The sequence below is a fragment of the Megalops cyprinoides genome, chromosome 16 (assembly GCF_013368585.1).
Source record: "Megalops cyprinoides isolate fMegCyp1 chromosome 16, fMegCyp1.pri, whole genome shotgun sequence".
Lineage (NCBI taxonomy): Eukaryota > Metazoa > Chordata > Actinopteri > Elopiformes > Megalopidae > Megalops > Megalops cyprinoides.
In genome coordinates, this window is record NC_050598.1 from 27,464,979 (window position 1) to 27,609,157 (window position 144,179).

Consider the following 144,179-nt stretch of genomic DNA (forward strand, 5'->3'; position numbering starts at 1 on the left):
TTCGATGTTTATATATGCAAAATAAAAAGTGTGTAACTCTGTTGGCACAGGTACTGTTGACTGTGACTCTGTCTCCAATCTCAAAAAAATAGCTGGAAAATAAAGTCTTGCAGTATAGGAAAAGACGTATGAAAAAGAAGTTAGTGATAAGGGTCCATCTTTTATCAGTTTTATTTTTAATCTATTCTTTTCAAACATTCTCACATTATCGAATTTCATAAATGCTGGTTTCTACAGATTGTTAAACAGCATGCCATCTTGAAAGTCATTTATGTGAAGAACATAAATATGAATATATTGTATACTGGGCCTTGTTTCAGATCTGGTGGAGCAAAGCCAGTTCATCAGTCCCACTTTGTTCCCTGGCCCCATTCCATGTTGAGGGAGGGGTGCATTGTTTATCATATAATGCAATGAAGGAGCCAGCCCCATGTCGAACGACACACCCCACACTCTGAATGTGCATAACCACACCTGCAATAAAATGTGTGCGCTAAGTGCTATACCTATACTATACCAATAAAAGGGGAACAAAGTACTGCCTCACTTTTACTTCTTCATAAATTTCAAGACCAGATTTCAGTTTAAAGACACTTAAACTGACAGAAAAAAACATTCCAAGAATAAGTGAAAGCATTTTTTTAAAATGTTTCATGGTTCATCCCAATGCTGCCCCAGACAGCCTCTTCACGCCAACAGAGTGGCTGGGATTCACTCCACTGGAAGTGGGGGTAAACACTGAAGGTGGTCTACATGCTTGTAAATAAACTCAGATAATTGATTTGTTTTTAATCGTACAGCTGGGACTTCATGGATCTGCTCTGGCTGGATACGCAGGCCAACAGCAGTGATTTCGGAACCTGAATTTGAACCCACAGGCCACTGGACATACATTCCATTGTCCTTGCAATTGGACTACACACAGGAACATAGGTACATACGTATTGCTCACGCACAGTTACTTTTGATACCCTGCACTTTTGTTTTGACAGATACTTTAACTTCATCTCTTCACTTCCCTCTCTTGCATGTGCTGAGACACAGCCAGAATAGGCCACACAAACTCTAGTAACATGCTTAACATCCCTGGTAGTCGACTGCGAACCAGTTCGCAGAACAAATTCACTCTTTGACGTGACCTTTTTGTCCCCAGCAGATGGTTTTCCATCCGTCTAGTTGTGCAAACCTTAACAGGAAAGCATTCATGGAGCTAACTGCTTACTAAAAATACAATAATTACTGTGATGCGGGGCTGGGGCAGATGACTTTGCTCAGCACATCCACCCCCTGATCAAATAAAATGCAGGCAGTTACTGTGCTGTATTACCAGCCAAAACCAGAAACCCCTAAGACTGGGCCCTGCAGATGCCAGTTTAAGATCGGACACATTCGAGTGCTCAAGAGTCTGGGAAACAGCAAAACAAAAAGAGGCAGCTCAGCCCCCCCCCCAAAAAAACAGCAGTCTCACAGCCCCTTGGAGCTACTTTTCAGGGTAATGTCAGCTTTAGGGGTCTCAGCATCAGAGCAGACACCATGCGGTTTGATTTTGCAGGGAGGGGAGGCCACATTCATACATACAAAAGCAAACAAAAAAAAAAAAAAAAAAAAAAGCCCCACCAGCAAACAGTGGAGGCGGCATGCTGTTTCACTGGTAGAGCACAGTTCAAACACTTCTGTCCGAGGAACAGGGTGCATTTCGTCTGTAAGGCAGTTTGCCGCTCCTCTCCAAAGAAAGGAAAAGTACCAGAAAACAAACAGTACTGAACAGCAGAAACCGAGGCCCCAGAAACTTTAAATCTCAGGCAGTGGCTTTTGATTTCGTGCCTCACAAAGCCAGCTTAATGCTTCATTGTCACAAAACCGCTGCTCAGGCCAGTATGTAACTAATATGTCCTTTACTAAAAAGGTTTGATTTATTGAAATGTGGCAGGAGAATCAATCTGTTACACAGATATGGGCCCAACATAAGCCCTCCCAAAAAAGAGCAAATGGGTCATTTGGCCAGTGGGGGGGGGGGGGAGAAAAAAAAAAACCCCACACACCTCTTACAGGCTTCCCTGAGCTGAAGGGCCAAGACATGAGAGCTAAACTAGGCTGGTCTAAATATCTAAATGTGAATCCTTGCCTCTCTCCCGTTCACAAAACCGTGTCTTCCGGACCGCTGCCTAGCCTACACTTTCTATCTAGTCTATGCTAAACAGATGGATCTCTCACATCTTGCAGGGAAGCCCAAAACATAAAAAATAAAGACAATACATTAGGAAGGGAAAAACCAAAAAAGCAACCACTTGCTGGGGAGCAACCATCCCTGTTTGTTTCTCCTAGGTGTCTTTCCTCTGCAAGCAAAAGTTGCTCTTTTTTAACCAGGATGGCACAGGTGCGACCAATTGGCTCATTAGCACTGATCAGCAGCACAGCTCGTTAGCGCTGATCAGCAGCACCTTGACTCCACCTGCACTCAGGCAACCTCAAAAGAAAAACAGAAAGGGGTGGGGCATGTACCATCTGCTTGAAAGACCAAATGCATGTAGGCAATCACTCCAAAAGCTCAACACATTTAGGGTAATGTTCATATTAAGGTCAGGGTTCGAATTAGGGGTGGAATTGGGGGGGGGGTCTGACCCCCCCAATTGAGACTTGGACCCCCCCCAACAGAAGTGGCGGCGGGTGAGCTGGAAACAAGGGAATGCCGACTAAATCTATCATTACTTCCATCCTGTTCCCCTTTATCCTCCTTGATTAACAATAAAACAAATAATTCACAGAATAATCGACACCAATGGCATAATTAGAATAAATAATTATGCTCACGAAACACCGCAGATTGTCTGCTGTTTGTGTGCTTGCGAAAGCTACAGTGTGAGATTAATTAACAAGGATGGCGTTTATCGATTTAAATTACGTTAAATGCTCATGACACATCACAGCTTTTGTGAGGTCTGTGTTCTAAACGTTATTGTTCATTGCACTCAGCCTAACCTAAAAGTTTATTCTCAGTAATTTAAATCGATTTCACTACATTTAGCTCCGTTGACTAATTTGAATTTTGTAACACAAGAAAGCTATAATGTGAAACATTTAAGAGAAAGCTTTGGCATTACTTGCCACTAATTGCCATCCTTGTTAATTAAACAACCTCACGCTATAGCTTTCGCAATAGCACACAAATTTCAGACAATCTGCGGTGTTTCGTGAGCATAATAATTTACTCTATTTACGCGATTGGTGTCAATTATTCTGTGAATTATTTGTTTTATTGTTAATCAAGGAGGATAAAGGGGAACAGGTTGAAAGTAATGATAGATTTAAAGGTAATGTTTCCGCTTTCCCTGTTTCCAGCTCACCAGCCGCCACTGCTGTTGGGGGGGTCCAAGTCTTAATTAGGGGGGTGAGACCCCCCCCCCCCCAATTCAACCCGTAATTCGAACCCTGATTAAGGCGATTGCCATAGTAGCATTGATATGGGTATTACTACAGCAGTAACACATGGGTATTATCACTACAGTAACATTGACCCCTGATGGAGCCATTAGGTCCCTATGATGCTCAGACACATCTATCCTTGTACCTGTTATGCCCTTTTAACAGAGGGGTAAAAGTCCTACCATGTATTTGTTGTAGCCATTCACTAAACAAGGTGATTTCACTAATTAGCTCCTCTACCTGGCTGAAGAGTTGTGCTAATTAAATTCAGCTGGTGTAGTGCATGGGTGGAACAAAAACTTGGCAGGACTTTTACTTTCAGAGGTGTTCACCTCTGCCTTTTAACCGTGGGCATAACATTTAACTGTTACAAATGATTTCAGTTTTTTTTCCAATGATCCTCATTTAGGCCCTTCAATCACCCTGACCTATGCTATTTATGTTCCCTGTCTTTTCATGTGGGCATGACATGTGATGTGATGTAATGTGTACGTGATTTGTGATGTAATGTGATTTGATTGGGGTCACCTGCATTGCACTGTATCTTCGCCATATTGCTATTGTCAGTATAGGCTCAACACTGCTGAGACGGCCAAAATGTCATGTTTCCAGCCCAGCAGCTCTCTAATTTCCTCTGATAAAGCGTGTGTTGCACCTATTCTGCGGTCTCCCAACCTCACCCCCACAGGGACCTTAAATTGAACCGGTCCTGTGATATTCGAGTGTCAACTGCCGCGTAGCAGGGGTCCATACCGGTTCAATTTCCTCCTCTCTCAGCTTGCTGTTCGAACTCACTGCCCTTCACTGAGGATAACGCAATAATGGCAAACACAGCGTTACTTCATCTTCAGTTACATTCCGGGTTAAGACCTCATTTTTAGCAATCACTTCAAAAAAATTATCCGGTTATTAATTTCAGTAATTCCAGTATCATTAATGTATCTGCCAGATGGATGATTATAGGGTAAAAAAAAAAAAAAAACATTAATTTTTTGTTCAAATTAGATAATTGCTAGAGGGTGTTACTCAAAAACCAAACTGAAAATACACAAAGGATAGACTTCTGTGAGAGAGAACTCCAGGGAAGCATTGGACTGTGTCAGCTGGCCTGTCCTAAATGGTGCTTATGGTGAGGCCATGCAGATTAGGAGATCAAGACAGGGTAAGCTTTCGTGGGATGGTTAACACATTGATGGCAGCAACAAAGAGGATTAATTCATCACATTTTCATAAGATTTTGTTCATCATCACAAGTAATTGCTGAAAAATGGAGCATATTCCATAATATAATACACTGTATTTAGATCATATCTAGTCCTACTCTACAATACTCTTTAGAAATATTTAGCTTAATTTATCCCAATGGAAGGACCACAATATAGCCATACATTTTTATTTTGATGTTTGGGTAGTACCTCCCCCAATCCCTAATGGTTCACATTTGTGACAAAGGCTATTAAACAAAGTCCCTACTGCTGAATCACTATATCTAGTCCATTCAAGCTCAAGGCCTGTACCTGTTCTCTGATACAGTGCTGCCAGTTGACACTCTTTGCCAGTCTAGGTTAGGCACCCCCCCCACACCCACACCCACCCACACACACTGCCCCCCCCCCCAGTTTTCTATATGCTTGTTTTTCTTTTCCTATAACACCACCTTCCACATCCTGTCAAGGTGAAAAAACACGTTCCTCTCAGAGTGGCAGCTTTGCCTTTGTATTCAGACGTGAGCTCCTTTTCTCCCCGGGGGAGTGAAAACAACACTAGAACCGAAAGCTCTCCCCATTACCGCTGAGTCAGAGTGGCGCTGACACTTTCGGCCAAAAGGCGGCCGAATAGAACACCAGGAGCCACTTGTGCGTCAAACCTGAAGTCACCGAGGGATGCGTGAGAGAGCGGGGGCCCAGGCCTCAAGCCGGACTGGCAAACTCGCTCACAGAGAGGCGGGTATTGATGTTAGGATGCTGCTGTCACTACTGCCAGTCATTCACTGTGGCTCACTCCATCAGTGCTCTGAATGAGCCGCCCTGGAGTGATACTGCCATACCACTAGAGGGCGCAATGTAGTTGCAGTCATCACAACTTCGGTAACTTCGGTCGTTGTTATTAGCAGGGCCATGCACCTTCGGCCACTTCATTTTGCAGAGTGTAACTCATTTGAAATTCACTTCTTGTCACTATAACCACTCTAAGTGACAGCATAACAAGGTAAATGACTGTGACTACACTGTGATTAATGAGGAGAGAACAATAATAATGAGACCGGTGCAATCCAACAAATACTGAATATATCAGACTACAGAATCCTAACAATGGAAACAGTAATGAGCTTTTGGTGATCAAACTCATGCAGCACTCGGGGCCTTGTAATCAGACGGACATAGGTAGCATTCTTTGCAAAAACCGTAATTAATCATTGACGCCAGGACAGAAAATCGAGAAGGGACGCAATGCTGGAAGTTTGGAAAACGCAACAGAGTGAGCTCGAGTTTTAGATGCAGCGCAGTGACTCAGACACAGTAAAAGGAAGATTACGAATGATTGCTCAGCGGGTGGCTTCATGAATCGGCTGCATCCACATGTTGCCACTGAAGGACTGAATGACAGGCTCAGAGGCCTGGTTGCTGAAAGTCGAGGGGTCTCTTTATTAGGCATAGCACGCATAGCTGTCGTTTCCTGCAGGTATTTCTAATCTGCTGTAACTATCACACTGTCAATCCTTTAAAACTAAAAAAAAATCAACAATTATTGTCGATATCCACAAAGGACGTGATGAAATTTACAAAACAGAAATGTTTTCTCCGCTCAGATAGTTTCTGAACTCTGAGCTCATTAGTTAATGCTCCCAAATGGCTTTCTGATTGCCTCTTATACTCACTTTGAGCTATGAAAACTATCACATTTTACAGTCCATTTCAGAGTAAAAAAATTACTAATGAAGTATATCTTTGTTTGAAAAGTGCAATGCAAGTGGTCCTCATTATTCCCAGACCTACTTTTCCATGTTCCGCATGTCCCTCCTCTGTTACAGAACAGTCTTCAGTTTGATTATCAGTTTCACACCCACCGCGTTTGTGTGTGAAAGCTGCAGGACGGGATCGATGGAGCCTGTGTGTGTCCCTGTGTCGTGCTGTCTGAGTGCTACCAGCACTGCTCACACTGGTTATTTCTTTCTTGGTTTGTATAACGTTGTGTGTGTGTAGGTCCATGCATGGGTGTGTGTGTGTGTGTGTAGATGATCGTATGTGTGTAGGTGTGTGTATGTGTGTGTGTGCACATGTGGATGTAGGTGCACGTGTGTGTGTGTGTGTTTGTGTAGGTCCATGCATGTGTGTGTGCGTGTGTGTGTGTTTGTATAGGTCCATGCATGTGTGCGTGCGTGTGTGTGTGTGTGTGTGTGTGTGTGTGTGTGTGTGTGTGTGTGTGTGTGTGCACGCACATGCAAATGCATTGAAGGATTGCATTTGTGTCGCTTCAACAATCAAGAGGTTGTTGTGGTGAGAAGAGTCTAATGAGTAATGGGCCATTCCAAAAAGGGGAAACTTGCATTAAAATGCTGAAGTGTGTTTTTTGTGTGTTTCTGCACATAAAAATATTTTGGTTGCTAAGCATGTTAATTGATAGTGTACATGTATAATGGCAGTGTAGAATCTATCATTATTCTGTTTATTATGGCATAAAAATCTCCAGTAGTTCTCACAAAGCTGAGTTAAAGAACTTGTTGGAATGTATTCCCTCTTAATTACATTACCTCTTATGGGAAACAAATCCCTGTTATATGAATTTTTGCTGGAATTCGTTTATGACAAATACCACCCCCTGTAATGCCATTTTTTCCAATGATATGAGCCTTTATTACAGTGGCAAAGGGGTACCTAGGATGTTGAAATGCTTTGTAACAATACCATGACTTTGAAAGGTCTGAAACTGGGTGACCATAGACCTCCAGTCAATGACAGTAGCAGTGATTTTTATTGAGCTGCTGAATGACTTCTTATTTTCACCCAAAGAGGAAAGCTCTAACTCCATTGAAACCATCCTATCCTATGAACCTTAAGTTAAGCTGGTCATCTGAAACAAAAACCCTCAGGAGTTACAACATGGACTACGCAGAGGCACACGGTTAAGCCAGTTCGTTTTGACGCGCTGATCTACAAAGAGGTTTTCTGCTCTCTTTGCAGCGGCTTCCCGCTGCGATGTTGTCCTTCGTTGTCTTGCCCGACGGGCGCGTGTTGGCACGGGCTCCGCTGCGAGGGGGCGGGCACCGCCGTGTTCCGTGCCCGGGCAGAGCAAGCGGCAGCTCGAGGGAAGAGAGAGGCCGGGACACGACTGAGCTCAGCTCCGCTGCTCTACCGGAGCCACAGACACCCCTCATCTCCTCACTCCAAGCTTATGTAATCTGTTTTTCTCCTGCCTTCATTTTCTTTCTGATGGCTTAATGCTGAATTATCCCACTCCTTTGATGAGCCTGCTTCCTGTGAGCTATACCTGATGAAAAAAAAAAAAAACCCAGAAAAGAGATCTGGATGGGAGTAGGGGCTGTCAGAGCCAGGGGGAGGGTGAGTAGGGTTCTGTACACAACCTGGAATAACACTGCATGCTGGTTTTCACAGCTCAGTATTTCAAATTGCTGGTATTTTAGAACAAATGCAAATATTTTAAAAGACATTCCACTCCTTCATAAAGTCACACCGTTTCGCTTTTTTTTTCCAACTAGGAAAATAAACCTTTCAGCTTAACAGCAGGGCTCTAAGTACTAAATTAATGGTCTTGTTATGTCTTGGTTGTCTTGGCACCCACTTTGCCGGACAAAATTAGGAGTCAAGAGCGGTGTCATGCCGAGAGCTGAAATCCCTGCCTCTCGACTGTAACGACTTTACTCACAGAGTTTGCCTCAAAAGGCTCATGATCCTCAGCCTGTCTTAATTGAGTTCCCCGACTTTGCGCCGTGGCATTATCCTCTGAGTAAATGTGCTCACACGGCAAGTCCCAGTGCGAGAACCATTGGCCTTCCCAGAATGCCTCATGGGCGCGTCCCTTGGAGGTTGGAGGGCCCTCAGCTCCCTCGCCATGCTGTTGTCCGATGCCCGTCAGTGCGGATTTTTTTTTTTAAAAAAAGCACGATGATGCGCTTAACGTTGGAGTGACTCCCACTCATTCACAAGCACGTCTAATCGCAGCTTATGCGCAGCACGGTTCCTATGGTCACTCGGGGATGAGTGTTTGGGAAAACATTTTCCGTGATGTGTCCTCAAAAAACATTTCCTCCGCACTGTGTTTATTTATTTTTTCTTTTAACATCACATAGTGAAAGGCATTTATCAGGCTATGTGACTATATATTCTAATAATCACCTCCCAATGAGAGCTGAAGGTTAATTCAAGGTTAAAAATTAAGAGCTGCTCTTCCCCCAGAATGCTTTGTGGGGGTACTTGACATTGGTTTTTCTATGCAGACAGCTTGTCAGTGTAGTGACTGCATCTTTACTGTCAGACTAGCGTGAAAGCTTTGTGATACAAAATAACATGGTTTTAAAAGGGTATAATTTCTTATTAAATCTGTATTTCAGTAATTTGCATTTCATTTCAAAGGGAGTACACTGCATACAAAAGTATGTCCTAAGCACCAAGACCATTACTAAAATGAAACATAATTTTATCTGTTATTAAGAATTGATTATAATAGTAGATTTAGACAGTACTCAACACTAACAATTTGTAGTTATACAGTACAGAACAGTTCTGTGTGTGTGTGTGTGTGTGTGTTTTTGTGTTTGTGAAAGCTTGACTTTCACAACATTCACACTATTACAGTGTGAATGTTCTGACATGGTGTATGTGAAAGAAAATGACATGTCTTAGAATATTCAAGGCCTTTTAGAAAACTTCCCACATTCAAAATTGTGGTTCATGAGCAAAAGGCCTGCTGGCTCACAAATCCAAAACGCTAGGATTGTGTGACCAAAGTACTCAAAGGACAAGTCTACTGTATCAATCGAACTAAAAGTGTCAAGAGGATTGTACAGTATGTATGCCAGGTTATTCAACTTGGATTTGGGCTTAGCTAGTGGAAAGTGTAACACCCACATCTGTACCCGATTCACCTTTTGAAATTGATAAAATGAACAAAAAGACTGACATACCCACAACGCTCCTTGTGTCACCTGCGATGCAGGCAGAACTGGGATGAAAGAACAAGACCTCATACGGCAGCAGAGAGGCGGACATATCAGTGCCAGGTGTCATTGTGTTTCTCAGCACGGGATAGAAAGGGGGATGCATTTATGTGTCAACCTCGCCAACATCTTTAGCAGGAGCCCATTGCCACGTGAGCGATCAGAGCAGCTGGGGGTGCTGGAGCAGCAGCAGCTCTGGGGCTGTAGATTCCTCCTTTTTTTAACGTTTTTACAGAGTAATCTAATCAGCTCCAGGGAAGAGCAAGTGCAGGAAAGACACGGGGATGCTCAGGGAACAAATGAACACCGTTTTTCAGGGGCTTCCATTTCCTCCCTGGCAAAGTGGTGTTAGTTAGGCTCATTACAGCAGAAGCTACTTCACAGGCCTTTTACTGCCGCTTACCACAGCGGCATTTTTAAAAAAAAAAATTTTCTCCAGCAACATCACAGGTTCTGAGCGTACCGTGTGTGTGTGTATTTGGGGGGGGGGGCGTGATGTTGTGCTGACGCAGAGATGGATGCAAAGCCTCTCACACGCGCGCGGAGAGTGTCAGGGTGTGTGGGCAGGCGGCTCCTAAGCAGCTCTGTGATCGTTCTGGGGAGCAGGGACTCTCTGATAAGCCCTTAATACAGAACGAATGGTAATTGCACAGGCCACTCACCGAAAGCACAGAAAATAGGATTTTGATTAAAAATAGTAAAATTGACATTACCCATTAGTATCACTCGGTTTGCATCAGATCCAGTTACTCATATTTATCTGCATATTCTGTCATCTAGGGTCACTCACAGAGTTTATTATTTAGTACATTATATATTATCTCAATCCCTGGACAATTTTAGCCCAATTACACCCCTAGATTTTTACTGACGTGACTGAGGTGACATACCTTGCTCAAGGGTACAACAGCAGGGTCTCATTCAGACCCTTGAGTTTGGTGTCCAGTTCACTACACCACATGGTGTTCTGACAGCATACTCCTTCATTCTGCTGCACTGATTACATAGATAATGTGTCCATTTTACTGCTGTCTCGGTTGAATGGCTATCGGTACCCGTGTAGTCTTCCTGCAGTCTCTGCTAAGGGGATCACAGCAAATAAGGGTTGAAGGATTGAAGGGTTTTACTGATAGACCATGGCAGTGAGATGCTTTGACACAGGCTCTGAATGTAAAAAAAAAGCTCAAATGCAGAGCATCTCTGTGTATAATGCATTATAGACCATTACATTGCTTCCGCCCCCTGGAAGCCCACAGGTGATGTGGCCCACGTCTTTTGGCACAGTGGTGTTGTCTTTTGGCAGATGCACTGTTAAGAAGCAAGCATTTCCCATTTTCCACCTGCTGAGAGCACCTGTATCCTGGCGTGGGTGTGAGCGTCATACCTATGTAACACTTTTGACAGTTCAGGTGGGCTATTGTTTGTGGATGTCACTTTCATTGAGCGATACTACTCAAGTAATCGACCAAAAAAGTCTTTGTGGATGCGCATCTGCAGTCTGGACAGTTGGACAACAATGTTTCCATTACATTTATTCATTTGGCAGATGCTTTTATCCAAGGCAACTTACAAGTGAGGCAGAGTACAACACAAGCAGAAGCCATATAAGGAGTCACAATAATAGAAGTGCTGAATGACCAAGTTTCAATAGTTGGCCCTTTCTCCCAACTAATCAATAAAATCTTCCGTTTCCATCCTACTCATAAGACACACTGGTCTTACCATTGATCTTACATACCTGTTGATGGGCACATCCATCCTTAAGTCACTCAGGTGTATGTATACATAACAACAGATCAACCTATTATCCTCTGCTTACTTTAGGGACTTCTGTCCAGTGAAGCCAGGTTGGACGTGGCCCTGTGCCTTGTTCATGTCAGACAAGCGTAAAGACATCACACTCTATCGATTTCCTGTGTCTCTTAAGTCTAGTCGATTCATTACAGCTAAAGCAGCATTAATTAGGTCCTGCGCGACCTGGCATGAGCTCAAGGCTTCTCTCAGCATCCAGAGCCATGATGGATCAAATGGGCAACTTCTGTGTCACCTCCACAACCCAGGGGTGAAAAATCCATGAGACACTTCTTGGAACACAACTTTGTTTTCCTCTTCGGCTGTGAGTCAGTGCGGCTCCACTTCAGGATGTGAGGCACAAGCACTTCAAACCAGCATCGCTTATGGAGTAAAATACTGAGATGAATCATGCGCATAGTCAAACATATTCTCGCTCTAGCAGGAAGCTGTCTGAGGAGGAAGGTGTTAGAAGAGTGTTCAACTTGAGTCTTGCGTTTTGTTTATGACATGACTGAAAAATGAATCTAATTTAATTCTAGGGCAAAACATGAGAGGAAGGTGCATTAACCAGAGGAATTTTGAACAGTTTTTAAAAATCTGGAACCAGAAGCTAAACTGCCAAGTGCAAGTGCTTAGAGGCTCTGTGCGTACCCTCGTGGCCATGCAGCGTGTTGATCTGAGGCAATGACAGCAGGTACCCTGGGCTGCAGGTGAATGAGTAAGCTGCAGTATAATGCTGAGAGGGGAAATCGCCCATGGGGGTGTAGGGAAAAATGACCACAGGGAGAAATTCAGCTATTCATAACCCTAACTGGCACACGGCAAGATTGCTCACACCTTCCACCAACACTATGCTACAGTATAGCCCCGCACAGCATGATATTATTTTTATCCTCCTATGATTTGTCTATTTAGACACCCTTGTCCAGAGTGACTTACATGGCTTCCATCCACATACACTATTCACTTATATAGTCACACATTTACTGATCCAATTCAGAGTGCCTTTTTCAAAGCGTGTCACCTTAGGAATGACCCTGTGTAAATGCTTAATAGATATTTAACAATCAGTTCTGGTTCATTACCTTGTTCAAAGGGTGCGACCTCGTTGCCCCACCTTGGATTTGATTTGAATATGCAACTGTCAGATCACAAGCCCAGTTCTTTATCCACTATGTCACACAATACTGCTGAACTTGCCTGTCCCCTTTGGAACCGGTGCTAAAGATTGGTCTAGGTTCAAGTAAGGTGAGGGAGATATTTTACCAGTAACACTCAGGCGTTGGTCGGGTTGGGGAAATAAAAACTCCTCTCAGGACAGATAATTGTGGTACCGAGCCAGACTGGTAAATGGTCAGTTTTGAAGTTTGTTCCAGTTGATATTGTCGGCTGACTTAGCCAGCCCAATGATTAACGTTAATGGAAGAGACAGATTGTACCTCTATTCACTGGTAAGACGTGGTCTACTGTCTCTGAAGCTGCTGAGTGGTTTGCTTTCACGTTAGAAAATAATTTTACTGTGGACATTGTGTTTGCATTCTGGAGTGGATGTCCACTTTTATCTCTCAGCTTTGTGTGTTGTGTAGTTTTGACCACTTACCTAGCGAGTGAGCTAGCTGGTAAACTAATTTCAGATGTAAAAGGATTTGTTTATTGTGATTACCTAGGAACCGTGTTCACGCTGGGCTTGGTGTTTCCAGAGTCTCACAACAGTGCATTTTCACAGGTTATAAGGCAGCCAGCAGACATTTTCCCTCCACCACTCTACGCCTTTCTCACTCCCCCATATATATAAATATGTAATATCTGCCAGTGATAATCAGACAAAACAGTACACACCGTAAATGATTTTGGATTTAGGTTGGGTAGAGCAAAAAAATAAAGAGCATTTGTCAGACTCTGACTGTGAGTTCAGGCCAGGCTTTACATTCATACCAGAACCCTGCTCTGATGACACAACTATTCAAGCAAGCAACAAAATACCCCACCCCCCCAATACACACACATACACACGCACACGCACACGCACGCACACGCACACGCACACACCAATATGAGTCAATAATGCTATTGTATGTAATTATTGAAACTGAAACGATGATGGCGTTGCCTGCTAGAGTTCACCTCTGTTAAATGCAAGCCAAGCCTGAAGCATTGTAATTATGAGAGAGAAGCATTCCTATTAGTTCAATCAGTAACATAATTACGATATGTACTAGAGCGGGCAGGTTAAAGCAAAGGCAACAGCATGGCTCTTTCTTGCTTTATCGCAGGGTAATGATGACTGTATGAGTTGGCAGTGAACTGGTATGTTTCGGCAGTCTTTTTGAAAAGGCCAGAGAAAAGAAAGGATTATCAAAAATGAATTCTGTACAACTTCAGAACACATACTCATGGTTTATGTTGAGTTTACCTAGCGAGTGAACTAGCTGGTAAACTAATTTTAGATGTAAAAGGATTTGTTTACTGTGTCAGTCTCACAACAGTGCATTTTGACTAAATGACTAAAGTCATCTTCTCAAATCCAACACCGAGACTGTGTTCTAATGCACACATCAAGGGTATCCTTTATACAGCCAAGCATAGCATATCCTTTATTTAAGCTTATGACCTTAAGTCATGCATGAGGGAGTTTGTTCTCTGTTGTAATGCATATAAAAACAGTTTTACATAAAAAGGGCAAAAAGAGTTGGAAATGAAGATTCAACGATCAAGAGGCCTTCAGGATGGTCTCTGGCAGATTGTTGAAATAAATCGCTTGTGCTGAGTGTTAGTCACATATCAGTTGTGACCAAGCAGAGGGCTGATGTTGCCTTTGTAAATCTCTACTGTTGCTATTATATTATTGGAGTTATAGTGATACTTCCAAATAATCCCTCCTGGGCATTAGTTAAATATGTAGCCCTTTGGGGTGCTTTGAAGTTAAGGATGATAGAGAGGGGGGAGAAGGTTCGTTTTAATCATTGGCTACAGACAAGCTGGTCTGAATCCAAATGCTAATGACCCAATTGCTTCATCTTGGCCCATTTCCCTGGGAGAGCGCTCACTTTCAAACAAGATGTGACTGGCTTGAAGCTTAACCTTGGCCCCCAGGGGGCTAATATTTCATTAGCTAGGTCAATCAGCAAGCCTTCAAAAACCAGGCATGCTTCAGTGGAACGTACAGAACATTACATTATGTAACCATGGTTAACTTCTTTTTTTTTTTTTTTTTTTTGTATTATCATCTTATCCAGCTGTACGGCTATTGAAGCAATTGCCATGCCCCTGGGGAAGAAAATAAGAGCCCCACCCGTGATTCAAACTGGCAGCCTTTTGATCAGAGCTTGAGAGGTCTAAGGCTCTGGAGGCATGGATCAATCAGATTGTATGAAACTTCATGGAAACCATTTCTGGCCTGGATATTGCATCTCTTGTATTTGCAGAGTGTATGCTGCTGTTATGATAAACTTGTCAGTGGACTGGATGTTATGCCATTGTCTCTGCTTGTTTGTCTTTGTCCTTCTACATGTCAGCAGAATAACTGGTTTCTCTTTTTGGATTATGCAATAAGTTTACCAAGAAAGGTATTGTTGGATTCATCAGTATATTTTTACATGAATATAACCGTGTCTGTTTTGGATGTACACTGCCGATGAATAGTGAAATACCATGATGTGGTTTTCGCATGGAGTTTGGACCCGTCAGCACTGATTCTGTTCGGTATGTTTCTGAGTAGTGAATTTTACACAGGGTTGGAGCTGAACATGTGATTAAAGCAAACCCACAGTACAGGTAATGCATGACGTAGCCAAGAACCATGTTTCACAATGCTGTCTGTTAATCACTGTGCTGCTGTCAGCCAATTACTTAACCAATCACTGCAAATAGGAATTGATTTCTGTAGTTTAAGAGCCCCCTATGAAAATGGAAAATACAGTTCTTTCTTTATAATTGTGTGTTCTAGAGAGCCCAGTGTATTAACCTCAGCACAAAGGCACATGATAGTGTTTTGTTTTTTTTTGTTTTTTTGCAGGTGTGCTCTGCTATGAATTTAAATGTATGTGTCACCTAGAGTCACTGACATTGTCTGATAAAAAAAAAGCTTTAACAAGACAATCTGGTGACAGTACTTGAAAAAATGACAACCTGAGCACTTTTGAATAAAAAAAAATCATGTCCTGAAAGATTCACTCAATATCTGATTATGTCTGCTTAATGTACACAGCTTACAGCTTTTATCATCTTGATGCAGGAATGGAAAGTCTGCAGGGATTTTTTTTTCATACGTTTTTATCTCTCCTGCTGCAGGACATAATTGGCTCCATTGACTCCATCTTTGACTACCTTTGACCAGGTCATTAGGCTTTCTCAGAACAGTAAGAGCCATCCATTCCTGATGCCTTTTGCAAAGGTTTACGAGTATTTTATAGTCCATACACAGCAGGTTCAATACTAACCCTTGGGCCAATATCCTCCCACTGAGATGAGTAATACCATTCTCCAGGAATTACTTTATAAAACAGTAAACCTATTCCTCTCTATCTAATTGCAGTAAATCACCAGTGTATTGATGTGTACACTGGATAAGCACCATAACAGCATGCACACAGAGTGCTATGAAAAAAAATCACTCACACAAAAAACCTCCTCCTGGCTGCTGCAGTGTCCCAGAACCTCCCCACTCCCCCACCCCCCACCCCGAGCTAAAGGGGGGTGCTGTGGCATCTTTCTAGCCCTCGCAGTTTGAAGACGGGGGTGCGAGAGGGGGTCTCGTCCATGTAGGAGAGGGCGGGGTTGTCATGTGCAAGCTGCGCCTTCCTCTGGGCAGCGGCGGAGTCGGGGGCGAAGGGCAGCGGGGGGCTGGGGGGCGTGGCAGGCTCGTCGCCGTGGGCGGGACTGCAGCACAGTGTTGCCTTGGCGATGAGCCGGTCCACGGGCTTGAGGGAGTGCATCCAGGCGGGCAGGAAGTCCCAGGTCTGCAGCGGCCGGGGCAGGAGGCGGGGGCTCCGCACCTGAAGCAGGTTGACGAAGACGATGAAGAGCATGACGCCGGCGAAGGGCGCGCCCACGCCTACCATCACCTGCCAACCCGCCATGGAGAGGCCGAACACCAGCGAGGGCAGAAGCAGGAAGCACACGATCAGGTAGAGCACGGCGAACCAGCGGTACTTGGCCGTGCGCTCACCCAGCGTCTTCGCCATGCGGACGGGCAGCCGCGTCACAGGCAGCGGGTACCAGAGGAGGATCCCGAAGATGTTGAAGAAGAAGTGACACAGGGCGATCTGGGGACCAGACAGGTGAAAACACTACACTGAAAAAAAAAAAAATCACTCCCACCCTCAAAATGCACCTTTAGGGAACCCGTGCAATCAGTTTGATCAACACAAAGGAGGCAGGGACTATGTTCACAAAAAAAGAGCCGGAACTCTGTTGAGAAATACCAATGAGGGAAGTCTTCCAATCATTAACCAGGAAGAGGGGCAGAACCATTATTACAGCAACTTGGTCACAGTGAGTGTTATCTGCTCTGAACAGACACTGGCTGAACCAATCAGAGCAGTCCTCTGTGACGTGCGTGTGTTGATGTCAGGCTGCTTCCGAACACAATTATCATTTAGTCTGCTACTTTTTTCCAATGTTACAATTATATCTGCATATGTCTCCCAGCATGTCACCATAGGAAGCAGCAGAGGTATGTATGCACCCAATTAGTAGCTCATGACTAATGCAGCACCTCAGTACTTACACAGAAGTGTGAGTGAAACCACCATGGGGTTGATTTTCTGCCCCGTCTTTCTTAAGGGGGTTGTCAGCTCAGATTTCCGAGTGTGTTTCAGCCTCCAGCTGATTAATATTTATGGTCTTTCCATATGAAATATAGATATGAAATATGCCGACCCACAAAGAAGTACTGTGAGCCTGAGGCGCAATCAGGCAGGGTATCGATGGGCAGGGACGGCAAAGCTGCCAGGGTGGGCCTTCTATGACATCATCAGATGTGAGTGGAGACAATTGGGCAAAAACACAATGGCCCACGAAAGGGGGCGGTCTCCCTGTGTGTTGACAGTGGCTGTTGTGGATTTACCTGGAAGGCTGCTGCCAGCTTGTCCCCTGGGCTGGCCAGGGCAGCGAGGATGGCGGTGGTGGTGGTGCCGATGTTGGACCCCAGGGTCAATGGGTAGGCACGCTCAACACTGATCATGCCCAAACCTGAGAACAGAGGGGAAAATCGGACACGACAGGCTTGGTCAGGTGCGCATAGGCCTGCCATTGGGTCCACCAATACTATCATTCCCAACAACAGCACTATGGGGAAGGGCAACTAGCCTGAAAGCATTCAGCTGAATAAATTCAACAAAATTAAATATTTTATGAACCATTAGCTATGCTGCTGCCCAGAGATGGTGAGATTCATCAAGAAAAAAATGCAAATAAATTGAAACAGGCCTAATAACTAAGACTCAGCAACTATGGAATGAGTTCCTTAACCACTGCCCTGGTTTGCTTTTGTGCAAACAATACAGGCCAGAGTCCCATAACTGAAATTTTTTTCTCCCAAGCTTGTTAACGAGGCTTTCTGCTGCCTCACCATTAATTGCCGGTCATCTGGAATGGCCATGCCTTCTCTGATTTGGACACTTCAGGGAGGACAGAGGGCGGTAAAAATGCCAATGACAGATTGCTTATTTCTCAGGTCCACCTGTCTCCCTGGGTTGAATTTTCCATCCACCATTTACTGCCTTCATTAACTTGCACCAAGAACAACCCCTTGCCTTTACATGGCACAACTTCAAGTGAAAGCTGGAGAACTCATTAAAAAAAACCAAGTGAACCAAAAAAGACCCAAGTGAACTCTGCCTTTTCCTGGATTAACTCATTAATTCTGTAAAATTGTAAACTGCAGGAAAAAGATGAAAATTGCTGCAACCACTAGTTCCATCAGTTAAAAAATGCATAAATGATTGGAGGGAAAAAAAGTTTGACCATATGACAATTGAGAAAAATGCAACTTTCAAACTTGTTCAAACTTTTCAACTGTCCTTACTTTTCTCAAATAAAGGATACATCCTCTTCCACAGCAGTTTTTGATGTTAATAACTTGCCTGGGAGAGAATGTAAAAAAATGTTTTTCTAAGTGCAGAATTGTGCACACATCACGTTGAAGCTTTGTGTGACTCACCTATCAGAGGGGTGATGGCAGAGGTGAAGACAGAGCTACTCTGGACCACAAATGTCATTGCTGCCCCCAGCAGCATGGCCAGGTAGCCAGTCAGCCAGCCGAATGGGTAGGGGAAGTCTGAGGAAAAGAGAAATGGGACAGTCTAGGACTGCGTATAAAACACTGTTTGATCAGTGCTGGAACAGGAAAGGCAGAAATCAAGAACCAAGACTCAGCATACTGGGGAAATAACAAAAATTGTCCGTGATTCACTCATATAACCTTTAATGTTTTTGTCATTTCCAAAATAAAGACCACAAAAAAAAGCTATTGTCTAAACACCATTCCACCAATGACATTGGCTGGGGCACCAGTGTAGCACAGTGATAAGGAGCAGGGCTCATGACTGAAAGGTTGCCGATTTGATTTCCCTGCTCGATAACTACTCTTAGCATAGTGATGCACTTATTTGGAAGTCAATCTGGGTAAGAGCGTCTACTAAATGATGTAATGTAATGTAATGTAATGCAGAGGCACTGCTGTTGTACCCTGGTGTACACTTGGGCAAGGTACTTAACCCAGAATTGCATCAGTAAATATCCAGGTGTATAAATGTAAAAAAACTGTAACCTATGTAAGTCACTTCGGATAAAAGTGTCCGCTAAATGACAATAATGCAATGAAATTGATCACTAATTGAAATCTAAGTTATTGCACCTCTCACCTGTATTTATGATCTTCTGGATGGCCTTGGCCACCTGGCCCTTGAGGAGGGAGTTGAGCAGCTTGACTATCAGCACCAGACAGGAGCACAAGACAACCAGAGAGGCTGCAAGCAGAATGAGCCCCACAGCCAGGTCCGACATGGACGTGTCCACAAACAGGTGCCTGCCTGGGGAGCCAAGGGACAGCTAGGGTCAGACCCAGTCACCCTCCCTGGCTACTTTCTCTGTTAGTGTGGGCCTTATGTCCTCTTAAAAAACAGCCTTTGCATGGCCATATTGGATAAAAAACATATAAAACTATTTTTGGTTGTGTCTACTTTTGAGCAGGCAAGAACTTAGCCTACATTTTTGTAAGCTGTCCTGTGATGTTACATTCTGTGAGGTCCAGGTTGTCCCATTTTCCCCAGAAGCATTGTCGGACAGGTTCACAACAGACTGGAGAGGCAGAGAGCACTACATGTTATTATATATAATCATTTTGTATAATTATGTATAATTATATACAATATGTATATATGGATATTTACATATGTGCAGATTTAGAAGTAATTATGTACATATGTATGCACATGCATGGCAATCATCTCATAAACAATGGAGTTTGCAGATAAAATATGTGCTGTAATGTAAGGCATGATCAGAGAGAGGAGAGATCAGCTGCTAGCTCTCCATCAGTGGAATATACACTGCCACAGTCTGAACCTGCCTTACCATACGCACACCGATCCTGCACCACACTTTCACCAGACTTCTGTTTCGCAGACTCTCATCTCCCATGGCGATCCCTGTAATCACTGACTTGTCCAGCTGGGATAGGGAGAAAGAAAAATCAAAGGAGGACACAGCGGTTATCTAGTAGTCACATGCTGCTTAGAAATCAGCAATAAAGGACCTGAGGAACTCGGCAATAAAGGACCACCAACCAATGAACTAATGCATTGCTTAATGGGTTTAACGTAGGGCTCAGTGTTATTACAATATTAGTACAATGGTAATACAGTAGTAATAAAGGAACTAGGTGATGAAATAGATTAGGTGCTTATTTATAATTCATTTGTAACACAACACTAACACAGTACCTGAACAATGAGCTTGGTGAAGTGTCCAATGCTAATAAAGTGATAATATAATGATAATAATATACATTATATATATATATATATATATATATATATATATATATATATATATATATATATATATATATATAATATATACAATATAATATAATAAATACAGTGTGATGGAATACAGCGGTGAAGACTGTGTGGACAGCAGTGTGAAATAGTGGTACGCAACCATTACCTAAGGCAAGGTGCTCAACCTGCATTTGCCTGAGCTAACATCCAGCTGTACAAACGAGTAACACATACGAACTCTAAGCTTTGTAAGTTGCTCTGGGTAACAGCATATGGTGGCCAACCGTAAAGTAGTCTGAGCAGCTGCAATATAAGAACTGGGTATTGAATTAGACTAAAGGGCCCGCTGCTTGTAATACAGTACCTGGATGATGAGTTTGGTGAAGGGCTCTGTGATGATCTTCAGCAGCTCAGGAGCGTCCTCTCCACTCTGGATTTGGAAGCTCCTCACCACAGTCGCGGCCAGGTGGCTCAGCAGTCCGGTGGCCACCTCCAGAGGCAGCAGGACCAGCACTGACAGCCAGTTGAAGCAGTCATGAATGGTGGCTCCGGCAAAGGCTCTGCAGGAAGTGATGCGTTCACCACAGGAAGTTGTGTCATAGAGCATCTAGCTCATTGCACTTCTGGTTTGTGCCACAGGTGAATCAGCTTTCATAGCAATGATATGGATAAAAGTGACCGCCTACATTTTTTTTTTTTTCCAATTTTGCACTTTTCTATTCCATCCAGCTAAAGATTCTGAAGCATAAAAAATGAATAAATGTGACTCCCAAAGGCAATTCTTATCAAAAGAAACGTCTGCTGCAGATCCAGTTCCTTGAATATAAGAATTTATTTATTTGAAGTTGGAAGGAATTGAACCAAATCAAACTCCTCTTGGCAAAAAATGGGGATCAGCTGATAAACCCTTTGGCCTAATGTGAAAGCACCACATAAAAAAAAAAAAGAAAAAAAATTAGAAAGCACAGCATACATTTTTTAATGTGTTAAACCTCATCCCCCTTACCGTTTGAATTCACTCCTCTCTCCGGCTTGCATTAGGGCCACAATGGTGTTGGTGACAGATGTCCCAATATTGGAGCCCATGATGATAGGAACAGCAGAGCCCACTTCTAGAACTGCAGATCAACAACAGAACCACACATTCATATTCATATCACTCTGTCTGTACGATCCTTTGAGCTGACTGCCACGCTCTATCCGCTTGACTCTGAGAGCACATAACACACAGTGCACTCCATATTTATCCCTGCCCCTGACTGAGCAGGATAAAAACGTGTTCTACATTTTTTTTTCTGCGTAAAACTTTTTAAACGATGCACTTTAATCTTAACAGCTTTGTGCAGAGAAAATTCAGAGGAGGCCACAGTGTCGAAGCTAGGGTTTTAGAGTGTAAAATGTTGTAGCTGTGCATTTCAGTATAAAATGAACCAGAAAAAAATTATTTACGAAATATATCATTTTAATTTCACACATACGTAACTTCATTGAGTATGCCATCCACATGAAAATGTTTTGCTTTCTATCCAATTATTATTATTAGTAAAATAAATCTGTCCCAGCTGGCAGTCTCCTGGAAGAGCTCTGTGGATCACTTTTATTTGAGAACCACATTAAAAGCATACAATTCTAAGGTTTTTTTTTTTTAATTTGAGGCATAAATGTCCCTCTGAAACTTTGTCCATTTTGACACCGACAAGGGAGAAATTTTTCACCTTGAATTTTTTTTACCTTATAAATAAGTAAGGAAATAAATAAGAATTTATTATTTGTTTATAAATTAATCATTTGAAGGCTGTTTGCGGGGTGTCAATGAACTCAGACACAGTTCTATGTCTGCAGATTTGCATGTTATGCAGCATTATATAAACCTCCATTTGCTGCAGTTTTGCTTTCTTCGAGGAGTGGGACAAAGCTGAGACTTTCTATTTTAGTACTGCCCTGCAGGAACTTTCGATGCGAACATATAGAGTCTGTAGAAGTCTGGTCAAACTTTGTCAGAGCTAATTGCTTCTAATTGTATCTTTGTCTTGCTGTAATTAGATGCTGAGAGAGTGACACCAGCACGCTTAGATGAGGAGAAGCGCAGACACGCAGATAATGAGAGTCCGACGCATGCAGGAAATTAACCACAGCTTGTGTCATTATGAGAGCGTGCTTCAACAGACAGCAGGCAAGCGGGAGGTGAACACAGGGGGCAACATGTACGCTGCTTCATCTCCTGAGACAGTGTGAACCCCACAGACTCCTCTTTACTACTTACTGTATGAGTTCCTCAAATGGAGCTGAGGAATGTTCTGGTAAACGTTTATATTGTAGACTCCCTCTAATCCGTCTATGTAGAAATCATCTTGAACATTGGTAGCCACTTGCACTGTGGTGGTTCTAAGTCCTTTTAACACTTTATTGGTGTCTTTCAAGCAGTAGAAAAAACGGGTGACTCAAGCACTCAACCAATCAGCCGCTGTAATTAAGATCAGAGCTGAAATGAGCAGAATTCCAAAGTTCTAAAATAACCACCACTGATCTAGAAAAGTGTCCCTGAAAGGATATTTGTGTATTTCTGTACAAACCATGCACTGTGCTAGGGTTATTTCACGACCTTTTTTGTGTGCGGCCTTCTACAAGCTCTCCCCCCAGTGGCACAGAGAGGGACTTACGCCCTGAGGACACCAGGCTGACAATAATGGAGGTGGACGTGCTGGAGCTCTGTACCAGCACAGTCACCAGGATTCCCACCACCAGGCCCGCCACCGGATTGGACAGGATGGCATTGTCCTTAAAGATGTCCCCAGCCACCTTTCCTGCTCACAATGGAAAAGATGAAATACATACATTACAGAGCCTCAACATAATCGACAGAATATCAGCACAATATCCATGTAACGTCACAAAGAAAAAGGCAAACAGAAAAAATAAAATAAGCTCAGGACAGATTTCCTGTTTTTCCAAACAAGTTATAGCCAGGGATTTACATTGTGGGCTTTTTCTTTGTGAAGTTAATCTTAAATAACAAAAGAAGATTACAGTGGTGGAGAAGACACTGCAGTGAAGTTTAAAGAAAAGAGTTACAATATTTACTCCTGGGTAGACCTGTTTGAGTCAGTGATAAAACTGAATACAGCAGAAGGAAAGTTACAGAAAGTAACAGAAGAGTTACTCCACCGTGCCATAGACAGGGGCAGAAGTTAATGATTTACACCATGGAGTGGCATCAGAGATGCTAGTTACCCCCAGCCAGCTGGAAGGCAGAGCTCAGCACATCCAGGGAACAGATGAACATGAAGAGGAGGAGGAAGAGCAAGGGGATCTTGGAGACGTTGAAGAGGAGTGATTTTATCCTGTCCATCTTCTCTCCCCTGGGCTCTGGAGGGACTACACAGCACAGCCAGACAATAGTGTGTGAAAGCAACACAGTATCACACAGTGCATTCCTGAGGGTTGACCGGAGGTGAAAAACACTTTGCCAGAAGTATCACTTTGAGCGGACACCAACCAATGTCACCGCAGAGTCACATCGTAACAACATACATTTTCAGAAGCTAAACAAAATCGATTCAAACGGGTAAAGCGGAGTGATTCACACTTCTGAAATCAACAGGGCTCAAACTGATGATAAAGTTAAAGCCTGGTGTCCGCAGTGTCCTCTGCAAATAACTGGTACTGCTGATCCCATGCTCTCAGCGGCAGCTTGTTTAATCTTAAAGGCTCTTTCCAAAACGTTCCAAACTTTTAAAAATGCCCTCCACAGCTCATCTCGTTAACGCTGGTTGTACAAATAAATGCCGAATAAATCTTAACTTAGACTATATGGGCAAGTCCGATCCTCGCCAAGGTTTTGCCTCTTACCATTAACCTTGGGCAGCCTCTGTTCCTCCCAGGGTTTTGGGGAGCGGCCCTCCACATCGTATCTCTCACAGTCACTGATAAGATCGAGGGTGGACCCGGTACCCATGTCCCCCTGATCCATCAGCTCAGGTCCAGAGAACGGATAGGGCGTGGCACCACAGAGCCCAACCCCTAGGAACACAAGTGATACTCATTTGCATGCACATGAAGTACTTCCCCTTTGGTTGTAAAACACACCATGTTGGTAACAAGACTAGAGCTCTCTTTTCACCTCTGCGCTGCTGCACTACAACATCTTCAGCCCCAAAAGCTGTGTCAATGGCTGTTTGAACCAGTTTTACAGGTTATGAGCCTGTTGCTGATGAAATGAAATTGGATTAAAGACGTCTTGGTGCAGGAAAAACCCATCCCTAACTCGCTATTGACCCAACATGGACGGGGTTTGGTCACCTTGACAGTTGAACTTTGGGCCCCCCATGGTTGTGGTTATTCTGATTGGACGTGAGGACATGACTGCTTCTGAATGACACGCTGCAAAGAGATGCAGGGATTTTAAAACATGGCACTATTTATGGCAAGATGTCGTTCTCATTACAGCCCCTCTGACAGTGAAGAGACAATAAGGTTTCATCGGCTCCACAATGGGTGGGATTACCAATTACAGACACATATGAATCAATCAAAATACTGCAATTTCTACAAATCAAGCAGCCCATGATAGGTTCATGAAGCCTGAACCTTGTACCCACATTGTACAATTTTTAAGTTTTCTCTCTAATGCTATCTGCCCGGTGCCGGCCCGAAGCAGATGGGCTCCCCCTCTGAGCTGGGTTCTGCTCAAGGTTTTTTCCTGTTAATTAGGGAATTTTTCCTTGCCACTGTTGCCTTAGGCTTGCTCTCAAGGGGTCTCAGGCCTGGGATCAATGTAAAGCTGCTTTGTGACAACTTGTGTTGTAAACAGCGCTATACAAATAAAATTGAACTGAATTGAATTGAATTGAATTGAATTGAATTGAATTGAACCTCTTGTCCCAATCTTCTGATACATTTAAATTTTTGGATACCACCAAATAACACCTTCATGTTACATGGATGCCCATGGGATTGGAATCATGTGATGTACTGGTTGGCACAGAGGGTAACCAACCAGTGCATATTCAGTTTGAATCCCAGAAGGCTGAATGTTGTTCTGTTCTTCGAACCATGGTCTTTACTTCATTTAAATCCTGACGCACATACGGTTAAATTGGGCTAAAATGTTCTAAGTCACCCTGCTAAGCAAACACATTGTGTAATTTATAAGAATGTTCGAGTCTTGACAAAAACATATGCTAATAAATTGTAATCCACATATGATGTTTTTTAAAAAGTTCTCAGACGACAAATTACCCATGCAAATGACAGCAACAATTTTCAGCTGACATGAAGTTCCACTTATGATCTTAACGAGCGGTTAATGCTTCTTGGTGTCAAGTTTGAAGTTTGCTCACTGTCAAATGTTTTAAAATGTCTACAGCAGAAAGCCTGCTAATTCGCTTCTAAAAGCTCGGGATGAGTTTGTAATTACAGCAAGTCGAAGAAGTCGGTCCCTTTTTTCCAAATCAACCCTCACGTTAAAACGCTAACGCCAGGAGTCCTCTTATCTTTGCGTGTGAATCATCGTCGCTTTTGGGGGCTGATATCGGAAGAAAGGAATCGTGCGCTACAGCATCTCTCAGCTGTAACGAAGCGCGCAGCGGCGATGGAGCAGCCAGGAAAATCAGCTTCATTAGCAAGCCTTTATACCGAGGAGAACTTTTTATACGGGTGGTCTAATTTCGTCTTGGAAAAATCAAACCGTTTTCCCTGCGTTCTTTTTTCGGCACAACACAGCTGTGGTTTAAACAACACATCGCGCACGCAAAGCGTACCGTACAAACATTCTCTCCGGTCCATTTACAAGGTAATGACTGCCAAGGAAGTTAATACATAGCGAACACGGGACGATTACCATTTATGTATGCAAGAAGCAGCTTCCCCAAGAAGTAAGAGTGTATTTTATTTTTTAAAAATAAGTTTTTAAATACGCAGGGAGGCTGAAACAGTCAGACAATATTTACTAAGGAAAGTCATTCACCCCTCACCGGAGGTTTGAAGTGGCAAAAAGTAAGCAGCTCTTATTAGCTAATATGCAAAATTTGCGCAGATCTTAATACACACCGAACAATTCAGTTAGCTGATGCGATGCATCTTAAAACATCCATCTTACCCTGTTTTACTGCGGTACCTTGTCCCCTCATTACCATCTTCCTTCGCCTAATTAATAATCGTTACAGGTGTGACTGGGGCCGTTTTATAACTGCTGACTGAGAGTCTAAAGTCTGGAAATGGGAGTCCCTCACTAATTAACTCACCCCTCTCATCAGATTCCAGCCAGTTAATGATAAATTAAGTTTGAAAGTCTGAAAAAAAAAGTATTGAGGAGATGCTAATTTTGAACAATCAGTACTGACTTGCCAATGGGGTACGCTGTCCATATCACCTCATTTTGGGTTATTATTGAAGTTATTTTTCCAATTCACGGCATGATTACGTGTTTGAATCGGTTAGCTAAGAACATGGGACATATGACACCTTGTGGTCAGATCGAGGTAATGTCACATCTATCTTGATCACTTTTAAAGTCCAGCGATTGCTCATAGTTGCAGCTCGAATTAATACGTTTGCAAGAGAGTCTCGGAGCTTTAGAGGCACAGTGTACTACAGGGCCACTTTGTCTCGAGTCCCGAGCACAGCGTGTGTTTAAAACTGTTGACATTTTCATTCAGTCTCTTAGATAAGTGTCAGCTGTTATCTTTAGGGGGCAGCGAAATTCCGGAAGCGCCAGAACTGCCAACGCAACATTCATTTGTCCGTCATATGAAAAAAAAAAACATCAGCGAGAAACATAAGCTCTGAGAAGAAGAGTTCTTATCGTTGCAGATTTGTTGTAAAAGCAGTTTCACGAACACAATAAAAGGGTGCCCAGAGGCCCTGCTTACAGCCACCTAGATACACCTATGTATCAGTTGATATGATATCGTAGAGCTGGAACGTAAAGTATGAATACAGACAGTACAGTCATTTTCCTTACTTGTTTTTGTTGTAAGTGGTACAATTTACATGTGGTGTTGGGTTTTCTCGGTTGAATGATCTCTCTGGTAATCTCAGCAGAATCTTTCTGTTATTTGGTGGTGTAACACGTCCTGATCTGACAGCATGGAACTGCAGGGGCAAGGGCCTGCAAGGGGTTTGCATTCTGCTGAGAGACCAGAAGTTATGGCGAGGCCGGACAGCATGCTATTTTCATGTGCACCACTGTGTCCTCTGTTGTATTAAACCCCACTCCCACGAGAGCAAAGAACCTGCCAAGAAGCCGGCCTCCCCGTGAGAACACGCACATAAAAGTAAACACATACAGTAAGAGCATATGAACACACATAACTGCATAAACAGAATAAGCCGAATAGAAAAAATAAGGGGTTTATTTACAGAAAGCAGAATATTTTGTTGTTGGTGGTCCTTGTGCGTGTGAGAAAGAGACACATAAAGAGTGTGTTTCTGGGCCATTAGGCAGCTTTTGATCCCTGAGACAAACTGACGACAAGGATGGACTATTTCATGGCAGCTTGCTGTCCAAGTTGTTAACTCGTACAGCAGCTTTAGAACTGCTAGACAATTTCACAGAAGTGCACAGGTTTGAGTGTGGCTCTCCAAAGATGCTGACATCTGCATACCTGAAGAATGTTCTGCTGGTGCTTGAGAGAAAGGATATAAAAATGAGTCTACTCATTCTGTTCTTCATCAGTTCAATTACATTCTTTGCAGTTCCATAGAGAAAATACTGGAGCATTCTACCCAGCTATAGACCAAAGTGTTCACCTGGTATACCTGAGACATTACAGTGCAGTGCATAATCCAATGATCCAATCCAATCTGAAAGCTGTTATAGCTGTGATATAGTATTTCATGACACCTGTATATGACAACCATTGTATGTGTTCACATCATATGTGTGTTAACAAGGAAACTCTTAAAGAATAATATTGTAAAATAATGAATCTCCACCTGGAGGTCAATCATTAAACAGAAACTTTTTTTTTTTCAGCAATGTCCTCAATAAACTCTGTACGCCTGCTGACCTTGAGTTTAATTTTTGCTGGGGATATTTAATAAAACAGCAAAACAATGACCTTTCCTTTCTCAAATTACTCTTGTATTGGCGCCGTGGACAGCTAGGAGCAAAAAACACCTACTCTAAACAGGGAGATGAAAAGCTAAAAACACCTGGCTCTGCATCAAACCTGCCCCAATGCTGACAAAAGTCATTTTTAAAACCTTAAATTCTTGCCAGCTGTGCTGCCACCAATTTAGGAGTTAAAAAATACAGAAACAACTCTCCAAGAGTGTATGCTGAACAACACAAAAACTTCAGCCACCCAAACTTTACTCACTGTAAGCAAAAAATATGACAAAGCATCAAACTTGTCGGTTTAACAAGAAGATCATAGCCAGTGACTCCCACAGCTTGTTGTGTACAAAAATAGTGTTTTGAAGCGAAACTGTCACTATCCCCATCCTTCACTGTCGAAACCCCCCACTAGTGGCGTTTTAGAACACAGGACCGATGGAGCAAAACGTTTTCTCTTCACAGCGTGGACCCCTGCCCAGAGTGATTCCCGTAGAGTGAATCAGGCTAATGGGTGAGGTAATGAACAGCCCGGGGGTTTACTCGCAAGCATGGATTCCACCGAGGTGATAACCTAGCTCACTTGCTTTGCGTCACACCCTGCCTTGAGACGACCGTGCGATTAACTGACATAAATATGCACATATAGGCCCTGACTCCATGAAGGAAAGAAGTTTGTTATCCATTTGTTACCTACTTTATTTAAACCTTGAATTTTAACACCCCATGGGCAGGGCAATTAGGGCAGTTTAGCATAGTGGTGAGGAGCAGGGCTTGTAGCTGAAAGGTTACTGGTTCAGCTTCCTGCTTGGGCACTGCTAGTGTACCCTTGGGCAAGGTACTTCACCCTGAATTGCCGCAGTAAATATCCAGCTGTATAAATGACTAACATGTAAAAATTGTAACCTATGTAAGCCCCTTTGCATATGAGCAGCTGCTAAAAGACAATAATATAATGTAACCTGATATTGATTGTTCAATTGTTGGGCATGTTTCATCTGTCGAGAGGATGGTTGTTTCCAGATGTGCTGTCAGGCTGGACACAAAGCCCATGAGTGACATTAGGTGACCAGCTGTAATACCTTACTATTAGGATAGCATCTTCTTTGTGTATGTTTAATTGGGCCAGGTCATTAGTATGTTCCCCTTTGTACCTGTCATTGTGAGTTTGATGTTCTCACAAGACATCATCGTGGACCTTCGTATGAACAGGTGGAACATTGCTGTGTGGATTCAAATGGCTAATGCATAATCCTGCACAGTCTGACATGCAGTCAGACATCCCTCTCTTTTAGCCTTTTCCTGGGAGTGACACAGAACGCGATTTTGTGGTTTTGAAGATTCTTTTTTGACCGAACACCAGAAAAGCAGACCCAAACCACCAAAATGTGGTCCCACAACCCCTACGGAGCTTTAGATCCAAACCCTTATCCGCTCATCTTCCCTATCCTTAAGACATGGATGTGTCCTGTGTCTCACAATTGGTTAATTGGCAGATGTATAGGCGGAGTTTGCACACAGACCTCCGACCCTTCTTCAGCAAGCACTGCATCAAACGTCAGTGCAGCAGGTCCTGGAACATGGCCAAAATCCCACTTAAACCTCGATTAAAGCTCCTAATTCCCCCCAGCTGCGTGCTGACAGCCCCTCCGCTGCTGTTTGCTGCGGTAATAAAGTACCCAGCATGCCAGATGAGCCATGAAATTTCTTTGTTTGAACAGCAAGACACACACAGCAGACAGGAGGCCCTGCGGAGAAAAGGATCATTATCTTTCCCCATTTAAGGGAAAATCTTCCTGGGCATGAGGGCACCTCTGCTGCCTCACCCCGTCTCGCCAAATCTGTCTTTCCGAAATCAAGCTCACAATACCGTGCCGTTCCGATCTGTGATTTTGCACATACAGAAGAATAACACAGTCAGCTGGTGTGCACCGTGTCCGCTGGGAGCAAAGTGTGGCGGAGATGACGGGACACGTGGGAAGCAGGGCAAGGCCGAAAGAACGCAGGGCCACCGCAGGGTTCAAGGAAGGGAGAGCAAAGGGTTAACGATCATGATAAAAATCCCAGGGGGCGAAACAGGGTTGTGACTTCTGGAAAACAAAATGACTCATGAATAATCCCCCCCCCCCGCCCTCACCGCTGTGTGTATTTGACCCGTGAATCATTTTGTTGACCCATCAGGTTTTCGCTTGTCTGGGCATTAAACATTTACAGAACATTGCGTGAGCAGAAATGGATGACATTTGCCTGTTTTGGTCTACAGGAATGTTTCATCATTGATAATGGTGGAATTTCACAATGGTTATAAACCTTACACAAAATACAGAATTCCCAGAACAATTTCCTTGCATAGAACCTTTGCAATTAACCCTTGCAGTTATCTTTTTCCCTGCTGGACCCAGATCCTAACCATTTCTTTGACCAATGAGAGAGGCTGTTGATGTGGATGGTTCTAGGTGCAATTACTACACATCCCAGAGTAAGCCTCAGGACACATTTGCCATTTTCCTTTATTGAACATCTTTCCATTAGCAAACCACAGTAGGTTTTTTTTTTTTTTTTTGAATGCAGGCAAAGTCCAAAAAAAAAAAAACAAACCACACATAACTGAATGTTTTATATTGCATTAAAAACAAAGGTGTTTTTCCACATTGCAATAATAGAGCAAAGTATCACACTCATGTCTTGTTAAAAATACAGAAGAAGCGCTGTCCAGCATACCATTATACAGTACACAAATGCAACAGATACACATTTGTACTCTGAGATGTGTGCTCAGATGTGTTGAGTTCAGGGACACCTTCCCATGTTAATGGAGGAAATAGATTTGACACAGAGGGTGCTCTGTGTCAAATCTCTGGCCAGTATGAAATAGAGTTAGACCCCTCAAGAAAAGATGGAAGATCTTTTATATGATTCTGGCTCAGAGCTGAGAACAGTGTTTCACAAACAACAAGAAAGGACAATTTGAATATTTATTTTGGCTCTGTTGACTTGTGTGAGTTCAATTCAAAAGGAATGTGACCCATGAGAGAAAAATTATTTCACAGGGCTGTATATTGTCCAGTGAAAATGATCAATCTTACACATTACATCATTATTACAGTGGACTGCAGTATTATTTTGACTGATGGTCATTTTCAGCCAGTTTAGAAAGTGCAAAAAAAGTTCAACACCATGTAGGAGATGGAGGTGGGTAGCAATCACTGAGTTCATTCAGGACTGAAATCATGAAATTAACTGATGGATGCAAATATCAATCCCATCTGACTCTGTGAAGGCCTTTTTCATTTGAACAATCTAGGATAGCGGCATGTGAACTCTAACGGAGAAATGCAATGCCAATGACTCATGGAAATCAGTGGTGTTCCTGTAAAAACAGAAAAACAGCCACTGTTTCCTGAACAGAACAGGGTACTGACAGAATAAAGTCCCCAAACTCTATTATTTTGTCTGGTTTAGCAGCTATATTTGACAGTGTTGCTAGCTTTGATTTGTTAATTTCCTGTGCCTCCTGTTGCCCTCTGATAGTGAATCAACATCCTCTGACTTCTCGATTCTGGACATAATCTGCAAATATCTCAAACCGTAATACAAAATTACGTCAGGAGCGCATCACATTTCTAACGATAAGATGCAACTGCACATGCCAGTGGAGCACTCAGTGGGAAAGAGTGTCAGTGTTAACATCGAAAAGCAAACTAATAAGCCCACAATCTCACTATCCACCTGCTGAAAAATACCACAGTGAAACAATGACTGTTTTTCTCTCTAAGGATTTCCATGTGTTGAAATGGAGGGTTAACAGAGTGTATTCTAAGGTAAATTAGTGATAGGAATGCATGTGAAAAAGTGACTTTGAGGTTCAGGGAAAACTGTGGTGACCTGCTTGTCACAGAAGGAGAGATACACATGTGTCCTTATGGGGGAGCAGGGAGACATACACTCTACATCATTGCTTTATTCCTAATGCACATTCAGTTGGCATGTACAGCAGATAGACATTGCAATGCTGTCCCTTGGAGTGGACTTGGCTTGAAAAAGTGAGACTGTTTATCTGTGTGTGTGTGTGTGCGTGTGTGTGTGTTTGTGAGAGAGATAGAGAGAGAGAAGGATGGAGAGGAGGGGTTAAGTCACCATATGTCTTCTATTGGTCCAAAATGCTGTTCATGTGACCTTGGGAGGAAAAAAAGTGTGTGCATATGCCTGTGTGTGTGCGTGTGCACGTGTGAGTGCGTGTGCACGTGTGAGTGTGCGCGCGCGCGTGTGTGTGTGTGTGTGTGTGTGTGTGTGTGTGTGTGTGTGTGCGCGTGTGTGCATGTGTGAGTGTGTGTTTATCTGTGTGTGCGTGTGTGTGTGTGTGTGCGTGTGCGTGTGTGTGTATTTGTGAGAGAGATAGAGAGAGAGAAGGATGGGGAGGAGGGGTTAAGTCACCATATGTCTTCTATTGGTCCAAAATGCTGTTCATGTGACCTTGGGAGGAAAAAGGTGTGTGCATATGCCTGTGTGTGTGCGTGTGCACGTGTGAGTGCGTGTGCACATGTGAGTGTGTGTGTGTGTGTGTGTATGTGTGCGTGTGTGAATGTCTGTGCATGTGTGTGTGCGCCTGTGTGAGTGTGCGTGCGCCTGTGTGTGTGCGTGCGCATATGCCCGTGTGTGTGTGTGTGTGTGCATGTGTGTCTACTCAGGAAACAGAGAAAGAACAGAGAGATATGCAGATGGTAGGGGGCAAAGTAGGCCTTCAGGCGTCTTCTATTGGTCCCAATAGCTGTCCATCTGAATGGACTCAGAGGAAAAAATGTGTGTGTGTGTGTGTGTGTGCGTGTGCATGTGTGAGTGTGTGTGCGTGTGTGAATGTCTGTGCATGTGTGTGTGCGCCTGTGTGAGTGTGCGTGCGCCTGTGTGTGTGCGTGCGCATATGCCCATGTGTGTGTGTGTGTGTGTGTGTGTGCATGTGTGAGTGCGTGCGCATGTGTGTCTACTCAGGAAACAGAGAAAGAACAGAGAGATACGCAGACGGTAGGGGGCAAAGTAGGCCTTCAGGCGTCTTCTATTGGTCCCAATAGTTGTCCATCTGAATGGACTCAGAGGAAAAAATGTGTGTGTGTATGTGTGTGTGTGTGTGTGTGTGTGTGTGTGTGTGTGTGTGTGTGTGTGTGTGTGTGTGAGTGTGTGTTTTCTTGCTACTCCGAAAGCTCGTGAACCTTGTTGACCTGGTGAACCCAGATGGCTGATCGGTTCCTTCCCTGTATCATTTCAGCTCCTCTGACGAAGACGAGGGTGTGTCCGATCCCTCTGGGGCTTCCTGGAAACATGCGAAATCACCAGGCAGCAGAGTTAGATGCAAACACGGAAACCACGGCAACAGCATTACAGCATCACTGTATCATTACTTAGCATCATTGCTACTACTGATTGTAATTTCATCTGCCTCTATTTTTTTAACCTGCTTTTTTTCATGCTGAAATCCTTCACGAAAATATGAAACAGTGATAAGAGTTTTGTATTGAGAAGAAATTGCAGACAGTAAGTGAGTGTGACACTCCCAGGTTATCTGTGAGTCATCTGCAAGTCTCTGTCTCCTGAGTCACAGATCCTGGGAGGCCACAGAAAGACCTGGAACCATTTGGCACAGTGCATTACAGTGCTCACCTTCAGCTTCTCCAGGTCCGACCTTCCCGGCAGAGACTTCTGGGGAGTGTGAAAGGCCTAGCAGAGAGACAAGGGTTAACTCGATAAAGCTGAGCGTGATTTCGGGTAACTCACACCCCAAATTACCTTTTTGAAAATGTGATATCAGTCCATTTACAGAAAAATATATAATTACAACAAACAGGTATGCCAAACTATAACGTGCACGTATTACCACTATAGCACATACCATGTACACGTACATAGTACTGTTTTGTTAGAGAGTGCCTTATATTCAAAACACTGAAAAAGAATAAGCAGTGGAAATTGACAGAAAACAACCTAGTCAGCAAGAGTGATAGGGTCCAAAAACAATGCTGACAACAAGAGGCTGAGCTGTTACCACCACAAACATGTAACAGTACTATTAGTTATGAACAGCTGACACTGAAACAAGCATCCACAGGTTCCATGAGGAAGAATTCTACAAAACAGAGAATATCCCACTTGAGAAGAAAACTACAGTATTTCTGCTATGCATTGTTTGAATGTCCTCCACACATATCAGCTGTTTGAGTAGTAAATGCACTTAAAAATACATAAATGAGTGTTATTCAATTATAGTCATATTTGAAATTCTGTCCATAAATTCTATTGGTTTTTACAATCCATGTTGTTTTACTATGTATTCTAAAATGTATGTTCATAAAATCACATATATGAAAGCAGCAAAATAATATACAAGATTTGCAGTTACAAATCAGTTATATTACAACTTTGCTTCCAGCAGATATCAACCAACTAAAAGAGAAGTGCAATATGGGGCATAATTAAAGATGGACCAAGAAAGACAGGGGTGATAAAAGAGGTCTCTGCCACAAGTGAGCACTTACCTTTTTGGCTTGCTGGATCTCCTCTGTGGACTTGGACCTGCTTTTCACGATATGTTTCTGTGGAGAGGTTGAGGGGCACTGGGGAGGAAGCAGGAAGTGGCAGGCTCAACACGAGAGACAGAGACGCCATGAAGCACTCTGATCCTGTCTGAGTTCGTAAGACACACTCGTCGTCACATATGTTTGGCAACTGCATCAACCTCCCAACAGGAATTTTGAATTTCAATCTTAAGTCATCCAAATAAGAGGGGACATTCCATGTTATCATTATCTTCTGTAAATTAGACTGTGGATTTAGTCTGCATTTCTGTGTCCAGAATATAGAATATAGATTCTGTGTTGTGAAGAAGGTTATTGCACCACCCAAATCTACCTGTTCATATGAGTAATTCTCCCTAGCTTCAACCATCTTTTAGCGCTCTAACTTCCAGTTGCCTAAATCTGTAAATAGTGTTTAACTACTGTGCGTGTGACATTTTAAATATGTGTAATATGTAATGAAGTGTACAGTGTATTGTCCACCTCTAACCACTATTGTGTAACATATTGTAATGTGTATCTTCCAAGTTTTTTGGAAACAAATTTCTGTGTAAACAGACAGTAAAGTATTGTCTAATCTGAGTCTGTCTGAAAACACTGCTTCTGTACTGATACTCACTTCATTTACCTTTGGGTCCATGGCAGTACTCTTTGATAAAGGTTTCCTCTAACACTGCGAGTTGGGACGTGTTGTCAGTTGCTATGGCACTTGAGTTGATTTTTGTTGTTCCCCTGTGGAGACAGATCATTTGTTTGTTATGACCCCCATAGCCGTCCACCTATAATGGATTTTGAAGGGTGACTGTTGTGCAGTTTCAATCAACTGACACTAGATGGTGCCCACCCCTTAGATGAGCCTGTCAGCAGCTTAACCCAGACTTATGTTCAGCCTGTAGTGTTTACTCTTTCTTTCTTTTCTTTCTTTTCTGCATTCCAAATCAGGTAATAACTGCTAAACTGGAACCATTGATTGTATGATTATGAAACAGTGGTTTCTCAGATGTCAGATTATGTTTTAGATACACATGGCACTGTGTTGAGTTGGAAGCCCAGAGATGTACTGGACAACTGGTGGGCGTGGATCATTTATTACTGAAATTTTTATTAATATTAATTCTTATACAGTGCTGGTAATGTTCCAGATTATTCTGGATAGGAAACAGTTGAATGGAAGGAAAGCTTGAGAAAATCCTCAAACACGGTGAGGATATATATAAATAAATATAATATAAAAATCTATTATATAATATTATTATATTTATATGGAAATGTATCTATTATAAAAATGGATAAACAGACTGTGGGGGGGCTGGTATTTCATCCTTTAAGGAAACATCCTTGCCTGAGCAAGTCTTACCCGTCAGCATGAAAAAGTGTCTCACCAGGGACACGTTATTCTCATGCCATCTCTTCTGGGAAAAACAGTCAGTCAATCAAAAGCATGAAATCAGTTCCAAGCACACAGGAGATATTATTGATGCGTTCAGTCCAACAGGAAAGGGTGTACTATGCTTGATTACAAAGTATTCTTATATGTATGAATGCTGACTATACTGTATGTAAGTGAATGATCTGGTATAATGTACAATGCAGTATTCAATATTTGTGATGACATTGCAAACATATATAAACACATATACACACATATACACTCTCTGTCTCTGTCTATATCAGCCGTTAGGCAGTGTTTCAGAAAGCAGGAAACGGGGGTCAGCAAGAGGCTGGGCTTGAGCCAGAAAGAGTTCAACTCGATCGGCCTCGCTCCTCTCTCGAATCGACCGCCTCCAATCAGCCGAATACAGATCGGAGGTCCCCTCCCTGCACTTTCCCCACATAGAGAGGGCACCCACAGGCAGCCCATTCACTCGCACTGTCACCTCAGAGACAATGCCACAGCTAACAGATGCTTTGTCTGTTTGTCAAGGACGGAGAGTCCCATTTGTGCTGATCCAGGGTCTGGCTCTGGCTGTCTGTGGGGCTATTACCCTATCAGCCCAACAGCTGCTTCACTGACAGGGTTAGAGCTGCTAGGTAGAGTAGGATGGCACCCCCTTCCATCTATTGGTTTCATCCGTCAGGATGCAATTGTCTGGAACGTCCCTGCTGTCAAGGTCTGTTGATTTGTCGCAGGTTTTGTGAAAAAAGATCAATCAATGGAATCAAATCAAAGTGTTAGACTCCTCTTTGTATACGTACATTCACACTATACACACACACACACACACACACACACAAAACACACGCTCAAAATGCGGACGCAAACAAGCTTGTTTGCTGAGGGAAAAAATTAATTGTCTGTCACCCAATAGGGTCATAGAACAGAGGAAGGAACCCAGATACTGTTTCCAAGAGGGAGGTCCAATGGAACAGCAGTGCACAAAAATAATTTTCTGCATAAAGGCAGACCCTGTGTAGCCAGGCCAAGCCAGACTTCCTTCTGCAGATACTAATATTTGACATCAGCGTCTCCAGGGGAGGACTGGAGGACTGCTTTTCTCCCCCTGCCTGCCCATCTATGATGCCCCAAGGTGTAGAAGAATGAGGTGGCTGAGGGAACGGAGGCAGCAAGGGGGAGGGGCTGTGGAAGGACCCGACAGGAGGGGGGCGATGGGCGCCTGGGGCCACAGTTTCCTGCGTGCTGTGAGACGCGGCATGATCCCGCGCTGGTGCCTCAGAAATAATGAATGAGAGGGCCGTGAAAGAGGCGTCGCCATTGGAGCTCGACAACCGGGAGCTCGAACATCCCACCCCCTGCAGAGACCAGAGGCAGTGGCAGGAAGCGGGGGGGGGGACCTGCTACTGTTGCTGCTGCAGGCTGCGTCTCCTCTAAAGTGCAGGTCAGAGTGGGTCACCCTGCTGTCACGCAAGCAGAAAGCCATGGGGAAAAGCACCCCGCCTTTTACAGACACAGCGCCCAAAACACAGGACATCTACTCAGTTACATAGGAAAAAAATGTAACGTCTATAAAATCCACTGGACAAAATTGTCTCAGTTCAATTATCAATATAATATTCACAATGCAGAGCAGAAATGAGAAATGGATTATGGGAGATAAATTACAGATTGAACCAGCAACATAAACAGAACCCCCCCAGTGTCATCAAATCAGTTATATTCTGAATCCATACACAGAAAATAATGCATTGGCACTTTCAGGAAAAGATATGCGAGTTTGTGTGTGGGTATGTGGGTATGAGACATGTACAAGGGTTTTGATTTAGGTGTCTCTCAGTTTGCCTGCACCCTGAATTAGACACTGTAGCAGTGATGCAGCCCCCTCTCCCAAGTAGTCACACAAAGTTTTCACCCTGACAACACAGTATTTGGGACACTGGGAACAAAACACTAACGTGGTACTCCAACAGAACCCAAACACTTGACCCAAAGTACAGCCCTCTCCAATTTCAACACTGAGATCAAAACACTGAACAAAGCGCTGAACTCAACGCTACATAAATACAGTACTCACTGAACAACACTGAACTAAATTAAGTGAAATAAACATTGAATTCAGTCTTCAGAAAGCAAGTAAAGTTGGTGTTAGACATATCTTTCACTTAAAGTAGACTCAGTTCTGAGGTAGAATTGCAGGAACCTTAAAAATTTGGACAAGGGCTTGGGGTAAAATAAAATCTTCAAAAAGGGAATTGCTGCCATGTAGTAATGAGTGTGTTTAACAATGATATTCATTACAGATGTGAGATTGTGTGCTTTCCCCCTACCCAGCACTCTCTCCAATGACTTTTCTTAACCTTAAGCCTGGTAACTTGATTAAAGCCCAGTGCTGTTGCATAATGGGCAAAGAAAGTCATATCTCATCACAGGCATTACTGTGAGAAGCAATCAGCCAGTAATTTCACCGCTAGTAACAGAGTGGGTGGATAAAAAGGTTAAAACTAAAACCAAAAGCATTTATAAGCTTTCTGTCCCTGTCCCTGTCCTTCTCCTTCTCCTTCTCCTTCCTTCTTACTGCTTTATCTCTTTATCTCTCTCTCTCTCTCTCTCTCTCTCTCTCTCTCTCTCTCTCTCTCTCTCTCTCTCTCTCTCTCTCTCTCTCTCTCTCTCTCTCTCTCTCTCTCTCTCTCTCTCTCTCTCTCTCTCTCTCTCTCTCTCTCTCTCTCTCTCTCTCTCTCTCTCTCTCTCTCTCTCTAAAGAGCATGGCCTCCCCACATTTGGATCATCTAGTCCCCCCAGTTGGGAGTTGTGGTCAATCAGTCAATTAACCAATTATCTACCAGGACATACATTCTCATGCACACAAAGCCTGACCAAGGTGAAACTGATTTTAAGAAGCTTACTGTGTGCAAGGTTTGGAAAATGGACAAAGCTGCAGGGCCCTTCAAACAATCACGCACGCATACATTCACTCTGAAAACAGAGAGGAATTCCTTTGTCCGTGTCTGTGAAGATCATCCTTTACAAAAAGATGAAAAGTTTTATTCTCAAATGCCTTAAGGCAGCGTTTCTTAAACCTCTCCTGGAGTACCACTTGTCCTGCATGTTTTAGATCTCTCCCTGCTCCAACACAGCTGATTCAAATGATCAACTCGTTACGAACTCCTGAAGCTGCCTAATAACAAACTGATCATTTGAATCAGCTGTGTTGGATGTCTTTTTGTAAAGGATGATCTTCATAGACATGGACAAAGGAATTCCTCTCTGTTTTCAGAGTGAATGTATGCATGCGTGATTGTTTGAAGGGCCCTGCAGCTTTGTCCGTTTTCCAAAGCGTTTGAGAAACGCTGCCTTAAGGTTTAGAGGAGTGTAGAAACTTGTGCATAGTGTGTCCAGAGAGGAGAGCCTTCACCAGACCTGATCAAACACAGAGAGACAAGCTGCGGGTGGATAAACCATCTATAATTTGCATCTAACAGACAGATCCATTTCCCTCAATCTAGACATAAAATATAGAGCCACATTCTCAATGGACACTTACAACTGCTCTTTCCTTCTTACTAGTCTGACTACACAGAGACATAGTTTTGCAGTCTCCTGCAAATGATGTGTCTGTTATTACAGTTGATAATTTCCTCAGGCTGTAGGGGCAGGCGGGCTATAGAGTCAGATCCAGTTCTTTGTGAAGGAATTTCACACTGTAAATGGTGAAGCCACTGATGACACAGACTAGCTGTGACTCATGCCTCCCCCTGTTCTGCCATCAGTCCAACCACTCCTGGTCCAGCTGAACTCTCATAGTTACACGCACACACACGCAAGGTTGTGCATGTTTGTGTGAGCATGCATGTGTGTGCGTGTGAGTGCACATGTGCAAATATACGCGTGAGGTTATGTTTGTGTGTGTGCGTGCATATGTGTGTGAATGCGTGTGTGTGTGTGTATAAGACACCCTGACAGGATGTCGTGCTTACCGTAGACCCAACCTTTCTAGCATTTATCTATTATTCATTCCCTCCACAGACACCCTGACTCACAGTACTCACAGCATTGTTTCATAACATAATCTGCAACCCCTGGACAGCTGTTTTTTTTTTTTTTTTACCAATGTAATTTTTTACCAATGTAAGTAGCATAAATGGTATCGTAGCAGTGTTCCCAGCTGGGATTCAAGCCTGTGACCCCTAGGTCCTGCATCCATCATTCAAAGCTACATCACGTTCTTCACCAATCACATTTATCTTGCGAAGCATTTTCAGTGGGAAGCAGTATGAATCAACTGATCAGAAGGATATACAGTGATTCAGTGGGGAATGATCTTCCCTGGGCAAAGCGACAGATAAATCACAGTGAAATGGAACCAAAGAGCCATGTGATCAGCTCTCTCTGTGATTCACACATTCCCTGGGCCGCATCCCTTTTCTGAAGTGAGTGGGTGGTGCCTCGTCTCGATGGGTCTTTTCCCTTCACCTCCCTGCTTCTCCCTTCCTGTGCACTAAGATCATGGCGGCAGTCTGCCCCGCCTGTGAGCGTGGAGCGTGGCGTCTGAGACAGAGCGGGGACATGTACCAGGAGCCAGCACAAGCAGATTGGTCAGTCGCCATGGCAACACGGATGCACCCAGGGGGTAGGGGAGGGTGGTAAAGTAGTCCCACCGAGTGGCTGCCCTCCCAATGCGACCTCTGGACTGAAATTAGGCCCCCCTCTGTAGCAGTGGCAAACCGAAACAAAAAGGGTATGGTGAGACACTTAACCACGCGCTGGAAATCCTGTCAGCATAAATCCAATGTAGCTTCTCCAGGTTCTCGCTTCACCGGGTCTGAGAGCACTGAGAGCTGGGAAACCCACTGGACTGGAGCCTGCCAGGGCCAGAGTATGCTCCCAAAGGAGTAGCCTAATCCCAAAGGAACAGCCTCGGCCCCTGGGCCTTCAACCATAACAGTCACGGAGGACATGTTCAACTTCAGTTCTGAAGGGACAGGTTTTTACTTTTTTTAAAATCTCAGTCATTCTGGAGTTTTGAAAACCCATCTTTTGTTTGAAAGACACACAGTGAACTGTGTTTAGGTGAGTGCCCCGGAGAGAGAACACGAATTCCCCCAGGGACTTCCCATCGATTCCTCCACATGACTGAGCCAACGGACAGCCAAGGTGACACTTTGGGGACTCGCTGCTGGGCCGTGCACCTCTGACAGAGAAAGGCGTCCTCACCAGGCTGGGACGTGCAGTGCGGGATCACTTCCGCCTGGCGAAACAAACACGGCCCCTCTGTAAGGGGCGAACTTGCCGCCCCACTCGTTCCCCTTGGCGTTAGACTGAGCGGAGGGAAAAGTAGCTTGTGAAAAGAAGGCTGATACTAGCTCTGCCGTGTGATAAAATCCTGGCTACGGCAACAGCTTCAGCTCCCGTTGTGTAATGCGTGGTTTCTCAAAGTGACACCAATGGATCAGTGTACCCAGAGTTGGCTTATCTGTGTATTTAACCTCATGGCTGAGAACAGAAGAGCAGATGTGTAATATAACTGATAATGACCCACAAATGCAAACTACAAGTGAAATTAGTTATATTGATTAATCAGCGTGTGCACACACACACACACACACTCACACACACACACACACACACACACACACACACACACACACACACACACACACAACCACTCATTTGAAAATACACTCAATATGGTTTTTCAAGACCCGAGACATGAGACTTCAGAAAAGAACAAATGGAAAAAAATTGTCTATTAAATATTAAATATTGCATGAAATGGGGAGGGGGGGGGGGGGGGGCTGTCGGACCCGGCCTCTCTTGCAGCTCATTTTAAACCTTCGTGATTTTGCCGCATGCTCGTGCGGCAGCATGCAGACCGTGCCACAACGTGGCAGGTGAGCTGGTTAGCAGAGACAGACGAGTCTCACTCCTCTCAGCGTGTGCCGTGTAGGAGCTATCAGGAGTCCATCACTCCCCATTTAAATGCTAATTCCCTCTCCTCTCAGCAGCAGTGATTTTCTTCTCTTTTCTTTTCTTTTCTTTTCTTGCACTTAGCGGCAGTGTTCATCCCCACACACATTACAAGGGCCCTTGCACAGCACCCCCCCCCAAACCACTACCACGCCCACCCCGCAATCATAGTCCATTAGGCGGTATTATCTGTGCCTCAGTAAATCTTACTCAAAAAAGTGCCTTCTTTATGAAGGGAATGCATGTGGAACAGAACTATGATTCGCTTGTCCACCCTGTCGCACACAACACGCAAAACCGATGAAAATGGCCCGAGGGTGGGGCCCCATGATGGGTTTAAAAGCAAACTATCATACCCCTCTCCCCAGCTCCTTGTGGGTGAACGGATGTCCAGTCACTGCCAAAAAGCTGGCAGCAGACCCCCGAAACACCTCCAGCCCATCTCTCTCTGTGGCCCACAGTGGCCTGTCTATGACCTGTCACACCTCGGTTATCAATTCAACACATTAGACCATTTTCAGGACTAAGTTGCTCCTAATTAATTAAGCTATCGATCTGATCCAAGGCAATTTATATGGTATGAGACCTGAAGTAATTATTCAGAATAGAAACAACAAATAAGAAAATAAATAACCACTTGGAGCATAAAACAGCCCACTAATTTAAAACCATTTAAACTATTTCCCAGAATGGAACTAGCAACATAAATCAAAATTATAGCAAGCTGTTGGCTATGAGTGTAACTAAAAACAGCAAAGAGCTGTTTTTCATGTCCCAGTTCAATAAGCAGGGTCAGATGTTGTTGTCAGATGTAAGTTGGATCTGCCCCAGCACAGTATAAAGAGGTGATTTATCGCACTACAGCGAAGTCATTAGGACATAATTAAAGAAAGCCTCACTCTTTAATTGAAAATAATTCCACAGCTAATCTGACCATGGCCCCAGCAAAATTGCTCCAATCATATTTACGCTGGCTCAGACAGTCAGACATTCTTATTTGGCAGTACCTGAAGGCAGCCACAAAGCTCTGAGGCATTTAATTTGTGTTCTTCATCAGTCTGTTTCAAAATTTCATTCTCCTCCTACATGACAGTTTACCTGACCCAAAAACACTGTGAATGCTGCAGGTGACCCTGTGTTACCTGTCTAGCGCCAACCTCTTTCCCACCACCCCTCCCTTCAAGATGGCGGTGATGTAGGGGTGTAGAAATCTGTCACCTCCATCAGAGGAAGATGTACTCTGTCCTCAGCAAGTCCTGCACACATCACACGTGATGCACATGTCATGTCCTGAAGAGGCAAATTTCTTCTTGTGGAAGAACCTCTGTCTGTAAGAGTCATGTGACTGAATATCTAACCTGTACAAATTAACAACGTTATTGCTTAGGATCAATAGGGTACTTGGGTGATCAGCAAGCTTTTATAACCTGTGGAATGCTATAATAATATCAATAGCAATTATACATTATAAATGCACCATAAAACAGTCAGCAATAAAAAAAAATCAGATTGGACTGAGGGTGTAGCTGGCAGCAATTGAGTATATATGTGTGAAAAAGAGAAAAAAAATGTGTGTACAGTTAGGGTTGGGGAGGTTTGCCGAATGTAACAATGGTGCATTCAAATTAGAAATGATTAACTCAGTAGCACTAATGTATTAAAAGCTCACATCAAATGCGCACACACACACACACACACACACACACAAAACATGCTTTTGGCCAAGGACATCTTTTACGCGATCACTTTTGTCAGCGTTACACCATGCAATCTTTTTGCCCTTCTCAGAAACAAGACACTATCCTTGCATGCATACCTCCTCACACACTCATTACACAAGTTTGTAATCACTGAATTACTACTCAGATGTGCTCTTCCATAGACCCCTCCCATGTCAGTCCAATGGAGAATATTTTTTGAAAACATATTTTCAGGTTGTGATTGACAAGACAAAAGTTTTTGAAAATTAGCACAGCAGTAGACTGCAGGTGACATCCTGACTTTATGAGAATCTAAGATAAGCAATACGAACAAATCCACATCACTATAACCTACCACCGTCATCACCATCACACCATTTTTTACACCAGTGCCTTACCTTGCCAATTTCTCGGAGCTCAGTACCGGAACACCTGACTGCTAAGCACCTGTGAGGTGATCGATGTCTGGGAAGGCTCTGTGTGTCAACCCCCTCTCACCGGAGCGTCGAATCCTGGCAGCTTCTCCCTGCTGTGTGACGCTGCAGTCGCGGAGACAAGTGGGCGACTCCCAGCAGAATGAATAAACAGCAGCGACCACCAGAGAGGAAGCGGCGTGCTCAACGCTGAGGAAATGAAGCCTTACCTTCCCCTCTCTCTCCCTCCCTCCCTCTCCCTCTCCTCGCTCCCTCCCTCTCCCTCCCTCTCCGCACTGGGGTAGTGCTCTGCATTCCACAGACACAGTACAGCCCTCCCGAGCTCCTCACTGCCCATTCATAATTCCACAGACATGCCAAACCGCGTCCCCTCCACCCCGCCCCAGCCCCAACCTGCACCCAGCCAGCCCGCCCAACGACATCAAATGCACACCACCTGACCAATCACAGCCCTCCCATTTTCTGATTTATAGATGAATGTGAATGCATCTGCCTGTGTCTTTGAGTCTGTGTGTGTGTGCCTTTGTCCAGGAGTGTGCGTGTACTATATGGGTGTGTTTGTTTGAATGAGAGAGACATATAGGTGTAGAAAGAAAGGATGACAGATAACAGCAGCCCTTAATCAAGCTAACCTCAATCCCTGCCCCCCACTATCCTGCCTCTCTGTGGGGCAGCTAATGGCGCTTGATGGCATTAAAATTTAACATGGTGTGTAATGTACCACAACGGTAACTACAGATGAGTGGGACCTCGAGTGACAGCTGCACTGGGTCAGCAACACAGCTCCAGCGCAGAACAGAGACCTGAAGCCCTGGCCATCCATGTTCAGCCCACCTGAAGAGAGGAGGAGCGGCAGGATGCAAACCAAATGCTCTCGCCGTGATTCACGGTGTGACTCAGAGGAAGCCCCCCCGACAGCACCCACCCCTGCTCCACACTCATGCTGTGAGGATATGGGGGTGCAAGTGCCAGACAGTGCCAACCAGTGCCAGCACCCAGGGACTGGTTTCATGCTGTACCTCAGCCCACTTCCTCGATCCTCGCTGATCCTGGATCAGCGGGTAACAAGTGACAATGAGTGGTGTGATGAGAGGTGAGCAGTGGGGGGGTGAGTGGGCCAGTGCGGGGTTCAGCCTTGGCACTCGTTGTTCTCCTAAAATGTGTTCTAAAAGACCACTGAAAGGTCAGCAGGAGCACCAGGGGATCCTGGACTGTAGGAGTAAAGATGTGCAGCTGTGTGACACTCATGGATCAGAACAAAGTGTGACATCATCAACAGGTCTCGCAGTAAGGAGCCCTGGGTGCATCGGGCGTGCAGAGATGGGGACAGGTCAGTCAGGCCTGAATTTGGGACGATGACTTTGTGTGACTTGCGTGAAATGGTTAAGGTTGGCAACTTGCAACCCTGCTGCAATCAGATGTGAGTGAGGTACAGCTTTCCCAGACAGAAAAAAAAAATCTAGGCCAAAAGCTTACTTGTGAAGTGCTGCTACTGCAGTATTAAATCAATCTATCAGGCATTATACAGAGTTCACACCACCACTTCCCCATTCCCCCCAGCCATTGGTCGGGTTTATCACCGTGCAGCTGTGGTGAGCTGAAAGACAGTGCAGGCGTTGTGGTGGTGACTTTGCATTCTGATGACATCACAAACCCCAAGCCAGCCCTCACCCCAGCTGAGAGGTTATCTGTGGTCTCGCTAAACTGCGCAGCCGGCAGAAGTGGTGGCAGCGATTGCCATCTCTCACAAGCCCCTTTTTGTCACCGGGGGGGGGGGGGGGGGGTACCAGGCGAGAGACAGAGCTGGAGAGTTTGCCGGGCTGCCTGCTGGTTTATTGGGTCCTGACAGACTGAAGGGACACAACAGCTTGAGACTTGAGACAGAACACTGAACAAGGGAAAGAATATCACACCCGTTCAGAGCAAGCAAATCGCAAATCGGAATTAAGAAACCAAGTGCTTGTGAAACGTAGCCTAAGACAGAAGTGTGAAGTGCTCCAGAATTCAGACAAACCGATATTGGCTTCAAATGGACGTTCAGAGTCTGTCTCTCCCGGTGAGCCTCAGTCCCAGCAAAAAGAACAGCCATTCTTTTTAACAAAGCGCTAACTTTGCACAGGGCTTTCATACACGAACCAACTTATCGGTCCTGTATCAGGACCACAAGAGACTTTGACTAGACACTTGAGACACATGATTAAAAATGCGCCAACAACAGGTAGTTTTACATGCAGTTTGAGAAGAGCTTTGTTTTCAATGGGAAATTTCTCTCGAAGGTTAAAGCTAACAGTTTCAACATTGTCTTGCAATGCAGAAGTGCAAAAAAGTGCATAAACAAACATTTCACAATGCCACACATTTCCAAAGGAAGAGGAGATTAAACACATGGGTGGAGCTACATAAATTAATCTAGTTTGTTCCAAATAAATACAATATGAAGGCAATCGTTCAGAACAACATATTTTCAACACCACACTGGTAAATACAAAATCCAAAAATAAATTATATAAAACTCACTTTTATGAAAGACCTCTCCCCCAAAACAGTCCCAGAACTTAGCATTTTTCACAAGGTAGCTTCCTTTTTCCCCCTGAAAGGGGCAAATTTAAAGATGTGAAAAGGTGTAATAGTATAAGTATAATCCATGATTGACTAGATCCATTCAGAACAGGCACGCCCCGGTCAGACACAACAGAGCCTGTCCCAGGCACAAATATGGGGGAAGGAGTTGAGGATGAAGTAAAATAGGGTAAAAAGGCTTTCAAGGTGATATGTGCTCACACCTTTGTGTCCTGTGCAGAGTCTGTGAGAACCAACGGGCTTTTGACCTGTGAAGCAGGTGGGCTGGTTAGCATGTCTGGACTCTGTGGCTTTGGATCTGAGTCTGGTTCTGCTTCACGGCATGTCGGGCCATCAGCTGGTTTCTTAGGCTCTGAATGGTGCCCAGAGAGTGCGGAGGTTGTGGTGGTGGTGGTGGTGATGGTGGTGGTGGTGATGGTGGCAGGGGTGGGATTAGTGCAGGTGGGAGGCGTCTCAGCAGACTGCGGAGGCGGGCTCTCCTGGCCGTCCCCCGGCCCCGCCTCCTCCCCCTCACACTCCTGCAGAGGCAATTGCAGGAACTGGGGGAGCACCAGGTCCTCCTTCCTCAGCAAGCCCCTCTGGTCATCCGCTCTGCAGCACTGAGCCTTGGACAGAAGGTCTATCAGCCCTTACAGAGGAGGAGAGAGAGACTTTATTACCCATACTCTGTCCTGGAGGCTGTTCTCCTGCTCCTGTCTCTCCTGACTTACCTCCTTTGCTGAGATCTCTTTTTAGAACATCCCTCTAAAAAAAAAAAAAAAAAAAACGTGGGCCAAAAAGGCCTTTTTGTAAAAAATAACAAGGGGAGTCAACACATTTCTTATGACATGAAATTGCCATAATTGCATCCATTCTTGCTTTGAGAACCTTTCAGAAGGAAAATATAAGATGATTATGTGTTACAGTACCATCTTGCAGCACCAATATGAGTAACAAGAACAACTGGATGAGAAAAAAAAATCCATGCATTTCTCTAAGAGAAACATCTCCATGATGCATGGTATTTTATTGAAACCCCTGGCTCTCTTCAGCTTTGGCTCACTGGCTCTCGAGTTTCCATCCTAGCACCTGATCCAGTGTGACAACCATCACTGTGGCGTTTTCACTCCCATAATGCACTGTTGCTCATTCAAGGTTCCCTGGGGCCATCAAATCACACTAAAGTGAGATGAAGTGCTGTAGCACCATTATACAGGACATTAAAAGCTAAATATATCATATTTAAAAGCAAAAAAATACTTTAAAAGTGTGAAATTGTTCAAATATAATTCATAAACACAAAATATGCAATGAGAATGCAATTGTGATGTACACGTCAGTGCTGCTGATGGGACAAAAATGCCGTCCATCTGATTTCACAAGATGCTGTAGTGCCCCTTGACCTACCATCCATGTCATATGTCTTGCGTAAAGCAGGGTTTTTGGGCTTGGTATTGGTTCTGGTTCTGTTCGCCGGGTGGGGGTGGGGCTTCTCTGTCTCAGCTGTGTCTGTTGGTCGCTCCTGGGTGGGGTTAAAAATACACCCTGTCACCATGGATACAGGAGAGCCCACAGTGTTTGAGGTCTGGCTGTGGTCTGCGCCAGACTCTGCAGTCTGAACACAGTCAGTATGAGACTCACCTGTGACACTGGGGTCTGGATAGTGACTTTGGGGGGACTGGCCTGCTCTTTATCTGGGAAAAAAGTTGGAACATCTTTAGTATGACATCAAACAGAAAGTGACTCACAGGCACAGTCTTAGTAAGACTTCCATTTCGGTTCATAAAGACGAGCTGTTACCTGCACTGGTATTTTCTGTATTTTCAGAATATCCTCCCTATAGGGCATTTTTGGAAAACTCCCCCAGCAACGAAAAAAGTACTGTCGTCATGGAGACTGTGTGCCCTGTTTGACACACGTAAGCCCTTATTGTTTATTCTCTTAAACCCAACTGTATCACTGATGAATTTCTGTATATTATGGAAAAACACTGCAGCTTCAACTGAAAAAAGTGTGATGCTCCTGTCACTGTTAGAGTCTCCAAAATATGACAGGTTAATGTTTATTATGACCATACTTTGTATGTCTACTTAAGAGAGAGCTGTACAGCAAGCTTCATTAATACCATATGAAATCCCATGTCCTGTTTAAAATGCCAGGATGTACAAAGCAACTGTGTTACAAAAAAGAACAAGAAAATTTACACTGTGACCTTTTAAGGCCCAATGTATGATTAGAGCAGCATTCTGAAATTTCGTTAATTTAGCACGTTTATGCCAGACAGCATACTTCCTCTTTCAGGGGCCAGAGCAGCAGCAGTGAGCAGCATAGCAGGTCCTTTCAGAGACAGTTAGTGAGGACAGCCCAGCTCACTCAGCACAATTACGCATACGAAGAGACGAACGTGTAACGCAACGTGGAGTGGACTTGGCCGTAACGGGGGGAGGCCGGCGAGCAGGCGAACGTGCTCTGACACACTGCCAAACAACGGGTATCCGCGGAGACGTCTCCGCTGAAGGTGTAGCGGGCTCTGCGCTGGCCCTAATTCCTCTAATGGAATGTTTCGCCAAGGGAGGCTCTCAAGCAAATAATGGACAGGGAGAAACACAGGGATGACTGCGTTGCGCTCTCTCTCTCACACACACACACACACACACACACACACACACACACACACACACACACACACACACACAAAAACCCCCTTCGGGTGTCCCAGAGATTGCTGCCTGGTTACATCTCGAGCTTGAGTGCCGTTTTGCTCCATGATCCTGACAGATCTGCCCTATTCCTAAAAAGCCCAGCACAAATCACGCTCATCTTTGGGAGGATTTACAATGCAGAGGCAGGGTAAGGCCAGGACAGCCCGCTCCAGCGGTGGAGCCTACTGATGCTTTAAAGGAGAAGTGGAGCACAATGCCACCAGCTTTTCACGAGAAATAAGCAGACAGTCTTCCACAATGCACTGAAGCAGTCTTTAAGGCTTTTTAGGCAGTCTTTAAGATGCGTTTTACTCATAACTACCTGCGCCGTTGGACGTGGGGCCGAACAGTGTTTGTACATATATTGAATTTGAGACGGTTTGTCATGTGATGGATGGATTATGTGAGGTCATGGTTGACTTCAAACACAATGGATAAATGAAGAATTTTTGAAGTTACACACGATCAGTACAGATGTCTCATTTCGTGTTCACCTTTTACGCGGTCCAGGTGGAGTCTCTTGTTGGCCAGTGAAAAAACAACCATGTTCAAGTTTAGTGGCTCCTTGCCTCCACTCTGCAGTGAAAGGGGAAATGGAGAACTGGATTAAACTGTACTGAACATAAATTAAAAAAAAAAACAAACATCAAATCATTCAGTTTTCTACCAGTGTGCCATCAAAAGGTCACCTGCTAATGGGCTTTTTTATTTGCTGTCCTATTTTTTCCTCAGTTCTACTTCCAATTTGCAAGCACTTTCAGTAAGATCAACTTTAAATTACAATAATTCAGAAACTCTCTGAAGGCATTAATGCCATAAAAGAACAAATGATTGAATGTAATGTGTTGAAAAGGTTGGCAATACTCGATGTACGCATAAAGTAAACATTTCTACAACAAACAACCATCCTTCCTACACAGGTTGAGGATCAATTCAGTAATGTCAACATATTTATTTAACAGAGGCTCATGAAGATCCGTGTCTCAAAGCAAATATCCAATTGGCATTATCTCTGTTTTCAGAGCAAGCAGGACTTAACTCCCACATTCTGTGCAAGATCTCGGGACAAAATGAATGCAGGCCAGCTCATGTGGAGTCACTTTTGAAGTGATGGCAGCAGGGTGGACGGATGGCTAGGGTATTCAGGCTCACACACCTGTGCTTACAGACTGTAAAAGTCTGAAACGACACACACACACATCCATGGCCATCTCTTCAGCCAGTCTCTGTGCTTCTGCAGTGAACTGCTGCACACCGTCACTCAAGAGCTGTGTGTTTCTACTCCAATGTTCCTCCAATGTCTTTAGCACTGTTTTCCAGGAGATCATCTCATCCACCTTTTCCTGAGTTCAGGGAATCTTTTTCTAGTTCCCCCCCCCCCCACCTGATCTGACTTTTCTGAATCATTTCCCCCGGCATGCAAGCTCTGCCTCGGGCTTCATAACAGTTGTAAAAATGTGCTATAAAAAGTATAATTTAATAATTTGCTTGATTAATATCATATCCCTGAGCAAAGTACCTAAACCTAACCAAGTATATACATGCAGGGGCTTTAAACCAGGAAAACAGATGTAGCACCTCCATAGTTCCTCACTGTGCCAGCCGCAAACAGCTGCCATTGTTTATCTTGGTGTATTAAATGCGTAGCCTAGCCTGGCTTCTGCTCAGCCTGTAAGGCGATGAGACTCAGGATAGGCTGATCACTCACTCTGAGAAAGACCTTCTGGTCTCTTCTGGGCAAAATTAAGTTAAGGATGCAACTCCACTGACCAACCCCAGCACCCCCCCCGCAACCCACTGCTGCCCTCACCATGGTGACGACTATGTCCTGTGGCCGGAGGTGGTGTTTCTGCAGCACGGTGGAAAGTGCGTGCAGCAGGGTCTTGCTGGACTTCACCATGATTGCCAGGGGCTTCTCAGTGAACGCCACCTCCAGCCTGAAAGCGCAGACGACACGTGAGAGAGAGGATTCACCAGCTAATGTTTCTCATCTCATTTCCGCTGACTTGCATGTACCAATCAAAAGGCTCCGCACGGGAAAACACAATGACCGTTTCCAATCAGTGAGCCCCAAACAACATGCGATCGCCCTGCCCATTATGAGATTCAAGAAGCCTCACTTTCCCCTCTGCAGTCTATACATGGCAAGGAGGCTGAGAGCAAAACGGAGACGCTAATGAAGAGGTATAAAAAGGTACGGCGTGGTCCCCAGACTCACGTAAAGGTCACCCGCAGCTCCAGGGACACCTGCTGGTCCCTCAGCACTGAGCTGTCCTGGTCCAGGGACAGAGGCTGCTGAGCTGAGCCCTGGGGAGAGAACAGAGTGTCCCTATAGCAGCGCGCGCACGAGGTGGGTGGCTGTGGCATGACTCACTGCATCGAACTGTACATGCTGCATAAAGGTGCCTATATGTCTACAAGCACAGTCTGTATAGATCTTGTTTTCAGCACTATCCCCCCCAAGTTATTTATAGTGAAGGCACGTTGACCAATCAAAACAGCAAAACATCATGACTGGTTCAAATCAGTGAATCACTAATAAAACCAATTTTACCTTGATCTGTTGTCAAGGTGAAAATGCTTGTCTTTTTGATTGTCTCTATGGTATGTGGTATGATATGAAAGTCAAACGCCTTAAGAAAGAGGGGTGTATAAAATCAAATTACAATGCTAGAGTGCACCATTTGATAAAAAAAAAAAAACACATTAAGAAAAGGTGCCTTCTGGGTGAGGACGGAGCTCAGAGAGGACAGCGGGGTGAAGAAGGACCCCCTTGCGAGCCAGGTGGGCCTCACCTTGTCCTTCCCATGCAGGTAGATGATGACGTCACCCAGGGGGAAGCCCCTCTTTTCACAGAGCCCCGCCATCATGTCACGGATGGTGAGGCTGGGCCGGGCGGGCAGGAGGGAGGCCGTCCCGTCCGGGAGGAAGACGCAGCAGTACTTCTCAGCCCGACCTGTGGCCGCCACGCGCTCCTGCTCCGAGTTCCGGGGGCTGGCCCGCCCGTTCTGAGGGAGCAGGGGGGCAGGAGAGGGGGGGGGGACTTGAATTCAGCACTATTCCCTCCCGATAGAGAGTGCAACGCATTCACAAGAGCTGCAAGAAACCCACCAATCCAAAACACCCTCATAAATCCAGGATGGAGGATGGGGACTAGTAAAACTGTAAATGCCAATAGAGGGGAAAAAAAAGAGAAAATAAAGACAGGAGGAGAGGAGAGAGGGCAACCTTTCTTTCTACGCATGCGAATATATCCTGATGATATAGGAGGTACCCATTTATATGCTTTGTATGAAAAGGTTCTATACGTAAGCCAAGTGGTAGAAAAATCTATTTTAAGGTTCTGACTTATCAACAAATGCCCACATTGTTGAGATAAAGGTTTCTCGTGGTCCTGACTTCAGAGCTGGAGGGAAATGTCAACTTCTGAACAAGTGCAAGCACACACACATACACACACACACACACACACACACACACACACACACACACACACACACACACACACACACACACACACACAGCTGTAACAGCTTCCTTCCTATGCCAGTCACACTGTCACCCCCTCCAAATCCAGACGCTCACCTCTGCTCTGAAGGAGTAGCTCAGCTCCAAACTGTTGGTGGACTTCACCGAGCACTGAGACTCACTGCGCGACACGGTCATGCGGTGGTCAGACAGCTCCGCTAGACAGGAAGGAGGGAGGTACTTCTGATTAGGCATTCATAAAGAGCTGAAACGAAAGCATAAGGCTAGCAATACAAATTAAATAGCAGTACCCCCATAAATTCACTTTAGGACTACACACGGCTTTTTATTTAAGCGTTCACATTTAAATGTCATCTAAACCAGGGGTTTCCAAACTCTGCAATCCCCCTAATGAATTATTAAATGTTTTGAGACCCACACCACTTGAACTAAAATGTAGACTAAAATACAGTCCCAATATGTATAACAATTTCTTTAAAAATAAATCAACAAAACTTCAAGCACACTAGAAAAGGCGTTGTTTAGATTGATTCCATTATGACATCATACCTCCCCGTGATCCCTAGACTGATTCCATTATGACATCATACCTCCCCATGATCCTCTCTTGTCTCTTCGTTTGTCAGGCACCGCCTTCCTGTCCAGAGTGCCCTTCTTCCGGTCTGCCCCTGCCTCCACGTCGAAAGGGAGAGACTTGCCCGCTTTGGCTTTCCTCTTGTGCTGGAAACAGACACGTCTTACTTGCCACAGACACTCCTAGCAAGCAGCAGCAGCAGCACCAGATCTCACACCCCACCACGTCTCACCTCCCACACAGACAGATTGTGCTGGACACCCTCCTAGACGATACGCGCCCGTATTCCTATGCTCTCATTCGGAGATGCGGACACGAATCAAAGACGCGGCCTCGGATTGGTCGGTCGCGCAGTCTAATTCGAATAAATTCGGCTCGGGCATCAATGTATGCAACAGATGACCGCTAATGAAGTGTGGCAGGGATTTCTGTGGGAGCTGGGCATTAAGGTCTATCGCAGAGATGGTGTGCTGTACCTTTTTGCTGTCGCTGAGAGAGGGGCTGTCGGCCACAGAGCTCGGCCGGCACCCCGGGCTTCTGAACCCGGAACCCAGGTCTGGCAGCGGCTTCCCCTCCACATCGGCCAGCATGCAGCTCTGGTACAGCGGGGAGCGGACGAACCGCGTATAGCTGTCGAACTTCATTAGCTTAAAGATCTGCACGGAGTCAACAGAGCATGAGCATGTAAGGAAAGACTATTTTTGGACCACACAATGTACCTAGATAAGCGCTAGTTATAAAATTGCCCAGTCAGGACTCAGTTCTTGTATGCATGATACAAATGTGCATGCCCTTTCCTGCATTTCCCATCAAACACATTAAGGGCATAATTCACATGTGTATCATGGTTTGAGAACTGCAAATGTGCCCCGCACCTGCACCATTTAATAAGCTCAGGGGGAAACCAGCCAGAAACTCACACTCTGCCATCTGTCTTCCTGTGTGTCTGCACCTTGCCAAACATCTGTTTCATTACCTGTGTTTGGGCCTTCTGGAACATGTCAGGCTTGGGGTCCTCCAGGTCTTTCTCCTCCGTCCGAGCCGTGTCATCAATGTTGATGGCATTGGAGGCGCCGTTTGAGAGATAGGTGTTATAGATGGACCTGGCTTCCTGGGTCAGCTGTCGAGAGAGAGTCCATGTAGGTCAGTCAATAATAACAGTAATAATAATAACAAAGTTTATTTACGCAGTATTTCTCATGCACCATTGCTTGCGGCAGTTTTAATAATACTGAAAATGCAGCACTGGCTACACAGATTAAATTTACAGAATCAACCTGAGAGGGTGAACACATTCATACAATATTGATGAACACAAGTTTGATTTCCATACAAAGCACATTTTTACAATAGGTACACACACACAATTTTATATCTGTCCACATGTTTTACTTATTTGTAATTCGACTCTCATTTTACCTCCTCTTTCTGATTGGCTGGAATCTGGCGGAACTTCTCACAGGCCTGCCAGAACAGGATGTTTTCTGCGCTCACCTCTGACTTCAGGAAAGCCTGTCGGAACCCAGACTCAGAATCAGACCTGATCTACTGATATTCAATCCATCAGCATTCTCACAATCTCCTCATGACTCACGACATGCCTTTGCTCCCAGAGGCATTGCATGTCACATTTATCTCTGACTCACAAGCTCCTCTTACACACAAAAGAATTTACGGTTCTCTCCCAGGTGTGTGGGGATTTAGCAGATGGGAGGTGTACACACAAAACTTGCCATCTAAACAACTCTCATTTACAATGTTCATTTGCACCTTCAGGGAATTAACTGGAAGGGTACTTAAATTATTTGCACAATAAAACAGATCTAAGCGTTGAGTCATGATTCCGGGCTAATGAATTCAGTGGAGCCCATGTTCTGATGGAAGGCAGGTCCTGTCACCATGGCGGCACTTAATCAAGACACATGAATCTCATCTCTTTTCCCATAAACCCCCACGGCCACCGAGTGCAATTCCAGCACCCACACAAACGGCTGCAGCGTGTGACTCATGCGTTCGCGGTTTCTCTCGGTTTCTCTCTCCCTAACCCCACATCTAATCCCGGGGGCGTTGATTAGACAATCGATTTACAAAAACAGCCCTCCGCTTTGTTTCGCAGCTGGCAAAAGGAAAATTAGCATGAAAAGAATCCGTAGAACGTACACGGAGACGCACAGAGATGAACGAATTGAGAACAGATTGCAACAGCAGAGATATTCAAGCAAGACAAAGGATCTTGAGCTTTATTCAATTAATTTGTTTTGTTCCCGTTGTCTTTTTCCCCCTCCAGGAAACTACAAATAACCATAACTCCACGTCCCTTTCACACTTTCATTCTTCACCTTCTCAAATTTATTCCCTTCTTACTGGCAAATTCTTGGGGGCATCCACCGTACCACTACACATTAACACAGCCGCTAGCTTCATCCCTGCCCTGGAGTGAAGGGTCAAGGGTTAGGGGTTGGCTCACCGTGAAGTAGCGCACGCCGGTGGGGTCCTCCAGCAGCCTCTCGAAGTTGACGGCCCAGCTGGCCACCGTGCCCACGCGGCCATTTCCGCGTTGCATGCTGGGAAGGCTGGAGTTGCTGTTCAGACTGTGGCTGCTGCCCCGGCCCTGTGGCTCAGTCATGTTCAGCTCTGGTACACAGAGGAGTCATGTGATCAAACACCAGCGCACACGCATTCAAATAAAACCACCATGTTCTGCAGCACACAACACACACACTCACACACACAGACTAATCAGAGAAAAGTACAACACTCACCACACCGCAAACACACGTACACAGCATTTCAATGCACGGAAAAACATTTAACACTGTACAAGATGTACTTCCACACAGAGATAAGAGTAGGATGACATCAAACACCAAACTATAGCGTGCAAACACACACCTACTTTCACATGCACACATCAAACACACACTGCCCCTACACATAACCCCACACACAGTTCACGAACGACGCACAGCTCGTAGGATGCGGGCGAGGGGGGGGCGGCGAGCGGCAGCAGCATACTCATTGAAAACGTAAGCGTGTGAATGACGCTGTCTGCGCTGACCACAGCGCTGTACTCTTCACAGCCACTTCCACTTTGCTGCCTGACAAACCACAGCAGAAGCTGCATTCACCTTCCTCAACACCAAACGCAACACGTCTCACAGAGCTCCCAGACAGAACAGACTCCCAGACTCCCCTCACAGTTAAAAACCCAGCTCCCTGCTGGAGGTACTTCCACACCTGGACACTGATTCTGAACAGCATGTCTCCATGGGAACTGACAATGGCAAAGAACATAAACTAGAGGGTTCCAAACATTCCAGAATTCATTGGGGTAGTGAGGGGATTTTTTATTATTAATAAGGTGCAGATGCCTCAGAAATTCCCTGATTTTCAAACCATTTAAATGGCTCACCCAGCTCATTACGTCCCCTTCACCAGGGATTCCAAACTGTATCCACGTCAGCGTATCTAGACAGATCCAAAAAAGAACAAGCCCAAAACTAGCCTGGAGAGGTCGATTTGAATGAAAGAGCGGAGAGGCTAGGAATCCATTAGCCCTCAGTCTAATAGGAAGGACCCCAGGGTCATATCTGATGCATGGACAACGGAGGTAAAAAATATCATGGTAATTTCAACTGCTGATGAGTTTTTTCCAAATTTAGGATGCACAAACAGTCAAATAAAGTGGAGACAAACAAATTAAGTGGAGATTCTTCCAAAACAACAAAAACGTCAGAACTGCGTGTATAAACAACAGAAATAGAAACAGGTTAAAACCTGTTTCTAAAAGAACAGACATGAGAGAAATCACCGTTTCCTTTTAAGGCGTAACCAGCTGAAGATTGAGAAGGAGGTGTATCGTCAAGTCATTCAGTTAACACGTACCTTTTTTAAAAGCTCCTTGCAAGAAAGGAGCAAATAACCCCAATGCTAACACCAAACCGTAACCCCAAAGCACAAAGCTCAAAGCACACCCTTAAATCAAGGCAGACACAAGACACTGAGACAAACAGTGCCAAGCACACGCACGCACACACGCGTGCACACACACACACGCGCACACACACGCGCACACACACACACGCACACACACACACAAACACACAAAGGAAGCATGTGACCTTACACACATGCACTGTAACAGCAACATGTAGCATGTGAACTGCACCATTTCCTCTTTCCTCGCTGGTCTTCTCAGCGTACTTCTGACTAAGACTGACGGTGTTTCACAATACGCGGCACAACAAACAGAGTGTGGACAGGGCAGGCCCTCTCCCTTCTGCCCCCAGACAGTCCCTGTAACGGCAACGCCAGTCTTACCTCCGTCCGAAACCGCCAGGGCCTGCTGACACAAAGAGAGGAGAGAGAGTTTTAAAATTTATCATTACGTCACATTGCATTCATTTAGCAGATGATTTTATCCAGAGAGACTTCCTGAGCAAAAGAATATAAGTGTACCCATTCACGTTGAATGAGAAACAGTGTCAGACTAGGCTAACAACACTCCCAGACCAGTGAGTGTGAGCATAACACCATTCAAGCTCTTGTTAACTTGTTCAACCTGAGTACACAAGGGAAGTCAAGTAAAGTACCATACATCAGTCACTAGATCACAGAATCCAAAACATGTTGCGCTACTACACAATACCACATACTAATGAATACTAATCACGTACGAAGTATTGAGGTACACACTGTTTTACTAGTGTTATGTCCTAAACAAAACCAGGTCCAGTTTTGGGTTCTAGTCCCATAGGACCATTGGTTCACATGCTTGAATGAGATGATGAACTGACATTGGTTAATTCCAGGCCGGAAAGAGAATAATGGTACCAAAAAAACAAAGCACAAAAACAGTGAATGCCCAAAAGCACCTGTACTCTGACCCCTTCAGCACAACTCAAACACTGAGATAGACTCCAAGCACCATTTCTGAACATGTGACCATGTGACCACTTATTTATAAATGTGCTCACAAACACAAAGATAGCATTTAAAATGGTGGATTACTTCATCATGATGCCAGATCAAGAGCAACTAAATTAAACAAAGAGAAGGATGAAATTTCAACCCTCTCAATCCTCAAGGACTGAAAATTCTGACAGTCTAAATATTCCCCTCTTCACTTTGCATCACCCCATGGGCTCTTGTGAACCGTGGCGGTGCCCTCTAGTTTATAAAACGGCCCAGAGTTCCCTGGGAGGGTCTGTGACAGCAGCTCAAGCCTGGTAGCCACTCAGAGGCAAAGTGTGAGTTGACACTTTGAGGAGAGGAAAAAAAAAAAAGCGAAAAAAAAAAGCTTACTTCCGGTGAACGCAGAACAACCAGCGATCTCTATCTGAATCTGTATGCAGTGTTTATATAATTCTCGTTGACCTTAATTTTAATCAAGATATGGCAGAATGTCTTCAGCTGAGCAGAATATGCATTATGTGCATGCATATACCTGTGACCTACAGTAACAGTCAACAGTGTGGACAGACCTGCTTAAGACAATGGGAAACATGCATTCAAAGGCATTTTGATCTAAAGACTTGCTTGATGCTTAAATGCTTGAATTTTTTTCTTCGACAAATATAAATAGTGAAATTGATGCCTATGTATGAATTTCTTTCCAAAAAAATATTTTTGAAAAAGTATTTCAGATACACTATATGGCCAAAAGTACGTGGACACCCCTCCTAATTATTGAGTTCAGGTGTTTCAGCCACACTGATTGTTAACAGGTGCATAAAATCAAGCACATAGCCATGCAATCTCCATAGACAAACCTTGGAAGTAGAATGGGTCGTACTGGAGAGCTCAGTGACTTTAAACGTGGCACTGTCATAGGATGCCATCTTTGCCCCAAGTCAGTTCGTGAAATTTCTGCCCTGCTAGATCTGCCTCGGCCAACTGCTATTGCTGTCAAGTGGAAGCATCTAGGAGCAACAACAGCTCAGCCACTCATCCAGTGCAAAGGATGCCACGACTGGACTCTGGAGCAGTGGAAATGCGTCCTCTGGAGTGATGAATCATGCTTCACTATCTGGCAGTCTGATGGACGAATCTGGGTTTGGTGGATGCCAGGAGAGCGCTGCCTACCGGAATGCACAGTGCCTACTGTAAAGTTTGGTGGAGGAGGGATAATGGTCTGGGGGTGTTTTTCAGGGTTTGGGCTAGGCCCCTTAGTTCCAGTGAAGGGTAACACTATTGCTACAGCATACAAAGAGATATTAGACAATTGTATGCTTCCAACTTTGTGGCAGCAGTTTGGGGAAGGCCCTTTCCTGTTCCAGCATGACTGTGCCCCTGTGCACAAAGCAATGTCTATAAAGATATGGTTTGACGAGTTTGGTGTGGAGGAACTCCAGTGGCCTGCACAGAGCCCTGACCTCAACCCCACTGAACACTTCTGGGATGAATTAGAACACTGATTGCGAGCCAGGCCTTCTCGTTCAATATCAGTGCCTGACCTCACAAATGCTCTTTTGGCTGAATGGGCACAAACTCCCATAGACACGCTACAAAATCTTGTGGAAAGCCTTCCCAGAAGAGTGGACACTGTTATAGCTGCAAAGGGGGGGATGGGACTCTATATTAATGCCCATGGTTTTGGAATGGGATGTCCCATAAGCTCATATAGGTGTGATGGTCAGGTGTCCACATACTTTTGGCCATATAACGTATTTGAAGAACCTGAAATATAAGTTTTGATTTGTTTAACACTTTTTGGCCACTGCATAATTCCATTTGTGTTTTGTAATAGTTTTGAAGTCTTTAATATTATTCTAAAACATGGAAAATAGTTAAAAAAAAATAAAGAGAAGCCCTTCTATGAGTAGGTGTGTCCAAACTTTTTACTTGTACTTTTTTTGCACTGTGTCAAACCAGCACTAACCGTATCCTTTATTGAGTAACTTACCATGTGCTAATTATTGTGCCACATGGTCAGACTCTACACATTTGCTGTGAAGTCTGAAGCTATAAGCGCCGGACTATCCTAACCCACTAAACCTGACTGTCAGCAGGCACTGTTTTGAGTTAATGGATGACAGCTGCAGAGTGTCAGTTACAGAAAGCGCAAATGCACCAAAGAAAGAGTATCTGAAAAGCAGCTGCACATTGCTGTTGTTGTCGTCGGACTGCTTCCTCACACGCGTGCTCAAGGGAGACCGTTCTCAAACAGGATATGGGTGTGTCAGCGTTCGTCTGACTCTCATTCAAACTTGACGCTTCTTTAAATCTCCTCTACCAGCTTCCTCTCCAGGTGGCAGCTCTTATATTTTATTGCCATTTAACCCACTGCCACCTTGCAACCTTTCTCCTGTACAGACATATATTTCATACGTTTCATTCTAATTCAATTATCTACTTGAAACACCAGTGCGCGCACACACACACACACGCAAGCACAAACACACGCACTGAGACACAGCCACGCAAATGGAAACCTCCACTACAGTAACTGAGACTGCAAATCTTCGAAGGTGCATGGCTGCTACAACGCTGAATGAAGCAAGCCTATCTCTGCAGGGAAATGCTGTCAGAAAGATAGGAACCTCGGGTACAAAGCTGCTTTGATTTCTGTCCATCAGCAGGACCTGCAGAAAGCAGCGGAGACACGCAGGCCGTGAGGGCTGTGATAAGATAACATCACTAAAAGCCTGCACACTGCGTTTTAGGAGCCACACCCCTGCAGCCTGTGGCGGTGCTATGAATAACCTGCGTCCCCAGGTACTGATCCAGCATCAGCTAGGCCAACTCTAATCCAGACCCCAACCATTCTGCACAAAAAGCCGAAACTGCCTTGGGAGAGTAGGAGACAGACAAAAAGTTCTTGCGAGAGTCCTTGCCAGAATTTACACGACGTGGAAACGGCTAGAAATTTAAGAAAATAAACCTTGATAGCCAGTATGAGGTGTGCCACCTACAACATTCCTGATTCTGATTAGCATACTTTTATATTAAATCAGTACTGTTGAGAGACTGTCAACCGAGTATTAGATCACATTTCAAGACTAAATTCAAAGTACAGCAAATGAATCCCAAAACTGTGAAGGATATTGAGCTGAGCTCTGGATAGATGGATCATGCACGTTCGGGTAAAGAAGGTCCTCCAAGTAAAGCTCCCTTTAAACTAAACAGTGAATTGGCGAGCTTTGATTTTGCAGAACCACCCGCTGTTTCTCATATATTGGCTTACTGTTGTTTTCTCTCCAGTGAGAGCAATCGACCGATCGTTAGCAGGCATTAGACGCTGCAGAGAGATTATTTCGACATTAGTGAACACAAGCTAACGATTTTTCTCTCCCTTTAACAGCTGCCATTGTCTCATCAGAAAACGAACAAGGGGCTCTGGAAATAGAACTCCGGCTGTCAGAGGCGGACGTCCAGACGGACAAACACCTGGGTTCTTCCTCGCTTAGCCCGCCTCCCGGCAATCTGTCATCTTTTTTTCTGTGTCATTAACAGACAGGGTCCTCTTGGCCCCCCGTCCCTCTCCTCTCACAGGGCTGCAGACAGCAGCGAAACGACAGAGCGCCTGTCCGCCCATCCGCTGAGGACACAAAGGAGCCTGGCGCGCGGATTAGCATTAGCGGCGCACACCAGCGCCCCACGCCTGTTCGCCACCTGTCTGGATTGTCTTAATCAAAAACCGATGAGCGCTTAATTACCTGCGTTAGGCAACAGTCGCCGCAGTGCGCCGCTCTGAACCTGAGCTGATCTGAGCGCGGATTCATCAGCTCTGAGACAGAGGGGAGGAGGTGGCAAAGAAAAAGGTTGAGCTCATTTAGAGTTCTAATGCAGAGGGCAGACGAAAGAAAGACAGGGCGACAGAGAAATCACAAAGCAATTTAGCAAAATACAGAGCACAGGCAGACTGACTGGAACACAGCATTAACAGGGGCCTGTGGGGGGGGTGGCATCACCCATGGAAAGCCAGGGGTCATCAGCTAAGCCTTATGTTGGCATCCTGCCCAGACCAATAGTCTGAAACATTAGGCAACTGCGAGGTACTTTATTTAATAAAGGTTCAGGTCAGCCCTTTTCAGCTTTATACCTGTGGTCATGCATATGCCACACTGAAGGTATCTATTTGATTTTCAGTGTCATTGACCTTAAACCTATAATCGGGAGGAAATAAGGCAAAACGGCAGCTCACTGCCTCTGTCTCGGAAGGAACACTTGTGTGCATGCCAAATGCAAGTCCGGCTTCTTAGGATGTCAAGATATCAAAGGGGCAAAAGCATATGAGATGGATTACATCACTGACATAACAGGACTGCCTTGGTGAAAAAGGTCTCATTTTCAGTATGCGGAGAATTATCTTGCAGAAACTGTGAAAAATGAAAAAGAATTAACTTTCAAGTGATTGTAATTTGTTTGGTAGAAAAAAGTGTCAAAAAACTTCTTTATCATTTACGGTCATGTTTCAGCAACAATAGTGAAACATCATGTAGACTGAGAAGATGTCGCATCATGACACGGTCCCTTTAAATGACCATGAAACACTAGTGCAGACAGGGCCTGAGACCGCATGTTCCGAGGCCCCAGAACTGTGGTGTTCCAACCCTGTTCCTTATGGGCACAGACCTCTCTCAGCCCAGCTGCTGCAGGGGCAAAAATACGTCTCCAGACACCGAGGGTAACCAGCTGATATTTACATACAGAAGTCACTGACTTTTCTTTCTTAAAAAGCAGATAACGTATCTATCAAACCAGAGCACACAGAAATGTAGGTGACAAGCAAAGTCAACTTATCCCAACTTCCCCAAAATACACCTATAGTACTTACCCCTTGTGAATTCTGTCAACAAAAAGGAGCTTTTGGGAGATAATCTAGAAATAATCTTTCTATTTAGGGGGAGCAACACTGTGGCCGGCTGATGTCTCCCCACAGACCCAAAGCCCGAGGACACCCAGGCAGAGCGGACGAAGAAAGACCACTGAGCTCTTTAACTGAACCTGGTTTGACACGAATGCTACTGATCAGAATAACTCAGCTCCATGGCTTTTTTTTTCTTCCTCTGCCCATCTGCAAACACTCTCTGACATAAAAGGAATGGCCTTCCTGGGTGCCACCACCCCTGTGAGTCACACATCCTGTCTCATCACGCACAGAAGTGACACAGCACACGCGCACCATCTGAAACGTTATCTCCACCAACTGTGCCACGAGAAGAGCTCTCTTGTGATGGAGCTGAGGGAGTCCCGTTGCATTCCCCCTCCTCAGCCCCAGGGAGAGACTCAGAATGCGGACAGCCCTGGTTTACAGCCTACCAGGCTACGGACTCTTCGGCGGGTGGTGCTTATGGGAAATTATACAGTTTACAGTTAAAGGTTACGGCATTGATTACACCAGGTTCGGACTTCACCTCCCCATTGCGAAGCAACAGACAACAGACCTTCTGTCTCGTCAAACACACGATGGGTTTCACCAGCAACACATCGACCCAGAATGACCCTGTTAAGGGGGCAGGCTCAGGAAAGTGGCCCAGTCCCACACAAGGGTTCATGGGTCAAAGTGAGCATATGACAGGAGCAAAGAGTGTGGGGTGTGTGAAGCCCCCCTCACACAGGCGATCAGTTGAGATGAGAAAAGCCAGACTCACAGCTGGTCACCCAAGCCACATCCGCCAGCCCACCAATCCAAGCACCATACCCTGACACAATCTGACCAAACACAGACACACCCCTCCAAACCCTCCACATCAAAGGCCGGGGAATTCACAAAGACAAGAACAAACTGCCTCCTGTCATTTTTGGCTGCAAATGGAAGTAGTACTCATATAGAAAAAGTAGCATCTCTCTCCAATTGACTCCCTCACTGACTAAGTGATGTCCTAAGAGCAGCAAGAGATATTAGCAAAGCTTGCGCAAGTATTGAGAAGCACATACTGTGTGGCTGCAGGTTAGTTTTCCTTATCTACCATGGCTTGTCAACTGAGCCACACCTTCCAGTAGTGTGTTTCTCATTAAACTCCCCTGATTAATTCCAATAGATCTGTCACACAAACACTACATTTCTCAGGTCATCCAGCAGCATTTGACTCTCACAAGCCTGAATGGGCTGATTCTTTTTGATAAAAAAGAGACACACAAACATCAACTCTGTACCCATTGTTAATGCAAGACTTCGATATACACAAGATTTCCAAACAAAGCCTTATCACAATGAAAATATCTAGAACAGAGGGGCATTGTCCATGACCACAAACAACATAACCTTACGAGTACTGACCACATTTTAATCCAAAATCCCCAAATTATTACTTATGCGGTTACGACAAAGTGCACTACGGTAAAAGTTTTCACCCCAAAATACCCCATATGTCCTCTACTCTTGATTACACTGTATTCAACAAAACAATGGTAAAAAAAAGGACTGCCACTGCTCCAGACCTACCATGTGAGCAACGGGAACACCAAGGGTTTGCATCTTTTTGGACATAGCCGCAGCATCCAAGGCACCCACAACTCCAAACTACACAGCAAGAGGCGTGTGCAGCAAAAGGAACACTACGCCCAGTGCTGAACTCTTGCAGTTTGTCACTTCCTGTCTGAACAGGAAGTCTTACCATAGCAACACACCACAAGGGGAAGTGCGGTTACTAGGAGCGAACCCCCCTTTTTTTCTTGAGGAAAGAAATATATAGTATATCACTTTACTCACTGACATTACCATTGCGTAAGGGGCTTTCTTGGCTATTCTGAAGAACTCAAACTCCAGTTGTTAAATTTACTTAATGAACATATGGCCAAAGCAACTAATAAACAAATTTTAGTAGCAGTTATGTGTACTGTGTTGATGGTGTAATTAACACCTCCAACTTAGTAAGCTACACAACATAGTCAGACACAATCATAAGTACTTTTTAATCACAGTACATCGGACTTTGCTGACAGCGTTTCTATTAAATTACTTATACTTAGGGAATTTTCACAGCAGGGGGAAAAAACTTAAGCGGTAAAACGATTCAGCAGGTTACTGCTATAGACACTGTAATTGATGGTATAAACCTGCTCTGTCAAAACACATAGCTGTTGCTACTATTCATGACAATCACGGGGTCAAAAGTCATTCCTAATGCTTTCACATTGTGTGTGTTGAGGAAAGGGGATGGTCTTTTTTCCCAACATTTTGGTAACAAACTCACCTTGGCTCGACTGAGGGGCCGGCTGACGATGAATGTGCTGTATTTCTCGAACTTCCTGCGGAGGGATGATCGTGGGGCAAAATGGGTGAGGCCCTTGGAGAATCCTTGAACCATCCTCTGTAGGATAAGAGGACAATGTTCATCTGACCAGCTGAACATTTTTGTCGTTGCAGCCTGGAGTTTCCAAGGATTAAGCTTGCTTTGGTTATCACATCAATGTAAGAACTCTCAATGACAATTAATAATTCAAAAGTAATTAACTAAACAAAACGAATACGCTCGCTGAATTTTTCATTAATACAAATGGTCCACGGCCATTATCTTCCACGGGGTATACGTGTGTGATGACTCACTCTCCAACGTATTATACAGTCTTTATTGTAATTTCCTCCGATTTCAATTCATGAACATTCATGGTTTATTCTTGTAGAGTTAACATCTCAAATAACTTTCAAACACAATTAAAACGGAATAATTTCTGAATGGCTAACCTGAAAAATAATCCTCTTAAAAAGCTGCATCTCATCAGATCCACTAGGTTAATTCTGCACTGGTGAGAACTCCAAAAAGTTTCACCAACTCTCTGTTAGTTAGATTTAACAAGGATTAAGGCTTAAGTATTATATGTCCCCAGCTTGGAAGCTGCAATAATTAAATCGCATAAGACAAGCAGCCTATAGCACAAATTAACAAGGGTATGTACTGCTCACAGACGTGAGTATCAAGATAGCCAAGTAAACGCTCTTGGTAGCCTCTGACCGTTTGCATTTTCCCTTCACACATACAAAGCCAATCTCATTACTCCAGGTTTACGCATATCAATTAATTAAATCTAGCCATCGCATTGGTTTGAGAATGCACGTTCTCCAAGGTTCTGGAGAAATACGTGACCAATTTAAGTAGCAAAATTAACGTCGGCGTGGCCACTCCATTATCAGCTGTGCGAAGGGAGAAATTAGCATTCAAGAACGCAATGTCCCGTATTTATTTCGAGAATACGACCTGCAGCTTCAGAGCTAGATGGTAACATTTTGTCCTCTTCTGAAGCTAAACTGAGTCGCGTCACACTGCTACCCTGACCTGTAGTGACGAGCACTAAATTGCAACTGAAGATGAGCGCTGGGGTAGCTAATGTATAATTTTAGCGCATATAGATATGGTATTCTACGTCAACAGGTAAGATTCGCGCCTGACATGCAAAAGCAATGGAAAAACGTATTGTTTTGATGTGACTCTGAGAGAAAGTGATCGTCACATGTTTAATAACATCACTCAGTCTCATGATTACAGTGCACAGGCGTCAGTAGGCTAGATTGAGAGATGGCGTTTTTTTCCCTTCAGCACTTGTACGTATATTCTTATGAAGGCATGGCTTCCGTTGAATATTTCAACATATTTGTGTCGGATTACGTCACACGTTTCAGTTCACTTGAAGAACAACTTAGGTCATCGCCCACAGTTTGGATCTTGTATTTCATGGACAAATCAAACCATTGCACATGACGTTTTTTGTAAGTATTGTTCTACGGAGTTCTTTGGCCTTGGGAACTACCCCTTGTACCGCAACAAGTGCTGGCTTTGGGAGACCATCGAACAAGCAGTATGACTGGACTACAAGGTGATCATTTGAGTTTCTCATTAGCACAGAGTATTAATAACACTCAATAAGTGAGAACAGAACGGAATGGTGTCAGTACCTCACTTGACAAATAGAATTTTCAAATGCTATGGCCTTCCCGAGGCAACATTAATGAGTACAATAGTGTAAAAAAAACACTGTTCTTATGAGACTCTGAATGCAAGAATTGCAATCAAAGGTTCCTTCATACTGTACAGTATTCCTGTTTTTTTTTTTTCTGTGCCATTTGAATAACTTCCTGAATAACGTGTCTCCCACTCATCTGGGGGTCTTTAGTTTATTATCATCGTCTAAAGTCTGTGTGTCTGGAAAATGACTGTCTGTGGGTCACAGGATGACAGGGAGTGTCCTGTCTCTCATTGAACGGTTACAATGACCGGTTACATCTGGGTCATTGTCTTTAGGTAGATATCTCTGCGCTGTATGCAAAGGGTACCTGCAGCTCAGTCCAGACAATTCAGTCTACTTCTGTCTATATATATAGTAGTGATTAAGGCTTGTGGTCCTTTGATCCACACATCAGATGTTATACATATCTACCAATATAACTGAGCAAGGCCGCACACCAGAGAATAATCCCAGAATGTTAGCTTTATGTAAAAAGGACATGAAAGAATAGTCTGAGTGGAGGAAATTTTAAGGTAATTGCAGCACTCTTATAAAAAAGATGTGCCGTGCACAGAAAAGGATCCTTTTTTTTCTTTCTTTCTAAGGACCACTTTGTTCTCTCTCTCTCTCTCTCTCTCTCTCTCTCTCTCTCTCTCTCTCTCTCTCGTTACTCATGGTGTCCCAGTAGCAGAAGTTATCACCTGCAAATGAAGCCTGAGCTGGTTGGAGGCTGCAGTAAAAGCCTGGTTGCTTTGGAGATTGCATAATGCAGCAATCGGGGTGACTCCTGTCTCTATGCACATCACGGCTGGGTAGGACTGATATTAGCCAGAGGATAACAAAACTACAGCAAAGTCTAGCCAGACAAGAGACTGTTGCTTTTTTTTTTTTCCTTTGACAAGCCATGATTTCTCTTCACCAGATACTCTGCTATCAGAACAGGGAAGTTTTTCAGGATTTTCAGAAAATGATGCTCATGTCAGGTGCATAGCATACCATGTAGGTCTAGATATGTGTAACTGATTGTTATGTAGGTATTCAGAGGGATCTAACTTGACATGGAATAAACAGGGAACTATACACAGCCAGCAATGGTGATAGCTTTCAATGTACTATTAGGAATTTGATATCATCTTAACAATGTGCTGAGTGACATATACAGTTAACCATTTACTTTAGGATATGTAATGAAGCAATTAAGTGCCATTCTCAACTCCACAGCAGCTGTGCCCCACTAGGGATTCAAACCTCCAATCCTCAGGCCCAGAGCCTCTTACAACAGGCATTACAACACAAGTTTGGACAGAAGACCTAGATGTCCATTACAGAGAATGCATTACAGAGACAGCACAAGTATACTTGCCTTGTGTTTTTAATCTACCTACATCCTACTGCTCAGGAAGCCACAGCAACAACTGCACCGGCAACCTGGCAGAGATGACTCTGATAGCTTTGGCATTATGGAGTCAAAAACGATACGCATCTCCTGTACATGTTTGTGGATTGTGTATTTCACTGGTGCCTCTACAGCTACCCTACTCATGTAATTCCAGCAGTAGTCCCAGGTAGGCGTATGACTTAAAAGGCAATATATCTTAAGTAACATTAGCTATAATAAATGCCTCTTGTAGTGGTTTTGAGAGTGATTGTATATGATGCTCATGAAAGGTTATGGTGTATGTAGCTCTGTAGTCCTCTGGGACAAATGACTCCGAGCAGTCTCTGACACATAAGCCAGAAAGGCAGAAGCCAGTTAAGGAAAGAGTCTGAAAGGCAGTGAAATACCTTCTCCCTGGACTGGTTTGCGGTTCTTCCAGCCGGTCGCCGGAGACACTGGGAGGGAGAGGCAGCCATGGTGGAACCGTGGTGGATAGGAGCGACGGGCGTGTGTTGTCGAGAGGGATGTCAGCACAGGGGACCACTGCGGCCACCACTGAACCACCGCTGAGCAAACAGGCCATCACCATAAACACACAGGCCTGCAGGAGATTACGGCAATTCGATGGTAAAACATTGACACTGCTGGAGAAGGGAGGGGCCTTGTGCGGGTTTGGGGAGGGGGGGGCAGAGGTCTGGGCTCAGCTGATGACTTGATCTGGTGCTGGTGCAGTTCATTTGGGGAAGAACTCTTTATTGAAACCTGCATGCCTCCAGCCCCCTGTACACACACCCGTGCATACATGCTCCCCCTTTTCTCTCCTTTTATTCTCTCTCTCTCTCTTTCCTCTCTCTCTCTCTCTCACACTAACGCTCAAACACACAATGCATTCTCTCCCTCAGCCTCCTCTCTCTCACACACTCCCACACTTGCATGAATATGCATTAAGTATTGTCAAAGGGAATAAATACTTAAAACAAAATGATTACAGAGATCGTAGCATTATAATAATGATTGATTCCTTAAGATGAAGAGTATTGATTGTGGCAGAAAATCAAATCGTAACAATAGGCAGGTAACTCGTGAATATATTGTTTTTTTTAAATCTCTTTTTTGGGGCAGGTGTTTCTGATGTCGGTATAACTTACACAAGATATCACTTATTAAAGAAGATTAATAGTTTTCTGATAAAAATAACACACATACCTTCCTCATCACTGGTTGCACGGGTGCCTCAGCAGGGTTTGGGCTGAGGTTTATCTCCGCTTGTGCAGATTTGGAGCTATAAGCCCTCGGTTCCAGGTGAGGAAAACCGCCAGCGCTCGGTGTGGGCTGAATAATTTAAGCTCTGCTTTCTGCAGCTGCTGCTTTGGCACGAGTGCCTTTTCGCACCTCATTTCTCATTCCCAATGCTGTTAGCGTCACAGCCTTTGCTTGGTTTTAAAGTTGGAGTGTTTGGAATTAAATTAGGCCATCTAGTAAATTTGGTTTTCTTACACTGGTGCTTTGATGATCTCTAACTTCAGATGAAATGTAGTTCCTGTTGTGAAGATTGAATAGAGATATTCAAAATGTTAAGGATGTTTTGGTCTTGTATGGCAAAGTCTTGTGGTTTTGTGCTTACATTATGCTGTGTATCTCTGGACTGATTTTGATAAATCTAAATGAGTTTTGTGTTATGTTTTAAAATATTAGATGAATCTGGGTGTGATCATTTCCTGTGGTGCAGTCTGTTTCATGCTGGTTTTTTTATTTAAATTTTATTGAAATAAAAATCTTGAACAGTTGATTTTATGGCAGCTTTTGGGACAGTTATTACAACTATCTTTACATGGGTAAGTTGAGCTTTTTGTGTTGGTTAGTACAGCATTTTATTGACGATATTGACAATTAATGTACAGTATATTTGAACAACTCGCTGTGTATTGTTTTATGTAATTATTTTCAGGAACATATTACTTTGATTATCATGTAAAACAGCTCACCTGGCATTCAGTCAGATAGTGCAGGCTGTCAGTATTAGTTTTATGTCTTTTAAAAACTTTTTTCCCCTCACATTTCTGAATCCTTATTCTGATTCCTTCTGATACCATTCAACTTGATCATTTGTCAGTAACGCTGTTCTCACGCTTAACTTCTGATTCTGAACCCAAAGGGGAACTGAGTTCATTTTATTGGCAGCGAGAGCCAGATTATTGCCGATGCATTAAATAGCCTGATGATTGCACAATGTTAGTTTAGTCAGTTTGACTCAGGATATTAAACCATTCCTGGTGCTGTCTGGTTTGTCTGTGTATCGGCGGCTGCCATTATCTCCCAGATTAGTGCTCCCCCAAGTCGACATGTTCGGAGGAGATTTATGTTGATGGAAGGAGTCATGCAACTTATTCAGCATCCTTAATGCGTTTTTAGGCACTTTACAGTCCTCGTGTTATTGTAGGCAGATTCTTCTCTGCAGGGACTGGCAGTTAGTATTCATTTCGCCCCTGAGGGTTGTGATTTTAAAAGGAGTCATTTTGGTGACTCACTCAGCTCAAAGGAGTGTTACAATTATGCAAAAGTGTGTGTTCATTTTTCAATAGAATGTGACTCAGCGCTGTGTGATTGCAATGCAGTAACTCCATCAAGCCGAAGCAGTACACAAGTGTGCATACAAACATGAACCTAAGACTGCTGCAAGTATAGCTCCCGACTGCTGTTTCACCGGCTCTTCAGTCAAAAATGTCAAATGAATATGAATGAATTTGTGTGAAACTCCTGCTTGATGGGGATATTTGCACACTGCAGACTGTACCCTGGACAATAGAGTCCTAGGCAGAAAGCCCAGCTCGGATGCTCACAGCCCCATAATTAGAAGTGTATGGGAAACCGCTCCAGGACCCAGCTTGCGTGGAACCAGCCAGCCGTTGCAATGTCTAAGGCCAAGCTTTGATTGACATGGTGTCCCGCCGTTGCCATGGTTACCCTGCAGGGAAAGCTGTTTGCGAAGACAAGGGAAGGATGGAGAGACGGCAGAAGTGAGACGGGTGGTGGCGTGTATGTGTGTGTGTGTGAGAGAGACAGTTTGTGTGTGCTTGTGTGTGTGTGTGTGTGTGTGGATGGTCCTTATTAGAGCATGGCACTGTGCTTTTCCAAAAGGTAGAGGGGTGCTTCCACCTTTAAACTGGGAGGTTCTGAGGCTGGTCATTTCCAAGTGAGGTGGGACAAAATGACCAAATTCACAATTTAGGATGGGGGATCTTCTCTGTGTCAACACGGGAACTTCTGTATTTAGCTCTTCATTCACTGTCATCCCACAATACCATTCTTTAGTGCTAAGTCTGAATGGAGAAAGCCGGCATTTTCCACTTTGGCTGCGTGCCCTTCACTGTACACTGATCTCCTTTCCCACGTCCATCCCCACTTAAAGAAAAGGAAAGATAATCTCATCCAGACAAAGGGTACACAGGTGTGATTGAGAATGAACATTTTAATAATAATAAAGGAAAACCTCCGTACACTGCTGGTTTTGAAGAGAAGCAGACCTCCATCAGAGCAGAGCCAGCCGTATGCATCTCTGGATGGTGCTACTTTTCTGCCTCGTGAATGAGGTGGCAGATAAGATGACTACATACAGTATAACTATTGGTAAATTCGTTTCCTTGTCTGCCCACATGGAGGATGTACAGGTCGCTCACCTGCTCTAATGCACCTGCACACTGACGGACACCTGCCATCGAGCATGTTTGTTGTTGAGCACGGAGAGAAGACCGATTGGGTGAGAGATGACGTCATTATTATGACACCAGTTGAGGAAGCGGTCCACCGGCCAAAATGGTCAGATGTCACACCCCTCCTCATTTTCTTCCACTGGTAGTGGAATATGTGGCCAGAACACATTACAAAACCAGACCAGTCCATGTCAAGGCCTCTAGTTGTCTCAGTATCCCTTTCTGAAAGGGCCCATCGTGTCAGTTACATCTGTTCTCTGCTCTGGCCCTCCAGTGGTGGAATGAGCTCCTCACAACAATCAGGACTGCCAAGTCACTGACCATCTTCTGCTGCAGACTGAACTCAACTGCTCAAACTGCATCAGACTGCATCTAAACCCAAAGTCTGAATAACTATACCTACTGTATATCCTCAGATACATTTTCTGATTCCTCAGACTTCCTCTTGGACTTAGTATGGAGCCTAACAGAATGTGACATGTTACGTAATGACTCCTACTATGGGATTGGGACACTTGTGATTTAGTATCAGTTCTGCTCTTAGCTTAACCGTTGTGTATGCACTTTTGTAGGTTGCTCTGGGCAAGAGTGTCTGCGAAATGACTAAATGCAATGCAACGTGAGTGATGACTCTGTAGCTGCAGTGTGATGAGTTTGCTTTGAGCTTTATGAAATTGTTTGTGTCTTTGTTTTATTTTTCCTTTTTTAATTAAAACTTTGAAGTGTTGCCAGTAAGGAGGCAGAATTTGCTTTCTTACAAAGAGCAATTTGGTATTGATTGAAAAACCTACCGCAGGCTAAATCAAATTGCGTCTCCCCATCAGCTCTTTAATGTCTTGCCGTTTATCTGTTCTTTTTTTTCTATCTTTGCTTCAGCATGAAATGAATAAACAGGCCTCAAATCAGTCCAGTGAGACAGTTTTACCTCCTGCAAAAGAGCTAATCTACTCCCTCTTACACACTCACACACTCACACATGTACACACACACACATATACTGCTGCTGTTATTGGACAAATAATCCATGTGCATTGGAGTGAGGTTGCCAGGGACAACCTGGCCAAGGCTGGGTTTTCTGAAGTTCATGATTAATCATGAAATATTGCTCTCCTCCTTTGACTCATTGCAAAGTCCGTTATTACCGTATGGGCATTCATCATCCAGCCAATGGGCATTAGAGGAATTGTCTCCAAATTTAAATTACCCTTGATGGGTGGCAGTGGAGCACAGTGAAGTTCAGCGTTGGCAGCGGTGTTATATCACAGAGCAGCTTCATAATAGAGTCGGTTCTCCTTCTCTTATCAGAAAGTTGCTTCAGGAGTTTGGTCAGTCTGTGGGAATAGGAAGCATCTCTATGACTACCATGGTCTCTGACGTCATCATGGGGAGAGTTCTGCTTTCTCGTTCATATTGGTCGTGTGGTGAGAAGGGTTCAGAATGTGTGTAAAGTCTATAAATATGAAAGAGCCAATTGGAATGTCGGGTGATGTCACTGCAAAGGCAGCTGTCAATCAAGTCCTCTGAGCTAAGGACCTCCTGTGAGACAAGTGATTGGGGCATTGAGAGAACAAAGGTGGAGATGCTGGATATGTGATGACAAAGAGGGTAGCTGATGTCTTCAGAAGGTTTTATTGCAGGAGTAAACCACTCACGAGTGCTTGGCTTGACATTTCTATCCCCAAGGGAGTTTCCAGATTTTTTTTCCTTTTCCCTCCCTAATTTGAATACATTTGCATTGGGGCAGCTCCGTGACAGCAGACTGTCCAAGATTTCGGTCACACAGCACGCGAGCTTTGCGTGCTGTGGTGGAGTGCGCCGAGCCGCCTTAACTAGCATTACTAATGCTAACAATATTTCCTGGCATAACCCGTGACAGACACATGATACTTACTGTTTACTGTTATAGACCATGCACATTCAATCAGTCCACAATTCATTGGTGGTATGGCTAGCCTGGCTAGCAGCATCAGCATGTGCATTAGGACGGGTCTGTAAACATCCTCACCGCAGTGCAAACCACCCAGCCCCACGTGGAGCTGCACAGCCTCTCAGCAATTCATTCCAGCCAATATAATGCAATTAGTGCATCATTCCCGGTGTCCCAGCCCTGGTGTCTCACTCCTCCCCCAGGGCTCTGGCCGCAGCATTTGTGGATCCAAGCTGGCTGAACCAGATGAAGGCTGGCAAATCGACCCTTGCTGCCCGGCCTCTCCAAATCAGAGCCGTTCCCCCGCAAGCCTTTGCCCTGACGACCTCTGTCATTTAGGGGAAAATTGAAATTGATTTGTTTGTGTGTATTGTTAAGGCAGTAAACATAGTGGCGGGTTTTTATCTTCTGCTGCAGGTTGCAAATCAATGTGGCTGCAAGCAGAGTCTGCTTAGGGGAACGCCGCCAAATGTTCTGAGTGCAAAGGTACAGGACTGAGCTGGGCTGGATTGCCCTAGCAGGGAGTGAAACCGCGGAGACTGCTTAGTGTTGAGACTCCAGCATGCAGCTGTGATGCTGCTCGCATTACTGTTGAGACCACCTCCTCTCCCCTGCTCAGGGACGATGAAGTCACCTTGTGAGCAGACAGGCTGTCATTACATTACATTACATTACATTATTGTCATTTGTCAGACGCTCTTATCCAGAGCGACTTGCATAGGTTACAGTTTGTTGTCCATTTATACGGCTGTATATTTACTGAGGCGTTTGTGGCTTAAGTACCTCGCCCAAGGTTACGGCAGCAGTGCCCCAGTGGGGAATCGAACCAGCAACCTTTTGGGCACAAGCCCTACTCCTTTCCACACTGCCGCATGTCATGTTTATCAAGTGGCGGTCTGTCAAGTCCTACCGCCAAGCTGTCGGGGATGCAAGAGAAAGCGATTTCATGCAACGCTCTGACGCAGGAACAGACATGGCCCCAGCATGCCCCCCCCGGCACAGAAGGGACAGGAACTGTGCCTCTTATCCCAAGGAAGAGAAGCGCTGGCAGTCTTGCCCTGTGGCACTCCTTCACCTTTGACCTTTGAGCAGGGGTTCAGTTTTGGGATTGATGATCTGCACAAACAGCACCTCTCCTGTTTGGAGAAAATCTCGGTCAGATTTTAAAACCTGAGGCTTCTGGAATCTCAGTCCCCTATGTGACACATTGCTGATGGGTGATCGGTGGGGTTCCATTACAGTTCTCTGCAGGTGCTCCTGGGCCGCCCTTGACAGTGTGTCGATCCATAAACAGTGTGTCGATCCAGAAACATAAACATAAATGTGAAAGGCTATGATTTTTTGCGGAGATGCACGCTTGGAAGCCCGCTTTCTCTCGTTTTTTACTTCCCTCTTCCATACTTTTCTTTCTGCTCACATCCATTTCAGTGGAATGGTTCAGTTAAAAAGAAAATGGGTGCGTTTTGATTGGATCGCCACATTGGTTGCCCACAGGTTACACACTGCTGCCACCAAGTGATCAGAAAAAAACACACAAACGCTACAAGTTGCATTTACTCAGCACCATTTTAAGCGCGAGGGCCTATTGACTCTTATGTACAATACACAAAACAAAGGCGCTTAGTCATAACAATGGGAATTGTTCGTGTGTGAAGTGGATTAGAATTTCTTGGTTCCCCACAGGTAGCACCCTCCCCTTAAACTTAACACAAGTGATCTTAATACCCCCCTGTTAGTGGCATAGAAGACACTACGTGATTGGCCGCTGTAGTCCCCATAAATAAAGCTGTTTGTTTCTGTGTGGGACAGCACTGTACCAGATACAGGAATGACTCAAAAAGAGCTACTCGGTCAAACTTTGAGGGAAGCATCTGGAGTCAGGGCGGTATATCTGGGTATATATATCAGTATCTCCGGTATACTTTGATCGGCTCTGCAGTTTGTATGGGGAATGTTTCTTTTCTGATGCCCACACTGACCTCAGATGCCCTCTTTTTTTATATGCGCCATTTGACATCAAGTACACAACACACATACCTGCCCTGTGTGAATCAATCTGAGCCAGTCAATTGTCTGACCTCACCTGGTCCCAGCTGCATGTCTGGGAAGGGGTGGTACAGAACTAAGGGCAGATCTTGGTGGAAAGGAGGCTGTCCGTGACTGGAAAGGCTTTTAAAACCAGCGTGACTAGATCTTCATCCATTTTGCATCCTCTTTGCATATTGGGATATGATTCATTTGCCTTTTATTCTTTATCGTTTTTTTATCTCAGGAGCAGTAAGGGTATGTTTATGGGCAAATAACCAGCAATGTTTGTGACATATTAAACATTGACCAGGACAGACAAAAAATCAATACATCAATGAGGACTTTCTAATGTATTTGTTTGTTTTTTAAACTACAGTACCCTCTAGTGGACAATAGGTGAGCTGTAAACACTGAATGGTTATTGTGAGTGGGGATGGGACACTGAAGAAGCAGTAATACAAGATGCATATCTTTTGAATGTCTTTAAAATTGTAGTAATTACTGTCTTTGTAAGAACTGCTGAGCCATGCCCAGCTTGCTACATTTACAGACAACACTTATCATACAGTATACTATCCCTGAATGCCTTATAAATCCATTAACACACACACGCACACACACACACACACACACAGATAATCTCTTCACAAAATGTGCATATGTATTGCCGACAAACGCCCACAAACATATCTACACACATGTTAGACAAGTCATGCTCACACAAGCAGTCCATATAGTATACCTTGTGCAGAGGAGTAACAATAACGTAACTCATTTCAACACATACATGTAAGTCAACATAAACATCACCCACTGCATCTCTCACACACGCACAAACAACATGTTGTTACATATTCTTTGCATCAAATGTGGCATTTCCTGGTGATGGTAGGTTATGCCTGTCATTTTTTTTTTTCCTCTTGTTGTCTCTTATACCAATGGGAAAGTATTCATTTACTCCAGGGACACTATGGAAATATTTTTGTTTCTGACACCGTTGATGCTGTCAGTTATGAGCTCATTTGCATGGGTATCTCTGTTTATACCCCCATACAGGAGCATTCGAAGAACAAAGGTCTCCCTGTTGGCCCACTGAAGTCACTGACCACTCCTACCTCAGAGTCCATTAAGTGGAGAGCATCTGGGGAAAGCAAGGTAAAACATAATTTCCTTAATTATGTTAAACAATAACAAAAATGTTATTTTACTTATAATTATCTGACATGACATTTATGGACTCCATTTTGATGTTTTTTTTTATTCATGTACATGTTTGTTTGGCTGATACTTCTCTTCAGAGCAATTTAAAAGGCCATTGTGGCAAAAATACTTACAGGAGCTTCAATTGCAACAAGGGCAAGATCACAGAATAGCTAGTACCGCTGTTAAGCATCACGCCGAATCCATAAGCCTGCAACAGTGATTGTTTCAGCATACGCATAGTGATGAATTCACAAGGTTTCTGTTCATATACCAGTTATTTCCTATTGTCTTGCTTTCAGTGTTACTTCTAGCGGCTATCATACAGTAATTGATCAAGCAGAAGCTGACGTAGTTGCCATTGCTGTAAAGTGGCACCTTGTATAATAAATCCATATTAAAATTTTGTTGTGATCGATGTCTAATGAAGCATATTTCAGTAACTGACACCTGAACCACATTCTGCTCCAGCATGTTCGTGGTATACCTCTGATGTACCTTTGGTATAATTATCTTTTCAAACCACCTTAGTCTTCGCTCTGTCTGCTGTTTGAAGTGAGGTTGTAGGTTAAGATGGGGTTAATGAGAGAGCTGTGGAAGCATGCAGTGAGCTAACTGCTAATGCTGTTTGAGCCCCTGTGTTCTTTCTTATTTCAGTTAATTTCAGATTTAAACCATGACAGCCATTTGGATTTTCCCTTTTCTCTCTGCTGGCCTTCTGCTGTTGGGTAAGTGATAGTTTATCTTCATTGTTGATGATCATTTTTACTCGCAATCAGAACTGAATCCTACTAATTTATCACGCATTAATTTTTACCACCATATATACATGCATATACCTGTGTTTTGCAGTATATTATACTATGATTGTAATTGTTACTTTTTAAATGTATTTATTGTCCTGTACTGCCAATAAAGCACCATTAAATCGCATTAATTTAGGCAGCCTATTTCTGTTGGAGCTTTGAAACTCTATAAGGTGATACTATCTAGCAGGTCTGATTAAGAAATTTTACATGTAGTTGAATGGTATAATTTTGCTCAGTGGGGAAAAATATGGGGAGGTTATTAAACCAAATGTACTACAAAGCAGGTATAGGGTAAGGCTAACTGTGTGTAGAGCGCATGCTCATCTTCATGTGTGATTTTACAGCATGGTTATTTTGGACTGTGTTTTCCTTTCCTAATTCAAATCCGCATTACTGGCATGGCAGACAAATGCATTTGCATACTGGCAAGATTGTCTCTGATTCTCTCTCTGTTTCTCATACACATACACACACTCACACACACACTCACACACACACTCACACACACACTCACACACACACACTCACACACACACTCACACACACACTCACACACACACTCACACTCACACTCACACTCTCCCATAAACACGTACAGCTGCAAGCACTGAAGGCCAAGTTGACTGTAGCATCTACCCTCAGCCGAAGCACTTCTGCCTGCCCCAGTGTCCCAAGTCACAAGGTAAGACAGTACGTGTTGCATGCGCAAGAAGTGAATTCATTCATCAAATCGTCATTCTGTCACTTATCACTTATGTCACCGTAAAGGCGGTCGCTGATCAGTCACTGGTTTGTTAGCTCAACTACTCACTCACTCATTCATTTATCCACTTGCACGCAATAGTCACTGCTAAATTCAGACATTCCATGAGTGATCCATGCTGTCAGTGAACTCACTCATTCACTGAGCCACTGATTGAATGAGTGTGTTTAATCCTTCGTCAGCACAATATTCCATTAATAAATCTACTGAGCTAATTCAGTTATTTGCTCTGTGCAGCTTGCATTAGCGGTTTGTCTGTATGCTTACCTGTTTTTCTGTCTTGTTTATTTTTGTTTTCCTCAGCTGTTGGATGTCAGGAATGCAGACCACGAAGTGCCAGAGAGGAGTGGGCCTTAGCTCCCTGCTACACTAGTTAGTGCTTTGTGTGGCTTCTATCACTGTTTCTCTCTTCAGGCAGTGGTTGTGGTACTAATATGATTGGTCGTGAGGATGGCAACAATAATATTATAATCGATCACAGTATGCATTTAGATGCTTCTTTAAATCTGCATACCTCAAAAATGACATTTGATTAACTGCACTGAAAAGATAACCGTAAAATCAAACAGGTCTCATGCCAAGGAATCTTCACCTTTCTAACCACGTGTTACTTTTCCCCCCCACAGTAATTAATTCGAACTGCATAACAGGTATTCTCTCTTATAACATACATATTTTAATCTGCAGCGTCTGCAGATGGTCTGACTGCTCTAACATTGCAATCATGTTTGAGACTTCAGCTGTGAATAATCCACATGGTTACAACTGTAGCCAATTAGCAACCAACTCATCTACCCAGGAAGTGAGGTTGTAAGGTCCTCTTGGGACTAGGCACGACATATTAGTCTTCTGGTTGGTGCAAATGTAAGATTAAAAGAGTTGTTTTTTTTTTATTTTTCATCTAAGCCCAAAAAGGCTGAATTAATCTTTTTTTTTTTTTTTAGGGGAGTGTAAGGAGTGCAAAAGAGTGAAAGGAGACATCGTCAACTGCACCAGAGGTACTTCATTCATAGTATCATTATCAGAAGTAGCTATTGATACTTTTAGCATTGTTTATCATTTCTATCAGTATTATAATAGCATATATTAATTTTAAGCTTGTTCATATTATAATTTTATCATTTGATGCTCGAGGAGAGATTTTTTTCAATTACATTAGCAGTGTGGCTTATACACTGATGAATTTCAATATTCTAACTGCACATTTTTTCTTTCTTCTTCCCAGGGCTTGATGAATTTAGCAGTTGTTTTGAAGGTATTTTGCTATCTGTGATGACACAGGAGAGCAATGCATTCAGTGTCATTGTCTTCCTCTAGCAATCGTTTCAGCTTAATGGAGGTGATTTGGTGAATGTCGCAGTGCCCGTGCTGGAGGTTAGCGTGGCAGTTAGTGTTAGTGGGACTCCTGTTCCCGGAGATCCGCAGTCCTGAGGCTTCCCGTGCTGGAGGTTAGTGTGGCAGTTAGTGTTAGTGGGACTCCGTCCTGAGGCTTTCAGCGATGCCTCCAACGCAGTTGACACCTGGAACCTCAAGGCCCTCAAACTCTCGTCTGTCCGAACCGTGACTGTAGGTGATTAAGCCCAGGGTTGAAACAGTGACAGCCAAAACCTGTAGAGCCACAGTGGACATTGTGCCTTTAATATTCCTGCACGGAGCAGCATTTGGGCAGCAGCGTGGCAACCTTTCAGTTCCGAGCACTGCTCCTTACCGCTGTTCAATTCCCCGCTGGGGCACTGCTACTGTACCCTTGTGCAAGGTACTTTAACCACAATTGCCTCCTAAAACATCTGGCAGTATAAATGGATAAAGCTATCTATGTCACCTATGTAACTCTCTGGTTAAGAGCATCGGCTAAATGACTATAACGTTATGTCATGTGTGCCACGGCTAAAAAATAACCAGTGAAATGAGACATAAATGTCCTGCTCTGCCCTACCACAGGTATCCATGTGGAGGTGATCAGCGGCTCCTCCTTTACAGCTCATGAAGGCTCTGACCTCACCCTGACCTGCAATCATACCCTGCCTGTTCAGCCCACATACTTCAAGTGGTACAAAAGGAGCGAACTGGAGAAGGACATTAACAGCAGTGACTACCAACTGTCCAAGCTCTCAAAGAGGGACCAAACAGTGTATTCTTGCAGTGTACAAAGTGACTGTGGGATATTCTTCTCTGATGAAAGGCAAATTTATGTTCAAGGTAAAGGTGAACTCATTCCTCATTTTACAAGAGAGGATGTTTGTTAAAAGGTGCCCTCTGGTGTAACAACTTTATACCCATGGAAAAGTGTGTAGTATGATGTCCCATTGTCTTGATTTGTACTTAATTTCATTCCAGAGAATTTGTTTAATTGGTTATGTTTTCGGTTACTTCTTTTTAAAAATTGAAAGTCACTTTCACTTTCCAGTTGACTCACATGCTATATGAGCAATGTAACTTAAAGTTTAAATGATGATCTGAGAATAACCCAAGGGGGCCCTTTAAGAATTTTGCAATCTAAAGTAATGCTTTTCTTCTATGCTGTGTGTGTGCATGTGTGTGCATGTGTGTGTGTGCGTGTGTGTGCGTGTGTGTGCGTGTGCATGTGTGTGTGCGTGTGCTGAAGACAACAGTGTGATCATCATCATTGTGTGCGGTGTGGCAGCGTTGGTCTTCATCCTGCTCTTGGCCCTGGGGATGAAGCTGCTTCTGAGGAAGGAGATCTGTAAGTTTGGCCATAAACGAAGGAGCTCCAGAGCGGAGCACAGACGCCCACTGCACCCCTGAAAACAAGCTCAGCTATGAGTGAATCAGAGCGGCCGTCATGTCAGACCGCTTCACGTGTCAGTCTGGAACACACAGGGTGCAGAGGTTCATGTACATATATACAGGCATGTGAGATACATGCATTGAAACAAACATGTACCTGCCTGCGTATGCAGGCATGCACTCGCATACATGCACACACGCACACCGTATATACACAAATGTGTAAAAATACAAAGTAATGTTGTGGCGACTTGTCTAACCAAGGGAAGAATCACGGCTCCTCCATAAAGGTTTTTCAGTGCATTCTCCATATTCACGTCTTCAGTATTCAAACTGTTTCCTGACGGTGCTGTCCACAGTGCACAACAAAACCCGGAGGGAACAGATCAGCAACGCCACAGTCGCCGACGTGTCCTGGTGAGGTAACACCTGACCGCGTGTGTGCATCCATCAGACCCAGTAACCAAAGGGCAAAACCATCAGAGACTGCAACCCCGAGGGGAGTAAGCATTGCGGTGTGGTATAGTGGGAGCACAGCTAGGGTCATAGTCACAGGTTTGAGTCCCTGGTGGGCAGCTGTAACCTTTTTGGAAATTATTTTATCTTTAATTGTTTTGGTTCAAATGCACAGCTGCATGCAGTGAATGAATCAAGTGTAAAATGTAGCTTCTCATAGTACAGCTATGTAGGAGTGTCAGCCAGGCAAATGCATAAGAAGAGAAAGCTATCTTGTCATTCAGATGTTATTTGCAAATTCAGCATTGCCCCTATTCCTGTGTCAGGTTTCGGGCATATGTCAATATACCCTGAGACCCAGAATGTCAAAACAAAACACCCATACTTGCTTAAATGAAACATCTGAGACGAATAATAATAATTCAGTAGATATTAATTTTAATACAGTAAAAGGTGATACTGTCAATGAGGGTATAGGGGTGCAGTTCTTTGGCTTGGAGCCCAGAAATGAAATAATCAATTTATGAAAAACCTTTCAAGATTCTCAGAGTTTACAATGAGTGAGTTGGGGTAAATGTGTAGTTCCCAACTGGGTGATCCACTGTAGTTATTTTGAGTCAAAACACTCACCCCCAAAATGGAGAGACAAGTATTGATGTAGCCAATTCAACTATGTTTTGATGTTGGAATTTGAATTTGACTGTATTAGAAGTACATTTACTGATTATTTGTGTAAATAACTCAACTACTTTAAATGTGTACTCAAAAATGTACATGTACTGACTTGTATGATTGAGCATTCTGAATCATTCCTGAGGAAAAAAAGTCAGCTTTTTGCACAGATAGCTCTCTCATCACTTCACCAATACTGGCTATTATTTTATAAGTGTGTGGTTTAAGCATGGTAACAGCTTTGCTATTTACAGCCAAAGCATAACTAAGAACTAGAGGAAGCACCCAAAAATTGAATCAACAGAAGATGACTTGCTGAAAGAGCAGACTTTGTGTGTGAAATCATTCCTATTCACAAACAGCACTCACAAGAAATTCTTCACAATTCTGGTGTCTTTATAAAATGCTTTAGTCTTGATGGCTAAAGACACCGGAGAAAAAAGCATTACACAGCAATCCAATCAAATGATCTCAGCATGTTACACATACAGCTTATTGACAGAAAGCCTCTGAATGAGTCTTTAAAGAGAAATACAACCCCAATATATTTCTCTTTTACATGCTGGTGTTAAAGAGCTCCTAGATCTGTTCTCTGTAAAATATACTGGGTGGTTAAATAATCATATATCATGTACAGCTAAATGAAGGTAGTTTCCGGTTTTCTGTCAGGTAGTCAGGTATTTGAATAAGATATGTGTATAGTTAGAATTATCAAGAAGATGCCAAGAAATTGGACTGGCCATTCTGAACATTTTCCCTGGGTTTTCTTCTAAGACCACTCTTTGTGGTTTTAGAGTCTGGGTCCCACTGCGTGTTCGTATTGAATGTGCTGTTCTCTCCTGTCTGCAGATTTTGGAAGCACCCCCAGTCGTGGATTCAGATGGGAGACACAACGACTTCAGTGTGAATTTATTCTAGTTCGTTTCTGTTGCGTTGTCATCGGGGTACCTCTTTTAGCGCTTTAAAGTTGTATATTTGCATGATGGCTCTGTTTTTTTTATAGCTCTGTCTCACTGTATTTCCTTGAAAGATACGTTTTGTTTAAATAAAGAAATGAAGCTTTGAATGAGATCACTCCCAGCCTCTTTGTAGTGCTGCCTGGATATTCCCGGAATAGTCCCAGCCAGCCAGATCCTTTGGCAGATTGGCAAACTGTCACAGCCAGGGGTTCATGTAAGCAGGTCAGTGGTCAGGTAGAGGGTTAAGTGTTAAGGTAGGAGCAGTGTTACAGCTGGGATGGCAGACTGTTAAGAGATCTTCCAGAGGGACTGTGTTCAGGTATGCTCATTTCCTTAGTAGGGCTCGTTCAGGTGTGGGACATTTCCTGAGCACGGCACTGGGACAGTCACTGTGTAACGCAGTGAAAAGCACAGGTCAGCCACATGGCAGTTACCTTCACTGTTCAAAGTACAAGAAAGATCTGAAAACTTGGAATTCCACACACAGGTCAGGCATACTGACACTGCACAAGTGTATAGGTACATTTGTAGGTTTATTAGTGGGTTGAACAAATAGCTTTTTTACTAATTTACTACATTTTTACCATTACGGTAACTAGACATTTTAAGAAAGCTCTTACTTATCCAATATTGGATATATGATCTCATCCAATATGTTGTATATATAAAATATATACAATAATTAGGTAGTTGAAAAATTAATTATTCTTAATTTAAGTCCACATGCACAAAGAGACCAGCACCACAGCAGCACAAACAGCTAATATAGTTATAATATGAGTAAATGAATTAACATGTGAAAGAGAAGTAGAGGTGTTCTCTCGGGTAGTACAGTTTCCAAAGAAGAGGGGTATGTAGAGAGAAAACGGGAAGGGGGAAGACGCCCTGTTCAGGCACAGGGCGGAGTGCCTCTCGCCCCGCCCAATCTCCTGAGTGGCAGGTGGTGTGGGGATAATCCAGGTAAATCTTCATCGGGAGGGGGAGGGGGAGGGGAGGTGTGTGTGGAAGATGAGTGCTAATTCTGGCCTGGTAATCCTGACCCGCCCCCCCACCGTCCCAGAAAACAGAGGAGGGGAAGGAGCAGGCCACTTCGCCCAGCCCAGCACCCTGCGTACGTGCTGTCGGGAGCACCAGAAGTTGGGTACCCGTGCCTGGATACAGGGGGGAGACCCCGATAGTGTGACATACCTGCGACACCCTTCAAAGAATGTAACTACGCCTCTCCACCTGGCGCAAAGGGACACAAGACACAATGGGAGAGGCTGAAAAGGTAGGCAGCAGAAACAGTGACCTGAGTTTGTGTGTGGGTAGAGCTTCTGGGAGGGGGGTGTACTTATAATAAAATCACTGGTTTAATTTCTCGCAACCCAGCTGTTTCCTGGAGATGAGCCTGTGTGTGTGTGTGTGTGTGTGTGTGTGTGTGTGTGGGGCGGGGGGGGGGTTAGGGTTGGGGGTTGTGATTAACAACCAAAATGCGCTCTCCTGCTTTGTCCCCATTTAGCCTTCAATGATAACTTAGCTCCATCAGTGAAGTTACAGAGGGTTCATTAACAAATCAGCACGTACTTGTCCAATTAGGCATTGCTGGTTTGTTTCTTGTGTTATTGAGGCTTGTTGAATGCTTCATTGGTTTTTGAGCGTTAATTTCTTTCATAACAAAGAGCTCCCTTACCGGAGGGCTATGCTCTGTTAATCTTATTACAATAATCAGTGGCCAATTACCTGAATGAGACTGCCAATAAAGACATGTGCTTTTCTAAATGGATTCTGGCAGTAAGTCTACAGAACAGGTAGACCGAACAAACTGATGATCAACTGTTTCAAGATTACTAACTGCAAGTTCACTTCAATGGTTTGTGAGGCTCCAGTTAAATAAAAAAAATAATGGATGGAGGTTCTTTACAAAACGTGGCAAAGAGTGACCTTGATTTTCAATCCTGGTTTCAATACACTAACTGTGTGTCACTCACTGTTGTTATTGGAGGGGCGAATTCGGCCTAATCAAATGTTGATTTAAGGCTAGGCCAGCTTGGATGGTTTGGGAGCTAAAAAAAATTTCACCAGTATCTTGTATTTTCCATGATTTGTGCATTTATGATTATATGAGAAGAGGTAGGCTGCACAAACCACTACAGATAACCCCTTGTTAATGACCACTCACATACAACTATAAAGTGTTCACACATCATTGGCCTTGGCTGGCCAACTATTGAAACTTGGTCATTCAGCACTTCTATTATTGTGACTCCTTATATGGCTTCTGCTTGTGTTGTACTCTGCCTCACTTGTAAGTTGCTTTGGATAAAAGTGCCAGCCAAATGAATAAATCTAATGTAAATAGATAGGCATTATATACAATATAGCGTTATCATATTACAAGTAATTTACTGTGTAAATATTTATAGCGCATAACACAAATAGAATAATGCAGTGACCAAAAAAGTGTTAAACAAATCAAAATTATCTTATATTTTAGATTATTCAAAGTAGCCAACAACATATATTTTAATATTAATTTTTTGGAATTAAATTACAAATGTCAAGCATTTAAGCATACGTCTTTAGTTCAAATGTCCTTGAATGTGTGTTTCCCATTATGTTAATCAAGTGTGTCCAACTTTTGACTGGTACTGCATGATGGAAAACAACCATCTGAATAATCAACAATGCCGTTATATAGAATATCACAGTAAATGAATGATTACATGCAGTATATGACTTTAATCCCGGCATACCCCTGCTCTGTTCTAGGGTCTTTTCTCGGTCATAGAGAAACTGAAGGGTAAAACCGAGCAGGAGCTGAGGATTGTTCTTCTGGGTCTGGACAACGCGGGCAAAACCACCCTGCTGAAGACGCTAGCCTCGGAGGACGTCAACACCATCACGCCAACGCAGGTGAGCGTGAGCAAGAAACCCATGCCTGGGCCAGGAAAGACTGAGAAAGAAAGCTCGGGGGATGGGAATCCTGTAACGGTGTACACTGGGGCAGCAGTGTAGCATAGTGGTTAAGGAGCAGGACTCGTAACCGAAAGGTTGCCGGTTCGATCCCCGCTGGCACACTGCTGCTGTACCCTTGGGCAAAGTACTTAACCCACACTTGCCTCAGTAAATATCCAGCTGTATAAATGGATGACATTGTAAATAACTGTAACCTATGTAAGTCGCTTTGGATAAAAGCGTCTGCTAAATGAATAAATGTAAATGTAAATGTAAACTGTGTCACGCAAGCTTACCTCAGAGGGCCAATCAGGGCTGGCTATGCTGATAGCATGGGACAGTGAATCAGGAGCGGACAGGTTTTTCCTTCAGAAAACTGTCTCTGATTCAGAGCTAGTTTTGAAGGACCCCCAAGGCCTTTCTCTTTCTCAGTAGTTTATCTAGTGGTTGCATTTCAGTATATATAATTAATTGGATTTTGGCGTTTTCTAAGAATAATTTTCAGTTAAGTTTTTATTTTGACCTATAAAGGACACACTCTGCACTGTAAATCTCTCCTACAAGAATGGCTTATGGACACATATTGAGCAGCCAAGCACTTTACCTGGGTTTTTCTTTTTCCCAAAGTGTGTTTAAGAGTTTAAGAGTCAAGAGACAGTGAGATCTAGGTTAATGGAGTTTTTTTTCCATAATCATTTTTATTTGGACCTGATTTTATCACAGAACTTTTATGCAGAATCTGTGAAAGTTTTGAGAAGAAAAGTCCTTTAAACAGGAGAACAGCTAATCTACTGATGTGGTGACAGTCCTCACTTATTTATATCCTTGCATTCACCAGGGCACAGCCGATAGAATCAACCTGGCAGGCACGAGGCAGGTAAACCTGCTTCTAAAAATAAAAATTCCATCCATTTTATAAAAATGACACAGTTGTTAGTGTGCCTGTGAATGTTCTTATATTGATCTCCAGCCGCAATTTTGTGTAATTTGGAGCCCATTTATGAGTTATCAATGCTGGGCCACTCTTCACATCAAGTGCATCCTGTATTACATGAGCAGTGAAAAAGAGACACTGAGCACTGGCCCTTAAAACTGACCTGTCTGATGTATTTATTATTTGTGTGTGTGTGTTCACGTGTTTGTGCATGAGCACATGCACATGCATAAATGTGCGTGTATATGTGTGAGTGAGTGTGTGTGTGCGTGTGTGTGTACATGCGTGATTAACATATCCGCCTTCCTGTGCTTTCGACACAACCTTCAACAACAGGTTAACATAAACTGCATCACTGTTGGAGCTGACACCTTCTTTTTCTCCTTGCACTCTGGTTTTTAAATAGCCTTGTTTGTCTTTCCGTGTCCGTTTTTAATCTGTCCCGGAAGCTGTCGCCCTGCAAATCCGAGCAGTCTGCCCCTGTAGCTGTCATTCTTCACAGACTCACAGACTCCAGTAGCAGCACCTGAGTTTTATTGTATTTTTCAGTTGTTTATCATGAAGGTCTGTTTTTACCCCTCATCCACAGGACCCCTGAATTTCACGTCTGACTTATTCTACAAGCCATTTCTACAGCTTGCAGGTGAAATTGAGGTCACCTTGTTCAAAAGAATTGCAGACCCAAGAAAGAAATCTGGATTCAGACCCATAGTCCCTGCATGTAGAACACTTTGGTACCACAATAATCGTTGCAGATGTGTATGAATTGAGTGGATGGGCGGGGGGGTGGGGTCAAATAAAATTACACAGGGGCTTAAAATATCAAACCCCGCAAAATGAACCGTGCCACATACAAAGACCCACGTGGGTGCGTCTCAGGCTGTTGAGTCTGCAGTAATAGTTGGTTAAAAGTTGCACACCCTTTGACTGCGCTTGCTCCCGTTGCGACAGCCTTTCCCACAATGGCACTCACAGATTCAGGGATGGCACCAATGATTCAGCGCAGCTAATTGCCCAGCCCTGTTGAACGCACTTCTTGTAGGTGGCTCTGGGTAAGAGCGCCTGCCTGATGAATAAATGTAATATTAATGCGGATGAGCGCTCTGTCACGAGTGGCTCTGCACGGCTCCCCCCTCAGCTGCCTGTCCCTGCGTTTCCCCCAGGGCTTCAACATTAAGAGCGTGACCACCAACGGCATGAAGCTCAACGTGTGGGACATCGGAGGCCAGAGGAATATTCGCACCTTCTGGAAGAAGTACCTGGAGAACACAGATTTGCTGGTGAGTCATCGGTGCGCTCACCCCCCTCCCCAAGAGCCCCTCTGTCTCCCACTGCGTAAATCTCTGACTCTTTATCCCTCCTCTTTCTTTCCATGCATCCTACAGTAGCTGTTACAAATAGCATTCATTAATCTGTGAATCTTAATGTAATCTTTGGAAGCACGGTAAAGCATTCGTTTTTTTCTTCCAGATATACGTCATAGACAGCGCAGACAAGAAGCGATTTGAAGAGACGGGACAGGTAAGCCAGCCAGATGCGCAAATAAATAACTATTGTCATCTGTGTGTCATGTCAGCTCTATATTATTATTTTCCTCCCTCCCTCCCTTCCTCCCTCTCTCTCCCTCATCAGTGCCTTTTATTTTCCCACCAACTCTGTATTATTATTTTAGTTTTCATATTATCATCATTGTCATTTGATATGTTCTAGACCTTTGTCAAATGCACACTAACCGCAAGAAGAACCTATAACTATCTCAAGTTATAACAAGGTTTCAATGACCCCTTCATCTCGGACCTCATCTGAGGCCCGCTATGGCTCAACGCTGCCCCTTGTGGCTGTGCCTTGCAGGAGCTCTCCGAGCTGATTGATGAGGAGAACCTGAAGGGCGTGCCCATTCTCATCTTTGCCAACAAGCAGGACCTGGCCACGGCCTCGCCCGCCAGCGAGATCGCCGAGGGACTCAACCTGCACACATACCGAGACCATGAGTGGCAGATCCAAGCCTGCTCAGCACTGACAGGAGAGGGGGTGCAGGTGGGTAATGATGTTCGTTTACATTTAACCCCAAATAAACAGGATTCTGGATTCTGGAACACTCCAATGTACAGACATTAACTATGCTGGTTCTCAGTCAGTTCCAAGTCCTGAACTATCAGTATACAGAAAAGGAAATTACATTATTGGCACTTAGCAGACACTCTTATCCAGCGTGACTTCCATAGGTTACAGTTTTTTTTTTGCGTAGTTATCCATTTATACAGTTGGATATTTTACTGAGGCAATTGTGGGTTATGTACCTTGCCCAAGAGTACAGCAGCAGTGCCCCAGCAGGGAATTGAACCAAGTTTTGCTCCTTAACGACTATGCTACACTGCCACCCCTATTCATGAATCTATTCTGTATACATTCCGATACTTACTTTAATGGCATTGTATTGCAGGCAGAGAGACACAACATCATCTAACTCCCAATCCTTTGGTGCTTTATAAATAAGCCAATACATATGCTTGCATCCCACTGCAAAATGACATGTCACAATCAAATGTCACCAATAAAAATCAGCATAGGGCTTGGGCTTTAATCCTGTGCTGTATTTATATGTTTTGAGGAAAGTCCTTAAGCACTTTAACCTCTGTGTTACAAGGTTTCCGTATCTGATTTGAATGTTTACATAATGCAGAGTCTTATCTTCTTACAGAATTTATTCTTTGTAAATCAGCTTTTGAGCCGCAATCCTCAATCCAATCTAAAATGTCATTCTGTTGGGCTGAAATGCAGCGTTCCAGCAACGCGGCCGCCGTAGCGCGCCTCAGCGGCGGTTCAAACAGAGGAGCACACAAGACAGGCTTTTGCATTTCCTTCCTTCTCTTCATTTCCTGAATCTTGTCCTTCTATTTGTGTGTTTTTATTTACCCCCTACAGGATGGCATGAACTGGTTTTGCAACAGCATTGTAAATAAGAAGAAATGAACCCAGGGAAACCCGGCCTCCACCACAGTGCTCTGGAGAGACGACCACACTTTTTTTTTTTTTCCATTTGTCCACACTTCAGTTGTGTTTCATTATTGTGCTGTACGTGTAAATAAACTAATCAAGATGATTAATGAATTGTTGAATATATTGCTGAATGCTGCCTCCCCCTCTTGAGAGAGGATTATTTTTAATTAGTTCTGTTTCCAAGAGAAATTACGGGGGAAAAAGCAGAATTTCCTTGAATGAGCAGCACAAGTTTTTAAATATGAATGCATTCAATGTGCATACGCAGAGGGGGAGCTATTTAAGACAAGTAATGAGGCAAAATATTAACGAGCTGAAGTCATACTGTGTGGATGTGAAATGAATGTGGTTACTCCTGAACATGTCCATGAGAAATCTATCTGTATAACTGTCAGAATGATCAGAGCTAGAGCAGTTTCTGTCGTGTATCTGTTTATGTGATTTGCTTCAACACATTTTGAGTTTACAATATTAAAATACCCTAGTCGTTCTTTACTGGCTTCTGTTTGGTTTCTGATCTTTTCCGAAGTTCCAGTTCTCCTGGAGAGTCATTTTCAATCTTTTACAGATTGTTATTCTTTTATGTCGCTGTTTGAATGAGTCGTGCATTCAAAGGTTCCCTCACCTGTGTTTACAGGTCTTAAAGAGCACCTGGCGTTGTTTGTTTCAGTAATGCCGGGGTGCTTGTCTGAATCTATAAATCAGCAGGGTGTGTGTATTCTGTGTCCAGCTGAACACCTTCCCTAGGGTTCATTTAAAATGAATAGAGGTTTTTTCCAGGAAACTTTCAAAACAAATTTCAAATTGTTACATGGAGGTGGTGTTGGAACTGCATTGTATCCTGCAGAGGATTTTTTTTTTCACACCGTTTTCATGTTCACATTCACATATTTGAACATATGTGTGAATGAACATTCACATGTTCATTCATAACCATTGTTCATTCCTAACATCAATGCAAATTAGTGCATGTGTATCCTATATTCCAACCATTCCATTCCATATTCCATTTTACCATTTTACCATGATTGATTGGAGCAAAAAGTTTGACCCCCCAATTCTAAGATATACATCGTCACAAACCACAGGCTTTTATGAAAGCATCTCCATCTCATCGTTCTGTCTGTCCAATGAGAAGTCTCAGTGTTCTTTAAAGATCCCATGGCACTTCTCATAAAGAGTAGAGAGCTCCCTGGTTTTCTAGATAAATTCCCAATCAGGCTTTTCAGTCTGGCCATTATTATATTCCCCCAGTCTCACTGGAAAATAATTCCAATCTCTCCTCTTCATCTGATGTGAAGTGAGTGCTCTGGCACAAAATGGCCGCCATGCATCACCCAGGCAGGTGCAGCATATTAGTGGTGATTGAAACAAGCCCCCCATTCCCCAGCGTACAACTCTTTCAGAACCTGGACAGGTCTGAGAGCTGCAGTATAAATGTAATCCACTATCATTTTTCATCAATTTCCAGATACAGCTGTTCAATGGTCCAGGTCTATAGGATAAGCAGGGGAACCCTGCATTACTAAGCTGTATTGGGGTTCACAAACCCTTCTATATGAGGCATTTAAAATGTGACATCGTTTTGCCCATGGACATCTCACTCACTCAGCAGACACTGTAGAGGCTTGGTGATCCTGGCGACTAAATACTTCATCTATTGCACCCTATGCATGGAGGTCCACAGAGACACCATAAAAAAAATAATAAATCCAGAATTTTACAATGTTTGCAACTTTTGCAAGTGTTTGTGAAATATTTTTTTAAAGAATTATCATTTTGAACACCCACATTTTCAAATGCTCAAAGACCATAATTTTTTAGCCATGGATCTATATTACCATGGTGACAGAATCAGCTGGCTTTCAGATCCTTTACAAATTTTCTATGGCAACTTTCATGCCCTCCAAAATAGCTTGTTTCTTTCATGGCACCAAAGTGAATCTCTTTCTGTGATCACAGATGTCCTATTTACTAGCCAGATATTTAGCTCTGTGTATCTGTCTAAAATTCTCTCTTTTTAGAATATGTGGGACAGATGAAGAGTACAAGCATAAGCAGTCAGCTCATGAATGAAAACCTGTATGCCATCAACAAACTACAAACCCCAGTTTTGTCTTCTTGTTGTCAGAGTACCTGTAATATCAACACGGTAGCCCCAGCTGACTGGCCAAGTTTCCTCCTGTATGGTTAAATGCTTCTTCATGGCCAGTAGATGGTGCCAGCCACATGCATCCTGTCGACAAAAAAACAGCACAAAACCTACCCAAGGGCAAGGCGAAGCTTTCATTACCAGTTAGGATCAGACTGGTGTAAATACATCCTGCTTCTGAGTACTGATCCTAGATCAGTGTCAACCTATTACATCAAACAGTCAAGGTTTGGGTGAGCTCATCTAGGATCACTCAGGTGTGAACTGATTGGGCATAGAAAACCAAGATGTCAGGCTGGTCTGATGCCTGACATACCCTAAAGGTCACTGAGCTAGTTTTTTTTTTTCCTTCAAAATAGTTATGCAATCATCTCCTTCAGTTGATTAGTTAACTGCATCAATGACTTGAATCCCACACCTCTGTCTCTCCCTGCGTCTGCATTGCAAAAGAGTGATTACGTCTCAGTTGCCCTGGGCAGTTGTGTAAATTCCATTTGAAATGTTTGTACTGGCCAGGAGAGGTGCGGGATTCAAGCTTTACGCTGCTGCCTTTGTTGTCATCATTTTTCTCTCATCCTGCTTGACCTGTGCTATCAAATGCTGATGTCACGCCCATACGCTCTGTCTCTCAGCAAGCGTTGTCATGGAAACCTTGCGTCTCAGAACCAGCACTTCATCTCTCCCTCTCCCTCTCCCTCTCTCTCTCTTTCTCTCTCTCCCTCTCTCTCTCTGTCTCTCTCCTTTCTCCTGACTTTCATCTTTTTTTCTCTCCTAGCTCTGAACCACTCCTACGAGATGTAGTGACTGCTTCACACACAGCAAAGAAAAGAGTCCCATTCATGCAAGCCTGAGAGCAAAGGAGTGACAAGAGGTGAGAGCAGATATCACAGGTGTGTGAGTGTATTTGCATGTGTGTGTGTGTGTGTGTGTGTGTGTGTGTGCGCGCGCGCAAGGGGGGGGGGGGTGGGGTAGGACAACATTTTTGTTGTAGATTCTGACTTGAGATTAAGTTCACAGACTGTCACTGTGAATGCATGATGCAATGACTGGCTCTGATCATTGCCAAAGAGGTGAACTTAATGTTTTTCTTAATATGGCATTTTGAACTTTGGCCTGAATTATCTATCCATAGCTGTTCATTTAAACTGAGGGGTCTTTACTTTTGTGCTGTGTAAAACAAAGCATTTGATTATTATGTTAGCTTACTATAAAAACATTTAACCCCTCCCTGAATCCATGGTCAGGATCTCAGTTTTCTATCACTGATTTCACATAAATGCGGTGGTTGAACTAGCAAATTATGTTATTTTGTGTATACCATGATTCATTGTAGGTGTCTGACAAAAAATTCCATCTATGTGAACCTGTAAATTCCAATAACATCCTGTGAAATTTCAGTTTCTACCCAGCTTATTTCCTTTGGACTGTTTAACCTTTATTCAAAAAGGTCAGCTTTAACCTTTATTCAAAAAGGTCAATTTTTCATATATATATATTAAACACACTCAGCCTGGGGAAACATGGATGGGAATATAATGTTGACTGTAAGAGGTTGTATTGCCAATCTTTATAGAGAGGAGAACAGACTGACATTTTGAATTATGGAAGCCAGACCAGTATGATGGGCTTACTGCCTTACTCTTCATCACTTTATTGTAGTACTAAGAGTACTATGAGAACTGTATCTCTCAGAAATACAGCCCCTCCTACGGCACAGTATCCCATTGTTGGATTGTCTTCTAGCTGAGCTCTTTTTACAGGCCCAGAAACACCACATCCTGCAATGACTCATTCAGTTAACCAGACCCATTAACCATGTCCATCCTTTGTGTGACTTCTGCCTTTCAGCTGAAGAGAACTAAAGGGTAGCCAAATGTCATTATTATTATTAGTCATTATTAAAATTTGTCTGCCAAAGATATAGCTGTGATGTAATTTCAGGACAGACCTTATACTGTGTATAACTAATTAAATAAAGTTCTTTGTTGTGGCTTCATTTTTCCATGTAGCAGTGGTTACTCTTCAACTCAGAGTCTACACCGGTAGACAGCAGGGAAGGGGTCATGACGGATGCCTCGTTCCTCAGCTCGGGGGGCCCAGCGTCACCCGTTGCCACACCCACGCCGGCCCCCACCCTCTTCCCTGGGTTCCCGACGGACGACATGCACATGCGCGTCCACACCATCCTCATCGTCATCATCTTCTGCGTGGTGTGCTTCCTCCTGCTGGTGGCCTTCTTCTACGCCTTCTGCTTCCGCTGCACGCTGGACCCCCTGCCCAAAGACGGCCACCCCCCCGCCCCCAGCTTTAGCCTGGACCGCGAGGACGCCACATTCCGACGCAGCTCCTCCTCTCCCTCAGTGGGCAATTCCATCTGAGCAGAACATCGGGGTGGGCAATGTAGCACAGTGGTAAGGAGCAGGGCTCGTAACCGAAAGGTTGCTGGTTCAGTTCCCTGCTGGAGCACTGCTGCTGTACCCTTGGGCAAGGTACTTAAGCCAGAATTGCCTCAGCATCAGCAATATCCAGCTGTTTGAATGGATAACGTGAAAATTGTAACCTATGTAAGTAGCTCTGGATAAGAATGTCTGCTAAATGCCAATAATGTAATGTAATGTAACATCACCCGTCATGCTCCCAAAAGCAGGAAGCACAGACCAGAGTGCTCGAGGTGGAGGAGCTGCTGAGACCTCAGTCAAATCCTTCAGTGCTTAGAGACAACCACATATCCCCATACCTATGTATGGGGAAATCTGCTCAAACCGTTCACTGTCAAATGCTCCAACCAGCATCAATAACACTGAGTACCCATTAAGTGCCCAAGGAATACTATGTTATTATTACATCAGTAACAATGAAATCTCATAAATTAGGCAAACAGCTGGCAATTTGCAATTAGAGCTGCTTGGTTCACATCTCACTGTCCCGCATTTATCCTCCAGCCTGCACCCCTCTCGGTGGTGTTATTCCTGTCTCCAAACCGTTCGTGGTATTTAATCTGTCATGTTGTTTGCAGAAAGCCAGTCAAATTCTGCTGTAGTGTGTCAGATATGGAAATGTGCAAAACAAATCAGAGGTCTCACTCAGTCAGCGGTTCTTCCCCGCTAGCTGTAATGGAAAGCCGAATGCCATGACGGATCACTGTCCTTCGTCTTGGTGTTGAGTCGCTGCGTGCACTCGGACTGTAGAGTCACAAGCGGGACATTTTTTGTCATCGCGTTGCCACGTACCACGAAGAGCGCTGGAAGGACATTGACCTGTTGCCTGTGTTTCAGAGGCACTGGCTCTTGTTCCATATTGTGTCATCCCCTGGTGTATGCTCTGACAGGGGTGTGAAAAACATGTCCTCTTAGAGATGGCAGAGTCTGAGCCGAGAGTGAGGAGTCAGATCTGTGGAGTCAACTGAATCTGTGGGACTGCCACAGCAACCTGCCTTCTTCCATGCGTTATGTAGTATACATAGTTCTTGGCTCACTGCACCATCTCCTTAGACACTGTTGTGCTTGGGGTTCACATGCCACAGGTCCTGTGTCTAGTGCTGTAATGTGCTGTACTCTGTTGCCCACCAGTGCCAACTTGTTGTGTGTGGTCACTTTGCCATGAATGTTCCCTGTTGTATACAAAAGAATCTAAATCGCTGTTTTCCAGAAAAGTCTTAGGATGAATATTTGTTGCTTTTACATGCATGTTGACATGGTTATTACCGATGTTATGGTTTTAATGTATTTGAGATGAGTTTATTTTTACTTTAGCAATAAAGGGAAATGTGGAAGCCCTTTCAAGGTTGTCTGTCTGTTTGAGGTCATGATGATCATTTCCTAGTCATGCTTTGCTGTTAGAAGGATGAACTGTCTCGGGCCTGGTCCCTCATGATGGGACTCCAGATACTAGAATGAATCTCTCCTCTGTCCTCTCCTCTGCGTTCGCACTGTTAACAACACATGGGACAGAGCGATCACTCACTGAGACAATTTCATAGCAGGCTTACGTTTATCCATTGGACTTGTGAACCATAAATGCAAGACTCAAAACCCTTTGCTTTAGTTCCAGTCACTCTGATTTATTTTTCTCTTGGAGTTAACACTCCGTTGTTGGCAAACAGCAAGTGAAGCAGAGAGCACAGCAAACAGAAGAAGCCACCTGTTAAATAACAGCCCCGACACAGACTTTAGATGACAAAAACATCAAGCAGGTCTATACAAAGGGCAAGCCAGGAGCACCTAGCTCTTATTCTGAAGGATCAGCTGGTTATTCCTTTGTATAGCAGCATGTTAACAAAGCCGGTGTTTAACAGTGATAAAACTGAACACATTACCCCCCAAACACGGCAAGCTCGTGATGTCAGAATGGAATTACAATGTGGATAAGGCTACCTGTGCCTGTACATCATTAACACACGCTATTGCAATCTAATTATAGTCTGCGTTGTCAGGGGAACGATGCACTGTTCCTAGAATAGGGAATGGTGCTGCTATTCTGCAGAGGAGTACCACACCTTTCTACAGTGTACAAACGTGGAGGGGAAAGACGGAAATGTCAGCCTTCCTCTACCTCTGAGTCACATTTGTTGACATCTCCTTGACAGGGAGACATGGAAGACGTGGATGAGATGTGAAGTCATTCAGACTACACTCCTGATGCTACTGATCTGAGGAGAGGGATCTATGTACATGACTCCCACTGTGCAAAGCCCAGAGCAAGCCTGGCTTGATCCTGATCCTGTCAGTTTTAATCAGCGAACAGTGTTTTGAGTCAAGTTTATAGCATATAATTGTGAACCGTATGAATGAAATATATTATCACAATGTCACTAATCATGGCTGTGTTGGGATGATAAAAACACATTACACTGTGAGGTAAAAGTTGAAACTCTCCTAAGGGGGTTAGGTGAGATAATAAATCCCAGGGCAAGCATAAGACATATGTCTTTACAGACATAAGAAGCACTTATAGACAACCACATAAGGGCCAGTGCCTTGGCGTGTGACTGGTATGTCCAGCAAATCACTCAACCTTGGGTTCACTTCCAAATACTTACCGATATTTTTTTTTCCATAAAATTTACATCAAGATTATCAGTCAGCCTTAAGCGAGATATACATGAATCAGGATAACTGAGAACTACTGATCATTTTTACACATGGCGGCACTAAGCGCTCTTCAAAGTTGACAAAGTGGTTGAAGTCAGATGTGGGAAATCTCCCAGAATCCTTCAGGACACGCAGCACATGGCACTCTTCTCGGAGCCACGGGAGTCGCAGGATCCTTCCGGAGACTCCATGATGGAGTCTCTCCCATTGAACTCGCCTGAGTCCAGCTCGATGTGGCCGTCCTGGAGACCGTTGTCCTGGAGAGCATCTTTGTAATGAGACTGAGAGACAAGACAGGACTGGTTTCGCCTGTTTCGCTATTTTTTACCCTCATTTTGTGTTAAGGGATTAGGGATTGTGCTTTTAGGTTTAGGTATATGCTGGCCCTGTCACCCAGCTTTTGAACTTGATTGATCTTATTTTTGACAGACAAAAAAATAATACTCCTATGAAAGTATCACAGATGATACTCTTAAAATCGTTATAGCAAAATATACTTGAAGAATAATAATGTTGGCCCCACCCCCTAGCCCCGGCCCCACCCCACTCTCACCTTACTCACAGAGGTCTCCTCTACCCTGCATTCTTCCATCGACTCTTCGAGGGAGTTCCCAGAAGTCTCCATTTTGATGCGGTGAGACCGAATGGATTTCACATCATCTTCATCCTCCCCCGCCACAGATGGAAAGACCTACAGTACCCAGAAAAGAGAGCCCGACGGTTGCAATGTTTCTCCCAACATGCCTTTGCATGCACAGCAACCACAGAGAGAGATATACTGGTGAAGTATACAGTATAAACATCATACACTAGAAAATTATTGGATGATGGAGAATTACTTTGTGGGACTCTGGATAGATCAGATAGATCAAAGATCAAAGAGAAGGCAGATCAAAAACAGGAGTATCTGAAGGAAAAGAGACCAAGTGGGCCATACCAATACATCCTCATCAATGGGGGGGTCCGGGGGTGAAATGGTGGCTTTGCTGATGGTTTGCGTCTCAAACTGGGGGCAGGCAGCCTGGGCGTTTCCATCTTTATCTCTCTTTCCCTTCAACCAATAGGTTTCAATCTCCACATTTCCCTGGATGTGACAGGAAAGGAAAGGAATGTGGCTTTACACTGCTTATAACTATTAATTCTCTCTGGCTACCACACAAAGAAAATGGAAATTTCTATAGGCAGAAATGTAGCTAGTCTGGCAAACTAGGACAGTAAGTACAGAGACCCGCTGTTAATTATTAGGGATTAGAAGAACAGACGCAGGGTGAAAAGGCTTTGATGAAAGGTTGGCTTAATCATTGCTGGCCTGTTATCACCAACTGTTGGAGCCAGTACGCTTTCCAGCATATTTTTTTTTAGCTAATGATATTTTTCTTTCATTTACAGACAGCCAGAATCAATGGATAAATTATATCCTCCACCCCCCACACACAAATGTGTGTCATACATAAATAGTCACATATTCACAATCTATCAAAGTAGCTCATGCTATTACCGATACTAAGATGGTTCTGTCAGTACACATTATGGTGTATTTGGTTGTCACATATACTTGAATTAAGGCATATCATTTTCTTTCAACCTGAGTGTCATGAGAAGCAGTTTAAAATGTTATTCTTGTTGAATTTAAGATTTTCCCTTCCTTCAAAACGATATCCAAAATATCAACAAAATGAAACGATATGATCAGACTGACTCTGACTGACTAAAATCTACTGAATGAGAACTGTCAGAAAACTTTTCACTTTTTTCCTTTTAAAGGTTCATTTTTGACAACCAATAGTTCCCTTCCACAAAATGTGACATTAAATGCTCGTAATAGCTATACATGTGGAATGATAATTGTAGGGTAAAAACGGACATTTTTCAGAGAACAGCCCCAAATGCTTTCCCCAGTCTCCTCTCCCCAGGACATTGCCATAGTGACACCGTTAGTGATGGCTGAGATGACATAGACGATTATGATGATGATGTTGGTTGTTGTGGTGGCAGTTATAGCCATTTAGTGCTACTGTTCAACAACTCATGGGCTACTGTTATGGTGTGACTGTGAGAGTGTGGCCATAACGTTGCTGACTGTAGTGGTTCAGTGAATGGCGGAGACGGTCATGGTGTGGTTATGGAACTGTGACTATAACAATGATAGTCATAATGCTAGAGGTTTTCAATAAATGGGTAGTGATAGCAGTGGCTAAAGTCAGTTTGGTCACGCGTATGGTTGTTACAGTGCTGACATGGTCACAATGGTATCGGCCCTGTTGACCTCACCACTCACAGACAAGGTGTGGTGATGGGAGAGAGTGACGTGGCAGGGACCGTGCAGACCTTAATGGTGATGGTCCCTCTCCGCTCAAAGATGAAGTGGCTGCCCTTCAGGTGCTCATAGGTGGCACTGCTGAGCTGAATGTGCATCTCCTGCAACGTCAAACACGGTGTTATAAGCACTCCTCATCTCCCCAATTCACACATGTAAGGAGAGTGATTCTGTTTAAGCATTTCCATCTGCCAGTATATATACATCTCTGTACATATTTTTCTGGTTTTCTCACTGAATCACAAGATAAGATGCACAATCTGGACACTCTCATTCTCAGTGGTGCATAATTTCATGCTAGCCCATCAATTCATGCTACCACTGAATCTGCAGATTCTCTGTCAGTGTCAGCTGCCACAACTTAAATCACCTTATCAGCATTTTGTTCCATCAATATGTATTAATCAAGTCAACGTATGAATGTTATATTATGAATTCAGTTAAATTCAACAACATCAAATTCTGTTACATTCTGGATTGGGTAACACAACTGAAGAATAAAAAAATGACACCCTAAAGGGCTTAAATGCTGCTCCCATCGGCCCTCCTTATGAGGTTTGTCTACTCCCTTACTTTCCCATTGCTCTCCATAGCGGATGCCGTGTGAACTGTGTCACCATGGAGACCATAGCGTGGCATCTTGTGTCCAACCACCCCTGCGACCACCATCCCAGAATGGATCCCTACACAAGATAAAGACATAACAAGGGATGGGGTCACACATCCCAAAAATCCTACATGACACATCACAATGGCCCCTCCACAGGAGCTGGAGTTGTCCTCCTCCTTCTGCTATGACACCTTCTGAACACGGTGTTTTGGGGCATCATGTGATACAGAAAAGTCCACTAGGAAACCAGGTGGCAGCTCTCTGGGGACTCACCCACTCGGATTTGGATGTTGTTCCCGTTGGAGGGATCCTTCAGGTGGTCGATGGAGCGGACCATGTCCAGGGCCATGTCACAGATGTTATGGGCGTGGTATTTGGTCTTCTCTGGGGCTCCAGCCACCACCATGTAGGCATCGCCAATGGTTTCCACCTGGGAGGGAAGACAGGTTGGCCCATGGGCTGGGAGTCTACCATATACCCTATCTCAGCGTTTCCCATACCTCTCAAGGAGGACCCCTTGTCCTGCATGTTTTGGATCTCTCCCTACTCCAACACAGCTGATTCAAATGATCAACTCGTTATGAACTCCTGAAGCTGCTTAATAACAAACTGATTATTTAAATCAGCTGTGTTGGAGCAGGGAGAGATCCCTGCAGGACAAGGGGTCCTCCTTGAGAGGTATGGGAAATGCTGCCCTATCTAAAAGATGCATTATTCACATTGTCCTGTTCACATTGCAGTCAATACCTGTCCCCCATTAAAACTGTCAAAGTTCATGAAGATGGGGCTTAGAATTGACAGCACCAACATGCATATGTACACACTGGTGCATACACACATGCACACAAATACACAGTGGCAGGAAAACACACACTTGTGTGCATACACCCACATCTGGGAACACTGACAGATTCACACACACACACACACATCCACACACACGCGACCCACACCCCCAGCGGACCTTGAAGACGCGGTGTTTCTCGCTGAGCGTGTCGAACAGCGTGTACATGGTGTTGAGCATGGAGACCACCTGCATGGGCGTGATGTGGCTGCAGATGCGCGTGAAGCCCACCACGTCGCTGAAGAGGATCGTCACATCTGGGAACACCTGCTCAGTGCAAGTAGAGGAGACAGCTCAGCTCAGGGTCAACAGAGGTGTACAACCACAAATAGATTTAGTATGGCCATTGCTTCTTGAACGAGTAAGCTGTGGAATATAAAGTGATAAGGTATGTTGAGATCCTTCATATGCTGTTTTGATTAATACATATTGTGTGCTCATTGTCAGTTAATCAGCTATGAAGCCAAAGGATTCTATAGCCTTCCGGTTCTCAGAAAGGCTTTTAGAGGTGACTGCCATGGCCACTGAGAACTGAGCCAGGCTCTGACCTCACAGGTGTTGACAGCCGGCTCTCCCTTGCGCAGCCTCTTGGCCACGGGCTTGGGGATCATTCTGTACAGAAGGTCGTCCGTCTTCTTCATCTCGTAGTCCAGCATCTTCATGCTCTCCTCCAGCTTGCTTGATTTCTTCTGCTCCTGATGTGAGCAAAGAGGCAAGGCCAGACGTGTCACCACAAGACCAGGGCAGCAGTGTAGCACAGTGGTAAAGTGCAGGGTTTATACCTGAAAGGTTGCTGGTTCGATTCCCCTACTGGGGCACTACTGCTGTACCCTTTGGCAAAGTACTTCACCTAGAAATACCTCAGTAAATATCCATTTGTATAAACAGACAACATTTACATTCACTCTGGATAAGAGCCTCTGCTAAATGATATAAAATGATCAAATAATATAATGTAACATGAGGTTTTGTGAGGTCCCCCATAGACACTGACAAGGCAGCGGTAGGCCAGCCTATTGAATTAAAATCCACAATAGCTAACTGCTAATTTACCTTTAAGTTACTGTATAGATGGTTGCAAGGCTTTCTATATTTCACTGCTATATTTACGCTCAACACTTCAAACTGAACTCACAAGTGGAGACTGTATATGTCACACACAGAAAGCGAGGTATATCCGACACACAGGAAGTGAGGTCTGTACACATCACTCAGAAGAAGTGAGGTCTGCATATGTCACACACAGGAAGTGAGGTCTGGCTATGTCACACACAGGAAGTGAGGTCTGTGTATGTCACACACAGGAAGAGAGGTCTGGGTATGTCACACAGGAAGTGAGGTCAGTACCTGGATGAGGGCTCTTTTCAGCTCCTCTGACTGCTGTGTCCCGGCCAGCACCAGGTCCCGGCTGGAATCGTGCATGCTCAGGTCATTGATGTACAGACCAGTCTTGAACATGGCACTCAGACTCTCCATCCTACGGGACAGGAGAGATAAAGTCAGTGCAGAAACTGAACCCTTCAAGAGTTACAGAGGAGGGAATGAAATGAGAAAATGATCACATTAGGGAAATGTGATGCTAATTTGCTCTAGTCTTTCCTTTTTGTGGATGTATTGTACATTCTGTGTCAACGAAAATTAAATTTACGGCATAACACAATGCAAATTAATGGAGATGTTATTGTTTTGGGCATAGAAAAAGCCATGTAGACAATTGCGTGCACACTTTAAACTATTTAAATAATCAGCAGCTCAAAGCCACATTTTTATATGCAAGCACATGCTCTGCTTTAGAGACTAAATTAAGTGTCCTCATATTTTCCCTGTTTGTCAACTTGAAAGCTTTGCACAAAGCACAAAGCGGTCAGATCACTGAGCGTCTGCAGGAAAGACAAAGAGACACTAAAGCATACAGGCATGACAATGACAGCAGCCGGAGCTGACAGTGAGAGGGGACAGTTCATGGCAGGGTCTGTTTGTTTTTTGGTTTGTTTTGTTTGCTATGACTTTGTGACCAGAGGGCACTAGATTGTAGAAATGAGAAAAGAATGGAAGAGACAAAAAGACTGTGTGTGTGTGTGTGTGTTCATGCGTGTGTGCGTGCATGTGTGTACTTCCAGCGTGTGTGTGCATTTCTGGTGTGTGTGTGTGTGTGCACGCATGTGTGTGGACTTCTAGTGTCTGTGTGTATGCATTTCTAGTGTGTGCGTGCGCGCACCCTGTCTGTGTGCATTTTTTGGTGTGTGTGTGTTCACAGGGATTAGACAGGCAGTCTGTGCACACACGTGTATGTGAGTGGCTGTGTTGTGCGTGCGCCTTACACAGGAGTTCCCAGAAAGATGATGGACTCCCACTCCGGCATGTATCTCATCTGGCCTTTGAGCTTGAGGCAGCGGCTGCCGTCTCCCCAGCTTTCCATGGCATTGGCGCTGTTTCCATCTGAGGGGTTAAAATGCAGGACGGTCCAATCACAACGCTCCAGCCTCACCCTAACTGCCTTCAGACACTCTCCAAAAATCGCCAGCGCTCTGCTTTCGTCGTGGTTTGTGCTCTTTGATATTCTGCCGAAGTGTATCTCTGTTCGCGAACACAAGCCCAGGCTCAGCTCCGTCCTTTCTCCTGCGGCAGCTGACACCTGAATAGCTGTAGAGCCGGGAGTGATGGCTTATCTCTGCTTTGCAGGGGGACTCTCTGTCATTGCTTTACCTGGTCAGAGTCAGCACATGAATAAATACAAACGTCCTCATACACTCATGAGCTCAGTTATAGTCCAAACAATGTCTTTTGTCACCACAGGAATTCAGACCCAGAGTGTGTGCTTTGATACAATTCTCAAGAGGTATGTGAAGTCTGAGACTGACCCTGGCACTCGATGGCTATACTACCTGCGGGGTTTCATTCCAGCCAAGCACTTGACCACACGCTTCAACTCATCATCATCTTGATAGATACAATTTAGCTGTCCTCCACAGTTTTGAGGATAATAATGGTCATCGATCGTTTAGAAAATACCTAGGAACAGCATTTGAGAAATGTGACTAATATTAGTTGAAGTGAGTTGAATTGAGTTGAATGTATTCTCAGAGGCAACAGTAGTGTTTGCCATATCAGCCGCAGATAGACGCGAGGTACCAAGGTAATCAGAACAGTTCTCATAACCCAAAGGCTGCAGGTTTGACTCCGAAGTGGCCATTAGGTGAGATACTTAACCTAAATTGTCTTAGTAACATATCCAGTTGTGTACATGGATAGCATATTAAAAAGTTAGCTATGTAAGTCACTCTGTAGAAGAATGTTCCTAAGCAAATGCAATGTAATGTAACATGTAAAATACATTTTTCAGAATTAAATTTTAATTTAGGCTTGATCAATCAATGCTGTGCGAAGTTTAGCAAAAAACAACATATGTGTTGGATGGCTGGACTGGACTTCCAAATACCAGGACCAAATCCACTAAGTGTGCTGAATCTGGGAAAGATAGGGCAGAGCTGTCAAGAATTATACAGGTAAGAAAATAGGAAAAGAGGAAAAAGAAGGTGAAAAATGAGATAACAGCAGACTCTCAGGTTTATTGGCTTGAAAACCTGAAAAGACAGCTGAAAAGCAGCTGGACAGAGGTTTAGAAGCCCAATCCACGTCTATGTTATTCACTCTGGAGGAGAGTGTTGCTAAGCAAACACAATGTAATATGTAAAATGCATTTTGCAGGAACACATTTGCCTTCCAATTAAACCAATCTACCAAATTAAGTCTGATTCAATTTACCAATTTAATAAGTGTGCTCAGTCTGAGTGAAGGCCATACTGTCTTGAGAATTACGCAGGTATGAAAACAGGAAACAAAGAAAAACAAGGCAAAAAAGCAGGGGGAAAACAATAGACTCTCAGGTCCAGATGGACTATGGACAGGGGTTTAGTAGCCCCAATCCAGGTTCTGGCTGACCTTTGTAATCATCTCCGATGATGGACTGGAAGGCCATGAGCTCCACATCTACGTCCGCCGAACGGTTGGCGTTCTCATAGTCGGAATCTGCAAGAGCAGAGAGCACCTTTCAGCCCCGTCACGTCGGCACCCACACCCTCCCTAACAAGCTCTACGAGGGCAAGTCATGTGACAGGGAAACCGTCACGTGACCATGAAAGGACGCGTTACTCTGGACGCGGTTGTGTAGGTTCCTCTCCCTCTTCACAGGCTCTTTGGACATGATCTCAAACAGGTTGTTGGGGTGGGAGATGATCTACGAGGACAAAGCAAGGACATGCTCACTTCAGCAGTAAGATCGACCCAACCACAGATACTGCCAGCGTAAAAAATGTGGTGGTGAGCTGTGTGATCCAGTTTTTAAACATGCCAGACAGGCAACAAGTTTATGCGTTGATCCTGAATATATGCACAGCACAGCCTGTGGTGAATACAGTCAAGCCCTGGAGGCATATAAAGCGCTACATTGATATGATATTTTGCACATAAGCAAGTATGCACTTAGCATGAAATGAAAAAGGGATCAGCTGCATAATGTATGGTTAGTAACGTATGGGTAAATGGATATTTCAGTTATTAAATATGCAGTTATAGGATGTTGACTGTATTAAGCCTCCTAAAATGTGGCCAACACCCAAAGGCAATTCCCTCAAAATGTACACCCTCCCTGGTTACTCACCATGTTCCAGGTGAACTCCACCAGGGGGCGTGCCAACAGGAAGGCATCGTTGATCTTCTTTCCATCCAGGTCAGGGAAGACAGTGGCCAATCCAGAGCCGACGTTGTGCACCACCATGTCCTGCAATATAGGCACAGCACTCAGTATATATGCCCATTTACTGGCTTACTCTCTATCTGTTACAGAAACACCCACACACACACCTCTCTTACTGAGAAACATGGAAAGCATACATCTGAACCTGTCTGATCAAGTAAAGAATTTATACATACCCTAACAATGAGTTAAAAAAAAAACATAAACAAAAGTATTACGTTGAACTGAAGTGAAATGCCCTTGAAATGAGAAAATATTGCCATTGCTTTTTCTTACAATTTTGTTTAAGGAAGAGAGATACCTTCACACATCCACACAGAAACACACAAATATGCTCTCTGTCATACACACACACACACACACACATACACACACACCTGTCTGAAGACGATGTTGAAGGGGAACACTTCGAAGAAGAAGTCGCTGGTGATGGGCAGAATCTCCTGCTCCTCTTCGTCCTCCTTCTGAATGTAGCGGTAAGCGGAGTTATCAAAGTTCAGCCTGAAAGTGGACCGCAGTATGGGCAAAATAATGATTACAGCACCTTCTGTGACCCTGAAGGTTACAGGCTTGAAAAACCATTTGGGTTACTGCTGATGTACCCTATTGCAAGCACCTGAACAAAGTGCTTTACCAACACAAGCTGGTTTAAAACTGTATGATGCAATCTATAATAACCTGTAATTCCCTCTGAAAAAGTAATGCATTACAACATGGCTAAACTATGAACTTTAAAATACAAAGAATATGTTCTGTGGCAAATCAGAATACAGAGCATGCACGCAAAATACGGCAATCAAGACAAATTTCAAATATCAGACAATATCCTTATACCATTTTTAAAAGTATTTCCAAATGTACAAATGAAAGTCGCAATGACTGACATATTATCTACTACTATTTTTTATGTTTTAAGTATACTTATAATGTACTCCTTATCATTGTTTCATTTTACAAATTAAAAAGAGTTATAATTTGCAAAGGGCCGACCAATGCCGTGCGGAGCCTACGGAAAGGTGCTTGTGTGATCCTGCTGACCTCATGGTGACGTGGGAGTAGTCCCCCACCAGCTGCTCGGACAGCACCTCCACGTGGATGTCTGTGTCGTAGAACTGCTTTCCCATCTGCCTCAGCTGGCCCATGGCATAGTGCAGGTACCCCTTCCGTTTGCTCCTGCAGGGACCACAAGGGAGGGGGGCAGGGCGTGAAAGGAGGCGGTGAGGCGAGAAGGAGGCAGAGAGGATGGAGAGATAGAGATGCTTTGCTTTCTTTTGGAGTGTTTTTTATTTTCCTTCAGTTGTAGTCAGTCTCTCTCCTGTCTCCCTCTCCTTCCCTATTTTTCAGTTTGTCTTTTCCTTTGAGTATTAGCTATATCACATATGAAAACAGAAGAATATATATCAACACTACAAGGAAAACTGACAGTTGGGACCAATTTTAGCTCAACATATAATCTAATCTAATACTCTGGGATATAGGCTACAATCGCTTGTACCCCAGGTTTTCCAATTTAACTACAAATTCAGGCATTTTTTTCCACGTATTTACCATTTTCTATGTAAAGAACTATTTTGGCAATGTCAGATTCCACATGCGCCTTCTGGTTCTGTTTACATAACTCTGTCGTCCACTTTCTTAATCCCTTTGAAAATGCTAACCAATTCAGTAAAATCCCCTCCGCCCCCAATGTCCTTTCATTGAAACACAAAAGACTGAGCATAACAAACCTCTCTTCCTAAGACCAGAAACTAGCCCTGTTGCACATCTATGCAGTTCTTTTCTTCTTGGTGCTTCTTGGTGACCAAAATGCAGTAAATCAGCCCTAAAGCACTGTATAATTTTAGCGTTTCTATACTCTTCATATAATGTCTCTCCTTGTCCCCCTCCCACCGCGCTGACCTGTAGTGGAGTGTGACCCCTGTGGCGGACTCCTCCTGGCAGAAGAAGGTGGGGGGCTGCACTTTGGGGTAGCTGAAACGCAGGTACTCATGGAGGTTATCCAGCCCGTTCACAAAGTCCCGCACATGCCGACCCAGCACCTGCGGCACACAGAGTCAGTCGGTCAATACACTAAGCTCAACACTAAAAATTCACCACCCTGACATACTGTCAAAAGGGTCAACACCAACATAGCAACACACTGACACATAGAGACCTAGAGTTCACTGAAAGAATAAGCTCAATAACCTGATACTGCCTCAGTCAACAACTCACACAAACAGAGTGACTGATTCAGAGCACTGACACATTCAGACCAAGGCCGAATGACTGAACAGTTGTGCATGCAGAGCCAAAGCCATCAACTCTACACAATGAGGCGTACAGACCTGCAATAAATTGAACTTTTTAAAATATTTAACATGAACACACTAATGCAAGCCATTAACTCAGTGACAGTCTAACTCAACAATAGTGTCATACACACCCAGATATCACAGCTCAACACACTGAAGCACATTATTGATAGACAACATTCTGAACAGCGCCCCCCACCTTCAGGATCCTGTCATAGCCGTACTTTCCCACAAAGCCCAGGAAGTAGACACCCCAGGAGTTCATCAGCTCATTGTAGGGTGTCCCTGTCACTCCACTGGCCGCTTTGGCAATGCGGGGAATAACACTCTCACTGTATACCTGCCAGGTAGACGCACACAGCTTCAACACGGGACACACAGATACAGCATTCCAGGACACACACTCACAGATACACATCTGTGTGACCTGTGAAACACAGCATTCTGTAACAAGACGCCTACTCACAGATACGCATCTGTGTGACCTGTGAAACACAGCATTCTGTAACAAGACGCACACTCACAGATACACAGTGCACATCTGACCAAAGACACTATGCATGTACATAATCCCTAAACATCGTGCCTTATGCCTACATCTGTGAGACAATGCATGGCTCAAAATATCTATGGCATGCTACCAGATACATTAATGTAGGGTGGTCAGTGTATGTATAAAGATGCACTCAAAAATACAAAGAAAATATCCACAGACATATATGCTTAGACACATGCTGATAATGTGCAAAACATACACAAACACATACCTGCACCCACACAAACATACTCACACAAACAGACAAGCAGACACCCACACAGACACACACACTAAAATGTGCAGTCCAACACTCTCATACACACTTGCACACTCACACATTCACACACACACACACAGATCCAGAATTAATGAGGTAACCAGAATGCCAGGGCATATAAACCAGATGGGCCCTGTTCTCTGTCAGCACCAGCTCCCAGACGACAGGTGTGACACTGCCCCCCCCCCCCCCCCCCCCAAACCCGCGCCGTCACACAGGCCGGGACTCGGACCAACCCTCCCACCTGGTGGGTGACGAAGGAGTGCAGCCTGACGTCCGCCCGTTCGCGGACCAGCTTCCACACGTCGTCCCCGTACGACTCTTTGATGAAGTCGTGCAGGCTCTCGCACAGCAGACCGTACATGGCTCGGACGCGCTGGCCGGGGGAACCTGGGGGTGCTCGGGTTCCTCACGCGAGGGGGGGGCGGGGCAGGGGGGGTCAGGGGGCTCACCACGCCAGGGTACCCCAGCACACCCAGGAGTCGACGGAGAAACCGCCCGAAAGATACCTTTGAGGAGAGGTTAGAAGGAAGTGAGACATATAGGACACAGGAAAAGCCCCACGATTCCCTGTGGCAGAAGATACATACCCACACGCTTCCAGAGTCTCTACACTGTACTGTGCTGTACTGAAGCGCTGCTGGTTGTTTCTTGCCTGTGGCACACTATGAAGCAGAGAACGGATGGTGGAAGGTCCCCTCTTTTTAAGAAGGCCTCCACCCTTACACAAACACTCGGTGGTTGACGGCAGGCATTGTTCTGGTGTCACTACCTGGTGACCCGCTGCAACAGTCGAACCTGGCTAACATGACAGGAACAGACCGCAGAGGCCAGCTTTCATGAACACCTGTCACTCAGGCAAGAGTCCCCTCTTGTCAACCAGTCCTCCAAGTTACCTCTCAGGTACTGGGTAAACAAAATGTCCCTATCCCACAAAAGCGCGCACACACACACACACACACACACAAACACACACAACCAGAATCAAACATTCTTATCCAATCACCCTGACCTGTGAACTGCAAACAATCATCCACAGAATCACACAATCACACAATTATAATGCACAGAGTTATATTCACTCTACCTCGGATTCAGAGAAAATCATGGGGTGTAAGCTTCATGTGCTTCTGAAATTTGCTTACATAAACTGATTATTATTTGTATATATTATCATAAGGCATCCTTATGTTCTGTTTGCATAGATGTATCATTGGGATGCAGGAATTTTTGGACTGGCATCAGCACCATGAATGTAAAACTGGAGAATATTGTTTATTCATCAAAAACTCATCAAATGTACATCATGTTATCATTGAATACATTAAGGCTGAATCCATATGAAATTTTGTATGTTCATGTAATGTATTATTGCATATGATTTGCTGTAAGATACATACAGAGACAGGAAGAAAAAAGAAAGAGAGAAAAGCCTCATGATTACTATGATTGCTTCCGTGAAGATGGTGGATTTCATCAAGGAAGGAGAGTGTCTTTGTTTGCAACAGGGAGAAAAATCAATAGCCAATTTCCTCAGCCGTGATTGAAAAAAGGTCATTTTCTTCACTCCGGGAAGTAGCTGTGAGAAAGCTCAGAGTGTTAAAAAAGTGAAACTCCAGGTGAAAAGTTTGTCTTTGGTTGTCAGTAAAAAAAGAAACTCTTCTTTTTTTTTTTTTACAAAGGGAGTGTATAAAAACTCTGTAAGACTGTAAACATGATCAGCTTTAAATCTTCTGAACGCCAACCAAAAAAAAGACAACAGAGATAAGATGGATGTCCACTGAAATGCACACTATACACAGGAATCCCTGTGTATAACTCACCTCCAACCTTTCACCTTTAACCCCAACCCCGATACCCCCCCATCACCACCACGTGACCTCACCTTGACCTCTCCACAAAAAAAGCCATGCAGGTGGTAGCAGGCACAGGTGTCTTCCCCCACACCTGTCACGAGGGTATGCGCCCCGCATGCCTGGCGGTTGTTCTGAGGTGCGGCCGCATGTTTGGTGACAGGGAGCTCGGTGACACAAACTGGATGGTGTCAGCTGTTCTCAGGGCAGCGCACACGCTTGCCGACAGACCAGATCGTATTTTTATTATCAGGGATGCGGAGGCCGGTGGCGTAAATCCAGGCCTGCTAACCCCATCTACGCGGCACAATCCAGGCCCTGCACTAAAATAGACCGGTGATGTAAGTCAACCAGGAGAAACCCACACCCGATCCATCCCAGCTGTTTACTTCACATGTCCACAGTCTCCGTGCGAGAGACAGGTTTGTGTCACCGAGCCCCCCCGTCATTGATCCAGACAGGGACACCACGCGGTCTGATACGAACTCCCCTCACCTGAGAGCCAGGTAAGCCTGCATCACTCAGGGTTTGGAGCTTTGGCGCTTAGGCCTTGCACGGATTCACATTTGTATCAAATCCAATATGACTTTTCTTTTCCCCTTACCCCTTAATTCAGCATTGTACACACTCACACTGAGCCATATCCAAGCTGGCTTAAGTTACGCCTGCTCACGGCAAGTATCAAAGAGGCAGCTAATATAGTTAATATAGCAACCCAGCTTAGTTGTGAGTGTGTACAGGTAGCTGGAATGGCTAAACACGCTTATGGCTGAACTGCGCATGAGTGTAGCATAAATTTATTTCTGCATTGGGGCTGAAGAGCAAGTGTCCTCCTAACACCTGCTGTCCTCATACCACTGATTTTGTTCTTGGAGAAAGAGACCTTACCGAAAACAGCCACTGATCCGCTCAAACTCTCTGCTACTTTTCCTGTCGATTGACTTACTCCTCTGTCTCAATGTATTTTATCTGACATTAAAAAAAATACATAAATAAAGCAGATACATAACGGGAAAAGCGAACAGGTGGAAATTAAGGTCAAAAATCCAAAATAAAAACAGGGCGTATATAAGTATGTCACAATACATTCCATGCCATAACAAAATTATCGGTATTATGATTTTATGCTATTTCTTTCTTTTTTCTTTTTTTTTTTTTTTTTACAAAGATGTTATTTACATTGATCCTGCATGGTTATTTGTGACTTCATCTCAGAATTTTCCTCTCGGCTCTGTGAAAATCCCTTGGCTGAATGAAATACCAACACCTCTTTGTTTTGCATTCCTCCTTAGCATTATGAGTGAGGTAACACACACGTATATATAAAAAAGTGTACGCTATAGAGTATTATACAGTACAATAGTAGACGGAAGACAAAACAGGAGAAAAAAAGGCGGAAATTTATTTCACGTATTTGTTCCACCCATGCGCTACACCAGCTGAATTTAATTAGCACAAACTCTTCAGCCAGGTAGAGGAGCTAATTAGTGAAATCACCTTGTTTAGTGAATGGATAGAACAAATACATGGTAGGACTTTTACTTTCTGAAGCCGGGGTGTCCACCTCTGACTATCACCCAGTGTTTCCAGGCAGGGAGAGTCATAGGGAAGTTTATTTATGTGATAATGAACATATCCAGCAATGATCCAGTACTCTCAAGAGGTGTAAAATTCTCACTATATAACCTGACACTTTATCAGGAACGTTACTACTATTAAGGACACAGAGGTCATGACCCTCTGTGACGGGTTATTTTCAGTGTGACACTAAATAATTTCATTAAAATAATTTCATTAAAATATATTCATATGAAGAAAGCACCCAACATGTTCCTTGTTCCATGTTTCCCTTGTCCTGTTTTTTTTTTTTCTTCATTATTTTGCCACCACAAAAACAACTAGTTTTACACACAAACACACACACCTTACGGTGCAACCTAGACACATCATCAGTAATGTAACCTGGGATCATCGGGTATTTTCACACTATTGGTGAAATATATGGGCCAGACAAGAGACTAGATCTAGCCTGCTGGAAAGCAAGTTTGGTCAGAACAGTACAACAATGTATAAGCATGAAATGGCCACAAGAATTTTGGAAGGCTCCACATGTTCTGATGGACATACATACCTCCTGTATGGTGCCCCATAGCGTTTTGGCAACCCAAACAGGCTGATAAAAGTGAATAAAAAATAACACTGGGGACAATTTTAACATTACTGTTAATTGATGGTATATATATTTTCTCCACAATAGCTTGCAACTGAATACTCCCGTGTTGCATGGCTTGATACTATGAACTGAAAGAGTTTGCAGTTTGCTTTGTTTTGTTGCAGAATATATCATGCTACCTGGCTAGATACATTGCTTCATTCCCCCATCCACTGGCCATTATATAAAAATGTATTTTTTTATTTTATTCATTTAAAATATATTTTTTAAATAAGTATTTTTTTTTCACAGAACAAACAAAGGACTGTAAAATGTCCAGGGAGTGGAATCCTCACTGTATGAAGCATCTAAATGTCAACAAAACAACTATTAATGCAAAGTTTTATCAAATTTATGAGTATTATAAACCTCAGCAATACTTGGGATAATAATACAAAAACAACACCTGGTAATGCTATAATAATAATAATAATAATAATGCGTAGTGCAATTTGTTTCATCAAATACAGAGCCATAATGAGATTTACTTCTATTTTGATTTTTATTATGTAACTGGATTGGCTGCATCCTAATTTAAATGGCTTGGCAAAGTGTTGTTTGGTCAAAGCCCGGTAACTATTTTTGTCCAAGATAAGTAAGTATAGTTTGCGCCACATAAGCCTGATTTGCGCGAAGCAAGTTTGGTCTGCGAGACGAAAACATTTGGTAACCAAAGTAACTGAAAGTACACTACATAGCAAAGTTTTGGGTATGTCAGAGACTCTTCCTTTTCTTCTCGTCATCTCAAGAAGAGAACGTCCTGCTCTGCGCCATATGTGAAGATATTTTCTCTTTTTTCCAGACACCTTAGAGAGAAAAGTCGAAGATGCAGACATCAAACAGTGACCTGACGAGGCAAAGGAAACAGCAGGCCATGACTTTGAGCAAGGAAGCCAGGGGAGGTAGGACGCGCACTGATTCGATGTGAACATCAATATTTTACAAGTTGTGTTTTGCATATGTCTCTGACGATGCTGGGTTTATTTATTCATTTGTTTGCTTGAACATATTAGTCTGATAGATTATACAACGGTTACTGTTATATCTTCTTCCACGTATGACACCATGATCAATTACAACTTTCTGAGATTTGTGAATTTACAATGTCACCTATCCTTGGTCCGAAATGGAGAAGAGGTGCAGCTCGCTTCGGTCGTTCCACCGGCATTCCACATCTTTTTGGTTTGTACATTTTCCGATGATCACAGCCGCTCTCTCCAACTCAAATGCGCGTTTGGAGCGCAGCGGCCTTAACTCAGCAGAATGTGAACCCGCAGGGAATTTTAAACGGCTACGTCAAGACGATTCCTGTCGCGGTTCCCGGATTACCCCACACAAACACGCAACTGTCTCCGAGCAGGTCCCCCTAGCAGAGGAGGGTCCAAGAGGGTCTGTTTATAACTCGTTTCCCACGCAACACGGCCCAATTATCAACTTTAAGTCCTTGGCCACATCCTCGAGGCTATTTGAGAGCTGCCGTCCTATAATAGCCGAATTCAGTATCACCACTGGCATGGTGTATCTATTTCAATACGTGTGCAAGAAACTTAAAACAACACGACGCAATACAGTAATATGACCTCAGACGGAGAAAAGCTATCAGTAAGACGATAGGAACGGGCATCTCCACGTTTAACCTGACATCAGTGACTTCAGCCTTACACAAAGCTAATATTGCTGTAATTAGGCGATGACTAAAGTCGTAACGTGATTGTCTCCATTTTGATATATTTCTTTAATACTTATAGGGCACATTGGCTGCATGGACGGTTCAGATGACGTTCGCATATTATCTGATATTATTCTCATATTATTCTGGCATAATTCGTCCCATAATACATTTACATCTGTTATATTTGTATTCATGGCAGGGTAACGGTGCTTATTCTGAATAAATTTTGATTAAGTTCATATTATTCCTCCCAGCCCTGTCTGTCTGTATCTTTATAAACGTTCGTCTGTTTAGTTTTGCATGTAGGTATGTTTGTGTGTACGCGCATAAAACAGATTTTCTCTCATTTCCTCTTATATATTTTATGTGTATGTCAGAGCATTTAAACCTGGGAAAAAAGATCAACGTGCCCAAGGATGTCATGGTGGAGGAGCTACACTTGCCGTCAAACAGGGGCTCGCTCATGTTCCAGGAGAGGATGCGGAGAGTGGAGAAGTACACGGTGGAGAACACGGCAGACGCGCCCACCAGTGTAAGACACTTTGGTTTTCGGTTATCGGCCGTAAACACGAGATTACAGGTGGAGGGCTACGTGCGCTGTCACAGAAGTATCATTTTTATACAATTATCAAAAGCGATATGGAGATACGTGCGCGCTGCTGCCCCTGGTCACGATGGCCGACACTTCCTTGCGATTGAATAACAGCACCCGACGAAGATGAATAACCCAGTTCGCCTGGGCGGAGCAATAGTGGACGCAAAGTCGGGAGTTACATATGAATGCGCACAGAATTAAGTTTACAAGACCGGTAAACAGCCACCCAAGGCTGCATTCCATAGCCTAAATATAACAGTAATATTCAAAAACGGAAATGTCGCCGAATTGAGCGTGCAGTCATAAACTGCTAACAGAGTGTGCTTGTTAATGTTCGCGCTATTCATAATGGAGCCAGTTCATTTAAGCAGTCAAGCCTATTAGCTACACCACATAGCCATAATTTAATTTGAGCAGGAACACAACTATATTTACCTATGCTATATATAAAACATATGCTGGTACAACATGCAATTGAATGTGATCTGTTGCTGCAATATGCTGCTCAGCCGCCACATTTGTAGAGCAATGCTGATGCCTTACAGTTTTTCTGAGCCGTTTCTGTTATCCAAATCAATGCTTAATTTGACCCCTGTAGTCTGGATAGCCATTTTGCCTCATCCACAAATCCAAAGAAAGCTACCATTCGAAGAGAGCTGTGGAAATTCAAGTCAACTGCCTGCTTATAAGCAAAACGTTCACATCACTTAAAATGGTGCAGACACTGAATCCTCCTCCAGTTTACCATCCTGTATCAGATTGGTTGATTGATTAAATTGATAATCAACCAAGAGGAACAATTTTAAAGCCTCTGGGCAATCATTAGAATACTTGTGACAAGTAAGACCCCTGGGATTGTAATTTGCAGTGAAAGTGTTTTTTTTTTTTCCCTCCACCCTCCAGAGTCATTGCGCAACCAGCTTGTTTTTTAGTAGGATTTATAGTGTCTGGTCTGTGACGAGGCAGTGAAACACCGGCTGTCGCATCTCATCTTGCGCTGCGCAGCCGTTCTGAACAGGCGAGGGCAAGGAGAGGTGGAGGACAAGGTCATGGTGCTGACTGTGAAGTGCAGTGCATTTGATGGGAACGCCAGCACAGGGGGAAAAACAAGAAAGTTTCCTTAAACTGTCAAATGATGTAGGTTGGTGAGCTACTGCACACAGTCCCCCCGGGAACTTGATCTGATGAACTCTGCAACCACAAAGCCCTGATTTCCAACAAGAGTTACACAGCCCACTCCATAGAAAAAAAAAAATATTACTCAAGGTCTAATCAAAGATTCCAGACAGATGGGCGTAAGCTGTCTGTACGAGATCAGTCTGTGCCTTACAGAGCTGAAAAGACAGACTTGACCTAAGGCGGAAATGGCTGACAAACCAACGCACTGCGGTTGATGGGATTGCTTTTCTCCAGTGACATGTAGCGGGGCAATAAGAATCTGTCAAATCCAGAAAAAATCTCCTTTGGCAGCTGATTGCCATGACGGAATTCATTCTGTTGCAGCTCCCAGACCTGAACCAGTTTCAGGTGACACCGGACACACAGGAGGGGCGGCACAGGGAGGGAGGCAAGGAGAACGTCCGAACAGAGGTGTTCATCCGTCCGCCCGGGAAACAAAGCTTGGTGACAACCCTGAAACAGACAGTAGCCAAGAAGGGCAACCCCAACGTCCTCGCTCCAGGTAGACGACTTCAAACAACCAGGTGTTTGCGTGTGTCCCCGTGAGTGCGTGGCCTGGATTAACCCAGACCCCTTTCTAAGATATCAGTCTCCTCTCTCGGCCCAGGGTATTCAGGACCTCTGAAGGAGATCCCTCGGGAGAAGTTCAACATCACGGTGGTCCCCAAATCCTACTGCTCCCCATGGCGGGAAGCCCTTGGCGAGAGTGAGGAACTGCTGGCCACTCTCAACGTTCAGCTGCCAGAGCCACCCCAGAGACTGCAACCTGCCAATTACAGGTGCTTCAACAGGTGAGTCCCCAACCCCTGTACACACCCTGGCTGGCACCCTGGCTGGTCCTCCCATTCCCAAGACATAAGCATAAGCAACTGTTAACACTAGGTAATCTAAGGGATCCAGTGTAACTCTCCTGGACACCATCCAACCAAGTAGGTGAAGACAAAGTCCTTTCAGATCACTGCCACTGGGTGACCAAATGTTCAGACCATGATGTTTAAATAACAGGGCACAAGAGGAGACCTTGAGTATATTAGCAGAGGAGAGGAGAGGAGAGATTATCAGACTAAATTAAAATAAATAGCCATCAAAGAGGCTGAATTAGGAAAAATGATACAAACTTAGTAACTTGAAAGGCAACTACAACAACTCCTAAGTTCCACTTGGTGCTTGGCTCATGTTTCCACTACGCCCTCCTTATGGACATCCAATCCGGGGCCTGGCGTGCAGCTCTTGGGCTCAGTGCCCCTTTTCCACTGTCGTGCTGGAACCAGGCCTGCTCGCCCTGGTATTGCTCCACGTGGTTTTCCCTGTATTTCTTTCAGGTTGAGGAGGCACAAACCTTTCATCTCAAGCTCAGTAACCTATCAGGTGCTGGCCTGGTCAGAAGGCCAGAGGTGGGGTCAGCTGACTCTGTAGAAACACATAAATCAGCACTTAAGTCTTTTGGAAGACACAAATTCATGTACATTCTGTAAAATATAGGTATGAAAATTGCACATTCAAATCACCCTGCACTGTTTGTTTGTGTTGAAGGTTGGTTCTTGTCTTCTCTGGCAACAAGTGTAAGGTTTGTGACAGCTATTGATGTTAGCTAGCTAGCAAGCATTATTTGCCAAGCAGAAGCCTGAGGACTCTACAAACTCTCTCCCCTGTATAGGTGTCTCAATTGCATGAACACTCTATTCATATTCTGTGTAACGTCATGTATTACACCCAAGGGAAGGCAATGGAAAACCAAGCAATAATCATCAGCCAGGCCTGGCTGGGTTCCAGTAGGGCTTGACACAGTTCGGCCTGTGGAAACGTGGTATTAATGTCCGGAGTCTATTTGAAGCTCTGGATGGAAACGCAACACGTCTCGCCTCAAAATGCCTTTCAGCTCCTCAAGACTGATTGCGCACTCACTGGATCACATTTCCCAATTACAGAGAGCACAGCGTGACAGAGACACGTCAGACACTGATGACAAAGGCAGAACCTCTATCTGAGTGCTCACAGGCATTTAGATGATAAAAATCAATGAAGGGAAGTATTAACCTTTTATCTATGCCATTTAGTTCTAAACTGTCGGCATTACGGTCATTATGAAGTTCTTATCTTTCAATACAAGGTGCCCGGGGCCTCTGAAGGGACAAAACCAAAGCCTTAAAAAAAGTCCTCTGATGTACAGCCGTCAAAATTTCATTCTGTTTCGAGGGATATGCGCATTGTACACAGGCTACAGATTGCATTGGAAACAATTTATCCAAGTCATTTTCTTCAAGCAAAAACAGCGGTGGTGTAAATTGCCAAAGTATGCATGTACTTCATCCCTAAATCACTGAGACTATGTAGACGAGTTTAGGGTTAGAGTGACACAAAGCTTTTACTATATTAACACATAACTCCAAATGTACCAAGTCCAATTCTGAGCACCATATTATGAGGATGTAAAAGCTCTCGAAAAAGTACACAGAAGGGCAACAAGACTGGTTCCACATGTAAAATTTATAAGCTTTTATAAGAGGAGAGACTCAAAACCCATAATCTCTTTAGTCTCAATGAACAGAGTCAGGCGATGTTGAGATTTTTAAAAGGGAAATTTTAAAACAACAATGTCTTTAAAAAGATGTTTCCAGATTAGTTCTGTCAGCAGAAGAGATGGGGGAAAGTATTCATTTATTTTATTATTATTTAAAAATATCACATTGACATTAGGAACTCTTTTCACTCAGTGTTAGAAGTGCATGGAATAGCTTTCCAAGGTTCATAGTGTTCATAGAGTTCCTTGCACACTAGACTACAGGCACAATGATGAGCATTGTCTGAATGGCTTGTCATTGAAGTTCTTATAGTATAAATCTGTACATGGATATACACTAATACTTACAAGATGGCTGTGCATTACAAAACACATGGGTCTCATGGGTAGATCCAGAGTTTGAAATCATTAAAAAAAAAACATAAATAAAAGCCTTCAGGCAATATAACTTCCACTCAAAAAGCAGCTGTTGAATCATGACAGCTCTGCATAAAGGCCTTTGTTTTATGTGTTATTCCGACAGCTGTTAAATCAAACAGATCAGATCCACTCATTTGGAGTCCAGGGGGACCATGGTCTGGCAGCTTATCCAGCTGTGTGTACTGCTGCCTCTAACACCAGGGGAGGGAAGCAGAGTTAGTTCAATCAGCACAAAGATTGGTTGAATCAACTGCTTCAGAGCCTGGCTGGAAAAAAGCAAGCCTGCAGACACTGGCCTTCAAAGACCAAGGATATTGTAGCCCTGACAACAGATTATACATTCCAGCAAGGATGTATACTTGGGTCATCCTGTGGCAATAACCTAAAACCCTCTCATTCCCCCAGAGTCCCGATGCCTTTTGGGGGACATGCAGGAGCAAAGAGGTTTCTACCAGTGCCTGGGGTTGAACTCTTAGACACTCAGCCTGAGCCGACACTAAACTGGAACCGTGTGTCCAAGCGCCCAAATTTTAATCGTGCACCCCGCGGCTGGGGAGTGGGCCCCTCTCATGGGTCCACTGACCTGTGAGGGGGCGGGGTATGGGCAGCCCCATAATCCTGTTATCCCCCCGCCTTGCCAAAGACTGAGTGACTTTACCATTGCTTCTCCCAATCGTGATGACCCCCCATGTAACCCAATGTCTACTTTTATCAAGGACTGAATGGCAACCAAAGAGATTATTCCATTTAAAGGAGATCAGATGTATGTATGTTCATGAAAGACAGATGTCTGCTTTAACACCTCAAGCGCTGTGCTACAAATGTCAAGAGTATTCTGCAGTGCCTTATATTAACCGTTCTCATAGGCTAGAAAGTTATAAGTGATTTCAGCATCTATCAACTGTTTTGTTCCCATGCTGACAGAGCAACAGGTATTAACACCACCATACACATTTACATCAGTAACACACAGCATGTCCAAACGACCTGAACTGTAACATATTAATATATTAGCTATTATTATTGATAAATCTGTTTTCCTTTATAGGTAAATCAACAGAAGAATGCACAATTCAAATCTGAATTACTCAAATATTAGAATATAGAATATTCTAGCAATATTCTTTATTAAGTTCATCGGGAACTTTACACAATGAGTATGAATTTGGCTTACCTTTCTTTTTACGCCACTCAAGTAAGTGGCCGTGTGGCTTCATTTTGGGTAACTGCAACAATGAAACTCAAATCTCAAAGATAAATGAAACTTACGTTAGCCAATAAGATGGACACTATTTTTAATGTTCACAGTGGACATGAATGAAACACACTTTACAAAAAAATACATGACATACATTGTCAGTACGAATGATTTATCAAAAATAATACAAAAAGGAGGAGATGAATTGTATTGTTTAAAATGCAGATTTTCTTTCAGGCTGCTTTTAAAGTTTTCTGAATAAAACATGATTTTCACTTTTGCTCTCATGACTTCCTGGATCAGATGCACTGAGTACTGATACTACAATTATCAAACTGAAAGTATGTGTACTTGTATGTATGTATACAACATATATAGGCTTTATAAAGCCTAAAACATAGGGACAAATGCAATCTCACCACAACATGCTTTGGCCATATGTTGTAAGTTATGCAAGACAAAGAAAAACAACAGACACCATTCATAGGCTGCGACTGCTTGGGGTTCCCTTATCACTGCCATTTCGCCATCTACAGGCAGAATGAAGGTACTGGCCTTACCCTTGAAGGGCCAGTCACTGTGAGTGAGGAACACTGTTCTTTATAGGGCTGGCTTGTGGAAGCTGAAACCAAGACACTTGCTTATTCAATACTAAAGACAAAGGGCACTGGTTGATTTGGCTGAACTGAGACGACGGCGTCCCGCAAGGTCTCCATAAAAACTCAGCCTTCTACACCAGCAATGACAAACACCTGTCACTCAACATTATGCACTCAAGACTAAAAAAAATACTGTTTTTCCCATGACAGAATGAACAAGCGTGGCACTATGCAGATCCCAATGCTTTGGGTACCTCGGTTTATCACTTTAAACCTCAGCTTTGCCTTTGACCAGTCAGCACTGAATGCTGAATAAAAAAGTGGGCGTCTGTAGGCTGACCCACATCCTCATCTCCCTGGCTTGAGTTTACCAGTGAATGCCCCCACACAGAGCAACACCTACAGGAACAGAAGGTGTGGGGCTACTAAAAACCAGGCGTTTCTGTGGAGGACAGCCGGCTGTAACAACTGCTGTCCTCCATCTCTCTGCTGTGCCAGTCAGAGGAGAGACGCAGGTGGTGTTTGTAAGGAGTGTTAACCCTTTTATGTCAGTCATGATGCAGACAATATTGTGCAGCTTTTTTGGTTTATGAAACTAAGAAAAGCCTCATTTCAACATGGCAGCATCACTGAGCATTTTGTTTCAGTTTAACAACTCATGGTAATTTCATGCAACTTCAACCTTTTTTGTTCCAATAAAGGGTTAATACTGCGTATTTGTGTGAAAGTAAATACGTAAGCAGCTGTTTCACAACACCACAATCGCCTCCTGAGACCATTCAGTTGCTGGGCATCTCAAGGCAGCTTTGAGACTAGGAGCCACCGTGGCGGCTGGCGTGGGCACCCATGCGCTGAGGATCTTGGGAAGGATAGTGGATGTGGCCGGGAGCTCTCATGGACATGGGAGGGGGCGGTGGAGGGCCCATCGAACCCATGGAGTGGAACATTGGAGGTCCAAAACCTTGCAGAAGAAATTAAACATACATGATGGTGAGTGTAGAGAAGAAACAACAGAAATGTTAATATCTGCCTGCCACCAGGTGATTGTCTTCGAAGAAATAAACAGCAGGGAAAATGCAAACCTCTGACACACTCAGACACAGCATATGTTGGCGGCAGTGTAGCATAGTGGTTAAGGAGCAGGACTCGTAACCGAAAGGTTGCTGGTTCGATCCCCGCTGGGACACTGCTGCTGTACCCTTGGGCAAGGTACTTAACCCACAATTGCCTCAGTAAATATCCAGCTGTATAAATGGATAACATTGTAAAGAACTGTAACCTATGTAAGTCGCTTTGGATAAAAGCGTCTGCTAAATGAATAAATGTAAATGTAAATATGGCTGTTATTCACACTGCAAGTCCCACACTGCTCCACAGCGGAGCAGATGCTGATTGGGCGCATCCACGCTGATGTCACAAAGGGACTCTGCTGGTCCCTCATGAACCATTAGAGGGCGCTGCAGCACAGATGAGGGTGCCCTGCTAACACACCTACAACTACTCCACACAGAACAAAGTCAATTTGTCAGACCTGGGCTGCAGGGCTCAGTCTGCACTCTGAACAAGTACTGCAGCTGCATTTCCACAGATTCGGTACTCTAAGGGCTTATTCAGGGGCTTTCTGTGGACATTCCACATTAATTCAATAGGTGCACCTTTAAATAAACCCTATTGTAGACATTGATTATTTGCATAGGGCTGGGTCGATAATGTCTGCAGTGCTGCCCGTGATGGAGGAGCGTACCTGGGGGAGGAGGGTTTGTGATGCCGGGCGGTGGGGGTAGGGCGATGTTCATGACTGCGGGGGACGTGCTGGGGCCCAGGTTGAAGTAGTTGGCTGGGGTTTCTTCTTCTGATGAGGGGGGCGGGGGCAGAGCTGTGGGACATTGGCCAGAGGAGGAGTCAGTGGACACACAAGCGCACGCACACACACACACACACACACAGAAAAACATAGACACACTGACACACAGACACAGGCACACAGACAGACAGAGACTGACAGACATAGAAACACACAGACAGACAGCACTCGCCTCCTGGTAGCCCGGGCACTGGCTCCAGCTTCATGCCCATCTCTCCCACCCCGTCCTTGTCCTTCTCCTTCCCTCTGGCTGCCTGGGACCTGAGACAGAGTGACACATTTTCACTGCACAGCCGCGAAGGACCCTTCACACAAACAGCCACTCAGGGGACATGTTTCACAAGAAAAGGCTGTCTGCAAGCATCCACTCCTTTCTCCTCGGCTGAACCCCTCCGCTCACAGACATACTGCTGTGTTCATCGCCAGCTTAATTAAACATCCCCCCACTCCATTAACAAAACTCCATGGTCCATTATCATTATGTTTATAATTAACAAAAGCTTTATGGATTAAAGTTAGTATTAACTTGATTAAAAAAAAATTTTATTAGGAGCTACAGAGTGCATAACAAATTTAAATACATTTTTGGAGGAAGAATTAGCACCACTAGCAGGGAGGATTGCAAATAAATGAATCCATATGCTAACAGCCATCTTGATGTGATGCTTTTTTTTTGTCCCCCCCCCCCTTTATCACCCTGAGTGGGAATTTCGAATTAAGCTCGCTTCACTGCAGGCAACCTCTGCAGAAGGCAGAAGAGTGAGGAAAGCAATCCACCAATCACTATGTGCCACACGGCAGCTGGTTTTCACTCTACATTCCCAGAGTAAACCAGGACAGCAGACCTCAAATGGAGTATGAGTGCATTTCTCTGACTTCTCCTAAGCAACCCATAGATGCCTGGCTAGAATTAGGGTGCAAAACATTATGCAAAGTAACACACCCAGCTAAGACAGCTATGTGACTTCAAGATTTCATTCCAGGGCAAGCTAGCTGGTGTGAAGGAGAAATCTCTGAACTGGAAAGACAAGCGCTTTACCAAAAAACATCGCAGGCTGATGTCGTAGCTACACGGTGAATGGATTCAAAAGTAGCTGTGCCTTTGTTCGTAGGTGTTTTGAGAACACAACACACATATGGGAGAAAAAAAGTTTCAGAACAGAACAGAACAGAACAAATTATTACTTTAAGCCTGGGTAAGAATATAACTCCCTGAGTACTAACTCTGAGAGTCACAGCATTGTTGTCCAGACATTACACTTGAGAGAGCTGAGGGCGACAGACTAAAAAGGCTGAGGATTGCAGCTGCAGACAAACGTACTGGTTTGTTCCACAAACACATTGGTTAAGGAAAATAGGCTAGGCTGACGTCTCAGCTTCTACTCTGGGGACGGACAGCGCAGAGATTAGGTGTTGGGAGATATGGAGATAGGACGCCGGTCTGTCCCTTAGGCCCAAGCACGATGTGCAGTCACCTCACCTTCCCCATTTGACGGTCAGCCTGCGGCCGTTGATGATGAGCTTGTTGAAGGACTTTTCGGCGGCGAGCTCAGCCGCCTGGCGAGTGGCAAACTGGACGAAGGCACACTGCTGCCGCTGGACGATGGTGGTGGTGCGGATCTCCCCAAACTGATAGAAGTGGTTCCTGCGCAGGACACCCCAAAACAACGGCACATGAGGAAGGGCCTGATGCCATTCACCTCAGCGCTGAATGTCTCCACCCACAGAAAACGCTGGCACATAAAGTTCACGTTTATAACTGGACTATGCTGAATCCCAAGAACAGCATTTACATTTAAATCTGTGTAATACGATCATGGTGTATTCAAATGCAATGGGGATCCAAAATTTTGTTTGCTGTTGTAGACATCTTGATCACACTGGGGCACTTTGCCGTGGGTAAGCTTGCCTGCTAACCAACGACAATCTTACACACATACACACATGCATACGTATGCGCAAACATACTTTTGATAGACATCGGTTTAATTCAATGACTTCTGCTCATAAACAGAAATGTATACACAACAGAAATGTTTCTAAATCAGCAATGAATAAAACACCAGCCAATCACCCCGCTGCAGAACAGAGCAGGTTCTCTCCTCCTCCCCTCAGGTAGTGTCTGGGCCGCTCACCTGAGATCCGCGTCCGTGATGTTGTCCCCCAGTCCTCCCACGTACAGCGTGGTGATGGACTTATCCTCGGGCGGGTCCAAGCGGGGCATGGTGGAGGCCCGTTTCAGCAGCTTGTCCGCTACTGGGTCATTTATCCCGTAGTACCGGTCCTTAATGTTCTGATCTGCAAGCGGGTCGTCAGGATCTGTGGGTTTCTCATGCCTGAGCCATGGAGACAAGGGTTACCAAGTCACAGAGATAGAGATAATCTGTATAACGTTTACTCATGTAGAAACATGGCTTGTGTGCCAGTTGTTTGACCACATACATGCCGTTAAACTTACCAGTAGATTAATACATGATCCTGAGTATGAAGGAAACCCATTAGTTAAAATGTAGACACCAGACTCATCAAGAAGGGGGCTTGTTTGTGAGTGTGGCCATAATTTGTAGTAGGAAATAGCCACATTAACCACCACAATGAGGACGCAATGTAGATACATTTCCAGTGAAACAGCACCATCTAGGTAAATTTCAGGAGAACTGCATCTCAAGCCAAAAGTGAGAGGGCACACAGGGGTAGGCCGGACACTGTGCGCATAAACTCGCCTGATTCTACAGTGACAACCGTAGACCGCCCCACTACTGCATATTCAACTGTCAGGCTCCCAGATGTAGCAAGATGCAAAGGGGAGAAAAATGAGCAAAACAACTGAAGGTCTGGATGTGTCCTTTTCACAACCTCAAGGTCAAATGTGTGCTTATTGCATGTGAGACTAAGTGAAAGAGCTGCCAGCTGTACAGTCAGCCAGCAGCATATATCTGCTGTTTAACAGCAAAGGCCCACTCAACGTCTGCACTGCACTTAGCGGTGAGGCTCAGCCGCTGCCACTTCGTGTGTGAAATCTGCCTGACAGCTTAAGTTGCTCATTTATTATCATCTGCAGGATGTTTTACTGAAGCAACTAAGATTAAGCACCGTGCTCAGGGATTTGAACCCATGACCCCCTGACCCCAGAGCACGGTGACCTGAAGCCACCCTTTTTTTTTTCTTTTTTACGCACCTGTAAGGACACTCCTCGCCTCTCTTGCACTCGCCCTTCACCCAGAAGGAGCAGATGTGGGGGCGGTTCCTCTTGTAGTAGGGCGTGGTGCGGGCAAGTTTCAGCAGCATGTCGCTGGAGCTGGGCGCCTTTCCCAGGAGCCCCACGGGCCTCGTCCCGTCCGAGTTCTGGATCTGCGGTGAGGGGCGACAAAATGAGAAACGCTGTAGTCCGATCCTCATCTAACCAAGCAATGATCCCACCTACTGGACATAGGTGTCTTTGCATACGAATGTCACTGCTTCAAATAACACTGTAGCAAGTACTTAGCTACTGATACACCTCGCTTACATTCCTCAGACTGTAGGATATCTGGTGTGATACCCATCTTAACTAGTCCTACAGTTGTTTGGGTCTGTAATCTCTCCCTGACACTATCTGCTATTTTATATTGTACAGGGTTTACAGTTATATATATACCTTGTAATACTGGTGAGGACCTTTACTGACATGTTTATATGCTTACTTCAGTTATATTGCATTTATTTCTGAGAAAGTTCTGATAACTGTGTTTATTTTCCTTATTCAAATAGGATGTGGGAGATGTGGGATATTCTCACAGGAGGGTAGACAAAATAATGGAAACACAAAACGAAAAAGGATTCCTACTTTAAAGTAACCAAATCAAGATTAAAAAGGAGTCAAATAGGAGTTTAATATTAATGTCTGTACAAACTGCCATGCAAGCATTCTTTCCTCCAAGACAACAACACCCCCATGAACACCAATAAATGGATTCCAGAGTGGTTGGTGGCAGAACAAAGTCAATCACCTTCCTCAGCCTCCCCACTCACCAGATCTAAACATCACTGAACCATTATGGGAAGTTCTGCAGTGTAGAGGGCAGAGTAGAGTTCCACCTCCTTTACCTCTCAAAGAAAAGAAGGTTTTCCTTCTTGAAGAACACTGCAAAATCCCACTAGAAACAGTTCAAACCTTGTATAACAACATCCAAAGAAGGACCGAATCTGTACTGAAGGCAGGTGGTGGCCAAACCTGTTATTAGTTAATAAACACTCCATATTGTTTGGTGTTTCCATTATTTTCTCTACTCGCTGTAAGTCAGCAAGTAGTCATAATTACAGATGTCATCTACATTTGGGCTGCCCCCTGTGGTGTTAATTTGTCCTTCTCAGGGATATAAGACACGTTAAACACTATAACAAATGGGGAAATTCTGAAATTAAAATGAGACTGGTCATCTTTATTTGTGCTGTCTTCAGTGGTGTGGACTGATGGAGCATGGAGCGTTATGATTACCCCGTGCCAGAGGGGGGCGGTAACAGGGTAGTTTCTGGGTACACCTGAGCCAGACAGAAGGCTCATTAGCAAGAGACTGAAAACCCAGACTCCAGACTCACGGGGGTATTTTTATCCTGGACCAGAATCCTTGCAGCTGTCGCCCCACTGACCGGTACTGTGTAAACTCTCTTAAGAGAGTTTTCTTAAGGTGGGGGCAGGCCAGGAAATGGGGGTGCTGGGTGAATAAATAGGTGAAATTTGAACCTGGTATAAAAATACCATTTGGGTACTTGCGAATACAGAAATGCAATTACAAACCAAACGAGGTGAGGAAAAATACTGACTGGTCGTTAGCCACATATAGAAAACTGAAGGGCAGCCCAAGTGGGGTAGAATCTATCTGGGCAGTGTAACACTGTGGTAAGGAGAACGCCTCATAACCAAAAGGTTAGCATTTTGATTCCCAACTAGGACACTGCTATTGTACCCTTGGACAAGGTACTTAACCCACAATTGCCTCAGTAAATATCCAGCTGTATAAATGGGTAATGTAAAAATTGTAAGCTGTGTAAGTCTCTCTGGATAAGAGTGTCTGCTAAATGCAAATAATGTAATGTAACGTATAAAAAAGGGCTATGTGAGAAACCCTGCATAAGGTGACCCTGTGGGTAAAGCAGCCATATGTCCCATAAACGCATTACCTCTCTCTCCATGTTCTGGGTGTAGTACTCCTTATTCACATCTGACTTCGGCATGTCGTCTTTGATCGCCAGGCCGGTGTCGCGGACCTGGATGGGCAAGCCTGTCGATTGAGGAGAATGACTTTACAGTAACCATGGATACGGGCAGACAAAAGACATCCGGGCAAAAAAACTGGGAGCTTAAAGATTAGATCTATTTCAAGCCTTCAAAAAAAAAAAAAAAGAAAAACCAACATATCTGACTGTTGATCCCTCATTAAAGGAAACAAATGAAAGGGGATGAAAAGCAAGAGAAACTTTAGATTGGGGTGCTGCGAACCAATCTGCCAAACTGAGTAGGTCTGTGGACGCACACAGGACACACATTTGCTATTAATTTCAAACCAAATTCTTGCATACTTTTAACTGTCCAATTCCCAACAGTGTCAAGTGGCTTGCTCCCCAAAGCATTTCTTGCACAGACTCCAGTAAGTCTGACAACACTGGCACAGGAGCGTAATGGAAGGTGATCTTCACTTTACTGCCACGCCCTGTCCTAAGTGAGTTTTGGAGCTGGCGTATCTTTCTGAAGGTCATAAAACCGATTCGTGGCACATCAAAGCAAAGCAAGGTCAGGCTTCAAGATGGTTTATGTTTTATGTAACGCAGGGCTACTTCTGGATGAAACGAGGTTGTCGCTTGACGCGTCCTTGCGAAACGCAGTGTGGGCGGGGGCGGGGGAGTCAGTGCAGCCGGGAGGGACGCACCGTACTCCAGGTCCAGGAGACACGTCTGGCAGACGTTCTTCATCTTGCTGCATGTCTGGCAGACCTCCGTCTTCTTGAAGCGCATGCGCACCCCGGGGCACCAGCGGAACACGGTGAAGGGCCGGGCACAGATCTGCGGGGGGGGGGGGGCGGCATTTACATTACATGATTGGCAGACACTCTTATCCAGAGCAACTTACTTCGGTTACAGTTTTTTTTTTACAATGTTATCCATTTATACAGCTGGATATTTACGGAGGCAGTTGTGGGTGAAGAACCTTGCCCAAGGGTACAGCAACAGTACCCCAGCAGGGAATCGGACCAGCACCCTTTCGGTTACGAATTTTATTCCTTATGCTACACTGTCACCCAAGACACCACGTTACAGGGCGTTACCATGGCCACTTGCTGGAATATGATACCTAACATGCTCCCTAACTTTAAAGTTAATGATACTTTCTGCAAAAAGTCAGCACATTTGTTTCAAAATGAACCCCCCGGGGGGAAAGCATGTGGTGCAACGTCCCGAGCATAATCCTAAAAGATTCCCCTTATGAGGCGTTTTTAATTGCTTGCTACATTAGAGCAAACACTGTCCCTGGGGTTTATCTGCTCATAGAACAACACTACCTTTCATCTCAAAAGAGACAGAGCTACAAAGAGGTGAGACTTGCTTATGAGGCGTTCTTACTCTGCCTAAAGATGGTATTTTTTTTCATGTAATTCTGTAAGCCTGTTTCCCCATGGTAAAACACCCACCACTATCTGTCTCTGGCAAATGTTTCTGAAAGTCTGACATCAAACGTTACATTGGCTTTTTTTGATGTGGATTATTAACAAAAGGGCAAATATTACAATTACTTGACGATGAAATGCTCGGAAGAATCTTTTAATATCAGTTTAAAAGTGCTATTGTTCTGTTCAAAGGCCTGTGTTCGGCTGTGCTTCAGTACAGTGCATGCATATTTTATACAACTTAAAAAAAAAAAACAGTGAGGGTGGTGAATGAATTATTCTGAAAGATTTTTTTTTTTTACCCTTGTTATCTGAACCTGCAGAGAACACTTGCATGTGGCTCATTATGAATGGTCTGTGAAGTACAAACAAGGATATGTCTCAAAGCACCCCCCTTAATCTCCAATTAATTGCTTGGGGTTGAAATGACTGTAAACCTCTTAAGTACAAAATGATAAAACAGCACCAACAGTAAAGCGAGCAAAACAGCGGCAACCCAACCCAAACCCGGCATGAAGCATGTTGTGCCAGCTGACAATGATAAGGTTAATTTATCACAGCAATGCCCCCATTTAAAAAAAGTCATAGACAGACACACACACACGCACACGCACACACATGCGCGCACACGCACACACACACACACGCACACACACACACATGCGCGCACACACACACATGCGCGCACACGCACACATGCGCGCACACGCACACACGCGCACACACACACACACGCACACGCACACACACACGCACACACACACACGCACAGAGCTGAGGCACAGTATGCCCTTACCTTGCATTCCTTTCCATACTTCTCTTTTGTCTTAAAAAAAGAAAAACACAAAAAAAAACATGAGCCTGCTTTGAGTTACAGCACAGAACACAGCGGAAAAACATAACATTATTCCATTTTCATCATTTTGCATGCTACGCTTCTGTCGGCACATAAGGAAAGCAAAGCGGGAAATGCATTACCCATTCCATTACATCACATGCATTCCACATTCACCTACTTACCATCCGAATGTAGGGATTCTCGCCCAAACATGTCTGACACAGGATGGGAAAATCCTGTAGGAAAAGGATTCAGTACTTCAGTGATAGCCACGTGCAAGAGTCTTTCCTCCACACGCACACATGCCAGCAACCTTTTAGGCCTCACCAGGCTCCTTTTTGGTTTCTCACCTGCCAGGAGAATTGAGAACACAAGGTTTCTATTCACACACATCCAGTTTAATCGATATCAATCACGTGGCTTCAAACCAAGAAAACGTCCCTGTAAGCTTATTCCATATACACACGTGCACTTGGGTGTGCATATTCTGCTGTGACTGTACAGCACATCCTTGAGCCCCCATGTAATGTGCAGTGATGCCAGGTTTTGCACGGGTATGTATGTCTCTGTAATGACTTACAGGCAACTTGTTTTCAGTGTTCTGGCTCTCTCTCTCTCTGTCTCTAAGTGGGGAATATGTATGAATATTTATTGCATTAATTGTCCTCTGTGCGCCCTTGTTGAAATGAGCTGCCTGGTTTGGCATTAGGTACGAGGGCACGTCAGCATGAGAGCCTGCCGGGCCATAGCGAACAGAGCTGCCCACTTCTGGCAGTTTCCCCTGTGTGTTCTCTTTCACCTGGTGGTCCTATCCTGCGCCGTGGCTATAAAAGGCAGAAGCACGTGGGCCAAGGCTCTGACTCTGCAAGGGGGACATGGGGAGGGAATCCCCCAATGAGGGAAGAAAGTGTCCCGTCAGCAGGAAACACACACTGCTCCTGCCACACTTCCTGCTGGCCGTGGCGCTCCTGGCATGGGCCACGCTGACTGACGCACAAGGGATTCCGCTATTAATGCATTTGCATTTTGCCACTTAGCAGATGCTCTTATCTTCCGAAAGACTTTTAATGTTGCATCTTTTGGCAGCGCACACAAGGCAAACATTTTTTTCAGTGAAAGGAAAAGCAAAAACGATTGGTTACTTCTTGTACCAGGAATTGTTACAGTAGAAATCCTTAATTTGTATGGGAAAGTAATCCTGTATTTGTCAATGGAACTGATGTCAAAATGTGTTATGGGGCATTAAAAAAAGAGAGCAATACTTGTAGTGTCAAAAATCCAGAGCCGGCCTCTAAAAATATTATTTTCCTCACATATTTCTCATGTTACACCCCCTATCTGAAGAAGCACTGCAATGATCTTCCCTCACTCATCACAGAAACACGCTACACAGTCAAGTTCATGTACGCTGGCTCCCAAGGCCCCACACTGCTGCCCAATGAAAAATAAGATCAGGGTCAAAGGGGCCAACCAAACTACACGAACTGGCGTGCGGCAGAGATCACAGAATGTCACAGAAGAATCACACGTGGCCCAAAGGTCACCTCTCTATGGCAACGTCACCTTGACCAAGACAAAAGTAGCCAACTAGGTCATTAAAGTTAGCTAAGGCTCAACTGCCCTGCCCTAAAAGATAACCTGACAGCGAACACTATCTGCGATGTACAATGTGGGTGGTGTCACTGCTTTCCAGGCAAAGGCATTTAACAAACGCTAGAAGCTACGCATAGTCGCCTGTCTACACTGATAGCTCAATCAATCCTATAACGTGCAAATTAATTTATTCACATGTCGACAGTGATTAATGACAACTTGTATTCATGCGACAATTCGTGGAGTATTCACTCGGGGAGGTTGTTAGCTAACTAGCTAGCTACCAAGCTGTCTTTAAATGTGTTAACTAGGTAGCTACTGAATTTACGACCCTTTTTTGCACCGAAGTGTGAGGAATGGCTATAACGTAAATGGACTGAATGTAAATGAACTTAGCTCGCTGGCTACGTTGTTAATGTAAGACAAAAAGCTGTAACTAGCCTAGGCAATAAACTTTTTGTGGGGGGTGACGGGAAGCAAACTAGTCGATGTTAGCTATCCCGCAATAATCACTTTCCCAGCTTGTCTATCCTAGTCAACGATTTGGGTGCACCGCAGCTACTTAGATATTGCACATTAGATAACAAAAGAAACTCACTCTGACGCGTTGACAGTTAACTGTTAGGTGCATAACTGCACAATGGTAGTGACAGGGTGAAAACTCAGTCACTTAGCAAGCCATTTTAGATGTCTTATTATGAAATATACTGTTACTGGAGTTAGTTGACGTTTCCAAGCTAGTCAGCAAGATAAAACCGTGCGTCTTCCATTGATTCTTACAGGCAATACGATAAAAAACTTACCGTCACTTAGTGACACAATTAAGTTTAATTGCAAGCCATTGAGATAATGATTTTTTTTTCTCAAACAGGTACGACATTTAAACAATGCAATAAGTAGCGTTGTCTAACAATGTGAACTGAAAACAGACTATATTGTATCTGACTGGAGCGGGCTCGTTGACATGCTTTTCAAAACGGAAATATCTCTTCACGCATTCTGATATTTTGACATAAACTAAAACTTAGCTTCAGCAAACAAACACGTAAACCTCACGGAGAATTTAAGACATTTTCATTTAAAACGTACCGCGTCTTCCCAGTTTTGTCTATTGTACGTATTCGCTCCTAACGAAGTCGCCATCCTCAACTAAATCTCCCAGAATTCACAGCGGAATACAACCATCTGCCTGCGTCGCAAGAATCGACAATGACGTATTGCGTATGCGTCCTGTGATTGGTTAGCAGAGATGACGCATATGAATGCAGTCTTGTTCACAGGTCTTCAAGACCAGTGCTGCGCAGATTCACTGATAATAACAGACATGGATGGTCTAATATATATCATGAACTAAACGAACATATTGATGCATAGACATATAGATTAGTCTTTCTTTGCAGAATTTCTCCCGAAAAACTATGCTATAGTACCGTACATCTGGAATTCAACTTTGATGTATCAAGAGCAGCAGATGCACCTTTGGGTGTGTTTGTTCTGATTTGGTTTTTGAATGAAATAAATCTGTTTCCCTGTAAAACAGTGACCAATGAAAAGCAAGCATCGATATCGGGGCTAATCTATCAGACAAGCAATAAAATGGAAATGAGGCGGTTCTCTCATGGTTCATCTCCTGTTGGACAGTTATCTACAAATTTGAGTGTATTTCTCTGTATCGACTAACTACATTGGTATGAGGAATGATGTGTCAGCACATGTGAGATATTAAGGTACGTCAAGTATGAATACTATTAAGAGTAGCCTATTAAGCCGGTAAGGGCGATTCTACCATGACCAGGAATTGGGCATAAAGGGTTTATCACCAGTTTAAGGAGTAACGTGATCAAAATAAATTGAATAAACACCTTTGTTTTATCGTTCTATTAAATAGACCTTCAAAAACACATTTGTTTATTACGTGCAATTAAGTGCTGAATTACATCATGGGAGAGAAGTTTAAAAGCGGGAACTGAGAGGCCACAAGTTTCTGTCGATGTCCCATGTCTTATTCCAGTACGGCAGGTGGCGGTATGGTACCGTTTTAAATAACGGCTAATGCTATCCCAAACACAGCCGAAGAAGAAGGGTATCTTGTAGCTTTTACTGCAATTAGCTAATTGGCAAATATGTATAAGTAAGCCATCACAACCGTAACTCCTGGGACATCAGAACGGTATTGACTGTGGGGCCCAATGTTGTTCTAAAGATTTGTAAAAACTTTCGTGAGATAAAGGATTTCAGCTGCGTGTATAATACATTTTTGAATTTTCCGATCATAGGCACAGCCATGATAGCCAGCAACATCATAGTTTAACCAAGAGTTAACAATCAATTTTCATTATGAATTGCGGAATTATCCATTGAAATAAGACAACACATGAAAGCCCGGCATTCTGGAGGAAACAGGTGTTGAGACCACTGCAGGACGGAAGAGGTTGGGAGAAATTTGACCAGTTTTGACAAGCAATAAAATAAACAGATGAAATCATTGTTTCCAAATGTGGTCATACTTTCAGGCAAAAAAAACCTTACCAGGCGAAGGTCACACAGCCCCAAAACCTGGTATATATGCTGCAGATATAGCAGAGGTAAAGATGGATGGATGGATTATAAAACCAATTTGTACATGACCAGGCTCATCAATTTCATTCTTAATGTTGTCGTAATGATTGTTAATATACTAATAGCAATGTTTGTCATTTTGTTCATTTAACCTTACATTGTTGAGGTTGAGAGCTGTCAGATTATCTTTACAAGTATTTGCTGTTTGTTGCTGCTTTCTGCTTGTGCTTAGGCAGCACATGTTATGTCACATCAATAAAGCACCTTAAAACTGAAAGGAAAAAAAAAAGAAATTAAAGAAGAATAGAAAGGGGAGTAGAACTTGCTTTCAGCCAAAAGCCCTGGAGCCCCATTGGGCTGTTTCACTATGCAGCAGTAGGAAATCTGAATTTCATTGTGAAGTCTTTGAGGCGAAGGATTAGTGGCTATGGGGAACAAGGCCTTGTGTTTATCCACCGACTAGCAACATAATAGGCGCAAACAATGATAACTCTGTTTTCCCAGTGTCCATTCAAAAGGCTGCAGGCATCAAGTTCAACCCAGCCTCAGGCAGGGGGAGGATGGGAAGGTGGGGAGGGGAGGCAGGGGAGATGGGATGGGGTGGGTTGGGATGTGAAAAAAGGGCTAGAGGCATTTACAAAGGGAGGCCCCGGATTATCGTCGCAATTCTGATACTGGCGCTACGGCCGTAGTTCTCCTTTTAAGTGGATCTGCCTTGGTTTGCTTGGCGTGCGATTGGCAGCCTAGCTTCCACCCCCTACTCCCTTGCCCCACTGTTAGTAAAAACCAATTAGCAGGTTGAGGATGTTAAAGATTAGGGATAAACACTAATGGAGGCGTAAGCCCCCTATGTTTATTTAAAGGTGCAGCGTGGCACGTTCCAGAGACGCTGAAGAGGGATTAGAGTGGCCGGCGTCTGGAGGAGACTGTTTACTGAGCTGCAGTGGAGAGCAAGCCAAGAGGCCCCACGAGTATAGTCCTGGCTTTCCTCAAAAAGAGGGGAAAACCTCAGATGGAGGTTGGGGGCGTGGGTTGAAACCGTTGCGCTCACAACTTGAGCGCTCTCACCTCGCCTGTAGACAGTTGCCTAGCCCGCTCCCAGAGCACCGTCAATGCGGATTCCAACGATCATCGGCATCTATCGGTGATCAATTTATTCTGCCTGTTCTGGTTTGCCTTGTGCAGAAAGAGGTTGGATTCTTTTCACTCTTCTCCACCTGCTGGGAACAAAGTGGCCTGTTCCTGGGCTGCCAGAGCATCAACCGTGCATGGCAATGAAAGGAAATTAATTCTTTAACCTAGGATGTAGAGTGACAGGCTGGTAAATGTAACCATGTACCAATCACTTGTGCACCAAATTGAAACTGTTTTAGGGTTTTATGAGGTAATTTCTGGCTGTGATTTTTCTTGTATTCAATTTAGTCAGGCAAGACATAAGACTATATTTCAGAAAACATTATACACCAGCACGCAATATTTTCTAAGATCACTTTATGAAAGTGTTATGTATAACGGTAGGACAAAGCATTGTCCTTAGATAACGTGGCAGTTGTGTAAGGAAGCATTTCTTCAAAAAAACCCCATTTTAGAAAATTAATCTCATGAGCCTTTTTTTAAACGAATAATACTATAATAAAAGTGTTTCTTTTAAAATTGTAGATTCTTTCTTGTAGTGTTCTGATGATGTCTTTGTGTTCAAAGATCCCTTTGAGATCAATTTTTTATTTGTGCAAGGCCCACACTCCTCACATCATGAATTAATTCTTGTAAAAAAAATAAAATCTGCCATGATGATAGATGACATTTTTAACTGATAGTTGTTTCAAAGGATGTAAATAGAGACAGTGTGACAGTGCAGGATGGCAACCAAGCAAAAGGTTATCAAGAACATGTCAAACATACAACTGCCCCATGTAAGTATGTGCATTTGGTATGTGAAACAATGGAACTCATTTCACTTCTCAGACAAAATACACATGTAACGCTAGAAATGCATGAATATACATAATAATAAGTAAGTAAATTGTGGAATATTATAAGAATAGCCCTTGGTGCACTTTAAGTACTGAAATATTTATCCTGCTCAAAGTACTTCTGCAGTTTGTCTGTTCTTGCAAAGCTTATCCTTGCATTCCACTTTAAATTGGTCTTGTGCCGAAGTAATTTATCCATGCTGTATAAGAAGGCAAAGCAGCGTTTTAAAATCAACATAATTTATTTAACAGCGTACTCTGTTATTTTCTTCCTGAGTCATGGCAGATGTTAATTAAGGAGCATACATTTGCTGATAGCAACTCTGAGAACGTCAAATGACTTGTTTAATAGCACATCATGAATAATTATTATGTTAAAATTGTTCAATACACAGAAGCATTAATCTAAAATAAACTGTGTTCCTTTGCACCTGATGCAAACTGCTGGATGAAGATATGCAGATGAAATGTCTGTGTGGAGCATAAAAGCGTTGCCGTGGAGGCGTAGTTCAAGGAAGGGGTGTTCCTGCAGCGATGTGTCAGGGCTCCTCGCTCTCTGAAACACAGATTTGTCAGGTGCAGTGAACCAAGGCCTTTTATCTCCTGCCACTTGACACCTCTCAGTGTCAGTGACACAGAGAGCCTCGGTGCAGAGCCTCAATCGTTGGGCCAAGCCCTGTGATCTTATTAAACACAGGCTGAATGGAACAGATTGTGTGTGGGGGGCTATTCCACTGACTGACCTGTGGAGGCCCCTAGGCTGCTATTCAACCCCCCCCCACACACACACACACACACACACACACACACACACTCAGAGGCAATTGCAAAGTTTGAAGCCTACGGACATGGCTTTCAAGAGCGTATGCCCACATTACCATAAACGATCAACAGTCCAGAATAAGCATCTTGCTCATGTGTTCGGAAATAGCAGCATTCCATCAGGGAACCAGAAATCCTCCATAAAGAGCTTAAAGCACTGCTGATGAATACCCCACAACCTAACACCCAGCGCTCACGATCCAGGTGTGTAACAGTGCATCTGATTCTTTGGGATTGTTATGCCACAGTCTGATTCTCACATGCTGTTTAGAGGCGCTTTCAGAAAAAAGCTCCTCAACAAACTCAAGGACCTCAGACAGCAGCTCAGCTCGCCTCCGCTCCCCGTCAGGCGAGGGGCCGAAGCCCGGTCTGATATTTATGTTGTTATCGGGCCTCGCTCAATGCAAAGACGCCCCGCTCCGCCCACCCCTGCCGCCCACCTCATGTCTGCGCGGCGGGGCGACGTCGTGCCGGGATGACTCGACCATCTGTCACCACTCGCCCGGGCGCCTGACCGCGCTCCCTGCCTGCCCGTCACCCGTTTTTCGCAGCATCCCGTCCTCCCACTAGCAGATGTTGCTCCACATCTCGGCGTGCCACCGCTAGACTTCAGAGGCGGCGGATCCGTCAGCAACACGGATGACAACTGACTCTCTGGACAGTTGTGTCTCATTTGTTTTTATGTGACACTTTGAAGACTGAATGTAAGGAAATAATTTGATAGAACGGCGTGAAGTCAAGGAGGACATCTAACCTAGATTTTCTTTTATTATTATTTAAAGACTTCCTGTCAAAACCTAAAGATTTGCCAGATGTTTTGTGTAGCATAAGTGTTTTGTGTCTCATATTCCTCCCTTTTTACAGGGTGACGACATCAAACTTTACTTGGCTTCAAAAAGTAGAGCTGGAGGCTGGAGATGTGCCGAGACACAACATGAAATAATATTATGAATGCATGTCTCTCATCTGGGCGAATTTTGCAAATTCCCATGTCAACATGCTTCTGTCATCACATGCACACTGACTGCCCATAAAAAGGATTCTATGGTTTATTTTCCCTTTCCCTTATTAATCTCCTCTTGTTCTGTTTCCATGCAAACCTCTGGCTCCTTTTTTTACTTCTGGGAAGGGTTTCCAGAAATGAACGGATGGATGAGTTACTTCAAGTGCCTCAGAACTTCAAACATGGTGGATCAGATCACCTAAATCCCCGCTTGGCTACGGAGAGGCATTCTCATCAGCTCAGTGTGTGAAGTCATGTCCCCTGGCTCCACTCCCTGGATGCTTTCGTCTCCTGCACGATTGTCTGAGTGGAAGTGTTGCTATGGGCCTTCCAGAGGATCATCCTCTCTCCTCTGCATTCTCCTAAAGAGGAAGTGTCTTCCTTTCACTTGTGCTGACCAGTGTAAACCAATATGCACAACACAGTGACAACAAAAAAATGATTGCATTGTTACATCCTACCCAAGAATTGATCCTGCAACCATCTAGATTTATACGAACACACCACCACATGAAAATGATCATAATGTCTTGTAAAGCATAGCTGCTATAATATTCAGTTATCCATTTCCACAGCTGGGAGTCTTTTTGCAGCATTAAGTTATCTAGTCTGATGCCACAGCAGGAGAGACCGATGTGGGATTAAAGCCCGTGACTGACAAATCACAGAGGCATAATCACAAAGGCCCCTACTGTGCTGAAGCTCTGATTGAGACCAGCGGGCTTCAGTCAATCAGTGCACTGAACCCGCAGCTTTTGGTCTAAAACGGCTGGACACAGACGCTCACATCACAGCGCCTGCCCCTTAAACTCCCAGCTGACCGAGGCTCACTAACGAGCTAGTGGAGAACGTGTCCGATGTTGGGAGACAAAAAACAGGCCCCTCGCAGCGTCACACGGGACATCCCACCGCCACCTCATTACCGCGTCCGTATGACTCGGGACCATGTGACTCAGAGCATGACGTTTGCCAGCGCCGCGCGTGCTCGCTGGATCTGGCGCTCCAGGTCACAAGGCCGCCATTGTCTCGGCCCAGACCTCACCCCTCGGTCTTAATCCGGCCGCCGGCGCTGGCAGGCGTGCAGTCAGAGGTGAAATAAGCGGGAGATGCTGAGTTCTGTGCAAGCCTCTGCTGGAAGAATGTAGAAATCAAACGCTGAAGATGCTGCTCTCATTAACAGTTCATTCTCTCTCTGGGTGATTCACAGCTTCAGGTCTTCAATTAAAGGCAATTAAAGGGTATTTCACCACGGGGCAGGAGGCCCTTGTTTGGGTGTCTGGACTGTTCGTCGGCTGTTTTGGATTTAGGTACTTACAGCTTTAAGCTCGGGTGATTGGATGTGAAAGTCGACCAAAGTTCCTCGACCGACCGTCTGTCGGAGTACCAGGGCCTCTAGTGCAAGGGTCAGACTGCAAGAAACGCAATTAAAAGTCACTGCGCTTGTAAACAAAAGCCGATCGGTCACCTCTCATTAAAAGAGACGGAACACAAAAGGTTGTCTCCTCTCCAGTACCACCCAGCTCACCCACAGTCTCTGGTAAAAAGCTTTTCATAAAAATAGCCTGCCAATAGGAATGAGTCATCCTATCTGCCAGCTTGGAGAAGAATGTGACTCAAGGATGTGGGTAACAGAAAAAAATGATGCATGTGGCACTCCTCAGACAACCTGTGGCAGGGAATCAGATCAGAACATTTGGTGAACAGATTTCGCCCCATCCCTTCATCCCTTGCCCGTGTGCCTAAATACCTCTGCGGGCTGCATTAATTGATTTGTAATGTGGGAGGGAGGAGGCAGTATATGAAAGCTGTTTGCAAGGAGCTCAAGTAATCATTAATATTTCATCTAGCATACATGGCATTCTTTTGAGGAGGCGGACCCATAAGAGGAAAGCAAAAACTAAAGACTTGGAATGCATCTATGCCTTTATCCCTTTCTTTTCCAGCGCAAGGTCGTCCTAGCATTAAGGTAGTACATTAGGAAAAGTAAGGTAACTGCACTTGCGTGCTTTTCTCTTTGCCCTTTGTAAAGCATGGCTCGGTAAGAAGACAGATTGCATAATTGATTAGAGAGGAACACTCAGCCATTGTCTTGTCAGAGGACTTTCCAGCTGCTCCAGATGTCTCAACCGCAGAAGCTCAGCAATGCTAATGGTTTTATGAAACATTAAGAGCTGCCAGTGACCTTTTGGCATAGGTCAGCGCAGAGTTGGCTCAGAACAATGGGGACTTTTGTGAAAGAAGTGTCACTCCCCTTACCTCAAACACCTGAGTCTTCTCTGTGCCATGTTCTGCACTCATGTGTAATAAGACCAGAAGGCTTATATGGGGAGCCTTTACCAATCAGAGGAGTGTACACTTTGACTGTGGCAAGAAAAGCAGTGCACCCGTTTTCAGAGGAAGTGTTGTCATTAATTAGTTGACAAAAGGTGTATTGCTTTTCTCTATTTACACATTGTTCGTTGTCCTCTGATTGGTGCAAACACCAGCTGTGATACATATGAACCAATGAGGGTATGTGCAAAGAGAACAGTGACGCCTGTGATGCCTCTCTCTGTCAAGGACAGACTTACTGCAGCGATGCAGACCAAAAAAAAAAAACAAAACTGTAATGCACTGTGATTTTTGCAGAAAATTGCAGTCTGTGTGCAATCAGATTTCATTTTGTAAGGGGGGGGCTGTTTGATCTCCCGGAGCAATAGGGAGTAGCAGGAGTGACATGGATACAGCGTTATCTAGGTCATGCTAAATTCATTCATGTGCATTTACCAACAAGCAGCGCTCATTAGAGGAGTAGGGGGCACGGGGGGGGGGGGGGGGGGGGGGGGGTGCATCCGTGTATGTGAATTACAGCTGAACTAACGCTGATGTGAACTGACAAAAGCAGAGACGTTAATTGGAGGTGGGACTGTGAACTGGGGAAAGGTGTAAAGTGCAGGGGCAGGAGGCAGAGAGCCTGTAAACGAGAGCTGCGCAGCACGGCCAGAGAGCATGCAACTTTAATCCCGACAGGGACTGCAAATTATTTGGGAAAGGGGGAGAGAAACAAGAAACTGTCATTTCGGACAGCGAAGCTGGGAGCCCGGACCCATTAGCGTCAGATTGAATTCGGAACCGCTCGACGGGGTGGCGGTGCAGACAGGAAGTGGCTCGGATTGCAGGGTCCGGTTTCAATGAGAGAGGGAAAAGGGTTCTACTGTTTCTCCCTTCATTCAACCTGGTGCGCTCACATGGTACACCACTCTTAGCCTTTAAATAAGTGATGAGCACATGGGATTAAATGCGAGCCCATCCCATATCCAATCTTTTTTCAAGAGATATTCATTCCCCAGCATGCTTATTTAAGAAAAGGAGACATTTATACTTGCGATGTCCACAGTGATTATTCAAGCATGACTTGAACTTTCATATGAAATTCTAACATTGCCAGTTAAGATTCTAGTCGCTGATGCAATCTTCTAAAAATTAAATTACTTCTCATGTAAAACCATGACTTTCCTCTTTCCCTGTTTAAAAAGGCCTTCAGAAAATTCGTGCCACTGTGCCCCCCAAGGGCGCTTCTAAGAGCAATTTCATAGCAGATGCTCCGTTTCAGTTAACGAAGCGAATATTTTTGTGCATCTGTTTGACAACACGCGAGAAAGGGGAGGGTTGGGGTGGGGTTGTAAACGGGAACATGCACGAGGTCTTAAAAGAAGGAAAGAATGGGTTAAGAAAGAAAACTCTTGAGTGCGGTGCAGTAATGGTTAATATCGTGACGGCGTTACGCCCTCTAGCGATTGTTGTATTTTATTCTTGCGATGTGCGGCAGAAACAAGAGAGAAGCTTCTCACATTTCTCTCACCACACCAGCCCGCAACGCAAACCTGCGCTGAGCAGTCAGCCAGCCCCGATTGAAGAAAAGGAGGCAAGACGACCCGATCGCCCCAACCACCGCCGAAAACAAGCCTAGGGCTCAGAGTAAGGCGAGGAAGAACCTTTCGCCGGGACTGACCCAACACCCAGACAAAGGGGTGAGTGAGCGATTCGGATTTTTTTTTTGTCAAACCAGTGCAAATGTTTTCGCTCGGTAGAGATTCGTTGTGAATGCGTGACTCGGTGCTAACACGGCGTATAAGTAGCTAGCTAGCCGAGCTAGCGTTACCCCCTTTCTCTTGCCAAGTGGAGAGGCTTGGGAATGTATGGTTCGGCCTGACACACTAATGGAGCGAAAACGAAGCCTGGAATTTGAGTGGAGTTTCTCATCAGCTTTGGGCAGCCCCTCATCTGGGCTCCTTTAAGGGGATGTACTTGCTGTGATCGGACAGGAGAACCAGTCGGGGTTCAATGGAGTCTAGCGGCACACGGAATCTTTGAATATGTGTAGAGTCGCAGAAGAAAGAGCCAGACCTAGCTAGTTAATGAAAGAACTGTTAAAGGCATGCTTAGTTTGGGAAGCGGTCAGAAGAAAGGCAGCGCGCAAAGCACAAGCAAGTCGTTAAGTAAGTGAGTCAACTGGAAAGCGTGTTTAAAAATATGAC

At 44.1% G+C, this 144,179-nt stretch overlaps 6 protein-coding genes and 3 long non-coding RNA genes across 10 annotated transcripts in view; 4 read left to right on the forward strand and 5 right to left on the reverse strand.

The window, feature by feature from the left end:
* Positions 1-16,077: 16,077 nt before the first annotated feature.
* LOC118791280 (sodium-dependent phosphate transport protein 2A-like) lies at positions 16,078-24,352 on the reverse strand. The gene is made up of 11 exons (XM_036548585.1): positions 24,247-24,352; positions 23,629-23,772; positions 23,058-23,201; positions 21,404-21,515; positions 20,762-20,957; positions 19,970-20,065; positions 19,603-19,693; positions 19,258-19,425; positions 18,555-18,671; positions 17,460-17,584; positions 16,078-16,656 (listed from the first exon to the last, which is right to left on the reverse strand). The coding sequence occupies exons 1-11, from the start codon at positions 24,350-24,352 to the stop codon at positions 16,078-16,080; spliced, it is 1,878 nt and encodes a 625-aa protein (XP_036404478.1).
* A 9,229-nt stretch (positions 24,353-33,581) lies between these two features.
* On the reverse strand, positions 33,582-44,708 carry LOC118791441. Its single transcript, XR_005005542.1, has 5 exons — positions 44,475-44,708; positions 35,636-35,748; positions 34,978-35,055; positions 34,106-34,162; positions 33,582-33,758 (listed from the first exon to the last, which is right to left on the reverse strand). It is a non-coding gene; the product is annotated as an uncharacterized LOC118791441 (long non-coding RNA).
* A 2,199-nt stretch (positions 44,709-46,907) lies between these two features.
* Positions 46,908-65,278, reverse strand: LOC118791491 (regulator of G-protein signaling 14-like). The gene is made up of 15 exons (XM_036548865.1): positions 65,224-65,278; positions 58,155-58,179; positions 56,302-56,468; positions 55,254-55,346; positions 54,811-54,954; positions 54,311-54,490; positions 53,851-53,980; positions 53,357-53,457; positions 52,567-52,779; positions 51,990-52,063; positions 51,582-51,708; positions 50,266-50,347; positions 48,711-48,763; positions 48,477-48,591; positions 46,908-47,718 (listed from the first exon to the last, which is right to left on the reverse strand). Exons 1-15 carry the CDS (start codon positions 65,266-65,268, stop codon positions 47,288-47,290), a joined length of 1,980 nt encoding a protein of 659 aa, XP_036404758.1. The 5' UTR covers positions 65,269-65,278; the 3' UTR covers positions 46,908-47,287.
* A 16,874-nt stretch (positions 65,279-82,152) lies between these two features.
* On the forward strand, positions 82,153-84,348 carry LOC118790717. The gene is made up of 3 exons (XR_005005514.1): positions 82,153-82,240; positions 82,644-82,701; positions 84,262-84,348. It is a non-coding gene; the product is annotated as an uncharacterized LOC118790717 (long non-coding RNA).
* Positions 84,349-85,623: 1,275 nt separating this feature from the next.
* LOC118791517 (ADP-ribosylation factor-like protein 3) lies at positions 85,624-91,254 on the forward strand. Its single transcript, XM_036548902.1, has 6 exons — positions 85,624-85,641; positions 87,123-87,266; positions 89,406-89,522; positions 89,713-89,763; positions 90,094-90,279; positions 91,168-91,254. Exons 1-6 carry the CDS (start codon positions 85,624-85,626, stop codon positions 91,213-91,215), a joined length of 564 nt encoding a protein of 187 aa, XP_036404795.1. The 3' UTR covers positions 91,216-91,254.
* A 7,352-nt stretch (positions 91,255-98,606) lies between these two features.
* On the reverse strand, positions 98,607-110,484 carry LOC118790571 (soluble guanylate cyclase 88E-like). Its single transcript, XM_036547519.1, has 18 exons — positions 110,365-110,484; positions 109,505-109,645; positions 108,911-109,050; positions 108,050-108,184; positions 107,389-107,512; positions 106,916-107,035; positions 106,408-106,492; positions 106,198-106,284; positions 104,577-104,694; positions 103,603-103,732; positions 102,804-102,950; positions 102,376-102,522; positions 101,685-101,841; positions 101,375-101,484; positions 100,813-100,902; positions 99,422-99,568; positions 99,038-99,175; positions 98,607-98,765 (listed from the first exon to the last, which is right to left on the reverse strand). Exons 1-18 carry the CDS (start codon positions 110,482-110,484, stop codon positions 98,607-98,609), a joined length of 2,295 nt encoding a protein of 764 aa, XP_036403412.1.
* Positions 110,485-112,322: 1,838 nt separating this feature from the next.
* LOC118791498 (myozenin-2-like) lies at positions 112,323-122,045 on the forward strand. 2 transcript variants are annotated; one of them, XM_036548872.1, is made up of 6 exons: positions 112,323-112,479; positions 114,988-115,087; positions 116,235-116,389; positions 117,956-118,133; positions 118,239-118,422; positions 120,978-122,045. In XM_036548872.1, the coding sequence occupies exons 2-6, from the start codon at positions 115,012-115,014 to the stop codon at positions 121,159-121,161; spliced, it is 777 nt and encodes a 258-aa protein (XP_036404765.1). In that variant the 5' UTR covers positions 112,323-112,479; positions 114,988-115,011; the 3' UTR covers positions 121,162-122,045. The 2 variants fall into 2 exon arrangements, with proteins under 2 accessions (XP_036404765.1, XP_036404766.1); XM_036548873.1 differs by lacking the exon at positions 112,323-112,479 and adding an exon at positions 114,807-114,894.
* A 73-nt stretch (positions 122,046-122,118) lies between these two features.
* On the reverse strand, positions 122,119-134,470 carry LOC118791499 (pre-mRNA-splicing factor RBM22). Its single transcript, XM_036548874.1, has 11 exons — positions 134,395-134,470; positions 131,895-131,948; positions 131,671-131,700; positions 130,140-130,272; positions 129,394-129,494; positions 127,412-127,584; positions 126,369-126,569; positions 125,714-125,878; positions 124,406-124,494; positions 124,114-124,245; positions 122,119-123,330 (listed from the first exon to the last, which is right to left on the reverse strand). Exons 1-11 carry the CDS (start codon positions 134,446-134,448, stop codon positions 123,182-123,184), a joined length of 1,281 nt encoding a protein of 426 aa, XP_036404767.1. The 5' UTR covers positions 134,449-134,470; the 3' UTR covers positions 122,119-123,181.
* Positions 134,471-143,469: 8,999 nt separating this feature from the next.
* Positions 143,470-144,179, forward strand: part of LOC118790608 — a 55,786-nt gene continuing 55,076 nt past the window's right edge. The window contains exon 1 of the long non-coding RNA XR_005005507.1: positions 143,470-143,672. This is a non-coding gene — a long non-coding RNA (uncharacterized LOC118790608). The remainder of the gene's footprint in view (positions 143,673-144,179) is intronic.

Excerpts from the sequence above, each read along its gene's own strand:
- LOC118791280 (XM_036548585.1), bottom strand. The coding sequence starts at position 24,352 with ATGGGTACCGGGTCCACCCTCGATCTTATCAGTGACTGTGAGAGATAC. Across the intron at positions 23,202-23,628 it reads TGCCTTCCAGCTGGCTGGGG|GAAAGGTGGCTGGGGACATC; the intron begins GTAACTAGCATC and ends CATTGTGAGCAG. Across the intron at positions 20,958-21,403 it reads GAGAGGAGTGAATTCAAACG|AGCCTTTGCCGGAGCCACCA; the intron begins GTAAGGGGGATG and ends CACTTCCTGCAG.
- LOC118791491 (XM_036548865.1), bottom strand. The coding sequence starts at position 65,268 with ATGTCCAAAAAGATGCAAACCCTTGGTGTTCCCGTTGCTCACATG. Across the intron at positions 54,955-55,253 it reads CAGCCAATCAGAAAGAGGAG|CTGACCCAGGAAGCCAGGTC; the intron begins GTAAAATGAGAG and ends CTCTCTCGACAG. Across the intron at positions 52,780-53,356 it reads GCTACTCCTTCAGAGCAGAG|AACGGGCGGGCCAGCCCCCG; the intron begins GTGAGCGTCTGG and ends CTGCTCCCTCAG.
- LOC118791517 (XM_036548902.1), top strand. Across the intron at positions 87,267-89,405 it reads ACACCATCACGCCAACGCAG|GGCTTCAACATTAAGAGCGT; the intron begins GTGAGCGTGAGC and ends CGTTTCCCCCAG. Across the intron at positions 89,523-89,712 it reads TGGAGAACACAGATTTGCTG|ATATACGTCATAGACAGCGC; the intron begins GTGAGTCATCGG and ends TTTTTCTTCCAG.
- LOC118790571 (XM_036547519.1), bottom strand. The coding sequence starts at position 110,484 with ATGTACGGTCTGCTGTGCGAGAGCCTGCACGACTTCATCAAAGAGTCG. Across the intron at positions 109,646-110,364 it reads ACTCCTTCGTCACCCACCAG|GTATACAGTGAGAGTGTTAT; the intron begins GTGGGAGGGTTG and ends TCTACCTGGCAG. Across the intron at positions 99,569-100,812 it reads GAGGGACCATCACCATTAAG|GGAAATGTGGAGATTGAAAC; the intron begins GTCTGCACGGTC and ends TGTCACATCCAG.
- LOC118791498 (XM_036548872.1), top strand. The coding sequence starts at position 115,012 with ATGCAGACATCAAACAGTGACCTGACGAGGCAAAGGAAACAGCAGGCC. Across the intron at positions 115,088-116,234 it reads GAGCAAGGAAGCCAGGGGAG|AGCATTTAAACCTGGGAAAA; the intron begins GTAGGACGCGCA and ends TGTGTATGTCAG. Across the intron at positions 116,390-117,955 it reads CGGCAGACGCGCCCACCAGT|CTCCCAGACCTGAACCAGTT; the intron begins GTAAGACACTTT and ends ATTCTGTTGCAG.
- LOC118791499 (XM_036548874.1), bottom strand. The coding sequence starts at position 134,448 with ATGGCGACTTCGTTAGGAGCGAATACGTACAATAGACAAAACTGGGAA. Across the intron at positions 130,273-131,670 it reads AGTATGGAAAGGAATGCAAG|ATCTGTGCCCGGCCCTTCAC; the intron begins GTAAGGGCATAC and ends CCCCCCCCGCAG. Across the intron at positions 125,879-126,368 it reads ATCACGGACGCGGATCTCAG|GAACCACTTCTATCAGTTTG; the intron begins GTGAGCGGCCCA and ends TGTCCTGCGCAG.